Consider the following 144,179-nt stretch of genomic DNA (forward strand, 5'->3'; position numbering starts at 1 on the left):
ATGGTGCAGCCGTATACCCTGTAATCTCCTGTATGTGCAGTAAGTGCATGGTGCAGCCGTATACCCTGTAATCTCCTGTGCGTGCAGTATGTGCATGGTGCAGCCGTATACCCTGTAATCTCCTGTGCGTGCAGTAAGTGCATGGTGCAGCCGTATACCCTGTGATCTCCTGTACGTACAGTAAGTGCATGGTGCAGCCGTATACCCTGTAATCTCCTGTGCGTGCAGTATGTGCATGGTGCAGCCGTATACCTTGTGATCTCCTGTGCGTGCAGTATGTGCATGGTGCAGCCGTATACCCTGTAATCTCCTGTGCGTGCAGTATGTGCATGGTGCAGCCGTATACCCTGTGATCTCCTGTGCATGCAGTATGTGCATGGTGAAGCCGTATACCCTGTGATCTCCTGTGCGTGCAGTATGTACATGGTGCAGCCGTATACCCTGTGATCTCCTGTACGTGCAGTATGTGCATGGTGCAGCCGTATACCTTGTGATCTCCTGTGTGTGCAGTATGTGCATTGGGCAGCCGTATACCCTGTGATCTCCTGTGCGTGCAGCGTGTGCATGGTGCAGCCGTATACCCTGTGATCTCCTGTACGTGCAGTATGTGCATGGTGCAGCCGTATACCTTGTGATCTCCTCTGTGTGCAGTATGTGCATTGTGCAGCCGTATACCCTGTGATCTCCTGTACGTGCAGTATGTGCATGGTGCAGCTGTATACCTTGTGATCTCCTGTGCGTGCAATATGTGCATTGTGCAGTCATATATCCTGTGATCTCCTGTACGTGCAGTATGTGCATGGTGCAGCCGTATACCCTGTGATCTCCTGTACGTGCAGTATGTGCATGGTGCAGCCGTATACGTTGTGATCTCCTGTGCGTGCAGTATGTGCATGGTGCAGCCGTATACCCTGTGATCTCCTGTGCGTGCAGTATGTGCATGGTGCAGCCGTATACCCTGTGATCTCCTGTACGTGCAGAGTGTGCATGGTGCAGCCGTATACCCTGTGATCTCCTGTACGTGCAGCGTGTGCATTGTGCAGCCGTATACCCTGTGATCTCCTGTGCGTGCAGCATGTGCATTGTTCAGCCGTATACCCTGTGATCTCCTGTGCGTGCAGTATGTGCATGGTGCAGCCGTATACCTTGTGATCTCCTGTGCGTGCAGTATGCGCATGGTGCAGCCGTATACCCTGTCATCTCCTGTGCGTGCAGCGTGTGCATGGTGCAGCCGTATACCCTGTGATCTCCTGTACGTGCAGCGTGTGCATGGTGCAGCCGTATACCCTGTGATCTCCTGTGCGTGTAGTATGCGCATGGTGCAGCCATATACCCTGTGATCTCCTGTGCGTGCAGTATGCGCATAGTGCAGCCGTATACCCTGTGATCTCCTGTGCATGCAGTATGTGCATGGTGCAGCCGTATACCCTGTGATCTCCTGTGCATGCAGTATGTGCATGGTGCAGCCGTATACCCTGTGATCTCCTGTGCGTGCAGTGTGTGCATTGTGCAGCCGTATACCCTGTGATCTCCTGTACGTGCAGTATGTGCATGGTGCAGCCGTATACCCTGTGATCTCCTGTACGTGCAGCGTGTGAATTGTGCAGCCGTATACCTTGTGATCTCCTGTGCGTGCAGTATGTGCATGGTGCAGCCGTATACCCTGTGATCTCCTGTACGTGCAGTATGTGCATGGTGCAGCCGTATACCCTGTGATCTCCTGTGTGTGCAGTATGTGCATTGGGCAGCCGTATACCCTGTGATCTCCTGTGCGTGCAGCGTGTGCATGGTGCAGCCGTATACCCTGTGATCTCCTGTACGTGCAGTGTGTGCATGGTGCAGCCGTATACCTTGTGATCTCCTCTGCGTGCAGTATGTGCATGGTGCAGCCGTATACCTTGTGATCTCCTGTACGTGCAGTATGCGCATGGTGCAGCCGTATACCCTGTCATCTCCTGTGCGTGCAGCGTGTGCATGGTGCAGCCGTATACCCTGTACGTGCAGCGTGTGCATGGTGCAGCCGTATACCTTGTGATCTCCTGTGCGTGCAGTATGTGCATGGTGCAGCCGTATACCCTGTGATCTCCTGTGCGTGCAGTATGTGCATGGTGCAGCCGTATACCCTGTGATCTCCTGTGCGTGCAGTATGTGCATGGTGCAGCCGTATACCGTGATCTCCTGTGCGTGCAGCGTGTGCATGGTGCAGCCGTATACCCTGTGATCTCCTGTGCGTGCAGTATGTGCATGGTGCAGCCGTATAACGTGATCTCCTGTGCGTGCAGTATGTGCATGGTGCAGCCGTATACCCTGTGATCTCCTGTGCGTGCAGTATGTACATGGTGCAGCCGTATACCCTGTGATCTCCTGTACGTGCAGTATGTGCATGGTGCAGCCGTATACCTTGTGATCTCCTGTGTGTGCAGTATGTGCATGGTGCAGCCGTATACCCTGTGATCTCCTGTACGTGCAGTATGTGCATTGGGCAGCCGTATACCCTGTGATCTCCTGTGCGTGCAGCGTGTGCATGGTGCAGCCGTATACCTTGTGATCTCCTGTGCGTGCAGTATGTGCATGGTGCAGCCGTATACCCTGTGATCTCCTGTACGTGCAGTATGTGCATGGTGCAGCCGTATACCCTGTGATCTCCTGTACGTGCAGTATGTGCATGGTGCAGCCGTATACCCTGTGATCTCCTGTGCGTGCAGTATGCGCATGGTGCAGCCGTATACCCTGTGATCTCCTGTGCGTGCAGCAGTCATGCATCTGCCACCTCCAGAGACGTTCTCATGCCCTCTAGGCCGCAGCAGGAGCGTCTATATAAATGGCGCAGGAGAGAAGACAAACAACCAGCAGGTCTATTCATATCCCGTCATCTGGTGATGGAGGAAGAACTGAGGCAGCCGGGATTATTCTATCCGCACCGGGGAATAAGTCATTAGAAGAACGAGCATCTCGTCTCCATGGCGGCTGCGGCCCTGACTCCACGGGCTGCTCTCTCATCCATGGAGACGCTCTCTTATGTCTCTCATAATGCAGGGATGGGCTCAGGTCTCGGCCTCTGTGCAGGGATGGGCTCAGGTCTCGGCCTCTGTGCAGGGATGGGCTCAGGTCTCGGCCTCTGTGCAGGGATGGGCTCAGGTCTCGGCCTCTGTGCAGGGATGGGCTCAGGTCTCGGCCTCTGTGCAGGGATGCGCTCAGGTCTCGGCCTCTGTGCAGGGATGGGCTCAGGTCTCGGCCTCTGTGCAGGGATGGGCTCAGGTCTCGGCCTCTGTGCAGGGATGGGCTCAGGTCTCGGCCTCTGTGCAGGGTTGGGCTCAGGTCTCGGCCTCTGTGCAGGGTTCGGCCTCCATTGAGCAATTTGCCTCAGCCTCCATCTAGGGATTGTCTCAAGCCTCTGTGCAGGGATCAGCTCCAGCCTCGGCCTCCATGCAGGGAGGTTCCAGCCTCTTTTTTTTATATTGTCCAGGTTTAGAAAAATCTATAGAAGCAGCTGCTGAAACCTATACAGGGATCCATGGCTACTGATCACATGATGAAGCCTGGTAATACTGATCACATGATGAAGCCTGGTAATACTGATCACATGATGGAGCCCAGTAATACTGATCACATGATGGAGCCCAGTAATACTGATCACATGATGAGGACTGGTAATACTGATCACATGATGGAGCCCGGTAATGCTGATAACATGATGGAGCCCGGTAATACTGATCACATGATGGAGCCCGGTAATACTGATAACATGATGGAGCCCGGTAATACTGATCACATGATGGAGCCCGGTAATACTGATCACATGATGGAGCCCAGTAATACTGATCACATGATGAGGACTGGTAATACTGATCACATAATGAGGACTGGTAATACTGATCACATGATGAAGCCCGGTAATGCTGATCACATGATGGAGCCCGTTAATACTGATCACATGATGGAGCCCGGTAATACTGATCACATGATGGAGCCCGGTAATACTGATCACATGATGAGGACTGGTAATACTGATCACATGATGAAGCCTGGTAATGCTGATCACATGATGGAGCCCGGTAATACTGATCACATGATGGAGCCTGGTAATACTGATCACATGATGAGGACTGGTAATACTGATCACATGATGAAGCCTGGTAATACTGATCACATGATGAAGCCTGGTAATACTGATCACATGATGGAGCCTGGTAATGCTGATCACATGATGAGGACTGGTAATACTGATCACATGATGGAGCCCGGTAATACTGATCACATGATGAAGCCTGGTAATACTGATCACATGATGAAGCCCGGTAATACTGATCACATGATGAAGCCTGGTAATACTGATCACATGATGAAGCCTGGTAATGCTGATAACATGATGAAGCCTGGTAATACTGATCACATGATGAAGCCTGGTAATACTGATCACATGATGAAGCCTGGTAATGCTGATCACATGATTGAGCCCAAACAGTAATTTTTAAATTTATATAAAGAAAGAAGAAGTGCAGCAAACCTGAGAACGTGTGAACACGACCTCATCATGGTGTCTACAATGGATACAACTGTAACAATCTGCAGCTGTGAGCGGTCAGATCACATTGGCGCGGAGCTCGGAGCCGCAGTCACCCGTTCTGTATATAATGTTGTCCCACTGTCTGGGCCCGCTGGCGGCTTCCGCTCTCTGAGGGGCGTGGGATCTTCGCGCTGGTCTCCTGGGTGCTCGTCCTTCTCTATAATTACAGCCCTGCGGTTTATATCACGTCTCGCCAAGCAGCTAATCTAGAAATGTTTTCCATTATATCTGCAGATCCATCAGACGCCGCCCTCATCGCCTAAGGGAGACGTCTATGGGACAGAAGGGGTGTAGAGGGAAGTCTATGGGGTGTGGTGGTGTGGACCCTCAGCCATAGAGGACTGAAGGAGAAATCCCAGGCCCCGTGTTGTCAGAGCTCCACCTGGCTACAGCGTATAGCGCGGATATACCCTACAGCCCCGTCATAGGGGGAGGCTTTATAGCTGATCGGCTGCCGCCTCGGCCCGGGGTGAATGTTACACGGCGCAGCCTGTTGTCTGATTCTGAGGTCGGTGACATCAGGGAAGCATTTCCTTGTCAGTTCTGTGACACATGATGGAAGGATATCTGCACCCGATGTCCCAAGGTGCGCCATTGTGGAGGGCGGGAGGAGTGTGGGCACTCAGCTGTCTCTGGAGCTGATGGAATGATTTATCTCCAGGTGACAGAGATCACGTAACCGCCTGCCGCCATCATTCTATTATATAACCTGCTCTCCAGCATCAGGAGATGGAACGTGGTGAGGACACATGGGACTGCGGTATATGTGTGCTATATAGTGGTGTATCTGCATCCTGGCAGCAATCCTTATGGGAAATGCTCTCTACAGGCTCTTCACAGGAGAGGGATACATGAGTATACAAGAAATAAGCAGGGACCGTTATCACCAGATAATACCGCCACTCACTGTGATATCACTAGCCTTCTCCAGATAATACCGCCACTCACTGTGATATCACCAGCCTTCTCCAGATAATACCGCCACTCACTGTGATATCACCAACGATCTCCAGATAATACCGCCACTCACTGTGATATCACCAACGATCTCCAGATAATACCGCCACTCACTGTGATATCACCAGCCTCCTCCAGATAATACCGCCACTCACTGTGATATCACTAGCCTTCTCCAGATAATACCGCCACTCACTGTGATATCACCAACGATCTCCAGATAATACCGCCACTCACTGTGATATCACCAACGATCTCCAGATAATACCGCCACTCACTGTGATATCACCAGCCTCCTCCAGATAATACCGCCACTCACTGTGATATCACCAGCCTTCTCCAGATAATACCGCCACTCACTGTGATATCACCAGCCTTCTCCAGATAATACCGCCACTCACTGTGATATCACCAACGATCTCCAGATAATACCGCCACTCACTGTGATATCACCAACGATCTCCAGATAATACCGCCACTCACTGTGATATCACCAGCCTCCTCCAGATAATACCGCCACTCACTGTGATATCACTAGCCTTCTCCAGATAATACCGCCACTCACTGTGATATCACCAGCCTCCTCCAGATAATACCACCACTCACTGTGATATCACTAGCCTTCTCCAGATAATACCGCCACTCACTGTGATATCACCAGCCTCCTCCAGATAATACCGCCACTCACTGTAACATCACCAACGATCTCCAGATAATACCGCCACTCACTGTGATATCACCAGCCTTCTCCAGATAATACCGCCACTCACTGTGATATCACCAACGATCTCCAGATAATACCGCCACTCACTGTGATATCACCAGCCTCCTCCAGATAATACCGCCACTCACTGTGATATCACCAGCCTCCTCCAGATAATACCGCCACTCACTGTGATATCACCAGCCTCCTCCAGATAATACCGCCACTCACTGTGATATCACCAGCCTCCTTCAGGTAATACCGAAACTCACTGTGATATCACCAGCCTTCTCCAGATAATACCGCCACTCACTGTGATATCACCAGCCTCCTCCAGATAATACCGCCACTCACTGTGATATCACCAGCCTCCTCCAGATAATACCGCCACTCACTGTGATATCACCAACCTCCTCCAGATAATACCGCCACTCACTGTGATATCACCAACGATCTCCAGATAATACCGCCACTCACTGTGATATCACTAGCCTTCTCTAGATAATACCGCCACTCACTGTGATATCACCAACGATCTCCAGATAATACCGCTACTCACTGTGATATCACCAACGATCTCCAGATAATACCTCCACTCACTGTGATATCACCAGCCTTCTCCAGATAATACCGCCACTCACTGTGATATCACCAGCCTCCTCCAGATAATACCGCCATTCACTGTGATATCACCAGCCTTCTCCAGATAATACCGCCACTCACTGTGATATCACGGGAATTTATCTTTGTCAGCACACACATCCTCACCCTGTAGCCTTTCCTCCATGTGGTCTTGTATAGTCTTTCCAGGCAAGATGTATAATGCTCTGTAGTGATGCTCTGCGTATTGTGTAATGCTCTGCGTATTGTGTATGATGCTCTGCTTATAGTATGTGATGCTCTGCGTATTGTGAGATGCTCTGCATATTGTGTGATGCTCTGAGCATTGTGTGATGCTCTGCAAATTAAGTGATGCTCTATGTATTGTGTCATGCTCTGTGTATTGTGTGATGCTCTGCAAATTAAGTGATGCTCTGCGTATGGTGTAATGCTCTATGTATTGTGTGATTCTGTGTATTGTGTGATGCTCTGCGTATTGTGTGATGCTCTGCAAATTAAGTGATGATCTGCGTATTGTGTAATGCTCTATGTATTGTGTTATGCTCTGCATATTGTGTGATGCTCTGCGCATTGTGTCGTGCTCTATGTATTGTTTGATGCTATGCAAATTAAGTGATGCTCTGTGTATTGTGTGATGCTCTGCATCTTGTGTGATGCTCTGCGCATTGTGTCATGCTCTATGTATTGTGTCATGCTCTGTGTATTGTGTCATGCTCTATGTATTGTGATGCTCTGCATATTGTGTGATGCTCTGCATATCATGTGATGCTCTGCATATTGTGTGATGCTCTGCGCATTGTGAGATGCTCTGCAAATTAAGTGATGCTCTATGTATTGTGTCATGCTCTGTGTATTGTGTGATGCTCTGCGTATTGTGTAATGCTCTATGTATTGTGTGATTCTGTGTATTGTGAGATGCTCTGCATATTGTGTGATGCTCTGCGTATTGTGTGATGCTCTGCAAATTAAGTGATGATCTGCGTATTGTGTAATGATCTATGTATTGTGTTATGCTCTGCATATTGTGTGATGCTCTGCGCATTGTGTCGTGTTGTATGTATTGTTTGATGCTATGCAAATTAAGTGATGCTCTGTGTATTGTGTGATGCTCTGCATCTTGTGTGATGCTCTGCGCATTGTGTCATGCTCTATGTATTGTGTCATGCTCTGTGTATTGGAAATGCTCTGTGTATTGTGTGATACTCAGCATATTGTGTGATGCTCTGCATATCATGTGATGCTCTGCATATTGTGTCATGCTCTATGTATTGTGTGATGCTCTGCATATTGTGTGATGCTCTGCATATTGTGTCATGCTCTGTGTATTGTGTCATGCTCTGTGTATTGTGTCATGCTCTGCGCATTGTGTCATGCTCTATGTATTGTGTCATGCTCTGTGTATTGGAAATGCTCTGTGTATTGTGTGATGCTCAGCATATTGTGTGATGCTCTGCATATCATGTGATGCTCTGCATATTGTGTCATGCTCTGTGTATTGTGTCATGCTCTATGTATTGTGATGCTCTGCATATTGTGTGATGCTCTGTGTATTGTGTGATGCTCTGCATATTGTGTGATGCTCTGCATATCATGTGATGCTCTGCATATTGTGTAATGCTCTGCATATTGTGTGATGCTCTGTGTATTGTATCATGCTCTGTGTATTGTTTGATGCTCTGCATATTGTGTGATGCTCTGCATATCATGTGATGCTCTGCATATTGTGTAAATAAATAAATGCACAAAAACAAAAATTTTGACTAAAAATAATGATCTTGTACCTTTAAATCATAGCATTAGCTTTTCTGGTTTGCAGATGGGAGGTCTGACCTCCATTGACCTCCAGATCAGAGGGGCTCTGGGCTTCTCCAGGAGGCCTCCTCCCGAGCTTTGAAGTCACCTTTGACAATGAAAAAAAAAGATTTTCTATATGTTAGCAGTTACCTTGAGATCTAAGTGTTGCTCTAAGTTTCAGTACACAATCTTACGTCATTCTTGAACCCCCTGATATGCAGTTTGCAGCCTGATCCAACTTTGTAGGTTCAGATTTTTCAGACTCATGGGGGGTGTCCTCCTTGTAAAAAATGTTGGATGTGTGGGCTGAGTCTTCAGGGGTATAGTCTATGTATCTTTGAAGGAAGAAGAATGTACCGGGCACTTCACCAAATACGTGCTGTATCTTTATTTTAGTGTTGCTTAAATACATGATTAAAAGGCATGCAGCAGGGAAGACGCCATACACCCTCAGCAGACAGCTGTTTCGCGTTTCCACGCTTCGTCAGTCACTGACGAAGCGTGGAAACGCGAAACAGCTGTCTGCTGTGTGTAGTGTCCTAGTACAGGTGTGCCACTTTTTATTGCACCTGGGTAAAGTAACTTGGTTCAGGTTGTCAGAGGTGTTCTGTGTTTTCCCACGAGGTGTCACTACTGTGGTTTTTGCATGGTTTTTGTATGCCTTGTTCTATGCACAGCTGAAGGGGACACTGGGTTAAATAGTTTTCTGTCACGTGGTTGTGGTCCTTCTGTCACAGGTGCAGGTCTGTTTTCCCTCTTTTTCAGTCCTATCCTCACGCTTCACTCTCTTGCACACACAGCCCCACCAATCACAGGCTAGCTAAGGGAACCCTATAAAAGGAGGTTAGTTCCTGGTGGGAGGGACTTCTTCTTGTTTCAGTGACAAAAGAGCAACACAGACAAAGTTCCTGCTGCAGTGAAGCCGGGGCCTGGCTTAGGCCAGAACCCTTGTCAGGGACCAAGAGACTCAAACATATTTCTTCTTATGCAATTAGCCATCACTAACATGCAGTGCTAGACCCCTCAGGAGGAAAGGACGTGCTCTGAGGATCACCTTGTCCATTCCAGGGATACTAGCCAAACAGTACAGGGCAGTGACCTGTATCCAGTTAGGCACTGACCCAAGTAGAACAAAGCTGCAACTAGCCTACGTATTCCTGTACGTAATATCCAGGAAATCGTTGGGAAGTCTACTTCACCCAGCGTAAGGACCTGGAACCTTGTACTATCCGCACAGGACGGGTACCCAGACACTGTAGGGCATTAAGCGGTGAAGTATGTGAGTACGAGTTTTCTTCTTCTTCTCTCGACTAAACTACCCCAGCAGAGCACAAAGCTACATTGGACAGGGCCCTCAAGACGCTCTTCTACTCTCACTTCTGTTGTTCCAGCTACTTCTACCTTCCACCTGACCGGGGTGGGTATCAACACCACTCTAGGCTACCGTGTCAAGTGCCCAAGTGACCCACACCCACATAGCAGCCACCTTGCTACCCTGACCAACAGGCCCCCACTAGTTGCCACCTGCCACACCTGTCCATGCAGAGAGGGGGAAAACAGGGAGCCTGAAGGACAGTGCAGAGGAGTCTGTATCCGAGGGGGTCGCTGCATTTATAGCTGAGGAGTCTGTATCCGGGGGTCGCTGCATTCAGTGCATAGGAGTCTGTATCCGGGGGTCGCTGCATTCATAGCTGAGGAGTCTGTATCCGGGGGTCGCTGCATTCATAGCTGAGGAGTCTGTATCCGGGGGTCGCTGCATTCAGTGCAGAGGAGTCTGTATCCGGGGGTCGATGCATTCATAGCAGAGGAGTCTGTATCTCGGGGGTCGCTGCATTCAGTGCAGAGGAGTCTGTATCCGGGGGTCGCTGCATTCATAGCTGAGGAGTCTGTATCCCGGGGTCGCTGCATTCATAGCTGAGGAGTCTGTATCCGGGGGTCGCTGCATTCATAGCTGAGGAGTCTGTATCCGGGGGTCGCTGCATTCATAGCTGAGGAGTCTGTATCCGGGGGTCGCTGCATTCATAGCTGAGGAGTCTGTATCCGGGGGGGTCGCTGCATTTATAGCTGAGGAGTCTGTATCCGGGGGTCACTGCATTCAGTGCATAGGAGTCTGTATCCCGGGGTTGCTGCATTTATAGCTGAGGAGTCTGTATCCGGGGGGGTCGCTGCATTTATAGCTGAGGAGTCTGTATCCGGGGGTCGCTGCATTCAGTGCAGAGGAGTCTGTATCCGGGGGGTCGCTGCATTCATAGCTGAGGAGTCTGTATCCGGGGGTCGCTGCATTCAGTGCAGAGGAGTCTGTATCCGAGGGGTCGCTGCATTCATAGCTGAGGAGTCTGTATCCCGGGGGTCGCTGCATTCATAGCTGAGGAGTCTGTATCCGGGGGTCGCTGCATTCAGTGCAGAGGAGTCTGTATCCGGGGGTCGCTGCATTCAGTGCAGAGGAGTCTGTATCCGGGGGTCGCTGCATTCATAGCTGAGGAGTCTGTATCCGGGGGTCGCTGCATTCATAGCTGAGGAGTCTGTATCCCGGGGGTCGCTGCATTCATAGCTGAGGAGTCTGTATCCCGGGGTCGCTGCATTCATAGCTGAGGAATCTGTATCCGGGGGTCGCTGCATTCAGTGCAGAGGAGTCTGTATCCGGGGGTCGCTGCATTCAGTGCAGAGGAGTCTGTATCCGGGGGTCACTGCATTCATAGCTGAGGAGTCTGTATCCGGGGGTCGCTGCATTCATAGCTGAGGAGTCTGTATCCCGGGGTCGCTGCATTCAGTGCAGAGGAGTCTGTATCCGGGGGGTCGCTGCATTCATAGCTGAGGAGTCTGTATCCGGTGGGTCGCTGCATTCATAGCTGAGGAGTCTGTATCCGGGGGTCGCTGCATTCAGTGCAGAGGAGTCTGTATCCGGGGGTCGCTGCATTCAAAGCTGAGGAGTCTGTATCCGGGGGTCGCTGCATTCATAGCTGAGGAGTCTGTATCTCGGGGGTCGCTGCATTCATAGCTGAGGAGTCTGTATCCGGGGGTCGCTGCATTCATAGCTGAGGAGTCTGTATCCCGGGGTCGCTGCATTCATAACTGAGGAGTCTGTATCCGGGGGTCGCTGCATTCATAGCTAAGGAGTCTGTATCCGGGGGTCGATGCATTCAAAGCTGAGGAGTCTGTATCCGGGGGTCGCTGCATTCATAGCTGAGGAGTCTGTATCCGGGGGTCGCTGCATTCATAGCAGAGGAGTCTGTATCCGGGGGTCGCTGCATTCATAGCAGAGGAGTCTGTATCCGGGGGTCGCTGCATTCATAGCTGAGGAATCTGTATCCGGGGGTCGCTGCATTCATAGCTGAGGAGTCTGTATCCGGGGGTCGCTGCATTCAGTGCAGAGGAGTCTGTATCCGGGGGTCGCTGCATTCATAGCTGAGGAGTCTGTATCCGGGGGTCGCTGCATTCATAGCTGAGGAGTCTGTATCCGGGGGGTCGCTGCATTCATAGCTGAGGAGTCTGTATCCGGGGGTCGCTGCATTCATAGCTGAGGAGTCTGTATCCCGGGGTCGCTGCATTCAGTGCAGAGGAGTCTGTATCCGGGGGGTCGCTGCATTCATAGCTGAGGAGTCTGTATCCGGGGGGTCGCTGCATTCAGTGCATAGGAGTCTGTATCCGGGGGTCGCTGCATTCATAGCTGAGGAGTCTGTATCCGGGGGTCGCTGCATTCATAGCTGAGGAATCTGTATCCGGGGGTCGCTGCATTCAGTGCAGAGGAGTCTGTATCCGGGGGTCGCTGCATTCAAAGCTGAGGAGTCTGTATCCGGGGGTCGCTGCATTCATAGCTGAGGAGTCTGTATCTCGGGGGTCGCTGCATTCATAGCTGAGGAGTCTGTATCCGGAGGTCGCTGCATTCATAGCTGAGGAGTCTGTATCCCGGGGTCGCTGCATTCATAACTGAGGAGTCTGTATCCGGGGGTCGCTGCATTCATAGCTGAGGAATCTGTATCCGGGGGTCGCTGCATTCAGTGCAGAGGAGTCTGTATCCGGGGGTCGCTGCATTCATAACTGAGGAGTCTGTATCCGGGGGTCGATGCATTCAAAGCTGAGGAGTCTGTATCCGGGGGTCGCTGCATTCATAGCAGAGGAGTCTGTATCCGGGGGGTCACTGCATTCATAGCTGAGGAGTCTGTATCCGGGGGGTCGCTGCATTCATAGCTGAGGAGTCTGTATCCGGGGGTCGCTGCATTCATAGCTGAGGAGTCTGTATCCGGGGGTCGCTGCATTCATAGCTGAGGAGTCTGTATCCGGGGGTCGCTGCATTCATAGCTGAGGAGCAGTGGCGGATTAAATGTACCCTGGGCCCCGGGCTGTCCACCCAACCTGGCCCCCCCCCCCCCAGTCAATTCGCCCACATTATAATCTGCTACTGCGCCTCCCCCCCTGTCCCCAATAAACACTGCCTGCCTGCCTCCCCTCCCTGCTGGCCCCAATAAACATAATGTTTGGTCCCTTGCTGCTACCCCCAGTAAGCATTGCCCACCCCACCTCCACTGCCCCCAATAAACATATCGCCACCTCACCGGGTCCCCTGATGTTGCCCCCCCCCCCCAAGGTCACAGCAGCACAGAGGATGTCAGGAGAGGAGGGTGCTGATCTTATAGGAGAGGTCCAAGCAGCACAGAGGATGTCAGGAGAAGAGGGTGCTGATCTATAGGGGAGGTCCCAGCAGCACAGAGGATGTCAGGAGAGGAGGGGGCTGATCCTATAGGAGATAGTCCCCCTCTATAGATGGTCCCCCTCTTTCCCCCTTATAGATGGTCCCCCTCTTTCCCCCTTATAGATGGTCCCCCTCTTTCCCCCTCTATAGATGGTCTCCCTCTTCCCCCCTCTATAGATGGTCCCCCCTCTTTCCCCCCTTATAGCTGGTCCCCCTCTTCCCTCTCCCCCCTTATAGCTGGTCCTCCTTTCCCCCCTTATAGCTGGTCCCCCTCTTTCCCCCCTTATAGCTGGTCCCCCTCTTTCCCCCCTTATAGCTGGTCCCCCTCTTTCCCCCCTTATAGCTGGTCCCCCTCTTTCCCCCTTTATAGATGGTCCCCCCATCTTCTCCCCTTTATAGAAGCCCCCCCCCCTCTTCTCCCCTTTATAGATGCCCCCCAGTCAGTAAATAACACACAAATAACAAAATATAACTCACCTACCCTGCGTTCCCCCGTCGATCCTCTCTCCGTCTGCAGTCTCCGGCTGATGCGCGGCTGCCGGGGGTGTCCCGTCCTCTCCCCGGCAGCGCGCGCATCACACAGCTCCTAGTGCCGCCTGGGCCCTGACTTCCGGTACGTGCGCTCCCAGTACCGGAAGTCAGGGCCCCAGGCGGCACTAGGAGCTGTGAGATGCGCGCGCTGCCGGGGAGAGGACCGGACACCCCCGGCAGCCGCGCATCAGCCGGAGACTCTTGTGACCGCAAGCGAAACAATGCTTGCGGTCACAAGAGTGCAGTGGCGAGGGGGCCCCCGGGCGGCATTATAATGTGGGCGGCAAGGCATGGGCCCCCCCGGAGCCTCGGGCCCCGGGCGGCCGCCCAAACCGCCTACATTATAATCCGCCATTGCTGAGGAGTCTGTATCCCGGGGTCGCTGCATTCAGTACAGAGGAGTCTGTATCCGGGGGTCGCTGCATTCAGTGCAGAGGAGTCTGTATCCGGGGGTCGCTGCATTCATAGCTGAGGAGTCTGTATCCGGGGGTCGCTGCATTCAGTACAGAGGAGTCTGTATCCGGGGGGTCGCTGCATTCATAGCTAAGGAGTCTGTATCCGGGGGTCGCTGCATTCATAGCTGAGGAGTCTGTATCCGGGGGGTCGCTGCATTCATAGCTGAGGAGTCTGTATCCCGGGGGTCGCTGCATTCATAGCTGAGGAGTCTGTATCCCGGGGTCGCTGCATTCAGTGCAGAGGAGTCTGTATCCGGGGGGTCGCTGCATTCATAGCTGAGGAGTCTGTATCCGGGGGGTCGCTGCATTCAGTGCATAGGAGTCTGTATCCGGGGGTCGCTGCATTCATAGCTGAGGAGTCTGTATCCGGGGGTCGCTGCATTCATAGCTGAGGAGTCTGTATCCGGGGGTCGCTGCATTCAGTGCAGAGGAGTCTGTATCCGGGGGTCGCTGCATTCAAAACTGAGGAGTCTGTATCCGGGGGTCGCTGCATTCATAGCTGAGGAGTCTGTATCCGGGGGTCGCTGCATTCATAGCTGAGGAATCTGTATCCGGGGGTTGCTGCATTCAGTGCAGAGGAGTCTGTATCCGGGGGTCGCTGCATTCATAGCTGAGGAGTCTGTATCCCGGGGTCGCTGCATTCATAACTGAGGAGTCTGTATCCGGGGGTCGCTGCATTCATAGCTGAGGAATCTGTATCCGGGGGTTGCTGCATTCAGTGCAGAGGAGTCTGTATCCGGGGGTCGCTGCATTCATAACTGAGGAGTCTGTATCCGGGGGTCGATGCATTCAAAGCTGAGGAGTCTGTATCCGGGGGTTGCTGCATTCATAGCTGAGGAGTCTGTATCCGGGGGGTCGCTGCATTCATAGCTGAGGAGTCTGTATCCGGGGGTCGCTGCATTCATAGCTGAGGAGTCTGTATCCGGGGGTCGCTGCATTCATAGCTGAGGAGCAGTGGCGGATTAAATGTACCCTGGGCCCCGGGCTGTCCACCCAACCTGGGCCCCCCCCCCCCAGTCAATTCGCCCACATTATAATCTGCTACTGCGCCTCCCCCCCCCCCCCCCCCCTGTCCCCAATAAACACTGCCTGCCTGCCTCCCCTCCCTGCTGGCCCCAATAAACATAATGTTTGGTCCCTTGCTGCTACCCCCAGTAAGCATTGCCCACCCCACCTCCACTGCCCCCAATAAACATATCGCCACCTCACCTGGTCCCCTGATGTTGCCCCCCCCCCCCAAGGTCACAGCAGCACAGAGGATGTCAGGAGAGGAGGGTGCTGATCTTATAGGAGAGGTCCAAGCAGCACAGAGGATGTCAGGAGAAGAGGGTGCTGATCTATAGGGGAGGTCCCAGCAGCACAGAGGATGTCAGGAGAGGAGGGGGCTGATCCTATAGGAGATAGTCCCCCTCTATAGATGGTCCCCCTCTTTCCCCCTTATAGATGGTCCCCCTCTTTCCCCCTCTATAGATGGTCTCCCTCTTTCCCCCCTTATAGATGGTCCCCCTCTTCCCCCCTCTATAGATGGTCCCCCCTCTTTCCCCCCTTATAGCTGGTCCCCCTCTTCCCTCTCCCCCCTTATAGCTGGTCCTCCTTTCCCCCCTTATAGCTGGTCCCCCTCTTTCCCCCCTTATAGCTGGTCCCCCTCTTTCCCCCCTTATAGCTGGTCCCCCTCTTTCCCCCCTTATAGATGGTCCCCCTCTTTCCCCCTTTATAGATGGTCCCCCCATCTTCTCCCCTTTATAGAAGCCCCCCCCCCTCTTCTCCCCTTTATAGATGCCCCCCAGTCAGTAAATAACACACAAATAACAAAATATAACTCACCTACCCTGCGTTCCCCCGTCGATCCTCTCTCCGTCTGCAGTCTCCGGCTGATGCGCGGCTGCCGGGGTGTCCCGTCCTCTCCCCGGCAGCGCGCGCATCACACAGCTCCTAGTGCCGCCTGGGCCCTGACTTCCGGTACGTGCGCTCCCAGTACCGGAAGTCAGGGCCCCAGGCGGCACTAGGAGCTGTGAGATGCGCGCGCTGCCGGGGAGAGGACCGGACACCCCCGGCAGCCGCGCATCAGCCGGAGACTCTTGTGACCGCAAGCGAAACAATGCTTGCGGTCACAAGAGTGCAGTGGCGAGGGGGCCTCCCGGGCGGCATTATAATGTGGGCGGCAAGGCATGGGCCCCCCCGGAGCCTCGGGCCCCGGGCGGCCGCCCAAACCGCCTACATTATAATCCGCCATTGCTGAGGAGTCTGTATCCCGGGGTCGCTGCATTCAGTACAGAGGAGTCTGTATCCGGGGGTCGCTGCATTCAGTGCAGAGGAGTCTGTATCCGGGGGTCGCTGCATTCATAGCTGAGGAGTCTGTATCCGGGGGTCGCTGCATTCAGTACAGAGGAGTCTGTATCCGGGGGGTCGCTGCATTCATAGCTAAGGAGTCTGTATCCGGGGGTCGCTGCATTCATAGCTGAGGAGTCTGTATCCGGGGGGGTCGCTGCATTCATAGCAGAGGAGTCTGTATCCGGGGGTCGCTGCATTCATAGCTGAGGAGTCTGTATCCCGGGGGTCGCTGCATTCATAGCTGAGCAGTCTGTATCTGGGGGTCGCTGCATTCATAGCTGAGAAGTCTGTATCCGGGGGGTCGCTGCATTCATAGCTGAGAAGTCTGTATCCGGGGGGTCGCTGCATTCATAGCTGAGGAGTCTGTATCAGGGGTCGCTGCATTCAGTACAGAAGAGTCTGTATCCGGGGGTCGCTGCATTCATAGCTGAGGAGTCTGTATCCCGGGGGTCGCTGCATTCATAGCTGAGGAGTCTGTATCCGGGGGTCGCTGCATTCATAGCTGAGGAGTCTGTATCCAGAGGTCGCTGCATTCAGTGCAGAGGAGTCTGTATCCGGGGGTCGCTGCATTCATAGCTGAGGAGTCTGTATCCGGGGGTCGCTGCATTCATAGCTGAGGAGTCTGTATCCGGGGGGTCGCTGCATTCATAGCTGAGGAGTCTGTATCCGGGGGTCGCTGCATTCAGTGCAGAGGAGTCTGTATCCGGGGGTCGCTGCATTCATAGCTGAGGAGTCTGTATCCGGGGGTCGCTGCATTCATAGCTGAGGAGTCTGTATCCGGGGGTCGCTGCATTCATAGCTGAGGAGTCTGTATCCGGGGGTCGCTGCATTCATAGCTGAGGAGTCTGTATCCGGGGGGTCGCTGCATTCATAGCTGAGGAATCTGTATCCGGGGGTCGCTGCATTCAGTGCAGAGGAGTCTGTATCCCGGGGGTCGCTGCATTCATAGCTGAGGAGTCTGTATCCCGGGGTCGCTGCATTCATAGCTGAGGAGTCTGTATCCCGGGGTCGCTGCATTCATAACTGAGGAGTCTGTATCCGGGGGTCGCTGCATTTATAGCTAAGGAGTCTGTATCCGGGGGTCGCTGCATTCATAACTGAGGAGTCTGTATCCGGGGGTCGCTGCATTTATAGCTAAGGAGTCTGTATCCGGGGGTCGCTGCATTCAGTGCAGAGGAGTCTGTATCCCGGGGGTCGCTGCATTCATAGCTGAGGAGTCTGTATCCGGGGGTCACTGCATTCAGTGCAGAGGAGTCTGTATCCGGGGGTCGCTGCATTCATAGCTGAGTCTGTATCTGGGGTCGCTGCATTCATTGCAGAGGAGTCTGTATCCGGGGGGTCGCTGCATTCATAGCTGAGAAGTCTGTATCCGGGGGTCACTGCATTCATAGCTGAGGAGTCTGTATCCGGGGGTCGCTGCATTCATAACTGAGGAGTCTGTATCCGGGGGTCGCTGCATTCATAGCTGAGGAGTCTGTATCCCGGGGTCGCTGCATTCATAGCTGGAGTCTGTATCCGGGGGTCGCTGCATTCATAGCTGAGGAGTCTGTATCCGGGGGTCGCTGCATTCATAGCTGAGGAGTCTTTATCCGGGGGTCGCTGCATTCAGTGCAGAGGAGTCTGTATCCGGGGGTCGCTGCATTCAGTGCAGAGGAGTCTGTATCCGGGGGTCGCTGCATTCATAGCTGAGAAGTCTGTATCCGGGGGTCGCTGCATTCAGTGCATAGGAGTCTGTATCCGGGGGGGTCGCTGCATTCATAGCTGAGGAGTCTGTATCCGGGGGTCGCTGCATTCATAGCTGAGGAATCTGTATCCGGGGGTCGCTGCATTCATAGCTGAGGAGTCTGTATCCGGGCGTCGCTGCATTCAGTGCATAGGAGTCTGTATCCCGGGGTCGCTGCATTCATAGCTGAGGAGTCTATATTGGGGGGTTGCTGTATTCAGTGCAGAGGAGTCTGTATCCGGGCGTCGCTGCATTCAGTGCATAGGAGTCTGTATCCGGAGGTCGCTGCATTCAGTGCAGAGGAGTCTGTATCGGGGAGTCGCTGCATTCATAGCTGAGGAGTCTGTATCCGGGGTCGCTGCATTCAGTACAGAGGCGTCTGCATCCGGGGGGGGGTCGCTGCATTCATAGCAGAGGAGTCTGTATCCGGGGGTCGCTGCATTCATAGCTGAGGAGTCTGTATCCGGGGGTCGCTGCATTCATAGCTGAGGAGTCTGTATCCGGGGGGGTCGCTGCATTCAGTGCAGAGGAGTCTGTATCCGGGGGGGTCGCTGCATTCAGTGCAGAGGAGTCTGTATCCCGGGGTCGCTGCATTCAGTGCAGAGGAGTCTGTATCCGGGGGGTAGCTGCATTCAGTGCAGAGGAGTCTGTATCCGGGGGGTCGCTGCATTCATAGCTAAGGAGTCTGTATCCGGGGGTCGCTGCATTCATAGCTGAGGAGTCTGTATCCCGGGGTCGCTGCATTCATAGCTGAGGAGTCTGTATCCGGGGGTCGCTGCATTCATAGCTGAGGAGTCTGTATCCGGGGGTCGCTGCATTCATAGCTGAGGAGTCTTTATCCGGGGGTCGCTGCATTCAGTGCAGAGGAGTCTGTATCCGGGGGTCGCTGCATTCAGTGCAGAGGAGTCTGTATCCGGGGGTCGCTGCATTCATAGCTGAGAAGTCTGTATCCGGGGGTCGCTGCATTCAGTGCATAGGAGTCTGTATCCGGGGGGGTCGCTGCATTCATAGCTGAGGAGTCTGTATCCTGGGGTCGCTGCATTCATAGCTGAGGAATCTGTATCCGGGGGTCGCTGCATTCATAGCTGAGGAGTCTGTATCCGGGGGTCGCTGCATTCATAGCTGAGGAGTCTGTATCCGGGGGGTCGCTGCATTCAGTACAGAGGCGTCTGCATCCAGGGGGGTCGCTGCATTCATAGCTGAGGAGTCTGTATCCGGGCGTCGCTGCATTCAGTGCATAGGAGTCTGTATCCCGGGGTCGCTGCATTCATAGCTGAGGAGTCTATATTGGGGGGTTGCTGTATTCAGTGCAGAGGAGTCTGTATCCGGGCGTCGCTGCATTCAGTGCATAGGAGTCTGTATCCGGAGGTCGCTGCATTCAGTGCAGAGGAGTCTGTATCGGGGAGTCGCTGCATTCATAGCTGAGGAGTCTGTATCCGGGGTCGCTGCATTCAGTACAGAGGCGTCTGCATCCGGGGGGGGTCGCTGCATTCATAGCAGAGGAGTCTGTATCCGGGGGTCGCTGCATTCATAGCTGAGGAGTCTGTATCCGGGGGTCGCTGCATTCATAGCTGAGGAGTCTGTATCCGGGGGTCGCTGCATTCATAGCTGAGGAGTCTGTATCCGGGGGGGTCGCTGCATTCAGTGCAGAGGAGTCTGTATCCGGGGGGGTCGCTGCATTCAGTGCAGAGGAGTCTGTATCCCGGGGTCGCTGCATTCAGTGCAGAGGAGTCTGTATCCGGGGGGTAGCTGCATTCAGTGCAGAGGAGTCTGTATCCCGGGGTCGCTGCATTCAGTGCAGAGGAGTCTGTATCCCGGGGTCGCTGCATTTAGCTGCATTCAGTGATCTGCTTTGTGGTAACATAAATCATGGGGTGCGGATCTGTTCCTATAGCTATTAATAGCCGCCATGATTACCCAGTGCTCCTCCTGTGCTGCACCTCACCCCCCGCAGGAGCCGCAGCTGCCGGCCAGCACACACCATACATCACCACCAGCGTCTAATGAATCCGCCTCACAGTAAATAATAGAACACCAAGTGCTGTATCTCACGTGGGCCGGGATCATCTGCTGCTGAATACACGTCCTCCAGAGCCGACAGCGCACGCTGTTATCGTCCCTGATGCTAAATATGACGGCGTGCGCAGAAAATAAATGATGATGAATAATCAGGATCCGGAGCCCCCCGAAAAACACGTGTAAACTTGTCCATATACAGGGAGCGAGCTGTAAATCCAGCAGATGGCAGATCCGTGGCCTCATCCCTCATCCTGTCCAATCTAATCTCCCGGGTTTAGGGATCGGCCACAATGGCGCAATCATAAAAGAAACCGAAGAGAAGTGAAGATTTACTCCAAAGCTGCAGATGCTGGAGATTAAGAGACCATTACATCCCCAGATTACTGATCATGTGACCAGTGCCGCTCCCCATCCAGCACCAGGGCTGACATAGCACAGGGGCCCCTAGTACAGGGGATGGGGCCCATTACATCCCCAGATTACTGATCATGTGACCAGTGCTGCTCCCCATCCAGCACCAGGGCTGACATAGCACAGGGGCCCCTAGTACAGGGGATGGGGCCCATTACATCTCCGGATTACTGATCATGTGACCAGTGCGGCTCCCCATCCAGCACCAGGGCTGACATAGCACAGGGGCCCCTAGTACAGGGGATGGGGCCCATTACATCTCCGGATTACTGATCATGTGACCAGTGCGGCTCCCCATCCAGCACCAGGGCTGACATAGCACAGGGGCCCCTAGTACAGGGGATGGGGCCCATTACATCCCCGGATTACTGATCATGTGACCAGTGCCGCTCCCCATCCAGCACCAGGGCTGTCATAGCACAGGGGCCCCTAGTACAGGGGATGAGGCCCATTACATCCCCGGATTACTGGTCATGTGACCAGTGCCGCTCCCCATCCAGCACCAGGGCTGACATAGCACAGGGGCCCCTAGTACAGGGGATGGGGCCCATTACATCCCTGGATTACTGATCATGTGACCAGTGCCGCTTCCCATCCAGCACCAGGGCTGACATAGCACAGGGGCCCCTAGTACAGGGGATGGGGCCCATTACATCCCCGGATTACTGGTCATGTGACCAGTGCGGCTCCCCATCCAGCACCAGGGCTGACATAGCACTGGGGCCCCTAGTACAGGGGATGGGGCCCATTACATCCCCGGATTACTGGTCATGTGACCAGTGCGGCTCCCCATCCAGCACCAGGGCTGACATAGCACAGGGGCCCCTAGTACAGGGGATGGGGCCCATTACATCCCCGGATTACTGATCATGTGACCAGTGCCGCTCCCCATCCAGCACCAGGGCTGACATAGCACAGGGGCCCCTAGTACAGGGGATGGGGCCCATTACATCCCCGGATTACTCGTCATGTGACCAGTGCGGCTCCCCATCCAGCACCAGGACTGACATAGCACAGGGGCCCCTAGTACAGGGGATGGGGCCCATTACATCCCCGGATTACTGATCATGTGACCAGTGCCGCTCCCCATCCAGCACCAGGGCTGACATAGCACAGGGGCCCCTAGTACAGGGGATGGGGCCCATTACATCCCCGGATTACTGGTCATGTGACCAGTGCCGCTCCCCATCCAGCACCAGGGCTGACATAGCACAGGGGCCCCTAGTACAGGGGATGGGGCCCATTACATCCCCGGATTACTGGTCATGTGACCAGTGCGGCTCCCCATCCAGCACCAGGGCTGACATAGCACAGGGGCCCCTAGTACAGGGGATGGGGCCCATTACATCCCCGGATTACTGATCATGTGACCAGTGCCGCTCCCCATCCAGCACCAGGGCTGACATAGCACAGGGGCCCCTAGTACAGGGGATGGGGCCCATTACATCCCCGGATTACTCGTCATGTGACCAGTGCCGCTCCCCATCCAGCACCAGGGCTGACATAGCACAGGGGCCCCTAGTAGAGGGGATGGGGCCCATTACATCCCCGGATTACTGATCATGTGACCAGTGCGGCTCCCCATCCAGCACCAGGGCTGATCTGGCATAGAAGAAGAAATCAGCTCTTTATATACAGGTGCCCCCCCCCCCCCCCAATGTCATCCAATGTCAGGATGGAAGGATGGATGGGGTGGGGGCATCACTGTGAGGAGGAGGATGGGGGCTCTCGGCTTTCATGTCTGTGTCCTCCGCAGTAAGGTCAGATGTAAGATGTCATTGTGCGAGTCCTCCGCGGGCTTCCTCTGCTCCTCTATAAATAGCGCCATCCGCACGTCCCACGGGAGATTCTCTTACAGGAGAAAAAGAGGAGTGGAAGCGCAGCCAGAAAGAATGGATCTCAATGGGAGATGACGCTGAGATCACTGCCCCCACAGCCAGGATGGCCAGCAAAGAGGTGCCAAGCATCTGCGGCAGCACCTGTAATAGTGGCTTATATCTGTAGTCTGTGAATAGTCCACGTCCATCCAGATATAACGCTCATTGTGGATTCCCATAGGTGACCAGTCTGCATCATCAGAATCAGCAGTCACCTGCACTGACATCCTCTGTGCTGCTGTGTCCTCTCCTATAAGATCAGCACCCTCCTCTCCTGACATCCTCTGTGCTGCTGTGTCCTCCCCTATAGTATCAGCCCCCTCCTCTCCTGACATCCTCTGTGCTGCTGTATCCTCTCCTATAGTATCAGCCCCCTCCTCTCCTGACATCCTCTGTGCTGCTGTGACCTCTCCTATAAGATCAGCCCCCTCCTCTCCTGACATCCTCTGTGCTGCTGTGTCCTCTCCTATATAGTATCAGCCCCCTCCTCTCCTGACATCCTCTGTGCTGCTGGGACATCTCCTATAGTATCAGCACCCTCCTTTCCTGACATCCTCTGTGCTGCTGGGACCCTGCTCCTTCCTCTGTGTGACTCTCATCCTGTGAGTATCCCAGGTCATAGCTGTGGGCAGGAGAGGGAGAGGCTGAAGGACCTGGCAGATGAGTCACATGACCTGCAGGTCCTCACGCAGTTTGCAGCCATGACTGACCCTTATGTCTAAATCCAAATGGTTCTTTATGCTTAGAAAGACTGGGAAAACGCAAGCTCCTCCCACACAAGTCACATGGGCGTGATGTCATCAAAGGTAGATTGACTTGGAAAAAGCATCTACCATGAGTGCAGAGGGAAGGGGGGGCACTGAGATATGTAAGGAGTGTGAGGAGATGTGTGGCCCTGACTCATAGCAACATTCTCTCTGTTGCCCATAGCAACCAGTCTCAGCTCTGCTTATGATTCTTACTTTGCTCTGGTAAAATGAAAGCTGAGCTGTGATTGGTTGCTATGGCCTCTGGTAGCTGTGTTTGGTTGCTATGGCCTCTGGCAGCTGCGATTGGTTGTTATGGCCTCTGGCAGCTGTGATTGGTTGATTTGGGCAACAGGATCTTACTATGAAACAGAGCCATACATGTGAACGTGTGTGTCAGTCAGTGATATGTATAATTGTGTGTGAGTGTGTATATGTGTGTCAGTGATGTGTGTGAATGTGTATGTGTGTGTGTCAGTGATGTGTATGAATGTGTGTGATTGTGTATGCGTGTGAGTGTGTATATGTTTGCGTGTTGGTAATGTGTGTGAGTATGTATATTTGTGTGAGTTTGTGTCAGTGATGTGTGTGATTGTGTATGTGTGTGTCAGTGATGTGTGTGAATGTGTATGTGTGTGTGTCAGTGATGTGTATGAATGTGTGTGTGAATATGTGTCAGTGATTGTGTATGTGTGTGTGTGAGTTTGTGTCAGTGATGTGTGTGATTGTGTATGTGTGTGTCAGTGATGTGTATGAATGTGTATGTGTGTGTCAGTGATGTGTATGAATGTGTGTGAGTGTGTCGGCCTCCGTCACAGTCGGTAAACATTTGGAAATTTCTGCAGGTTGTCATCCTGTGTGATACTAGTGTATCTGCGAATCGTGTGTTACAATTGTGAACTAATCATATTTTGTTTGATACTAGTGCGTCTAAGTCACTTTGTGATACTAGTGTATATGAAGATACATGTATCTCAGCCTAAGACTACCATACTTGATAAACCACCCTGTGTGATTTTAGTGTATCTAAGCCTATCATGTGTTAGACTTCTGTTCCTAATCCTTAATGCGATACTAGTGTATCTAAGCTATTTTGTTTATTTGGTGAGTATGGAGTATTACAGTCGGACAGCTGCAGCGGTGTGTCTCCTCTCTGTGGTGGTGTAATATAGTAAGTATAGCTGTTATATAGCTGCCTTCAGGAGACTGGGCCTGTATACAGTAAGTATAGCTGTTATATAGCTGCCTTCAGGAGACTGGGCCTGTATACAGTAAGTATAGCTGTTATATAGCTGCCTTCAGGAGACTGGGCCTGTATACAGTAAGTATAGCTGTTATATAGCTGCCTTCAGGAGACTGGGCCTGGATACAGTAAGTATAGCTGTTATATAGCTGCCTTCAGGAGACTGGACCTGGATACAGTAAGTATAGCTGTTATATAGCAGCCTTCAGGAGACTGGACCTGGATACAGTAAGTATAGCTGTTATATAGCAGCCTTCAGGAGACTGGACCTGGATACAGTAAGTATAGCTGTTATATAGCTGCCTTCAGGAGACTGGACCTGGATACAGTAAGTATAGCTGTTATATAGAAGCCTTCAGGAGACTGGACCTGGATACAGTAAGTATAGCTGTTATATAGCTGCCTTCAGGAGACTGGACCTGGATACAGTAAGTATAGCTGTTATATAGCTGCCTTCAGGAGACTGGACCTGGATACAGTAAGTATAGCTGTTATATAGCAGCCTTCAGGAGACTGGACCTGGATACAGTAAGTATAGCTGTTATATAGCAGCCTTCAGGAGACTGGACCTGGATACAGTAAGTATAGCTGTTATATAGCTGCCTTCAGGAGACTGGACCTGGATACAGTAAGTATAGCTGTTATATAGCTGCCTTCAGGAGACTGGACCTGGATACAGTAAGTATAGCTGTAATATAGCTGCCTTCAGGAGACTGGACCTGGATACAGTAAGTATAGCTGTTATATAGCAGCCTTCAGGAGACTGGACCTGGATACAGTAAGTATAGTTGTTATATAGCAGCCTTCAGGAGACTGGACCTGGATACAGTAAGTATAGCTGTTATATAGCTGCCTTCAGGAGACTGGTCCTGGATACAGTAAGTATAGCTGTTATATAGCAGTCAGGAGACTGGACCTGGATACAGTAAGTATAGCTGTTATATAGCAGTCAGAAGACTGGACCTGGATACAGTAAGTATAGCTGTTATATAGCAGCCTTCAGGAGACTGGACCTGGATACAGTAAGTACAGCTGTTATATAGCTGCCTTCAGGAGACTGGTCCTGGATATAGTAAGTATAGCTGTTATATAGCAGTCAGGAGACTGGACCTGGATAAAGTAAGTATAGCTGTTATATAGCAGTCAGGAGACTGGACCTGTATACAGTAAGTATAGCTGTTATATAGAAGCCTTCAGGAGACTGGTCCTGGATATAGTAAGTATAGCTGTTATATAGCAGCCTTCAGGAGACTGGACCTGTATACAGTAAGTATAGCTGTTATATAGCAGCCTTCAGGAGACTGGACCTGGATACAGTAAGTATAGCTGTTATATAGCTGCCTTCAGGAGACTAGACCTGTATATAGTAAGTATAGCTGTTATATAGCTGCCTTCAGGAGACTGGACCTGGATACAGTAAGTATAGCTGTTATATAGCCGCCTTCAGGAGACTGGACCTGGATACAGTAAGTATAGCTGTTATATAGCTGCCTTCAGGAGACTGGACCTGGATACAGTAAGTATAGCTGCTATATAGCTGCCTTCAGGAGACTGGACCTGTATACAGTAAGTATAGCTGTTATATAGAAGCCTTCAGGAGACTGGTCCTGGATATAGTAAGTATAGCTGTTATATAGCAGCCTTCAGGAGACTGGACCTGTATACAGTAAGTATAGCTGTTATATAGCAGCCTTCAGGAGACTGGACCTGGATACAGTAAGTATAGCTGTTATATAGCTGCCTTCAGGAGACTAGACCTGTATATAGTAAGTATAGCTGTTATATAGCTGCCTTCAGGAGACTGGACCTGGATACAGTAAGTATAGCTGTTATATAGCCGCCTTCAGGAGACTGGACCTGGATACAGTAAGTATAGCTGTTATATAGCTGCCTTCAGGAGACTGGACCTGGATACAGTAAGTATAGCTGTTATATAGCAGTCATGAGACTGGACCTGGATACAGTAAGTATAGCTGTTATATAGCAGCCTTCAGGAGACTGGACCTGGATACAGTAAGTATAGCTGTTATATAGCAGTCAGGAGACTGGACCTGGATACAGTAAGTATAGCTGTTATATAGCTGCCTTCAGGAAACTGGACCTTTATAAATTTCTAACTATTGCATCAAATCTGTAACCGATGTCCATGTGAATGTACACCGACTGTTCCACTAGAGATATTTTGCTATCTTACATTAGACTAAGGGACCGACGTTCCTGTGTTACGTTTTTGGTTTGCCCAACTTTGCTTGAACATTGCCCATCTCACTTGGCGTTCCATTTAGAAGTGGCTGAAGCTTAGAGGGAACATTAGTGATAAGTCTCCTCTCTATGGTGGTGTAATGTAGTCATTTAGGTAGGGATCAGTAAGTACGTATATCGCCAGCGAGGAATTATAACAACGCATGTGCGTGTATGTATATGTGACCAGCTGTCCATGGTGTGTGCACAGCGCTATAACCAGCTGTCCATGGTTTGTGCACAGCGCTATAACCAGCTGTCCATGGTGTGTGCACAGCGCTATAACCAGCTGTCCATGGTGTGTGCACAGCCGTATCACCAGCTGTCCATGGTGTGTGCACAGCCATATAACCAGCTGTCCATGGTGTGTGCACAGCGCTATAACCAGCTGTCCATGCACAGCCGTATCACCAGCTGTCCATGGTGTGTGCACAGCGCTATAACCAGCTGTCCATGGTGTGTGCACAGCGCTATAACCAGCTGTCCATGCACAGCCGTATCACCAGCTGTCCATGGTGTGTGCACAGCCGTATCACCAGCTGTCCATGGTGTGTGCACAGCCGTATCACCAGCTGTCCATGGTGTGTGCACAGCCGTATCACCTGCTGTCCATGGTGTGTGCACAGCCGTATCACCAGCTGTCCATGGTGTGTGCACAGCCGTATCACCAGCTGTCCATGGTGTGTGTGCACAGCCGTATAACCAGCTGTCCATGGTGTGTGCACAGCCGTATCACCTGCTGTCCATGGTGTGTGCACAGCCGTATCACCAGCTGTCCATGGTGTGTGCACAGCCGTATCACCAGCTGTCCATGGTGTGTGTGCACAGCCGTATCACCAGCTGTCCATGGTGTGTGCACAGCAATATAACCAGCTGTCCATGGTGTGTGCACAGCCGTATCACCAGCTGTCCATGGTGTGTGCACAGCCGCATCACCAGCTGTCCATGGTGTGTGCACAGCCGTATCACCAGCTGTCCATGGTGTGTGCACAGCCGTATCACCAGCTGTCCATGGTGTGTGCACAGCCGTATCACCAGCTGTCCATGGTGTGTGCACAGCCGTATCACCAGCTGTCCATGGTGTGTGTGCACAGCCATATAACCAGCTGTCCATGGTGTGTGCACAGCCGTATCACCTGCTGTCCATGGTGTGTGCACAGCCGTATAAGCTGCTGTCCATGGTGTGTGCACAGCCGTATAACCTGCTGTCCATGGTGTGTGCACAGCGCTATAACCAGCTGTCCATGGTGTGTGCACAGCCGTATAAGCTGCTGTCCATGGTGTGTGCACAGCCGTATAACCTGCTGTCCATGGTGTGTGCACAGCGCTATAACCTGCTGTCCATGGTGTGTGTGCACAGCGATATAACCAGCTGTCCATGGTGTGTGCACAGCCGTATAACCAGCTGTCCATGGTGTATGCACAGCGATATAACCAGCTGTCCATGGTGTGTGCACAGCCGTATAAGCTGCTGTCCATGGTGTGTGCACAGCCGTATAACCTGCTGTCCATGGTGTGTGCACAGCGCTATAACCAGCTGTCCATGGTGTGTGCACAGCCGTATAACCTGCTGTCCATGGTGTGTGCACAGCCGTATAACCTGCTGTCCATGGTGTGTGCACAGCGCTATAACCAGCTGTTCATGGTGTGTGCACAGCCGTATAAGCTGCTGTCCATGGTGTGTGCACAGCCGTATAACCTGCTGTCCATGGTGTGTGCACAGCTATATAACCAGCTGTCCATGGTGTGTGCACAGCGACCAGCTGTCCATGGTGTGTGCACAGCCGTATAACCAGTTGTCCATGGTGTGTGCACAGCCGTATAAGCTGCTGTCCATGGTGTGTGCACAGCCGTATAAGCTGCTGTCCATGGTGTGTGCACAGCCGTATAAGCTGCTGTCCATGGTGTGTGCACAGCCGTATAACCAGCTGTCCATGGTGTGTGCACAGCCGTATAACCAGCTGTCCATGGTGTGTGCACAGCCGTATAACAAGCGGGATTGGAGGGCTCCAGTCTCTGGTTTTCTCACAAGCTTAGGGGCAGATTTGCTGATCCTGGATAATGTGTAGAACACTGGTCCATTATATAGAACACTGATGTGAGGAAAGGAAGAAGCAGCAGCTCACAGGAGAGTGGAAGCATGGTAGGAGCGCAGCTGTGAAGGGGCCCGGAGTTACCTGCAGTTGTGGCCCCTCACAGTCATGGTACAGCACATGACATGAAGCAGACACGTGTTCTAATAGCTTTTTATTGTTCTTTACATACTTGTGGATCATACAAATTATTTTGTCCTGTATCTTGTGGTTCGGTGTCTCCCAATGAGTGGAATAATAATAATACAGTAACTATAAAACAAAACCACAGACCTGTGTCCTAGAGGTGGAAGGGTTCTAGACCCTGCATTGTCTCCTACTTGTTCCAGAGGTTGAAGAAAGATCTAGACCCTGCATATATCCCCTACATGTTCTAGAGGTGGAGGCAGGATCTATATCCTGCATCTGTTCCCGTATGATTCCTAGAGGTGAAGGAAAGATCTAGACATTGCATATATCCCCTACATGTTCTAGAGGTTGAGGATGGACCCTGCACCTCTTCCCTACAAGTCTGGAGGGAGGGGGTGGTGGATATAGAACTCTGTATTTCTCCTGTACTTGTCCTTGAGGTATGAGAAAGATCAGGTTTAGAAGAGGGATGGGGATCCTTCAGCCCTCCAGCTTTTGCAAAATTACAATCCCCATCATGCCTGGACAACCAAAGCTTTGTCCATCCAGGCATGATGGGGATTGTATTTCTGCATTTTTCAACAGCTGGAGGGCCATAGGTTCCATAACCCTGATCTTGTCCTACAATTGTCTCCATGTTCTAGAAGTTGCAGGGGAACCTAGACCTTGGATGTCTCCTGTATAAGTTGGTGGAGGAAGGATCTAGACCCTCAACTGTCACCTGTGTGTCCTAGAGGTGGGAGGAAGGAACTAGACCCAACATATGTTCTAGAGGTGGATGAAGGATTTAAACCCTGCATATGTCCTTTATATGTCCTAGAGGTGTAGGACAGGTCTAGACCTCCCCCCACCCCAATATTTGCCCTACCTGTCCTAGAAGTAGGAAGAGGATCTAGACCGTGCATCTCTCTCTCTCCTACCTGTCTTAGAGATGGAGGATGGATCTAGACCCTGCATCTCTACCAGTTGTGTCTTGAAGTGGTGGATCCAGACCCACCCGGTAGACCTCTAGCAGATGCCCATTACCCCTGTAGACCCTGGGTGCGATCCTGCATGCGCGGTCGCCGGCTCCCTTGCGCTCACGTACCCATACCTATATATTATATGTCATAAATAGTTTCTCTTCTTTTATAAGTGTTTTTTTTTTTTTTTACAGAACAGAAAAGTCATTGCTCTTAATAAATCCAAACTACTTCAAACTGAACGACATTCATCGCGTGAACAGACAAATACAGCGGAATACTTCAGAGAACGACAGACATTATACATGAGAAGATTCTGATACATAAGAGTTAACAATATGGACAATCTATGGCCGCAATACAGACTGCAATCCACTGCGATTAGGAGAGCGCTTCTCTACTACGAATACTTGGGGGGCCGCGGCCCCTTCTTATATAGATATCTAGAGCTCTTCACGGATTTATTCATCTTTCTAGGAGAAAAAAAAAAAGTATCGATAAATCCTGCGTTCCGGGTCATCCCCAGACTGATTGATCGTCTCTCCCCTCCTAATAGTAACGGCGTGGACCCTACAACGTCTGTCGGGTATTGTCTATTGGAGCGAACAGTCACTGCCTTGTATTGAAGGTTTCTCTTAAGTGCAGCGGTTTTAGAGATTTACGCGCTATTAAAATTTAAAGTTCCCGGAGAATTTTTTATTATTATTAACGTTTCGAGGGAATCATTCACTCCGGTTGGAACGTTCAGAAGGACGGTGGTGTAGTTTTGGCAGCCATTTTTATTCTACGTCTTGAGTTCTTTTCTTATTGTTGTATTTTTTTCTCTTTTGGTCACTTTGTTCGCAGGCGAAACGTCTGACTACAACTCGTCGGACCTGATGACGTGGAATAGGGTAACGTTGTAGAGGACCTGGTGCCCGTTGTTCCAGGCGTACAGGGCGCGATCCTTGGGGTTGTAGTCCAACATGGAGATGTGGGAGTACCTGTTTTGGAAGGGGATGTCGATGTACTCGTAGTTGGACGTGTTGGTCTGGTAGGCGTAGTGCACTTTGGTTCCTCCAGAGTATCCGTTCGTGACGTAGAGAGTCCCGCAGATCATGAAGGCCTCACCGGCACTTCTTTTGGGGTAACCCGTATTCCAGGTCCTCAGGATCTGAAGGGTGTTGGGGTCCAGTTTGCTGATCACAATGTTCCCAGCATTCTGGTTGGTGGCGTAAACCACCCATAATCCATTCTCATCCACCATAATGTCTATGTCTGACTGGCCGCCCCACGCATAGTGGTAGACGTTGGTGTAGCCGGCAGAGTCCAAGCTGCGTGTCTTCAGGATTGTCTCTGACTTCAAGTCAAATCTGATGATGATGTGACTTTGGAATTTATTGAAATATATGGATCCATTATATACAACCTGGCCAGTCCCAGACCAAGGATGGGGGAGGCGGTGAGAGGTAAAGTTGTCGCTGTTCATGAAGTCCTCCATAGACCTGTACTCTCGCACAAATCGGTTATTGTGATATCCATCCATGTACCAGACCTGCAGGGCCAAGCGACAAAAGTGTTAATAAGGATGGCATACTCAGTCATCTCAGCAGCACAAAGCAGCACTCAAGAAATGAGTGGGACATGGTGTAAGATATCTGCTCATGGTCTGACAGGGTCTGGCGTGGGGACAGGGTCATAGGAACTGGGTCTACAAAACACAGGAGTATTTTAGGAGAAGATTGTGCCTGCCTACTGGGAGGGCACTGACTGAGAGTTACATAGTGGGATGTGACGGGTCCCCAGCAGCACAGAGTATTTCAGGAGAGGGGTGCATTCCTTGTAGTTGGGGATAGGGGTACCCCACAACACAGTTGGGATTTGGGGATCCTTACAATGCGGATAGTCTGAGGTCAGAGAAGAATAGATTGTCTTATCCTCGCTGCAGGAGTGGCTGATAAGACTTGGATGTGGCCTGTGGCCCTAATGTCTGAGCATGCCCCCCCACTCCAGCCTCTCTCTCTAAATCTTCCTTTGGTGCCAGCATGAGTCCGCCCTGCATCGACAGCTGGCACGCATCATGGACATGCCGCCACTACATTTACATATGACATTTCCAGTGAAAATGTCACTAAAGCCCCCCCACCAGCCTGTAAGGAGGGGCGGCCCACCCCAGATGTATTATATCCCTCATCATCCTCTATGTACCGTCACCTCCCAGGCTGAACCTACTCCTGCGGATGGGGGACTAATACAGGGGGAGGGGGTGGGGTCACTAGGACAACACCACTGGGGACACAATCAACTATGGGGAACTATGAAGGAGCACTAATACGGGGGGGGGGGGGGGGGACCCTGGGGGAGATGTGATAATGGGGGACAACTATGGGGGAGCAGTGAGACTGGGAGACAACTATGGGGGAGCAGTGAGACTGGGGGACAACTATGGGGGAGCAGTGGGACTGGGGGACAACTATGGGGGAGCAGTGGGACTGGGGGACAACTATGGGCGAGCAGTGAGACTGGGGGACAACTATGGGGGAGCAGTGAGACTGGGGGACAACTATGGGGGAGCAGTGAGACTGGGGGACAACTATGGGGGAGCAGTGAGACTGGGGGACAACTACGGGGGAGCAGTGAGGCTGGGGACAACTGTGGGGGAGCAGTGAGGCTGGGGACAACTGTGGGGGAGCAGTGAGGCTGGGGACAACTGTGGGGGAGCAGTGAGGCTGGGGACAACTACGGGGGAGCAGTGAGGCTGGTAAACACTACTCACCCTGTTATCTCCTTCTGGAGCCAGAGGATCCGTCATCCACGAGCCGAACCTGGATCCAGACGCCTTGATGGTGACCGGCTCACTGATGCCCGTCAGCTTCCCGCAGGCTGCAAAACACCAAAGAGTTTCACCGTCATCACACTGACCTCCCAATATAACAGATCTCTATCCTGGCAGCAGACGGGGATGAGTAATGTACGACAGACACGATGAGGGTAATACGGAGGAGGAATGCTCTGCAGAACGCTTACCATCACATGGAGATCTACAAGGCAAATATCACATACGCACCAAGAAAACCTCCATCAAGCACCCACCCCAAGCGCCTACTCTGTCAGAGGGTTTAATGGAGGAATTGGATAAAGCGGCTGCAGAATGTGCTGACCCCCGAAAAATCACATTATGGGGAACAACGATGACAACCAGACACCTCCGCTTATTAACCCCGAACCCTCCGCTGTCATGTAAAGGTCCTCATACAGGGTGATACAATGTTCCCTAACCTGCAGCTCTCCAGCTGTTCTAGAACTACAGTCCTCATCATGTCCTGATACGGACATACGGAGCCGAATCTGATCCTCACATCATAGACCGGACATACGGAGCCGAATCTGATCCTCACATCATAGACCGGACATACGTAGCCGAATCTGATCCTCACATCATAGACCGGACATACGTAGCCGAATCTGATCCTCATAGACCGGACATACGGAGCCGAATCTGATCCTCACATCATAGACCGGACATACGTAGCCGAATCTGATCCTCACATCATAGACCGGACATAAGGAGCCGAATCTGATCCTCATAGACCGGACATACGGAGCCGAATCTGATCCTCACATCATAGACCGGACATACGTAGCCGAATCTGATCCTCATAGACCGGACATACGGAGCCGAATCTGATCCTCACATCATAGACCGGACATACGTAGCCGAATCTGATCCTCACATCATAGACCGGACATAAGGAGCCGAATCTGATCCTCATAGACCGGACATACGGAGCCGAATCTGATCCTCACATCATAGACCGGACATACGGAGCCGAATCTGATCCTCATAGACCGGACATACGGAGCCAAATCTGATCCTCACATCATAGACCGGACATACGGAGCCGAATCTGATCCTCACATCATAGACCGGACATACGGAGCCGAATCTGATCCTCACATCATAGACCGGACATACAGAGCCGAATCTGATCCTCACATCATAGACCGGACATACGTAGCCGAATCTGATCCTCATAGACCGGACATACGGAGCCGAATCTGATCCTCACATCATAGACCGGACATACGGAGCCGAATCTGATCCTCACATCATAGACCGGACATACGGAGCCGAATCTGATCCTCACATCATAGACCGGACATACGGAGCCGAATCTGATCCTCACATCATAGACCGGACATACGGAGCCGAATCTGATCCTCACATCATAGACCGGACATACAGAGCCGAATCTGATCCTCACATCATAGACCGGACATACGTAGCCGAATCTGATCCTCATAGACCGGACATACGGAGCCGAATCTGATCCTCACATAGACCGGACATACGGAGCCGAATCTGATCCTCACATCATAGACCGGACATACGGAGCCGAATCTGATCCTCACATCATAGACCGGACATACGGAGCCGAATCTGATCCTCACATCATAGACCGGACATACGTAGCCGAATCTGATCCTCATAGACCGGACATACGGAGCCGAATCTGATCCTCACATCATAGACTGGACATACGGAGCCGAATCTGATCCTCACATCATAGACCGGACATACGGAGCCGAATCTGATCCTCACATAGACCGGACATACGGAGCCGAATCTGATCCTCACATCATAGACCGGACATACGGAGCCGAATCTGATCCTCACATAGACCGGACATACGGAGCCGAATCTGATCCTCACATCATAGACCGGACATACGGAGCCGAATCTGATCCTCACATCATAGACCGGACATACGGAGCCGAATCTGATCCTCATAGACCGGACATACGGAGCCGAATCTGATCCTCACATAGACCGGACATACGGAGCCGAATCTGATCCTCACATCATAGACCGGACATACGGAGCCGAATCTGATCCTCACATCATAGACCGGACATACGGAGCCGAATCTGATCCTCATAGACCGGACATACGGAGCCGAATCTGATCCTCACATCATAGACCGGACATACGGAGCCGAATCTGATCCTCACATAGACCGGACATACGGAGCCGAATCTGATCCTCACATCATAGACCGGACATACGGAGCCGAATCTGATCCTCACATCATAGACCGGACATACGGAGCCGAATCTGATCCTCACATCATAGACCGGACATACGGAGCCGAATCTGATCCTCACATCATAGACCGGACATACGGAGCCGAATCTGATCCTCACATCATAGACCGGACATACGGAGCCGAATCTGATCCTCACATCATAGACCGGACATACGGAGCCGAATCTGATCCTCACATCATAGACCGGACATACGGAGCCGAATCTGATCCTCACATCATAGACCGGACATACGGAGCCGAATCTGATCCTCACATAGACCGGACATCCGGAGCCGAATCTGATCCTCACATCATAGACCGGACATACAGAGCCGAATCTGATCCTCATAGACCGGACATACGGAGCCGAATCTGATCCTCACATAGACCGGACATACGGAGCCGAATCTGATCCTCACATCATAGACCGGACATACGGAGCCGAATCTGATCCTCACATAGACCGGACATACGGAGCCGAATCTGATCCTCACATCATAGACCGGACATACGGAGCCGAATCTGATCCTCACATCATAGACCGGACATACGGAGCCGAATCTGATCCTCACATAGACCGGACATACGGAGCCGAATCTGATCCTCACATCATAGACCGGACATACGGAGCCGAATCTGATCCTCATAGACCGGACATACGGAGCCGAATCTGATCCTCATAGACCGGACATACGGAGCCGAATCTGATCCTCACATCATAGACCGGACATACGGAGCCGAATCTGATCCTCACATCATAGACCGGACATACGGAGCCGAATCTGATCCTCACATCATAGACCGGACATACGGAGCCGAATCTGATCCTCACATCATAGACCGGACATACGGAGCCGAATCTGATCCTCATAGACCGGACATACGGAGCCGAATCTGATCCTCATAGACCGGACATACGGAGCCGAATCTGATCCTCATAGACCGGACATACGGAGCCAAATCTGATCCTCACATCATAGACCGGACATACGGAGCCGAATCTGATCCTCACATCATAGACCGGACATACGGAGCCGAATCTGATCCTCACATCATAGACCGGACATACGGAGCCGAATCTGATCCTCACATCATAGACCGGACATACGGAGCCGAATCTGATTCTCACATCATAGACCGGACATACGGAGCCGAATCTGATCCTCACATAGACCGGACATACGGAGCCGAATCTGATTCTCACATCATAGACCGGACATACGGAGCCGAATCTGATCCTCACATAGACCGGACATACGGAGCCGAATCTGATCCTCACATAGACCGGACATACGGAGCCGAATCTGATCCTCACATCATAGACCGGACATACGGAGCCGAATCTGATCCTCATAGACCGGACATACGGAGCCGAATCTGATCCTCATAGACCGGACATACGGAGCCGAATCTGATCCTCACATCATAGACCGGACATACAGAGCCGAATCTGATCCTCACATCATAGACCGGACATACGGAGCCGAATCTGATCCTCACATAGACCGGACATACGGAGCCGAATCTGATCCTCACATCATAGACCGGACATACAGAGCCGAATCTGATCCTCATAGACCGGACATACGGAGCCGAATATGATCCTCACATAGACCGGACATACGGAGCCGAATCTGATCCTCACATCATAGACCGGACATACGGAGCCGAATCTGATCCTCACATCATAGACCGGACATACGGAGCCGAATCTGATCCTCACATCATAGTCCGGACATACGGAGCCGAATCTGATCCTCACATCATAGACCGGACATACAGAGCCGAATCTGATCCTCACATCATAGACCGGACATACGGAGCCGAATCTGATCCTCACATCATAGACCGGACATACGGAGCCGAATCTGATCCTCACATCATAGTCCGGACATACGGAGCCGAATCTGATCCTCACATCATAGTCCGGACATACGGAGCCGAATCTGATCCTCACATCATAGACCGGACATACGGAGCCGAATCTGATCCTCACATAGACCGGACATACGGAGCCGAATCTGATCCTCACATCATAGACCGGACATAAGGACTATCCTGTGTCCCTGTCCTCTATAGTAGATAAGGACTATTCTGTGTCCCTGTCCTCTATAGTAGATAAGGACTATTCTGTGTCCCTGTCCTCTATAGTAGATAAGGACTATTCTGTGTCCCTGTCCTCTATAGTAGATAAGGACTATTCTGTGTCCCTGTCCTCTATAGTAGATAAGGACTATTCTGTGTCCCTGTCCTCTATAGTAGATAAGGACTATTCTGTGTCCCTGTCCTCTATAGTAGATAAGGACTATTCTGTGTCCCTGTCCTCTATAGTAGATAAGGACTATTCTGTGTCCCTGTCCTCTATAGTAGATAAGGACTATTCTGTGTCCCTGTCCTCTATAGTAGATAAGGACTATTCTGTGTCCCTGTCCTCTATAGTAGATAAGGACTATTCTGTGTCCCTGTCCTCTATAGTAGATAAGGACTATTCTGTGTCCCTGTCCTCTATAGTAGATAAGGACTATTCTGTGTCCCTGTCCTCTATAGTAGATAAGGACTATTCTGTGTCCCTGTCCTCTATAGTAGATATGGGCTATCCTGTGTCCCTGTCCTCTATAGTAGATAAGGACTATTCTGTGTCCCTGTCCTCTATAGTAGATATGGGCTATCCTGTGTCCCTGTCCTCTATAGTAGATAAGGACTATTCTGTGTCCCTGTCCTCTATAGTAGATAAGGACTATTCTGTGTCCCTGTCCTCTATAGTAGATATGGGCTATCCTGTGTCCCTACATTTCATCTACAGCTACCCATTACACCCAGCTTTTGAAGTGCCAACCCGCTCCTCACTGCTGACGCCCCCCCACTCACTGCTGCCCCTCCACTGCTGACCTCCCCTTATTACTGACTCCCCCCACTCACTGCTGACCCCCCTTATTACCAGGGCTGTGGAGAGGGGTCACACAGAGCGATATAGAGAGGGGTCACACAGAGCGATATAGAGAGGGGTCACACAGAGTGATATAGAGAGGTCACACATAGTGATATAGATAGAGGTCACACATAGTGATATAGAGAGGGGTCACAGTGATATAGAGAGGGGTCACACATAGCGATATAGAGAGGGGTCACACATAGTGATATAGAGAGGTCACACATAGTGATATAGAGAGGGGTCACACAGTGATATAGAGAGGGGTCACACATAGTGATATAGAGAGGGGTCACACAGTGATATAGAGAGGGGTCACACATAGTGATATAGAGAGGGGTCACACAGTGATATAGAGAGGGGTCACACATAGTGATATAGAGAGGGGTCACACAGAGCGATATAGAGAGGTCACACATAGTGATATAGAGAGGGGTCACACAGAGTGATATAGAGAGAGGTCACACATAGTGATATAGAGAGGGGTCACACATAGTGATATAGAGGGGTCACACATAGTGATATAGAGAGGGGTCACACATAGTGATATAGAGAGGTCACACATAGTGATATAGAGAGGTCACACATAGTGATATAGAGAGGGGTCACACAGTGATATAGAGGGGGGTCACACACAGTGATATAGAGAGGGGTCACACACAGTGATATAGAGGTGACACATAGTGATATAGAGAGGTCACACATAGTGATATAGAGGGGTCACACATAGTGATATAGAGAGGGGTCACACAGTGATATAGAGAGGTCACACATAGTGATATAGAGAGGGGTCACACAGTGATATAGAGAGGGGTCACACATAGTGATATAGAGAGGGGTCACACGGTGATATAGAGAGGTCACACATAGTGATATAGAGAGGGGTCACACAGTGATATAGAGAGGGGTCACACATAGTGATATAGAGAGGGGTCACACAGTGATATAGAGAGGGGTCACACATAGTGATATAGAGAGGGGTCAAACATAGTGATATAGAGAGGGGTCACACGTAGTGATATAGAGAGGGGTCACACGTAGTGATATAGAGAGGGGTCACACGTAGTGATATAGAGAGGGGGGTCAAACATAGTGATATAGAGAGGGGTCACACATAGTGATATAGAGAGGGGTCACACATAGTGATATAGAGAGGGGTCACACATAGTGATATAGATAGAGGTCACACATAGTGATATAGAGAGGGGTCACAGTGATATAGAGAGGGGTCACACATAGTGATATAGAGAGGGGTCACACAGTGATATAGAGAGGGGTCACACATAGTGATATAGAGAGGGGTCACACAGTGATATAGAGAGGGGTCACACATAGTGATATAGAGAGGGGTCACACATAGTGATATAGAGAGGGGTCACACATAGTGATATAGAGAGGGGTCACACATAGTGATATAGAGAGGGGTCACACATAGTGATATAGAGAGGGGTCACACATAGTGATATAGAAAGGTCACACATAGTGATATAGAGAGGGGTCACACATAGTGATATAGAGAGGGGTCACACACAGTGATATAGAGGGGTCACACATAGTGATATAGAGGGGTCACACATAGTGATAGAGAGAGGGGTCACACATAGTGATATAGAGAGGGGTCACACATAGTGATATAGAGGGGGGTCACACATAGTGATATAGAGAGGGGTCACACATAGTGATATAGAGAGGTCACACATAGTGATATAGAGAGGTCACACATAGTGATATAGAGAGGGGTCACACAGTGATATAGAGGGGGGTCACACACAGTGATATAGAGGGGGGTCACACACAGTGATATAGAGAGGGGTCACACATAGTGATATAGAGAGGGGTCACACATAGTGATATAGAGAGGTCACACATAGTGATATAGAGAGGTCACACATAGTGATATAGAGAGGGGTCACACAGTGATATAGAGGGGGGTCACACACAGTGATATAGAGAGGGGTCACACACAGTGATAGAGAGGTCACACATAGTGATATAGAGAGGTCACACATAGTGATATAGAGGGGTCACACATAGTGATATAGAGAGGGGTCACACAGTGATATAGAGAGGTCACACATAGTGATATAGAGAGGGGTCACACATAGTGATATAGAGGGGGGTCACACATAGTGATATAGAGAGGGGTCACACATAGTGATATAGAGAGGGGTCACACAGTGATATAGAGAGGGGTCACACATAGTGATATAGAGAGGGGTCACACGGTGATATAGAGAGGTGACACATAGTGATATAGAGAGGGGTCACACAGTGATATAGAGAGGGGTCACACATAGTGATATAGAGAGGGGTCACACAGTGATATAGAGAGGGGTCACACATAGTGATATAGAGAGGGGTCAAACATAGTGATATAGAGAGGGGTCACACGTAGTGATATAGAGAGGGGTCACACGTAGTGATATAGAGAGGGGTCAAACATAGTGATATAGAGAGGGGTCACACGTAGTGATATAGAGAGGGGAGTCAAACATAGTGATATAGAGAGGGGTCACACATAGTGATATAGAGAGGGGTCACACGTAGTGATATAGAGAGGGGGGTCAAACATAGTGATATAGAGAGGGGTCACACATAGTGATATAGAGAGGGGTCACACATAGTGATATAGAGAGGGGTCACACATAGTGATATAGATAGAGGTCACACATAGTGATATAGAGAGGGGTCACAGTGATATAGAGAGGGGTCACACATAGCGATATAGAGAGGGGTCACACATAGTGATATAGAGAGGTCACACATAGTGATATAGAGAGGGGTCACACAGTGATATAGAGAGGGGTCACACATAGTGATATAGAGAGGGGTCACACAGTGATATAGAGAGGGGTCACACATAGTGATATAGAGAGGGGTCACACATAGTGATATAGAGAGGGGTCACACATAGTGATATAGAGAGGGGTCACACATAGTGATATAGAGAGGGGTCACACACAGTGATATAGAGGGGTCACACATAGTGATATAGAGGGGTCACACATAGTGATAGAGAGAGGGGTCACACATAGTGATATAGAGAGGGGTCACACATAGTGATATAGAGAGGGGTCACACATAGTGATATAGAGAGGTCACACATAGTGATATAGAGAGGTCACACATAGTGATATAGAGAGGGGTCACACAGTGATATAGAGGGGGGTCACACACAGTGATATAGAGAGGGGTCACACACAGTGATAGAGAGGTCACACATAGTGATATAGAGAGGTCACACATAGTGATATAGAGGGGTCACACATAGTGATATAGAGAGGGGTCACACAGTGATATAGAGAGGTCACACATAGTGATATAGAGAGGGGTCACACAGTGATAGAGAGGGGTCACACATAGTGATATAGAGAGGGGTCACACGGTGATATAGAGAGGTGACACATAGTGATATAGAGAGGGGTCACACAGTGATATAGAGAGGGGTCACACATAGTGATATAGAGAGGGGTCACACAGTGATATAGAGAGGGGTCACACATAGTGATATAGAGAGGGGTCAAACATAGTGATATAGAGAGGGGTCACACGTAGTGATATAGAGAGGGGTCACACGTAGTGATATAGAGAGGGGTCAAACATAGTGATATAGAGAGGGGTCACACGTAGTGATATAGAGAGGGGAGTCAAACATAGTGATATAGAGAGGGGTCACACATAGTGATATAGAGAGGGGTCACACATAGTGATATAGAGAGGGGTCACACATAGTGATATAGAGAGGGGTCACACATAGTGATATAGAGAGGGGTCACACATAGTGATATAGAGAGGGGTCACACATAGTGATATAGAGAGGGGTCACACAGTGATATAGAGAGGTCACACATAGTGATATAGAGGGGTCACACATAGTGATATAGAGAGGGGTCACATAGTGATATAGAGGGGTCACACATAGTGATATAGAGAGGGGTCACATAGTGATATAGAGGGGTCACACATAGTGATATAGAGAGGGGTCACACAGTGATATAGAGAGGGGTCACACATAGTGATATAGAGAGGTCACACAGTGATATAGAAAGGGGTCACACATAGTGATATAGAGGGGTCACACATAGTGATATAGAGAGGGGTCACACATAGTGATATAGAGAGGGGTCATACATAGTGATATATAGAGAGGTCACACATAGTGATATAGAGAGGGGTCACACACAGTGATATAAATAGAGGTCACACATAGTGAAATAGAGAGGGGTCACACATAGTGATATAGAGAGAGGTCACACATAGTGATATAGAGAGGGGTCACACAGTGATATAGAGAGGGGTCACACAGTGATATAGATAGAGGTCACACAGTGATATAGAGAGGTCACACAGTGATATAGAGAGGGGTCACACATAGTGATATAGAGAGGGGTCACACATAGTGATATAGAGAGGGGTCACACATAGTGATATAGAGGGGTCACACATAGTGATATAGAGAGGGGTCACACAGTAATATAGAAGGTCACTGTGGGGGCACGCAATAGCACACACACACACACACACACACACACAGAGCCTGCTGCAGCCATAGCGCACACACACACACACACACACACACACACACACACACACACACAGCTGCTGCTATAGAACACTGAAGAAAAACACACAATCTTCTCCCAGAGAGAAAACCCCGCACTGAGGACAGAGGTTACTGCTACACTACTTATGTCTCCTCCTCTATATTACACAGGATATCTCCATATTACACCGCTGCTCATATACAGTCATCCAGCATCCAGGAAGAGACCAGCACAGATCTCCCCCCACACAATGGACTCTTCCAGCTCAGAAACAAACTGCCAAATAGTGACCAACAACTTTTCCCCGACCACCCGTATGTAATAGGGCCAGTGTCCTATGACTGATATATCTCCCCGACCACCCTTATGTAATAGGGCCAGTGTCCTATTACTGATATATTCCCTGACCACCCTTATGTAATAGGGCCAGTGTCCTATTACTGATATATTCCCCGACCACCCTTATGTAATAGGGGCAGTGTCCTATTACTGACATATTCCCGACCACCCTTATGTAATAGGGCCAGTGTCCTATTACTGATATATCCCCCGACCACCCTTATGTAATACGGCCAGTGTCCTATTACTGATATATTCCCCGACCCCCCTTATGTAATAGGGCCAGTGTCCTATTACTGATATATTCCCCGACCACCCTTATGTAATAGGGCCAGTGTCCTATTACTGATATATTCCCCGACCACCCTTATGTAATAGGGCCAGTGTCCTATTACTGATATATTCCCCGACCACCCTTATGTAATAGGCCCAGTGTCCTATTACTGATATATTCCCCGACCACCCTTATGTAATAGGGCCAGTGTCCTATTACTGATATATTCCTGACCCCCCTTATGTAATAGGGCCAGTGTCCTATTACTGATATATTCCCCGACCACCCTTATGTAATAGGGCCAGTGTCCTATTACTGATATATTCCCGACCACCCTTATGTAATAGGGCCAGTGTCCTGTTACTGATATATCCCCCGACCACCCTTATGTAATAGGGCCAGTGTCCTATTACTGATATATTCCCGACCACCCTTATGTAATAGGGGTAGTGTCCTATTACTGATATATCCCCCGACCACCCTTATGTAATAGGGCCAGTGTCCTATTACTGATATATCCCCCGACCACCCTTATGTAATAGGGCCAGTGTCCTATTACTGATATATTCCCGACCACCCTTATGTAATAGGGCCAGTGTCCTGTTACTGATATATTCCCCGACCCCCCTTATGTAATAGGGCCAGTGTCCTATTACTGATATTTTCCCCGACCACCCTTATGTAATAGGGCCAGTGTCCTATTACTGATATATTCCCCGACCTCCCTTATGTAATAGGGGCAGTGTCCTATTACTGATATATTCCCCGACCACCCTTATGTAATAGGGCCAGTGTCCTATTACTGATATATCCCCCGACCACCCTTATGTAATAGGGGTAGTGTCCTATTACTGATATATCCCCCGACCACCCTTATGTAATAGGGCCAGTGTCCTATTACTGATATATTCCCCGACCACCCTTATGTAATAGGGGTAGTGTCCTATTACTGATATATCCCCCGACCACCCTTATGTAATAGGGCCAGTGTCCTATTACTGATATATCCCCCGACCACCCTTATGTAATAGGGGTAGTGTCCTATTACTGATATATCCCCCGACCACCCTTATGTAATAGGGCCAGTGTCCTATTACTGATATTTTCCCCGACCACCCTTATGTAATAGGGCCAGTGTCCTATTACTGATATTTTCCCCGACCACCCTTATGTAATAGGGCCAGTGTCCTATTACTGATATATTCCCCGACCTCCCTTATGTAATAGGGGCAGTGTCCTATTACTGATATATTCCCCGACCACCCTTATGTAATAGGGCCAGTGTCCTATTACTGATATATCCCCCGACCACCCTTATGTAATAGGGGTAGTGTCCTATTACTGATATATCCCCCGACCACCCTTATGTAATAGGGCCAGTGTCCTATTACTGATATATTCCCGACCACCCTTATGTAATAGGGGTAGTGTCCTATTACTGATATATCCCCCGACCACCCTTATGTAATAGGGCCAGTGTCCTATTACTGATATATTCCTGACCCCCCTTATGTAATAGGGCCAGTGTCCTATTACTGATATATCCCCCGACCACCCTTATGTAATAGGGCCAGTGTCCTATTACTGATATATTCCCCGACCACCCTTATGTAATAGGGCCAGTGTCCTATTACTGATATTTTCCCCGACCACCCTTATGTAATAGGGCCAGTGTCCTATTACTGATATATTCCCCGACCTCCCTTATGTAATAGGGGCAGTGTCCTATTACTGATATATTCCCCGACCACCCTTATGTAATAGGGCCAGTGTCCTATTACTGATATATCCCCCGACCACCCTTATGTAATAGGGGTAGTGTCCTATTACTGATATATCCCCCGACCACCCTTATGTAATAGGGCCAGTGTCCTATTACTGGTATATTCCCCGACCACCCTTATGTAATAGGGCCAGTGTCCTATTACTGATATATTCCCCGACCACCCTTATGTAATAGGGGTAGTGTCCTATTACTGATATATCCCCCGACCACCCTTATGTAATAGGGCCAGTGTCCTATTACTGATATATCCCCCGACCACCCTTATGTAATAGGGGTAGTGTCCTATTACTGATATATCCCCCGACCACCCTTATGTAATAGGGCCAGTGTCCTATTACTGATATATTCCCCGACCACCCTTATGTAATAGGGCCAGTGTCCTATTACTGATATATCCCCCGACCACCCTTATGTAATAGGGCCAGTGTCCTATTACTGATATATTCCCCGACCACCCTTATGTAATAGGGCCAGTGTCCTATTACTGATATATCCCCCGACCACCCTTATCTAATAGGGCCAGTGTCCTATTACTGATATATCCCCCGACCACCCTTATGTAATAGGGCCAGTGTCCTATTACTGATATATTCCCCGACCACCCTTATGTAATAGGGGTAGTGTCCTATTACTGATATATCCCCCGACCACCCTTATGTAATAGGGCCAGTGTCCTATTACTGATATATTCCCCGACCACCCTTATGTAATAGGGCCAGTGTCCTATTAGAATGTTGCTCATAATATATATTCAAGAGCAAAACGTGTAAAATTCATATCAAAATTCAATTCTACATTTTTTAAAGCTGGAGTCGGAACATTTTTTTCCGACTCTAACTCCAGCCAAAACTAGCTTCGACTCAGACTCCACAGCCCTGCTTATTACTGACTCGCCCACTCACTGCTGACCCCCTTATTACTGACTCACCCCACTCACTGCTGACCTCCCCTTATTACTGACTCGCCCACTCACTGCTGACCCCCTTATTACTGACTCACCCCACTCACTGCTGACCTCCCCTTATTACTGACTCGCCCACTCACTGCTGACCTCCCTTATTACTGCCCCCCACTCACTGCTGACCTCCCTTATTACTGACTCCCCCCACTCACTGCTGACCTCCCCTTATTACTGACTCCCCCCACTCACTGCTGACCTCCCATTATTACTGACCCCCACTCACTGCTGACCTCCCTTATTACTGCCCCCACTCACTGCTGACCTCCCTTATTACTGACCCCCACTCACTGCTGACCTCCCCTTATTACTGACTCCCCCCACTCACTGCTGACCTCCCCTTATTACTGACTCGCCCACTCACTGCTGACCTCCCTTATTACTGACTCCCCCCACTCACTGCAGACCTCCCCTTATTACTGACTCCCCCCACTCACTGCTGACCTCCCTTATTACTGCCCCCACTCACTGCTGACCTCCCCTTATTACTGACTCCCCCCACTCACTGCTGACCTCCCCTTATTACTGCCCCCCACTCACTGCTGACCTCCCTTATTACTGACTCCCCCCACTCACTGCTGACCTCCCCTTATTACTGACTCGCCCACTCACTGCTGACCTCCCTTATTACTGCCCCCACTCACTGCTGACCTCCCCTTATTACTGCCCCCCACTCACTGCTGACCTCCCTTATTACTGCCCCCACTCACTGCTGACCCCCCTTATTACTGCCCCCCACTCACTGCTGACCCCCCCTCATTACTGACCCCTCCCTCCTGACCTCCATTATTGCTGCCCCCTCCGCTGTAGGGAAGCACCAGGAAGGACTCAGGACTCCCCCTCACCCTCCACTTACTACAATCTAGAAATCTTTACAGAATGACAAGGAAACCTTGTGGTGTTTGATCGTCTTCACTTCTGTCATTTTGCTGCCAAGTCCATTTGGCTGTATGGTTCCCTGGCCTAGATATCACTCAGCCGCCAGGACATGGCCCCCTGGTCTGGAGCCGGGGATTATTACAGGACGCCCACCGGGACCCACTCTGGACGTCCATCAACGTCCAGTCCTGGAGCTTTATTGGAGTGACATTTACACTGTGCGGGACGGGTGCCAAGACAATGTGGTTTAAGACAAGTCGACAAGACAAGACAAGACAACTCGGCCCAACCCTCTCCATGTTCTCACATACCGGGTAATGGGAGTCCAGGGACAGATGCACAAATACACCTAGTGCACCTGGCTATATGCAACAATGGAGATCAGAAGTGAGCGCCAAGCTGTGCTTCTCCAGCTATTGTAAAACTACAACTCCCAGCATGCCCTGCCCGCCTGCAGCTGTAACCACCTGACTGGAGCTGTGATATTACCCCAGCTGGAGTGGCAGAGATGGGGACACTGAGCTCTAGGCTCCTCAGCCCCATGCGTCTCGCATTCATTTCCTTTCTGGTGCTGTGATTTATCAGCCTGGAACTAGACGTCTTATTTAGTTGTGTGCATTCATTTTACCTTTGCTCTGCCCGAGGATGAAGGAGCCTTGTATCGTGTGTGTGATCTGTCAGTCCCCGGTATGTGATTGGTGTGTGATCTGGCAGTCCCCGGTATGTGATTGGTGTGTGATCTGTCAGTCACCGGTGTGTGATCTGTCAGTCACCGGTATGTGATTGTTGTGTGATCTGTCAGTCACCGGTATGTGATTGGTGTGTGATCTGTCAGTCACCGGTATGTGATTGGTGTGTGATCTGTCAGTCACCGGTATGTGATTGGTGTGTGATCTGTCAGTCACCGGTATGTGATTGGTGTGTAATCTGTCAGTCACCGGTATGTGATTGGTGTGTGTGATCTGTCAGTCACCGGTATGTGATTGGTGTGTGATCTGTCAGTCACCGGTATGTGATTGGTGTATGATCTGTCAGTCACCTGTATGTGATTGGTGTGTGATCTGTCAGTCACCGGTATGTGATCTGTCAGTCACCGGTATGTGATTGGTGTGTGATCTGTCAGCCACCGGTATGTGATTGGTGTGTGATCTGGCAGTCCCCGGTATGTGATTGGTGTGTTATCTGGCAGTCACCGGTGTGTGATCTGTCAGTCACCGGTATGTGATTGTTGTGTGATCTGTCAGTCACCGGTATGTGATTGGTGTGTGATCTGTCAGTCACCGGTATGTGATTGTTGTGTGATCTGTCAGTCACCGGTATGTGATTGTTGTGTGATCTGTCAGTCACCGGTATGTGATTGTTGTGTGATCTGTCAGTCACCGGTATGTGATTGGTGTGTGATCTGTCAGTCACCGGTATGTGATTGTTGTGTGATCTGTCAGTCACCTGTATGTGATTGGTGTGTGATCTGTCAGTCACCGGTATGTGATCTGTCAGTCACCGGTATGTGATTGGTGTGTGATCTGTCAGCCACCGGTATGTGATTGGTGTGTGATCTGGCAGTCCCCGGTATGTGATTGGTGTGTGATCTGGCAGTCACCGGTGTGTGATCTGTCAGTCACCGGTATGTGATTGTTGTGTGATCTGTCAGTTACCGGTATGTGATTGGTGTGTGATCTGTCAGTCACCGGTATGTGATTGTTGTGTGATCTGTCAGTCACCGGTATGTGATTGGTGTGTGATCTGTCAGATCACACAACAATCACATACCGGTGACTGTCAGTCACCGGTATGTGATTGTTGTGTGATCTGTCAGTCACCGGTATGTGATTGTTGTGTGATCTGTCAGTCACCGGTATGTGATTGTTGTGTGATCTGTCAGTCACCGGTATGTGATTGTTGTGTGATCTGTCAGTCACCGGTATGTGATTGGTGTGTGATCTGTCAGTCACCGGTATGTGATTGTTGTGTGATCTGTCAGTCACCGGTATGTGATTGGTGTGTGATCTGTCAGTCACCGGTATGTGATTGGTGTGTGATCTGTCAGTCACCGGTATGTGATTGGTGTGTAATCTGTCAGTCACCGGTATGTGATTGGTGTGTGTGATCTGTCAGTCACCGGTATGTGATTGGTGTGTGATCTGTCAGTCACCGGTATGTGATTGGTGTATGATCTGTCAGTCACCTGTATGTGATTGGTGTGTGATCTGTCAGTCACCGGTATGTGATCTGTCAGTCACCGGTATGTGATTGGTGTGTGATCTGTCAGCCACCGGTATGTGATTGGTGTGTGATCTGTCAGTCACCGGTATGTGATTGGTGTGTGATCGCTGTATATCTAGACAGGGTCCTATGATTGCCTCAGTTGCCCACCCTGCCCCCTATTCCTAGTATCTTGTTGTGTACTGGGAGCAGTGGTGAGAGAAGATTATAGTGGGGGGGCCCGTTGCCCACAATGCTTTATCCTCTCATTAAAAAACTATATCTCTGGCGGCTGTCTTTCCTCCTCTCCCCATCTATATACCATATGGTATCTCTGCTGAGAACGTTACTCACTCCACACAATACAGGCGTCCAACAGATTGTGCGTGCCGTGAGTGTGCGGTGTTCTCCTGCTCTGTGTCAGTAGGGAAGCTGCCTCCTCGTGCAGTATGGGGGGGCTCTGCTATGTATAATTCTCTCTGTCCATACACAGCAGCCATGAATCTCTAGTCTCTACAGCTCTAGAGCTACTAGCATGGTTCTGGCTTTTCACAGGAGAGATTCCAGGATTATTCAGGGTTAGAAAAATATGTCCGCCTTCTTCCAGAAACAGCGCCACAGGTGTTATTCCAATCCCTGATAACCCCGTTAGTGTTTCAGGGAAGGTGGTGTTTACATGTCACAGTATCATTGTACTATGCTGCTTTCTGTCAACTACAGGAATACATAAGCACCTCTCACCTCCCTCCATCCTATCCAAGAGGCCAGGAATGCAGTCATATAGTAGAGGAGCTCTCCTACAGTAAATACAACTCCCCTGATTCACACTACCCATCTTCCATGAGCTGAACCTCTATGGCAGGGGTCCCCAAACTACGGCCCGCGGGCCACATGCGCCCCCCGAGGCTATTTATCCGGGCCCCGACGCACTTTCACACCGCTGCCTATCCCTGCCCTTGCCCCGCATCCATGCTGCCGCCGTCGTCATCCCTAGGCAGGCCGAGCCCCTCACACTCTTGGAATCCCTCCGGTCAGTCGCGGGAGGTATCCCCCAGCAGGTGCAGCGACGGCATCATTGCCCCTGCCGGAGGATCCCTCAGAGATCATTTCCAGGTTACATCCGAGGCGGGAGGTCAGTGGTCCGTGCGGTGCCCAGGAGGCAGCCGGCAGGGCCGCAGATCCCGGAGCAGTGTGAGATGTCCGCCCTGCCGCCTGCCTCCTCAGCCCTGCACGGACCACCAACCTCCCGCCCAGGATGTAACCTGGAAATGACCTCTGAGGGATCCTCCGGCAGGGGCAATGATGACGTCGCTGCACCTGCTGGGGGATCCCTCCAACGACTGACCAGCTGAAGAGGAGAGAAGAGGCCAGGAGAGATGAAGACAGTATTAGGTGAGTATAATTATTATTTTTTTTGTAGCAATGCAATGGGACATTCTAACTATATGGGGGAAAATGCAGTGGGACATTCTAACTATATGGGGGACAATGCAGGGGGACAATATAACTATATGGGGACAATGCAGGGGGACATTCTCACTATATGGGGGACAATATAACTATATGGGGGACAATGCAGGGGGACAATATAACTATATGGGGGACAATGCAGGGGGACAATATAACTATATGGGGGAAAATGCAGGGGGACAATATAACTATATGGGGGACAAGGCAGGGGGACAATATAACTATATGGGGGACAATGCAGGGGGACAATATAACTATATGGGGGACAAGGCAGGGGGACAATATAACTATATGGGGACACTGCAGGGGGACAATATAACTATATGGGGGACAAGGCAGGGGGACAATATAACTATATGGGGGACAATGCAGGGGGACAATATAACTATATGGGGGACAAGGCAGGGGGACAATATAACTATATGGGGGACAATGCAGGGGGACAATATAACTATATGGGGGACAAGGCAGGGGGACAATATAACTATATGGGGACACTGCAGGGGGACAATATAACTATATGGGGGACAAGGCAGGGGGACAATATAACTATATGGGGACACTGCAGGGGGACAATATATATGGGTGACATTGCAGTGGGACATTATTACTATAGAGAGCACAACAGGGAGCATTATTACTACATGAGGGACAATGCAGGGACACATTATCAGTATATGGAGGACAATGCAGGGGACATTGTTACTATATGGGGGACATTGCAGGGGGACATTATTAGTATATGGAGGACAATGCAGGGGGCATTATTACTATATGGGGGCACAGCAGGGGATCCTACATACAGGGGGTAACCCACATACCTGCTTGAGTGCTGCTAGAGGGGGTGAAGGTGAAGTGGGGGGAGTTAAAAGTGGGATGAGGGGGCAGGCTGAGGGTGTGAAGGGGGAGTTAGGGGGCTGGTTGAGGGGATGAAGGGCGAGTGAGGGGAAACTGGGGTGAGGGGGAGTGAGGGGTTGAGTGTGGGCTGGGTGAGGGGTGGAAAGAAAGACGGATGCTTTTACTTTGGTGGGGGGGGGGGGGGGTGGCATTTGGTGGCACTGGGATTTTATTATAGTTTTTTTTTTTTGTAGTCCAGCACCTCCGATGGTCTTCGGGACAGTGAACTGGCCCCATGTGTGAAAAGTTTGGGGCCCCCTGCTCTATGGTGTCCTACAAGAAGCAGCTTTATACTGCTTGTATGACCTGGCAGGGACAAACCCCTCACAAGTAGAGGGCTTAAGCTGCATCTCATAGGACGCACCGAGACTCTATGGTGCAAAATCACTTCACCTATTATTTGCTTCACTCATGTGAAGTCAGAGGCATCATGGGAACTGGAGGCAGAATTAGAACAGCCACTTTAAAAGGGGAGAAATTACCTTAAACAATAGATCATTGTCTTTTATTGAATAAATTATATGCTCCTTTTTTTAAGTGATATCCCCCCCCCCCCACACACTATACCAGGAGACTGGCCCACATAGTGATATCCCCCCCTATACCAGGAGACTGGCCCACATAGTGATATCCCCCCCCTATACCAGGAGACTGGCCCACATAGTGATATCCCCCCCCCCTATACCAGGAGACTGGCCCACATAGTGATATCCCCCCCTATACCAGGAGACTGGCCCACATAGTGATATCCCCCCCTATACCAGGAGACTGGCCCACATAGTGATATCCCCCCCCCTATACCAGGAGACTGGCCCACATAGTGATATCCCCCCTATACCAGGAGACTGGCCCACATAGTGATATCCCCCCTATACCAGGAGACTGGCCCACATAGTGATATCCCTCTATACCAGGAGACTGGCCCACATAGTGATATCCCCCCTATACCAGGAGACTGGCCCACATAGTAGTGATATCCCCCCCCCCCCATACCAGGAGACTGGCCCACATAGTGATATCCCCCCCCCCCTATACCAGGAGACTGGCCCACATAGTGATATCCCTCTATACCAGGAGACTGGCCCACATAGTGATATCCCCCCTATACCAGGAGACTGGCCCACATAGTGATATCCCCCCCCCCTATACCAGAAGACTGGCCCACATAGTGATATCCCCCCCCCCTATACCAGGAGACTGGCCCACATAGTGATATCCCCCCCCCCCTATACCAGGAGACTGGCCCACATAGTAATATCCCCCCTATACCAGGAGACTGGCCCACATAGTGATGTCCCCCCCCCTATACCAGGAGACTGGCCCGCATAGTGATATCCCCCCCCCCTATACCAGGAGACTGGCCCACATAGTGATATCCCCCCCCTATACCAGGAGACTGGCCCACATAGTGATATCCCCCCTATACCAGGAGACTGGCCCACATAGTGATATCCCCCCCCTATACCAGGAGACTGGCCCACATAGTGATATCCCCCCCCTATACCAGGAGACTGGCCCACATAGTGATATCCCCCCTATACCAGGAGACTGGCCCACATAGTGATGTCCCCCCCCCCTATACCAGGAGACTGGGCCACATAGTGATGTCCCCCCCCCCCTATACCAGGAGACTGGCCCACATAGTGATATCCCCCCCCTATACCAGGAGACTGGCCCACATAGTGATATCCCCCCTATACCAGGAGACTGGCCCACATAGTGATATCCCCCCCTATACCAGGAGACTGGCCCACATAGTGATATCCCCCCCCTATACCAGGAGACTGGCCCACATAGTGATATCCCCCCCCCCCCTATACCAGGAGACTGGCCCGTATAGTGATACCCCCCCCCCCTATACCAGGAGACTGGCCCACATAGTGATATCCCCCCTATACCAGGAGACTGGCCCACATAGTGATATCCCCCCTATACCAGGACACTGGCCCACATAGTGATGTCCCCCCTATACCAGGACACTGGCCCACATAGTGATATCCCCCCTATACCAGGAGACTGGTCCACATAGTGATATCCCCCTATACCAGGAGACTGGCCCACATAGTGATATCCCCCCCTATACCAGGAGACTGGCCCACATAGTGATATCCCCCCCTATACCAGGAGACTGACCCACATAGTGATATCCCCCCTATACCAGGAGACTGGCCCACATAGTGATATCCCCCCCTATACCAGGAGACTGGCCCACATAGTGATATCCCCCCTATACCAGGAGACTGGCCCACATAGTGATATCCCCCCTATACCAGGAGACTGGCCCACATAGTGATATCCCCCCCCCCCCCATACGAGGAGACTGGCCCACATAGTGATATCCCCCCCCCCCCTATACCAGGAGACCGGCCCACATAGTGATATCCCCCCCCCCCCCCATACGAGGAGACTGGCCCACATAGTGATATCCCCCCCCCCCTATACCAGGAGACTGGCCCACATAGTGATATCCCCCCCCCCTATACCAGGAGACTGGCCCACATAGAGATATCCCCCCTATACCAGGAGACTGACCCACATAGTGATATCCCCCCTATACCAGGAGACTGGCCCACATAGTGATATCCCCCCTATACCAGGAGACTGGCCCACATAGTGATATCCCCCCCCCCCCTATACCAGGAGACTGGCCCACATAGTGATATCCCCCCTATACCAGGAGACTGGCCCACAGTGATATCCCCCCTATACCAGGAGACTGGCCCACATAGTAATATCCCCCCTATACCAGGAGACTGACCCACATAGTGATATCCCCCCCCCCCCCTATACCAGGAGACTGGCCCACATAGTGATATCCCCCCCCCCTATACCAGGAGACTGGCCCACATAGATATCCCCCCTATACCAGGAGACTGACCCACATAGTGATATCCCCCCTATACCAGGAGACTGGCCCACATAGTGATATCCCCCCTATACCAGGAGACTGGCCCACATAGTAATATCCCCCCTATACCAGGAGACTGGCTCACATAGTGATATCCCCCCCCCCCTATACCAGGAGACTGGCCCACATAGTGATATCCCCCCCCCCTATACCAGGAGACTGGCCCACATAGTGATATCCCCCCCCTATACCAGGAGACTGGCCCACATAGTGATATCCCCCCCCCTATACCAGGAGACTGGCCCACATAGTGATATCCCCCCCCCTATACCAGGAGACTGGCCCACATAGTGATATCCCCCCCCCCTATACAGGAGACTGGCCCACATAGTGATATCCCCCCCCCCCCTATACCAGGAGACTGGCCCACATAGTGATATCCCCCCAACCCTATACCAGGAGACTGGCCCACATAGTGATATCCCCCCCCCCTATACCAGGAGACTGGCCCACATAGTGATATCCCCCCCCCCTATACCAGGAGACTGGCCCACATAGTGATATCCCCCCCCCATACCAGGAGACTGGCCCACATAGTGATATCCCCCCTATACCAGGAGACTGGCCCACATAGTTATATCCCCCCCCCCTATACCAGGAGACTGGCCCACATAGTGATATCCCCCCCCCCCTATACCAGGAGACTGGCCCACATAGTGATATCCCCCCTATACCAGGAGACTGGCCCACATAGTGATATCCCCCCCCTATACCAGGAGACTGGCCCACATAGTGATATCCCCCCCCTATACCAGGAGACTGGCCCACATAGTGATACCCCCCCCTATACCAGGAGACTGGCCCACATAGTAATATCCCCCCTATACCAGGAGACTGGCTCACATAGTGATATCCCCCCCCCCCTATACCAGGAGACTGGCCCACATAGTGATATCCCCCCCCCCCCTATACCAGGAGACTGGCCCACATAGTGATATCCCCCCCCTATACCAGGAGACTGGCCCACATAGTGATACCCCCCCCTATACCGGGAGACTGGCCCACATAGTGATATCCCCCCCCCCCCCTATACCAGGAGACTGGCCCACATAGTGATATCCCCCCCCCCCTATACCAGGAGACTGGCCCACATAGTGATATCCCCCCCCCCTATACCAGGAGACTGGCCCACATAGTGATATCCCCCCCCCCCCTATACCAGGAGACTGGCCCACATAGTGATATCCCCCCCCCCTATACCAGGAGACTGGCCCACATAGTGATATCCCCCCCCCCCCCCATACGAGGAGACTGGCCCACATAGTGATATCCCCCCCCCCCCATACCAGGAGACTGGACCACATAGTGATATCCCCCCCCCCTATACCAGGAGACTGGCCCACATAGTGATATCCCCCCTATACCAGGAGACTGGCCCACATAGTGATATCCCCCCTATACCAGGAGACTGGCCCATATAGTGATATCCCCCCCCCCCTATACCAGGAGACTGGCCCACATAGTGATACCCCCCCTCTATACCAGGAGACTGGCCCACATAGTGATATCCCCCCTATACCAGGAGACTGGCCCACATAGTGATATCCCCCTATACCAGGAGACTGGCCCATATAGTGATACCCCCCCTCTATACCAGGAAACTGGCCCACATAGTGATACCCCCCCTATACCAGGAGACTGGCCCACATAGTGATATCCCCCCCTATACCAGGAGACTGGCCCACATAGTGATACCCCCCCTATACCAGGAGACTGGCCCACATAGTGATACCCCCCCTATACCAGGAGACTGACCCACATAGTGATATCCCCCCCCCCTATACCAGGAGACTCGCCCACATAGTGATATCCCCCCCCCCTATACCAGGAGACTGGCCCACATAGTGATATCCTCCCCCCCCTATACCAGGAGACTCGCCCACATAGTGATATCCCCCCTCTATACCAGGAGACTGGCCCACATAGTGATATCCCCCCTATACCAGGAGACTGGCCCACATAGTGATATCCCTCTATACCAGGAGACTGGCCCACATAGTAGTGATATCCCCCCCCCATACCAGGAGACTGGCCCACATAGTGATATCCCCCCCCCTATACCAGGAGACTGGCCCACATAGTGATATCCCCCCCCCCTATACCAGGAGACTGGCCCACATAGTGATACCCCCCCTCTATACCAGGAGACTGGCCCACAGTGATATCCCCCCTATACCAGGAGACTGGCCCATATAGTGATACCCCCCCTCTATACCAGGAAACTGGCCCACATAGTAATATCCCCCCTATACCAGGAGACTGGCCCACATAGTGATATCCCCCCCCCTATACCAGGAGACTGGCCCACATAGTGATATCCCCCCTATACCAGGAGACTGGCCCACATAGTGATATCTCCCCCCCCCTATACCAGGAGACTGGCCCACATAGTGATACCCCCCCTATACCAGGAGACTGGCCCACATAGTGATATCCCCCCCCTATACCAGGACACTGGCCCACATAGTGATATCCCCCCCCCCCCCTATACCAGGAGACTGGCCCACATAGTGATATCCCCCCCCTATACCAGGACACTGGCCCACATAGTGATATCCCCCCCCCCCTATACCAGGAGACTGGCCCACATAGTGATATCCCCCCCCTATACCAGGACACTGGCCCACATAGTGATATCCCCCCTATACCAGGACACTGGCCCACATAGTGATATCCCCCCCCCCCCCTATACCAGGAGACTGGCCCACATAGTGATATCCCCCCTATACCAAGACACTGGCCCACATAGTGATATCCCCCCTATACCAGGACACTGGCCCACATAGTGATATCCCCCCCTATACCAGGACACTGGCCCACATAGTGATATCCCCCCTATACCAGGACACTGGCCCACATAGTGATATCCCCCCCTATACCAGGACACTGGCCCACATAGTGATATCCCCCCTATACCAGGACACTGGCCCACATAGTGATATCCCCCCCTATACCAGGACACTGGCCCACATAGTGACACCCCCCCCATGGGCTTCCTCTGGTCCACATTTCATGGGTTTCCCACATCTTCCTATAGACACATTCACATCTGTAACCCATCCGGGTGATGGATCGCACCTGCTGCACAATCCTCCCCCACCTGCAGGGTGACTATCCCCATACACAGGTGAGGTTACAGTCATCATACAGCCGTATATCTGTCCGGACTCTCTGACTATGTGGATGAGGGCCGTCCCAGTACGTTGGCTGCTGGGTCCTATGGAGCAAATAGACTTTACATGTACAGAGAGGAGGAATAACTGCACGTAACCCAGATCACATGATATCATAGGGAAAACGCTTCTACGTGACGCAATATACTACACATCCAGATAGGCTATGGCCGCCCTCCTGTCTCCTAACCAGGGGTGTAGTTGCAGGGGACACCGAGGGAGCAGCTGCACCAGGGCCCCATGTTATAAATGGCACCTAGATGGGATAAGCTGTCTGCATTAGGACCCAGGAGCCTCCAAATCTCATGTGTTATATATATCTGGCCGATGTTCCGGGAGATTCACCGCTGGCACCGAACCCTTCAGACTGTAACGTGGATAGGTGTCCCTGCAGCACATGGCACTGTGACATTATCCCAGCGTCTATACCCAATGGCGCGTTCCGGGCTCAGCTCAGTCCTGGCGTTCAGGGGTTGTTTGCTGATCTCAGTACTTTGTGATAGAGGTGACCTGCGTGAGTCGTCACAGTGTGTCAGCAGAAACGCCATCTAATCATCATTAAATGAAGAGCATTGAAAACATTGGCAAGAAAGGGCGACACATGAGCGTGGTTAATGCAGCTGGAGAGCCTTCACGTGGTGAGAGCGGCCATTACAGGGGGGGTGACCGCCAGGTACGGGGCACACTGTGCCTTATATATCCATATAGAAACACATAAGGAACCATGACATCATCTAAGCCCCACTCAGACACAGCAGAGCAGAGTTTGTCATAGCTCAGCACGGTCACCCATTGCATCATCCTCACCATGCAATCTTCAATGACAGACTCAGCTCTGCTACATCTACACTGCGGCACAGTCAGGCTGGCATCCCACTAAGTGTGTAACCCACCATCCCGGGTGTCTTGCTAGCTAAGCTTCACATGTACAATAAGTCAACAGAAAGCAAGTAAGTGGCTGCTGTTCTGTGACAAGCCTGGGGGGGGGGGGGCGCTGGAGGTATGGGGTGTCTGCAGATGGAGGGAGCGGCTGCTGCCACCATGACGGGTCTCAGCCTACCTAATTTTTGCATGCACGCACGAAGCCTCTCTTCAAGATTTGAGACTCTGCTCTGAAGTTCCTCGTAGTCATAGGCGCCAATCTCCTCCTGAAGTTCGTTTAGAACTGACGTCAGATTCTGGACCTCCTCCTTAAACTGCAATACCAATTTGGCATCGGCTTTGTACTCTTCCAACACTGGTATCAGAGGCCTAAGTTCCTCCATTTTCGCTTTTATTGCCTGCAAGGTTAAAATAAGCTGGTTCAGTGCTCTGCATGCAAAAACTGGCAACACCCTGTCCTGCCCCTGCCCGCCCCTGTGTCTGCCTGCCCGCCCCTGTACCTGCCTGCCTGCCCGATCCCTAGGTGGGTGCAGTGCATCACCCCTCCCCCCATAGAGCGCTGACCAAAACCGCATTAAAAAATCTGCAATACAACTTCTTTGGGAAAGGCCTTTATTAGTCATTTTGTTTCAAATGCAACATCTTACGGTTACATGCGGCTTTTTTTTTTTTTGCTTTTTTTTTTAACACATACACAAAGATTTTCTTTCTTTTAAAAAAAGGTCGAGAATGCATTGACAAGGGTTAAAAAGTCTTCATGAAATGCAGCTAACATTCGCATGCAAAGGAAGATTGGAAGTCAACGGGCTGAACGTTCCAAAGTGAAATCGCTCTAATCGGGAGAATAAAGTACAAAAAATAAGAAAAAAAGAAAAAGGTGGGAGGAAAAAAAAAAAGAGGAAATTCTGATTGGTGCCCAAACTGCTGTGTGTCTCTTTCATGGTAAGTTAGGAGTTAACTCTTCAGTCACTGCAAGTTAAGTTAGCCCTGTAATCGAGAAAATGAAATACGGGTGAAGAGTCTGCGCACTGGTCTCCATTCATCAACATCATGCAGAAAGGGGGCGCTAGGCTACATCCTGTGACAGCACTGCTCCCCATCCTGTCACTCCCCAGCTGGTAAAAAAACCTACAGCTCCCAGCATGCCCGGACCATCCAGAGCTGCGCTCACTGACCTGTGGCTCTTCTCCAGCACCCAGGCCGCAGCAGAGGAGCGAGTGCAGCTCTGGATGTGAGTGGAGTATAACCGCAGCTCTCCCAGGATGGGGGTGGGGGGCAGTATATGACCGGCAGATAAAGCAGAGGGTCCGCTCACAGAGATCCATGCAAACACAGTGCACATTATATTGTACCATTCTGAAGCCCTAAATGGTCCCTCTGGTCTCACACCTCTTCCCTCCGGGTCTATCCCTGACATGGAAGTCACTTACTAAGTCTCCTAACCCCAGAAAAACAGCTCAGCCACTAGGTGTCTCCCTTCCCTGAAATATGCTACTCACTGCCTGTTAGGTGAATTCTGTCTCTAGGAACAGCTGCATCAGGACAGGACACAGGAAGAGGACTGGAGTATAGGACGGGGTGCAGGCTCTGTACATGAGATGTGACTGGAGTATAGGACGGGGTGCAGGCTCTGTACACGAGATGTGACTGGAGTATAGGACGGGGTGCAGGCTCTGTACACGAGATGTGACTGGAGTATAGGACGGGGTGCAGGCTCTGTACATGAGATGTGACTGGAGTATAAGACGGGGTGCAGGCTCTGTACATGAGATGTGACTGGAGTATAGGACGGGGTGCAGGCTCTGTACATGAGATGTGACTGGAGTATAGGACGGGGTGCAGGCTCTGTACATGAGATGTGACTGGAGTATAGGACGGGGTGCAGGCTCTGTACATGAGATGTGACTGGAGTATAAGACGGGGTGCAGGCTCTGTACATGAGGTGACTGGAGTATAGGACGGGGTGCAGGCTCTGTACATGAGGTGACTGGAGTATAGGACGGGGTGCAGGCTCTGTACATGAGGTGACTGGAGTATAGGACGGGGTGCAGGCTCTGTACATGAGATGTGACTGGAGTATAGGACGGGGTGCAGGCTCTGTACATGAGATGTGACTGGAGTATAAGACGGGGTGCAGGCTCTGTACATGAGATGTGACTGGAGTATAGGACGGGGTGCAGGCTCTGTACATGAGGTGACTGGAGTATAGGACGGGGTGCAGGCTCTGTACATGAGGTGACTGGAGTATAGGACGGGGTGCAGGCTCTGTACATGAGATGTGACTGGAGTATAGGACGGGGTGCAGGCTCTGTACATGAGGTGACTGGAGTATAGGACGGGGTGCAGGCTCTGTACATGAGATGTGACTGGAGTATAGGACGGGGTGCAGGCTCTGTACATGAGGTGACTGGAGTATAGGACGGGGTGCAGGCTCTGTACATGAGATGTGACTGGAGTATAGGACGGGGTGCAGGCTCTGTACATGAGATGTGACTGGAGTATAGGACGGGGTGCAGGCTCTGTACATGAGATGTGACTGGAGTATAAGACGGGGTGCAGGCTCTGTACATGAGATGTGACTGGAGTATAAGACGGGGTGCAGGCTCTGTACATGAGGTGACTGGAGTATAGGACGGGGTGCAGGCTCTGTACATGAGGTGACTGGAGTATAGGACGGGGTGCAGGCTCTGTACATGAGGTGACTGGAGTATAGGACGGGGTGCAGGCTCTGTACATGAGATGTGACTGGAGTATAGGACGGGGTGCAGGCTCTGTACATGAGATGTGACTGGAGTATAAGACGGGGTGCAGGCTCTGTACATGAGATGTGACTGGAGTATAAGACGGGGTGCAGGCTCTGTACATGAGATGTGACTGGAGTATAAGACGGGGTACAGGCTCTGTACATGAGATGTGACTGGAGTATAGGACGGGGTGCAGGCTCTGTACATGAGATGTATCTGGAGTATAGGACGGGGTGCAGGATCAGGATCTGTATAGGATATGTGACTAGAATGTGCCCCGGTGTGTGTGTGATGGGGATCGGGGGCCCCGCTGTGCGTGTGTGATGGGGATCGGGGGCCCCGCTGTGCGTGTGTGATGGGGATCGGGGGCCGCGCTGTGCGTGTGTAATGGGGATCGGGGGCCCCGCTGTGTGTGTGATGGGGATCGGGGGCCCCGCTGTGTGTGTGATGGGGATCGGGGGCCCCGCTGTGTGTGTGATGGGGATCGGGGGCCCCGCTGTGTGTGTGATGGGGATCGGGGGCCCCGCTGTGCGTGTGTAATGGTGGATCGGGGGCCCCGCTGTGTGCGTGTGTGATGGGGATCGGGGGCCCCGCTGTGTGTGTGTGATGGATCGGAGGCCCCGCTGTGTGCGTGTGTGATGGGGATCGGGGGCCCCGCTGTGTGCGTGTGTGATGGGGATCGGGGGCCCCGCTGTGTGTGTGTGATGGGGATCGGGGGCCACGCTGTGTGTGTGTGATGGGGATCGGGGGCCACGCTGTGTGTGTGTGATGGGGATCGGGGGCCACGCTGTGTGTGTGTGATGGGGATCGGGGGCCCCGCTGTGCGTGTGTGATGGGGATCGGGGGCCCCGCTGTGCGTGTGTGATGGGGATCGGGGGCCCCGCTGTGTGCGTGTGTGATGGGGATCGGGGGCCCCGCTGTGTGCGTGTGTGATGGGGATCGGGGGCCCCGCTGTGTGTGTGTGTGATGGGGATCGGGGGCCCCGCTGTGTGTGTGTGTGTGTGTGTGTGTGTGTGTGTGTGTGATGGGGATCGGGGGCCCCGCTGTGTGTGTGTGTGTGTGATGGGGATCGGGGGCCCCGCTGTGTGTGTGTGTGTGTGTGTGTGTGTGTGTGTGTGTGTGATGGGGATCGGGGGCCCCGCTGTGTGTGTGTGTGTGTGTGATGGGGGTGTAATGCAGTATAGGACCATGAGGCAGTAAAATGTGCCAATCATGCAGCGAGTGTATATACAGTAACATATGTATATCTATATATATATATATATATTACCCTCTGTCCTATAACCCCTGGTGGCCCATGTATCTGGCGCTGTGCTATAACCCCCGGTGGCCCATTTACCAGGCCTGTCCTATAACCCCCGGTGGCCTGTGTAGCTGGCGGTGATGGCTTTCCTGTAACCCCCGCTGGCCCATGTACCTGGCCGCTGTCCTATAACCCACGGTGGCCCATGTACCTGGCCGCTGTCCTATAAGCCCCGGTGACCCATTTACCTGGCCGCTGTCCTATAACCCCCGCTGGCCCATGTACCTGGCCGCTGTCCTATAACCCCCGGTGGCCCATGTACCTGGCCGCTGTCCTATAACCCCGGGTGGCCCATGTACCTGGCCGCTGTCCTATAACCCCCGCTGGCCCATGTACCTGGCCGCTGTCCTATAACCCCCGGTGGCCCATGTACCTGGCCGCTGTCCTATAACCCCCGGTGGCCCATGTACCTGGCCGCTGTCCTATAACCCCCGGTGGCCCATGTACCTGGCCACTGTCCTATAACCCCCGCTGTCCCATAACCCCCGGTGGCCCATGTACCTGGCACTGTTACCATCTTAGCGGCTGTGTTCACAGATCCCTATCTGACCCATTAGCGGAGGAGATGGCGGTAGGAGCACGTGTTTGTTTAGTCACGCCGCACATTACATCAATTCCCTGTAATTAACAAGCGTGGCGCCTGGTCACACCTCATTGCTGCTGGAGAATCAGCGGCTCGGATCCCATTATCTGTAACCGCCGTCACCTCACTAGCCGGAACCCTTCATCATGTAAATGGAGTCAATGCTGATGGGTCAATACAACACAACGGTTTTCTTTCAAGCTAATTGTTGAGGGACAAAGCCGTCCTCAAGGGGCCGCACGGTGCGAACTGCTACACGACCCCATGAATTTTACATTTATCTCAACCTTGTGTCTAGATCATCTGGGGCCGAGGAAAGACTGGAGCCCGACGTCTGTCAACTACACCCTAACACACACACATATATATCTATATATCTATATCACCGGCATAAATAACTACATGTCCTATACTGAGCCTGAGCATTATACTCCAGAGCTGCACTCACTATTCTGCTGGTGGGGTCACTGTGTACATACATTACATTACATTACTGATCCTGAGTTACATCCTATATTATACTCCAGAGCTGCACTCACTATTCTGCTGGTGGGGTCACTGTGTACATACATTACTGATCCGGAGTTACATCCTATATTATCCTCCATCTCTTTGCTCTGTCTGTATTGGCTGTTTTGTATCACTGGTTGTTTCTGCTCACTGGTTTCTCTGTTCACTGGTTGTGCTCTGTTCACATTTAGCATTTCAGGGAAGTGAGACAGCTGTGATGGTGGAGGATGCGGGCAGTGCTCTATACAGATTCCCTATGGTAGTTGTGGCTGTGATGGTGCGGGCAGGCAGTGCTCTATACAGATTCCCTATGGTAGTTGTGGCTGTGATGGTGGAGGATGCGGGCAGTGCTCTATACAGATTCCTTATGGTAGTTGTGGCTGTGATGGTGCGGGCAGGCAGTGCTCTATACAGATTCCTTATGGTACTTGTGGCTGTGATGGTGGAGGATGCGGGCAGGCAGTGCTCTATACAGATTCCCTATGGTAGTTGTGGCTGTGATGGTGGAGGATGCGGGCAGTGCTCTATACAGATTCCATATGGTAGTTGTGGCTGTGATGGTGGAGGATGCGGACAGTGCTCTATACAGATTCCCTATGGTAGTTGTGGCTGTGATGGTGCGGGCAGGCAGTGCTCTATACAGATTCCCTATGGTAGTTGTGACTGTGATGGTGGAGGATGCGGGCAGGCAGTGCTCTATACAGATTCCCTATGGTAGTTGTGGCTGTGATGGTGGAGGATGCGGGCAGTGCTCTCTACAGATTCCCTATGGTAGTTGTGGCTGTGATGGTGCGGGCAGGCAGTGCTGTATACAGATTCCCTATGGTAGTTGTGGCTGTGATGGTGCAGGCAGTGCTGTATACAGATTCCCTATGGTAGTTGTGGCTGTGATGGTGGAGGATGCGGGCAGGCAGTGCTCTATACAGATTCCTTATGGTAGTTGTGGCTGTGATGGTGCGGGCAGGCAGTGCTCTATACAGATTCCCTATGGCAGTTGTGGCTGTGATGGTGCGGGCAGGCAGTGCTCTATACAGATTCCCTATGGCAGTTGTGGCTGTGATGGTGCGGGCAGGCAGTGCTCTATACAGATTCCTTATAGTAGTTGTGGCTGTGATGGTGGAGGATGCGGGCAGTGCTCTATACAGATTCCTTATGGTAGTTGTGGCTGTGATGGTGCGGGCAGGCAGTGCTCTATACAGATTCCCTATGGTAGTTGTGGCTGTGATGGTGCGGGCAGGCAGTGCTCTATACAGATTCCCTATGGTAGTTGTGGCTGTGATGGTGCGGGCAGGCAGTGCTCTATACAGATTCCCTATGGTACTTGTGGCTGTGATGGTGCGGGCAGGCAGTGCTCTATACAGATTCCCTATGGTACTTGTGGCTGTGATGGTGGAGGATGCGGGCAGTGCTCTATACAGATTCCTTATGGTAGTTGTGGCTGTGATGGTGGAGGATGCGGGCAGGCAGTGCTCTATACAGATTCCTTATGGTAGTTGTGGCTGTGATGGTGGAGGATGCGGGCAGTGCTCTATACAGATTCCCTATGGTAGTTGTGGCTGTGATGGTGCGGGCAGGCAGTGCTCTATACAGATTCCTTATGGTAGTTGTGGCTGTGATGGTGGAGGATGCGGGCAGGCAGTGCTCTATACAGATTCCTTATGGTACTTGTGGCTGTGATGGTGGAGGATGCGGGCAGGCAGTGCTCTATACAGATTCCCTATGGTAGTTGTGGCTGTGATGGTGCGGGCAGGCAGTGCTCTATACAGATTCCCTATGGTAGTTGTGGCTGTGATGGTGGAGGATGCGGGCAGTGCTCTATACAGATTCCCTATGGTAGTTGTGGCTGTGATGGTGCGGGCAGGCAGTGCTCTATACAGATTCCCTATGGTAGTTGTGGCTGTGATGGTGCGGGCAGGCAGTGCTCTATACAGATTCCCTATGGTAGTTGTGGCTGTGATGGTGGAGGATGCGGGCAGTGCTCTATACAGATTCCCTATGGTAGTTGTGGCTGTGATGGTGCGGGCAGGCAGTGCTCTATACAGATTCCCTATGGTAGTTGTGGCTGTGATGGTGCAGGCAGTGCTGTATACAGATTCCCTATGGTAGTTGTGGCTGTGATGGTGGAGGATGCGGGCAGGCAGTGCTCTATACAGATTCCTTATGGTAGTTGTGGCTGTGATGGTGGAGGATGCGGGCAGTGCTCTATACAGATTCCTTATGGTAGTTGTGGCTGTGATGGTGCGGGCAGGCAGTGCTCTATACAGATTCCCTATGGTAGTTGTGGCTGTGATGGTGGAGGATGCGGGCAGGCAGTGCTCTATACAGATTCCTTATGGTAGTTGTGGCTGTGATGGTGCGGGCAGGCAGTGCTCTATACAGATTCCTTATAGTAGTTGTGGCTGTGATGGTGGAGGATGCGGGCAGTGCTCTATACAGATTCCTTATGGTAGTTGCGGCTGTGATGGTGGAGGATGGGGGCAGTGCTCTATACAGATTCCCTATGGTAGTTGTGGCTGTGATGTTGGAGGATGCGGGCAGGCAGTGCTCTATACAGATTCCCTATGGTAGTTGTGGCTGTGATGGTGCGGGCAGGCAGTGCTCTATACAGATTCCTTATGGTAGTTGTGGCTGTGATGGTGGAGGATGCGGGCAGTGCTCTATACAGATTCCTTATGGTACTTGTGGCTGTGATGGTGGAGGATGCGGGCAGTGCTCTATACAGATTCCTTATGGTAGTTGTGGTTGTGATGGTGGAGGATGCGGGCAGGCAGTGCTCTATACAGATTCCTTATGGTAGTTGTGGCTGTGATGGTGGAGGATGCGGGCAGTGCTCTATACAGATTCCTTATGGTAGTTGTGGCTGTGATGGTGGAGGATGCGGGCAGTGCTCTATACAGATTCCCTATGGTAGTTGTGGCTGTGATGGTGCGGGCAGGCAGTGCTCTATACAGATTCCTTATGGTAGTTGTGGCTGTGATGGTGGAGGATGCGGGCAGTGCTCTATACAGATTCCTTATGGTACTTGTGGCTGTGATGGTGGAGGATGCGGGCAGTGCTCTATACAGATTCCTTATGGTAGTTGTGGCTGTGATGGTGCGGGCAGGCAGTGCTCTATACAGATTCCTTATGGTAGTTGTGGCTGTGATGGTGGAGGATGCGGGCAGGCAGTGCTCTATACAGATTCCCTATGGTAGTTGTGGCTGTGATGGTGGAGGATGCGGGCAGTGCTCTATACAGATTCCTTATAGTAGTTGTGGCTGTGATGGTGCGGGCAGCAGTGCTCTATACAGATTCCCTATGGTAGTTGTGGCTGTGATGGTGCGGGCCAGGCAGTGCTCTATACAGATTCCCTATGGTAGTTGTGGCTGTGATGGTGCGGGCAGGCAGTGCTCTATACAGATTCCCTATGGTAGTTGTGGCTGTGATGGTGGAGGATGCGGGCAGTGCTCTATACAGATTCCCTATGGTAGTTGTGGCTGTGATGGTGCGGGCAGGCAGTGCTCTATACAGATTCCCTATGGTAGTTGTGGCTGTGATGGTGCAGGCAGTGCTGTATACAGATTCCCTATGGTAGTTGTGGCTGTGATGGTGGAGGATGCGGGCAGGCAGTGCTCTATACAGATTCCCTATGGTAGTTGTGGCTGTGATGGTGCAGGCAGTGCTGTATACAGATTCCCTATGGCAGTTGTGGCTGTGATGGTGCGGGCAGGCAGTGCTCTATACAGATTCCTTATGGTAGTTGTGGCTGTGATGGTGGAGGATGCGGGCAGTGCTCTATACAGATTCCTTATGGTAGTTGTGGCTGTGATGGTGCGGGCAGGCAGTGCTCTATACAGATTCCTTATAGTAGTTGTGGCTGTGATGGTGGAGGATGCGGGCAGGCAGTGCTCTATACAGATTCCTTATAGTAGTTGTGGCTGTGATGGTGGAGGATGCGGGCAGTGCTCTATACAGATTCCTTATGGTAGTTGCGGCTGTGATGGTGGAGGATGGGGGCAGTGCTCTATACAGATTCCCTATGGTAGTTGTGGCTGTGATGGTGCAGGCAGTGCTCTATACAGATTCCTTATGGTAGTTGTGGCTGTGATGGTGGAGGATGCGGGCAGGCAGTGCTCTATACAGATTCCCTATGGTACTTGTGGCTGTGATGGTGGAGGATGCGGGCAGTGCTCTATACAGATTCCTTATGGTAGTTGTGGTTGTGATGGTGGAGGATGCGGGCAGGCAGTGCTCTATACAGATTCCTTATGGTAGTTGTGGCTGTGATGGTGGAGGATGCGGGCAGTGCTCTATACAGATTCCCTATGGTAGTTGTGGCTGTGATGGTGGAGGATGCGGGCAGTGCTCTATACAGATTCCCTATGGTAGTTGTGGCTGTGATGGTGCGGGCAGGCAGTGCTCTATACAGATTCCTTATGGTAGTTGTGGCTGTGATGGTGGAGGATGCGGGCAGTGCTCTATACAGATTCCTTATGGTACTTGTGGCTGTGATGGTGGAGGATGCGGGCAGGCAGTGCTCTATACAGATTCCTTATGGTAGTTGTGGCTGTGATGGTGCGGGCAGGCAGTGCTCTATACAGATTCCTTATGGTAGTTGTGGCTGTGATGGTGGAGGATGCGGGCAGGCAGTGCTCTATACAGATTCCCTATGGTAGTTGTGGCTGTGATGGTGGAGGATGCGGGCAGTGCTCTATACAGATTCCTTATAGTAGTTGTGGCTGTGATGGTGCGGGCAGGCAGTGCTCTATACAGATTCCCTATGGTAGTTGTGGCTGTGATGGTGCGGGCAGGCAGTGCTCTATACAGATTCCTTATGGTAGTTGTGGCTGTGATGGTGGAGGATGCGGGCAGGTAGTGCTTTATACAGATTCCTTATGGTAGTTGTAGCTGTGATGGTGGAGGATGCGGGCAGTGCTCTATACAGATTCCTTATGGTACTTGTGGCTGTGATGGTGGAGGATGCGGGCAGTGCTCTATACAGATTCCTTATGGTAGTTGTGGCTGTGATGGTGGAGGATGCGGGCAGTGCTCTATACAGATTCCTTATGGTAGTTGCGGCTGTGATGGTGCGGGCAGGCAGTGCTCTATACAGATTCCTTATGGTAGTTGTGGCTGTGATGGTGCGGGCAGGCAGTGCTCTATACAGATTCCATATGGTAGTTGTGGCTGTGATGGTGCGGGCAGGCAGTGCTCTATACAGATTCCTTATGGTAGTTGTGGCTGTGATGGTGCGGGCAGGCAGTGCTCTATACAGATTCCCTATGGTAGTTGTGGCTGTGATGGTGGAGGATGCGGGCAGGCAGTGCTCTATACAGATTCCTTATGGTAGTTGTGGCTGTGATGGTGCGGGCAGGCAGTGCTCTATACAGATTCCTTATGGTAGTTGTAGCTGTGATGGTGGAGGATGCGGGCAGTGCTCTATACAGATTCCTTATGGTACTTGTGGTTGTGATGGTGGAGGATGCGGGCAGGCAGTGCTCTATACAGATTCCTAATGGTAGTTGTGGCTGTGATGGTGCGGGCAGGCAGTGCTCTATACAGATTCCTTATGGTAGTTGTGGCTGTGATGGTGCAGGCAGGCAGTGCTGTATACAGATTCCTTATGGTAGTTGTGGCTGTGATGGTGGAGGATGCGGGCAGGTAGTGCTCTATACAGATTCCCTATGGTAGTTGTGGCTGTGATGGTGGAGGATGCGGGCAGTGCTCTATACAGATTCCTTATGGTAGTTGTAGCTGTGATGGTGGAGGATGCGGACAGTGCTCTATACAGATTCCCTATGGTAGTTGTGGCTGTGATGGTGCGGGCAGGCAGTGCTCTATACAGATTCCCTATGGTAGTTGTGGCTGTGATGGTGCGGGCAGGCAGTGCTCTATACAGATTCCCTATGGTACTTGTGGCTGTGATGGTGGAGGATGCGGGCAGTGCTCTATACAGATTCCTTATGGTAGTTGTAGCTGTGATGGTGGAGGATGCGGGCAGTGCTCTATACAGATTCCCTATGGTAGTTGTGGCTGTGATGGTGGAGGATGCGGGCAGTGCTCTATACAGATTCCTTATGGTAGTTGTGGCTGTGATGGTGGAGGATGCGGGCAGGCAGTGCTCTATACAGATTCCTTATGGTAGTTGTGGCTGTGATGGTGGAGAATGCTGGCAGTGCTCTATACAGATTCCTTATGGTAGTTGTGGCTGTGATGGTGGACGATGCGGGCAGTGCTCTATACAGATTCCTTATGGTAGTTGTGGCTGTGATGGTGCGGGCAGGCAGTGCTCTATACAGATTCCTTATGGTAGTTGTGGCTGTGATGGTGCAGGCAGGCAGTGCTGTATACAGATTCCCTATGGTAGTTGTGGCTGTGATGGTGGAGGATGCGGGCAGTGCTCTATACAGATTCCTTATGGTAGTTGTGGCTGTGATGGTGGAGGATGCGGGCAGTGCTCTATACAGATTCCCTATGGTAGTTGTGGCTGTGATGGTGGAGGATGCGGGCAGGCAGTGCTCTATACAGATTCCTTATGGTAGTTGTGGCTGTGATGGTGGAGGATGCGGGCAGGCAGTGCTCTATACAGATTCCTTATGGTAGTTGTGGCTGTGATGGTGGAGGATGCGGGCAGTGCTCTATACAGATTCCTTATGGTAGTTGTGGCTGTGATGGTGTGGGCAGGCAGTGCTCTATACAGATTCCTTATGGTAGTTGTGGCTGTGATGGTGCGGGCAGGCAGTGCTCTATACAGATTCCCTATGGTAGTTGTGGCTGTGATGGTGGAGGATGCGGGCAGTGCTCCATACAGATTCCTTATGGTAGTTGTGGCTGTGATGGTGGAGGATGCGGGCAGTGCTCTATACAGATTCCTTATGGTAGTTGTGGCTGTGATGGTGGAGGATGCGGGCAGTGCTCTATACAGATTCCCTATGGTAGTTGTGGCTGTGATGGTGGAGGATGCGGGCAGGCAGTGCTCTATACAGATTCCTTATGGTAGTTGTGGCTGTGATGGTGGAGGATGCGGGCAGGCAGTGCTCTATACAGATTCCCTATGGTAGTTGTGGCTGTGATGGTGGAGGATGCGGGCAGTGCTCTATACAGATTCCTTATGGTAGTTGTGGCTGTGATGGTGCGGGCAGGCAGTGCTCTATACAGATTCCCTATGGTAGTTGTGGCTGTGATGGTGGAGGATGCGGGCAGGCAGTGCTGTATACAGATTCCTTATGGTAGTTGTGGCTGTGATGGTGCGGGCAGGCAGTGCTCTATACAGATTCCATATGGTAGTTGTGGCTGTGATGGTGCGGGCAGGCAGTGCTCTATACAGATTCCTTATGGTAGTTGTGGTTGTGATGGTGCGGGCAGGCAGTGCTGTATACAGATTCCCTATGGTAGTTGTGGCTTTAATGTGGAGGATGCGGGCAGGTAGTGCTCTATAAAGATTCCCTATGGTAGTTGTGGCTGTGATGGTGGAGGATGCGGGCAGTGCTCTATACAGATTCCTTATGGTAGTTGTGGCTGTGATGGTGCGGGCAGGCAGTGCTCTATACAGATTCCCTATGGTAGTTGTGGCTGTGATGGTGCGGGCAGGCAGTGCTCTATACAGATTCCCTATGGTAGTTGTGGCTGTGATGGTGCGGGCAGGCAGTGCTCTATACAGATTCCCTATGGTAGTTGTGGCTGTGATGGTGCGGGCAGGCAGTGCTCTATACAGATTCCTTATGGTAGTTGTGGCTGTGATGGTGGAGGATGCGGGCAGTGCTCTATACAGATTCCCTATGGTAGTTGTGGCTGTGATGGTGCGGGCAGGCAGTGCTCTATACAGATTCCCTATGGTAGTTGTGGCTGCGATGGTGCGGGCAGGCAGTGCTCTATACGCTTTCCTTTCAGTTTGCAGGGTTTTTGTGGTATATTGGGACTATGAAGCTTTCCTGATCTTGTAACCTACCCCCATTGCTGGACGCCCCTCAGGGAGAATCTAATCCCTGCTCTATATCAGCATCTTATAACATCATCTCATCAGACATCACAGGTAGGAGGAGAGGGGACGCCCAGCCAAATATTTTATCATCATCTTCCCTCGGGCAGATGGCGGAGAACCTCCTGGACAAGTGCTGCTGCGTTATGGCTGCCGTATACAACGTACAGGAAGAGTTACAGGCAGGACAAGACACTGCCAACCGCTAATGAGAGGGGTGACGCCATGGTGAGAGCTCAGACCTCTCATTATATATAGCAGCAGTAGACGGCCAGGATTCGCTCAGCGGCTGATGGGTAGGATGTCCCATAAAATATCTGCAGGGGTCGCCCCTACATAGGTGCTGTGTAACACTCCGGACTACAAGCTCCAGGAGGCCTGCTGGTAAATGTGGTACACGCCAGCGTGTAGGCCATGGATACTACTGGGAGTTGTAGTACTGCTGGAGCGTTCCAGGCACCTATGGCTGCAGGCGGAGGGGGACCCACCTTGAACTGTCTGGCCTGGTGCTGTCTGTGAGATTCTTCCACCTGCTTAAATTTGGACTCCAGGCCTTTCATCTGATTCTCCATCCGCTCCACGTACTGCAGGTCCCTCTGGGTTCTCCTGTCCAGCACCTCTATGGACTGGGACATGTTCTGCACCTGCAAAGACACCAATCACAGCGTATAAGGACGGAAATTAAAGGATAACAAACCCCCCCCCTCAAACGATGTGACATCACAGGGGTCCTCCATCAGGCTGATGGGTCCTGCCTTCTCAGCATGGGGAGATACTAATATTTGGGACCCCTGTAAGCACTGGGAGTGCACTCAGGGATGGGGGGAGCTGGTGATCACTAACAGCTGATGCAGAGTAAGTGTCAGGAGCGCTCACTCTCCTCCCCGGAGGCCGAGACTATGGCAGAGCCCCACCATATACATGTATACAGTGCTATATATGTGTCCCCCCACATGCAGCATCCCCTCCCTCATTGCCACCTCTGCTTCGGTCGGTGACTGCGGGGTCAGGTCCGGCGACCGCTCACCTTTTCTAGTAGCTGCCTGAGTTGCTTTGTCCTGGCGTCTCGTGAGCACATGGTCTGTTGTGGCGCCACCACTGTGCATATACATCGCCCCTCGCTGTCCTGGGCAGAGCTATACACCTGCCAGCTTTCTTCTGGGTTGGTTGGCAACACCTAGAAATGAAGAGGGGGGCAGAAACATTAGTATAAGAGGAAGAGTCCCACCCATATTATACCCCTGAAGAGACAAGGCTCAGCGGCTGATACCAGAGAGTCCCACCCATAATATACCCCTGAAGAGACAAGGCTCAGCGGCTGATACCAGAGAGTCCCACCCATAATGTACCCCTGAAGAGACAAGGCTCAGCGGCTGATACCAGAGAGTCCCACCCATAATATACCCCTGAAGAGACAAGGCTCAGTGGCTGATACCAGAGATTCACAGCTCTGTGCCCTGTATATCAGAGCTCGGTTATATTAGTCATTCCTAATAATCCACAATCTGATCCTATAGAGGGGGTCCACACTCCCCAACATCATACAGGGGGGGACATCATATAGGATATAGGGTCCGCACCCCCCAACATCATACCCATCCCCGTACGATGTTGGGGGGTGGGGGGGTGGAATGGTTCCACATTCCATGACATCATACGGGGGGAGAGCGTACTCCCCGACATCGCACAGGGGGGGGTGGGATTGTTCCGCACTCCCAGACATCGCACAGGTGTGAGGGTCCGCACTCACCGACATCGCACAGGGGGGGGTGGGATTGTTCCGCACTCCCAGACATCGCACAGGTGTGAGGGTCCGCACTCACCGACATCGCACAGGGGGGAGGGTCCGCACTCACCGACATCGCACAGGGGGGAGGGTCCGCACTCACAGACATCGCACAGGGGGGAGGGTCCGCACACACAGACATCGCACAGGGGGGAGGGTCCGCACTCACAGACATCGCACAGGGGGGAGGGTCCGCACTCACAGACATCGCACAGGGGGGAGGGTCCGCACTCACAGACATCGCACAGGGGGGAGGGTCCGCACTCACAGACATCGCACAGGGGGGAGGGTCCGCACTCACAGACATCGCACAGGGGGGAGGGTCCGCACTCACAGACATCGCACAGGGGGGAGGGTCCGCACTCACAGACATCGCACAGGGGGGAGGGTCCGCACTCACAGACATCGCACAGGGGGGGAGGGTCCGCACTCACAGACATCGCACAGGGGGGAGGGTCCGCACTCACAGACATCGCACAGGGGGGAGGGTCCGCACTCACAGACATCGCACAGGGGGGAGGGTCCCGCACTCACAGACATCGCACAGGGGGGAGGGTCCGCACTCACAGACATCGCACAGGGGGGAGGGTCCGCACTCACAGACATCGCACAGGGGGGAGGGTCCGCACTCACAGACATCGCACAGGGGGGAGGGTCCGCACTCACAGACATCGCACAGGGGGGGAGGGTCCGCACTCACAGACATCGCACAGGGGGGAGGGTCCGCACTCACAGACATCGCACAGGGGGGAGGGTCCGCACTCACAGACATCGCACAGGGGGGAGGGTCCGCACTCACAGACATCGCACAGGGGGGAGGGTCCGCACTCACAGACATCGCACAGGGGGAGGGTCCGCACTCACAGACATCGCACAGGGGGGAGGGTCCGCACTCACAGACATCGCACAGGGGGGAGGGTCCGCACTCACAGACATCGCACAGGGGGGAGGGTCCGCACTCACAGACATCGCACAGGGGGGAGGGTCCGCACTCACAGACATCGCACAGGGGGGAGGGTCCGCACTCACAGACATCGCACAGGGGGGAGGGTCCGCACTCACAGACATCGCACAGGGGGGAGGGTCCGCACTCACAGACATCGCACAGGGGGGAGGGTCCGCACTCACAGACATCATACAGGGGGGAGGGTCCGCACTCACAGACATCATACAGGGGGGAGGGTCCGCACTCACAGACATCATACAGGGGGGAGGGTCCGCACTCACAGACATCATACAGGGGGGAGGGTCCGCACTCACAGACATCATACAGGGGGAGGGTCCGCACTCACAGACATCATACAGGGGGGAGGGTCCGCACTCACAGACATCATACAGGGGGGAGGGTCCGCACTCACAGACATCATACAGGGGGGAGGGTCCGCACTCACAGACATCATACAGGGGGGAGGGTCCGCACTCACAGACATCATACAGGGGGGAGGGTCCGCACTCACAGACATCATACAGGGGGGAGGGTCCGCACTCACAGACATCGTACAGGGGGGAGGGTCCGCACTCACAGACATCATACAGGGGGAGGGTCCGCACTCACAGACATCATACAGGGGGGAGGGTCCGCACTCACAGACATCATACAGGGGGGAGGGTCCGCACTCACAGAAATCATACAGGGGGGAGGGTCCGCACTCACAGACATCGTACAGGGGGGGGGGGGGGGGGAAGATTATATCTCTGTGTATTTCCTACCATCTGATGTCTTGGGGAAAACAGGTCCGGCACCTGCTGTCATGTGACACAATGAATACCATGTAACTACAGGACCTGATACATTACACCGATACCATGTATCTACAGGACCCCATGTACACTGATACCATGTATCTACAGGACCCCATATGCACCAATACCATGTATTTACAGGACCCCATATACACCGATAACATGTATCTACAAGGACCTGATATACACAGATACCATGTATCTACAAGGACCTGATATACACCGATACCATGTATCTACAAGGACCTGATTTACACTGATACCATGTATCTACAGGAGCTGATATACACCGATACCATGTATCTGCAGGATATACACCCATACCATGTATCTACAAGGACCTGATTTACACTGATACCATGTATCTACAGGAGCGGATATACACCGATACCATGTATCTGCAGGATATACACCCATACCATGTATCTGCAGGATATACACCCATACCATGTATCTACAGGAGCTGATATACACCGATACCATGTATCTGCAGGATATACACCCATACCATGTATCTGCAGGATATACACCCATACCATGTATCTGCAGGATATACACCCATACCATGTATCTGCAGGATATACACCCATACCATGTATCTGCAGGACCTCGTTTACTATACTGATCTATGTAACAGAGAGTGAACTATATCCTGCATGATCAGGGTAATGCTGATACTATGTAACAACTACTATAACAATACTCTGATACAATGTAACATGATCTCCTATGTAACAGAGATAGAACTATATTCTACATAAGGGAACAGGGATGTAATAAGGACTAAAGGAAAACACAGGGCCTGATATACAGGGATCCAGTGTAATACAGGGATCCAGTGTAATACCATCTCCTATATACAGGGATCCAGTGTAATACCATCTCCTATATACAGGGATCCAGTGTAATACCATCTCCTATATACAGGGATCCAGTGTAATACCATCTCCTATATACAGGGATCCAGTGTAATACCATCTCCTATATACAGGGATCCAGTGTAATACCATCTCCTATACACAGGGATCCAGTGTAATACCATCTCCTATACACAGGGATCCAGTGTAATACCATCTCCTATACACAGGGATCCAGTGTAATACCATCTCCTATACACAGGGATCCAGTGTAATACCATCTCCTATACACAGGGATCCAGTGTAATACCATCTCCTATACACAGGGATCCAGTGTAATACCATCTCCTATATACAGGGATCCAGTGTAATACCATCTCCTATATACAGGGATCCAGTGTAATAGCATCTCCTATACAGGGATCCAGTGTAATACCATCTCCTATACATGGATCCAGTGTAATAGCATCTCCTATATACAGGGATCCAGTGTAATACCATCTCTTATATACAGGGATCCAGTGTAATAGCATCTCTTATATACAGGGATCCAGTGTAATAGCATCTCTACAGGGCCTGATATACACCGATACCATGTATCTACAGGAGCTGATATACACAGATACCATGTATCTACAGGAGCTGATATACACTGATACCATGTATCTGCAGGATATACACTGATACCATGTATCTACAGGAGCTGATATACACCGATATCATGTATCTGCAAGATATACACCGATACCATGTATCTGCAGGATATACACCGATACCATGTATCTGCAGGATATACACCGATACCATGTATCTACAGGAGCTGATATACACAGATACCATGTATCTGCAGGATATACACTGATACCATGTATCTACAGGAGCTGATATACACAGATACCATGTATCTACAGGAGCTGATATACACCGATATCATGTATCTACAGGAGCTGATATACACCGATATCATGTATCTGCAAGATATACACCGATACCATGTATCTGCAGGATATACACGATACCATGTATCTGCAGGATATACACCGATACCATGTATCTACAGGAGCTGATATACACAGATACCATGTATCTACAGGAGCTGATATACACAGATACCATGTATCTGCAGGATATACACTGATACCATGTATCTACAGGAGCTGATATACACAGATACCATGTATCTACAGCAGCTGATATACACAGATACCATGTATCTACAGGAGCTGATATACACCGATACCATGTATCTACAGGAGCTGATATACACCGATACCATGTATCTACAGGAGCTGATATACATCCATACCATGTATTTGCAGGATATACACCCATACCATGTATCTGCTGGATATACACCCATACCATGTATCTACAGGAGCTGATATACACCTATACCATGTATCTACAGGAGCTGATATACACCCATACCATGTATTTGCAGGATATACACCCATACCATGTATTTGCAGGATATACACCCATACCATGTATCTGCAGGATATACACCCATACCATGTATCTGCAGGATATACACCCATACCATGTATCTGCAGGACCTCGTTTACTATACTGATCTATGTAACAGAGAGTGAACTATATCCTGCATGATCAGGGTAATGCTGATACTATGTAACAACTACTATAACAATACTCTGATACAATGTAACATGATCTCCTATGTAACTATATTCTACGTAACTATATTCTACATAAGGGAACAGGGATGTAATAAGGACTAAAGGAAAACACAGGGCCTGATATACAGGGATCCAGTGTAATACAGGGATCCAGTGTAATACCATCTCCTATATACAGGGATCCAGTGTAATAGCATCTCCTATATACAGGGATCCAGTGTAATAGCATCTCCTATATACAGGGATCCAGTGTAATAGCATCTCCTATATACAGGGATCCAGTGTAATAGCATCTCTTATATACAGGGATCCAGTGTAATCACATATCTTATATACAGGGATCCAGTGTAATAGCATCTCTTATATACAGGGATCCAGTGTAATAGCATCTCTTATATACAGGGATCCAGTGTAATAGCATCTCCTATATACAGGGATCCAGTGTAATAGCATCTCCTATATACAGGGATCCAGTGTAATAGCATCTCCTATATACAGGGATCCAGTGTAATAGCATCTCCTATATACAGGGATCCAGTGTAATAGCATCTCTTATATACAGGGATCCAGTGTAATCACATATCTTATATACAGGGATCCAGTGTAATAGCATCTCTTATATACAGGGACCCAGTGTAATCACATCTCTTATATACAGGGATCCAGTGTAATCACATATCTTATATACAGGGATCATCCATTTCATCCCCTGCAGGACACACAGAGACGCACCGGTAACGCATCTCTCTTTGTTTATGATCTATAAGTGATATTGATGTACATGTGATAAGACGCATCATGTGTCCTCCGCCCCTGACACTGAGGACCCCGCAAATACAGGCCGCCCCCCCGACACCCCGCCCCCCACACCCCGCAAATACAGCCCGACACCCCGCAAATACAGCCCCCCACACCCCGCAAATACAGTCCCCCCCCCCACACCCCGCAAATACAGCCCCCCCCTCACACCCCGCAAATACAGCCCGCCCCCCGACACCCCGCAAATACAGCCCGCCCCCCCGACACCCCGCAAATACAGCCCGCCCCCCCGACACCCCGCAAATACAGCCCGCCCCCCGACACCCCGCAAATACAGCCCGCCCCCCACACCCCGCAAATACAGCCCGACACCCCGCAAATACAGCCCCCCACACCCCGCAAATACAGTCCCCCCCCCACACCCCGCAAATACAGCCCCCCCTCACACCACGCAAATACAGCCCGCCCCCCGACACCCCGCAAATACAGCCCGCCCCCCGACACCCCGCAAATACAGCCCGCCCCCCGACACCCCGCAAATACAGCCCGCTCTCCCCCTCTTGATCTTCTGTACCTAGAGGAGAGGATCCCGGGCTCCAGGTGATTACCGATCCCGTCGGGTCCTCCCGAACCCTCTTGGTCAATGGATCCGGACCCAACAGCCGGTCTCCTACACCGGTGCCCCCTCCTCTCCTACCCCGGTGCTCCGGTCCAAGGTGCCCGTGTTGGCCGCCGTTAGCCGGGTGGTGTTGAGCCCTCTCCCCCGGGTGTGTCCCCCTCCTCTCCCCCGGGTGTGTCCCCCTCCTCTCCCCCTCCTCTACCCGGTCTTACCCCGGTGCTCCGGTCCAGGGTGCCCATGTTGGCCGCCGTTAGCCGGGTGCTGTTGAGCCCTCCCCCTACTCTCCCCCCGGTCTGTCCCCCCCCCCCTTTCCCCCCGGTCTGTCCCCCCCCCCCCTTTCCCCCCGGTCTGTCCCCCCCCCCCTTTCCCCCCGGTCTGTCCCCCCCCCCCCCCTTTCCCCCCGGTCTGTCCCCCCCCCCCTTTCCCCCCGGTCTGTCTGTCCCCCTCCTCTCCCCCCGGTCTGTCCCCCCCCCCCCTTTCCCCCCGGTCTGTCCCCCCCCCCCTTTCCCCCCGGTCTGTCCCCCCCCCCTTTCCCCCCGGTCTGTCCCCCCCCCCTCTCCCCCCGGTCTGTCCCCCCCCCCTCTCCCCCCGGTCTGTCCCCCCCCTCTCCCCCCGGTCTTACCCCGGTGCTCCGGTCCAGGGTGCCCGGGTTGGCCGCCGTTAGCCGGGTGGTGTTGAGCCCCACCAGGGAGGGCAGGGTCTGGGACATCCAGTTGGTGATCATGGCCATGGTGCTCAGGACGACCCCAATCTTAAGTAAAGGCACCGACATCTCTGCGCTGCGGCTCCGCACCAGACCTTCATGCTGTACACACCGGCATGCGGCTTCCGTTACTGTGCAGGGAGCGGGCAGGGGAGATCGGCGCCGCCCGGGGCTCCGGCACTGTCAGCCGCTTCTTGGCCATCACGAGATCCCTGACCGCACAGAAGCCGCACAGATACGGCAGGCAGGAGGTCTCCGCTACCGCAGCTACAATCCTCCCCGGCGATCGCAGCGTTTCGCCCGCAGGTGCTCCGGAGCGGATCCGCGTTCAGCCGCACAGTCCGCACAACAGCGAGCAGCGCGATGTACCTGCGCCTAGTGCTGAGAAGCGGGGGAGGAGCCACGGTGACGTCACAGCGACCCGCCCCTCCTCCTGTCACAGAGACCCGCCCCTCCTCCTGTCACAGAGACCCGCCCCTGCCCAGTCCCTCCTCCTGTCACAGAGACCCGCCCCTGCCAAGCCCCTCCTCCTGTCACAGAGACCCGCCCCTGCCAAGCCCCCTCCTCCTGTCACAGAGACCCGCCCCTGCCCAGCCCCTCCTCCTGTCACAGAGACCCGCCCCTGCCCAGCCCCTCCTCCTGTCACAGAGACCCGCCCCTGCCCAGCCCCTCCTCCTGTCACAGCAGCCCCGGGAGCAAATACACCGGAAAGATGACGCCACCCTGTCCTACACTGCTCAGCCTGTATATACTATACATGGGGCAGGGGGGTCTGTATACACTATACATGGGGCAGGGGGGTCTGTATACTATATACATGGGGCAGGGAGGTCTGTATACACTATACATGGGGCAGGGAGGTCTGTATACACTATACATGGGGCAGGGAGGTCTGTATACACTATACATGGGGCAGGGAGGTCTGTATACTATATACATGGGGCAGGGAGGACTGTATACTATATACATGGGGCAGGGAGTCTGTATACTATATACATAGGGCAGGGGGGGTCTGTATACTATATACATGGGGCAGGGGGGGTCTGTATACTATATACATGGGGAAGGGGGGGGTGTCTGTATACTATATACATGGGGCAGGGAGGTCTGTATACTCTATACATGGGGTAGGGGGGTCTGTATACTATATGCATGGGGCAGGGAGGTCTGTATACTCTATGCATGGGGCAGGGAGGGGTCTGTATACTCTATACATGGGGCAGGGGGATCTGTATACTATATACATAGGGCAGGGAGGTCTGTATACTGTATACATGGGGCAAGGAGTTCTGTATACTCTATACATGGGGCAGGAGGATCTGTATACTATATACATGGGGCAGGGGAGTCTGTATACTATATACATGGGGCAGGGAGGTCTGTATACACTATACATGGGGCAGGGGGGGGGTCTGTATATTATATACATGGGGCAGGGAGGTCTGTATACTCCATACATGGGGCAGGGAGGTCTGTATACTATATACATGGGGCAGGGGGGTCTGTATACTCTATACATGGGGCAGGGAGGTCTGTATACTCTATACATGGGGCAGGGGGGTCTGTATACTCTATACATGGGGCAGGGGGTTCTGTATACTCTATACATGCGGCAGCGAGGTCTGTATACTCTATACATGGGGCAGGGAGGTTTGTATACTCTATACATGCGGCAGGGGGGGTGTCTGTATACTATATACATGGGGCAGGGAGGTCTGTATACTCTATACATGGGGCAGGGAGGTTTGTATACTCTATACATGCGGCAGGGGGGGTGTCTGTATACTATATACATGGGGCAGGGAGGTCTGTATACTCTATACATGGGGAAGGGAGGTCTGAATACTATATACATGGGGCAGGGAGGTCTGTATACTATATACATGGGGCAGGGAGGTCTTTATACTCTGTAAATGGGGCAGGGGGTCTGTATACTATATAAATGGGGAAGGGGGGTCTGTATACTCTATACATGGGGCAGGGGGGTCTGTATACTCTATTTATGAGGCAGGGGGATCTGTACACTCTATACATGGGTCAGGGGGGTCTGTATACTCTATACATGGGACAGGTAGATCTGTATACTATATACATGGGGCAGGGGGCTCTATATACTATATACATGGGGCTCTATATACTATATACATGGGGCAGGGAGGTCTGTGGGCAGTGCATCTACCTTCAGGGAATATATTAGGAGGCGTGAGGCAGCTGCGGCAGCTGGCAGCAGGCAGGTATGACAGCCATTAGCATAATGTTGTGTGAGAGAGCTGACAGCGGCGGCGGCCCCTCAGGCGGGAGCCCACAGGCTGCTCAGGGCCACAGCCAAGAGGCGCTGCATCCGCCCTCATTATCCCATATAGGAGAAGTGTGGTGTCTTGGCGCCATCTGCTGCTCGGCGCTGGTATTGCAGCCTCTGAAGAATTTTTGCATCTATAGTGAGGCTACACAACATACATTTTCTATTAATTACGTCCGTTGTTGACGATTTGCATACAGCCTTACATACACTATATACCGCCTCACATACACTATATACCGCCTCACGTACACTATATACCGCCTCACATACACTATATACCGCCTCACGTACACTATATACCGCCTCACATACACTATATACCGCCTCACGTACACTATATACCGCCTCACATACACTATATACCGCCTCACATACACTATATACTGCCTCACGTACACTATATACCGCCTCATGTACACTATATACCGCCTCACGTACACTATATACCGCCTCACGTACACTATATACTGCCTCACGTACACTATATACTGCCTCACGTACACTATATACGGCCTCACGTACACTATATACTGCCTCACGTACACTATATACTGCCTCACGTACACTATATACGGCCTCACGTACACTATATACTGCCTCACGTACACTATATACTGCCTCACATACACTATATACGGCCTCATGTACACTATATACGGCCTCATGTACACTATATACGGCCTCACGTACACTATATACGGCCTCACGTACACTATATACTGCCTCACGTACACTATATACGGCCTCACGTACACTATATACGGCCTCACGTACACTATATACGGCCTCACGTACACTATATACGGCCTCACGTACACTATATACAGCCTCACATACACTATATAAGGCCTCACATACACTATGTATCATAAACAATATACCATATGGAGATGGTCAGATTAAGGTGCAATAGGAAATTCATGAGGAAGAATGTGACAAGTTTGAGAAATATATTTTTAAAACAAATTCTTAAAGAACATTTACACCAGGAAGCACAGAGGATTTCAGAGGTACAACACACAAACTTCTGAAGAAGCAGTGATAGGCGGAAAAAAGGAACGTCACAGATTAGGGAGACGAATAGTGGCACAACTCCCTACAGTACAGCAAGACAGTGTGAACAACCCCCTACAGTACAGCAAGAGTGTGTGTACAACCCCCTACAGTACAGCAAGAGAATGTGTAAAACCCCCTACAGTACAGCAAGAGTGTGTACAACCCCCTACAGTACAGCAAGATAGTGTGTACAACCCCCTACAGTACAGCAAGAGTGTGTGTACAACCCCCTACAGTACAGCAAGACAGTGTGTACAACCCCCTACAGTACAGCAAGAGTGTGTACAACCCCCTACAGTACAGCAAGATAGTGTGTACAACCCCCTACAGTACAGCAAGAAAATGTGTACAACCCCCTACAGTACAGCAAGAGTGTGTACAACCCCCTACAGTACAGCAAGATCGTGTGTACAACCCCCTACAGTACAGCAAGATCGTGTGTACAACCCCCTACAGTACAGCAAGATAGTGTGTACAACCCCCTACAGTACAGCAAGAGAGTGTGTAAAACCCCCTACAGTACAGCAAGATAGTGTGCACAACCCCCTACAGTACAGCAAGACAGTGTGAACAACCCCCTACAGTACAGCAAGAAAATGTGTACAACCCCCTACAGTACAGCAAGATCGTGTGTACAACCCCCTACAGTACAGCAAGAGAGTGTGTAAAACCCCCTACAGTACAGCAAGATAGTGTGCACAACCCCCTACAGTACAGCAAGATCGTGTGTACAACCCCCTACAGTACAGCAAGACAGTGTGAACAACCCCCTACAGTACAGCAAGACAGTGTGAACAACCCCCTACAGTACAGCAAGATAGTGTGTACAACCCTCTACAGTACAGCAAGAAAATGTGTACAACCCCCTACAGTACAGCAAGATAGTGTGCACAACCCCCTACAGTACAGCAAGACAGTGTGAACAACCCCATACAGTACAGCAAGACAGTGTGAACAACCCCCTACAGTACAGCAAGAGAGTGTGTACAACCCCCTACAGTACAGCAAGATAGTGTGTACAACCCCCTACAGTACAGCAAGAGTGTGTACAACCCTCTACAGTACAGCAAGAGTGTGTACAACCCTCTACAGTACAGCAAGAGAGTGTGTACTACCGCCTACAGTACAGCAAGAGAGTGTACAACCCCCTACAGTACAGCAAGAGAGTGTGCACAACCCCCTACAGTACAGAAAGAGTGTGTACAACCCCCTACAATAAAGCAGGAGAGTGTGTACAACCCCCTATAGTACAGAAAGAGTGTGTGTACAACCCCCTACAGTACAGCAAGATAGTGTGTACAACCCCCTACAGTACAGCAAGAGAGTGTGTACAACCCCCTACAGTACAGCAAGAGAGTGTGTACAATCCCCTACAGTACAGCAAGAAGGTGTACTACCTCCTACAGTACAGCAAGAGAGTGTGTACAACCATCTACAGTACAGCAAGAGAGTGTGTACAACCACCTACAGTACAGCAAGAGTGTGTACAACCCCCTACAGTACAGCAAGAGAGTGTGTACAACCCCCTACAGTACAGCAAGAGAGTGTGTACAATCCCCTACAGTACAGCAAGAAGGTGTACTACCTCCTACAGTACAGCAAGAGAGTGTGTACAACCATCTACAGTACAGCAAGAGAGTGTGTACAACCACCTACAGTACAGCAAGAGTGTGTACAACCCCCTACAGTACAGCAAGAGAGTGTGTACTACCCCCTACAGTACAGCAAAAGTGTGTACAACCCCCTACAGTACAGCAAGAGAGTGTGTACTACCCCCTACAGTACAGCAAGAGTGTGTACAACCCCCTACAGTACAGCAAGAGAGTGTGTACAAACCCCTACAGTACAGCAAGAGTGTGTACAACCCCCTACAATACAGCAGGAGAGTGTGTGTACAACCCCCTACAGTACATGATAGTGTGTACAACCCCCTACAGTACAGCAAGAGTGTGTACTACCCCCTACAGTACAGCAAGAGAGTGTGTACAACCATCTACTGTACAAGATAGTGTGTACAACCCCCTACAGTACAGCAAGAGAGTGTGTACTACCCCCTACAGTACAGCAAGAGAGTGTGTACAATTATCTACAGTACAGCAAGAGTGTGTACAACCCCCTACAGTACAACAAGAGAGTGTGTACTACCCCCTACAGTACAGCAAGAGTGTGTACAACCCCCTACAGTACAGCAAGAGAGTGTGTACTACCCCCTACAGTACAGCAAGAGTGTGTACAACCCCCTACAGTACAGCAAGAGAGTGTGTACAAACGCCTACAGTACAGCAAGAGTGTGTACTACCCCCTACAGTACAGCAAGAGAGTGTGTACAACCCCCTACAGTACAGCAAGAGAGTGTGTACAACCATCTACTGTACAAGATAGTGTGTACAATCCCCTACAGTACAGCAAGATTGTTTGTACAACCATCTTCAGTACAGCAAGATTGTGTGTACAACCATCTACAATACAAAAGGAGAGTGTGTACAACCCCATACAGTACAAGATAGTGTGTACAACCCCCTACAGTACAGCAAGAGAGTGTGTACAACCATCTACAGTACAGCAAGAGAGTGTGTACAACCATCTACAGTACAGCAAAAGTGTGTACAACCCCCTACAGTACAGCATGAGAGTGTGTACAACCATGTACAGTACATCAAGTGTGTACAACCCCCTACAGTACAGCAATAGAGTGTGTACAACCATCTTCAGTACAGCGAGATAGTGTGTACAACCATCTACAATACAACAAGAGAGTGTGTACAACCATCTACAACACAAAAGGAGAGTGTGTACAACCATTGACAGTACAGCAAGAGAGTGTGTACAACCCCCTAAAGTACAAGATAGTGTGTACAACCCCCTACAGTACAGGAAGAGAGTGTGTACAACCCCCTACAATACGGCAGGAGAGTGTGTACAACCATCTACAGTACAGGAAGAGAGTGTGTACAACCATGTACAGTACAGCAAGAGAGTGTGTACAACCCCCTACAGTACAAGATAGTGTGTACAACCCCCTACAGTACAAGATAGTTTGTACAACCCCCTACAGTACATCAAGAGTGTGTACAGCAAGAGGGCGTGTACAACCCCCTACAGTACAGCAAGAGAGTGTGTACAACCCCCTACAGTACAAGATAGTGTGTACAACCCCCTACAGTACATCAAGAGAGTGTTTACAACCCCCTACAATACAGCAGGACAGTGTGTACAACCATCAACAGTACAGCAAGAGAGTGTGTACTACCCCCTACAGTACAGCAAGAGAGTGTGTACAACCACCTACAGTACAGCAAGAGTGTGTACAACCCCCTACAGTACAGCAAGAGAGTGTGTACTACCCCCTACAGTACAGCAAGAGAGTGTGTACAACCACCTACAGTACAGCAAGAGTGTGTACAACCCCCTACAGTACAGCAAGAGAGTGTGTACTACCCCCTACAGTACAGCAAGAGTGTGTACAACCCCCTACAGTACAGCAAGAGAGTGTGTACTACCCCCTACAGTACAGCAAGAGTGTGTACAACCCCCTACAGTACAGCAAGAGAGTGTGTACAAACCCCTACAGTACAGCAAGAGTGTGTACTACCCCCTACAGTACAGCAAGAGAGTGTGTACAACCCCCTACAGTACAGCAAGAGAGTGTGTACTACCCCCTACAGTACAGCAAGAGAGTGTGTACAACCCCCTACAGTACAGCAAGAGTGTGTACAACCATCTACTGTACAAGATAGTGTGTACAATCCCCTACAGTACAGCAAGATTGTTTGTACAACCATCTTCAGTACAGCAAGATTGTGTGTACAACCATCTACAATACAAAAGGAGAGTGTGTACAACCCCATACAGTACAAGATAGAGTGTACAACCATCTAACGTAAAGCAAGAGAGTGTGTACAACCCCCTACAGTACAAGATAGTGTGTACAACCCCCTACAGTACAGCAAGAGAGTGTGTACAACCATCTACAGTACAGCAAGAGAGTGTGTACAACCATCTACAGTACAGCAAAAGTGTGTACAACCCCCTACAGTACAGCATGAGAGTGTGTACAACCATGTACAGTACATCAAGTGTGTACAACCCCCTACAGTACAGCAATAGAGTGTGTACAACCATCTTCAGTACAGCGAGATAGTGTGTACAACCATCTACAATACAACAAAAGAGTGTGTACAACCATCTACAACACAAAAGGAGAGTGTGTACAACCATGTACAGTACAGCAAGAGAGTGTGTACAACCCCCTACAGTACAAGATAGTGTGTACAACCCCCTACAGTACAAGATAGTTTGTACAACCCCCTACAGTACATCAAGAGTGTGTACAGCCCCCTACAGTACAGCAAGAGAGCGTGTACAACCCCCTACAGTACAGCAAGAGAGTGTGTACAACCCCCTACAGTACAAGATAGTGTGTACAACCCCCTACAGTACATCAAGAGAGTGTTTACAACCCCCTACAATCCAGCAGGACAGTGTGTACAACCATCTACAGTACAGCAAGAGTGTGTAAAACCCCCTACAGTACAGCAAGAGTGTGTACAACCATCAACAATACAGCAAGAGTGTGTACAACCCCTTACAGTACAGCAAAAGATTGTGTACAACCCACTACAGTACAGCAAGAGAGTGTGTACAACACCCTGCAGTACAGCAAGAGAGTGTGTACAACCCCCTACAGTACAGGATAGTGTGTACAACCCCCTACAGTACAGCAAGAGAGTGTGTACAACCCCCTACAGTACAGGATAGTGTGTACAACCATCTACAGTACAGCAAGAGAGTGTGTACAACCATCTACAGCACAGCAAAAGTGTGTAAAACCCCCTACAGTACAGCAAGAGTGTGTACAACCATCAACAATACAGCAAGAGAGTTTGTACAACCTCCTACAGTACAGCAAGAGAGTGTGTATAAACCCCTACAGTACAGCAAGAGAGTGTGTACAACCCCCTACAGTACAAGATAGTGTGTACAACCCCCTACAGTACATCAAGAGAGTGTTTACAACCCCCCTTCAATACAGCAGGAGAGTGTGTACAACCCCCTAAAGTACAGCAAGTGAGTGTGTACAACCATCTACAATACAGTAAGAGTGTGTACATCCATCTACAGTACAGAACAGTGTGTACAACCCCCTACAGTACAGCAAGAGAGTGTGTACAACCCCCTAGAGTACAGCAAGAGTGTGTACAACCCCCTACAGTACAGCAAGAAAGTGTGTACGACCCCCTACAGTACAGCAAGAGTGTGTGTACAACCCCCTACAGTACAGCAAGAGAGTGTGTACAACCCCCTAGAGTACAGCAAGAGTGTGTACAACCCCCTACAGTACAGCAAGAAAGTGTGTACAACCCCCTACAGTACAGCAAGAGAGTGTGTACAACCCCCTACAGTACAGCAAAAGAGTGTGCACAACTTCCTACAGTACAGGTTAGTGTGTACAACCCCCTACGGTACAGCAAGAGAGTGTGTACAACCCCTTACAATACAGCAGGAGAGTGTGTACAACCCACTACAGTACAGCAAGAGAGTGTGTACAACCCCCTACAGTACAGCAAAAGAGTGTGCACAACTTCCTACAGTACAGGTTAGTGTGTACAACCCCCTACGGTACAGCAAGAGAGTGTGTACAACCCCTTACAATACAGCAGGAGAGTGTGTACAACACCCTGCAGTACAGCAAGAGAGTGTGTACAACCCCCTACAGTACAGGGTAGTGTGTACAACCATCTACAGTACAGCAAGAGAGTGTGTACAACCATCTACAGCACAGCAAAAGTGTGTAAAACCCCCTACAGTACAGCAAGAGTGTGTACAACCATCAACAATACAGCAAGAGAGTTTGTACAACCTCCTACAGTACAGCAAGAGAGTGTGTATAAACCCCTACAGTACAGCAAGAGAGTGTGTACAACCCCCTACAGTACAAGATAGTGTGTACAACCCCCTACAGTACATCAAGAGAGTGTTTACAACCCCCCTTCAATACAGCAGGAGAGTGTGTACAACCCCCTAAAGTACAGCAAGTGAGTGTGTGCAACCATCTACAATACAGTAAGAGTGTGTACATCCATATACAGTACAGAACAGTGTCTACAACCCCCTACAGTACAGCAAGAGTGTGTACAACCCCCTACAGTACAGCAAGAGAGTGTGTACAACCCCCTAGAGTACAGCAAGAGTGTGTACAACCCCCTACAGTACAGCAAGAAAGTGTGTACGACCCCCTACAGTACAGCAAGAGTTTGTGTACAACCCCCTACAGTACAGCAAGAGTGTGTACAACCCCCTACAGTACAGCAAGAGAGTGTGTACAACCCCCTAGAGTACAGCAAGAGTGTGTACAACCCCCTACAGTACAGCAAGAAAGTGTGTACAACCCCCTACAGTACAGCAAGAGAGTGTGTACAACCCCCTACAGTACAGCAAAAGAGTGTGCACAACTTCCTACAGTACAGGTTAGTGTGTACAACCCCCTACGGTACAGCAAGAGAGTGTGTACAACCCCTTACAATACAGCAGGAGAGTGTGTACAACCAACTACAGTACAGCAAGAGAGTGTTTACAACCCCCTACAATACAGCAGGAGAGTGTGTATAACCATCTACAGTACAGCAAGAGAATGTGTCCAACCCCCTACAGTACAGCAAGAGAGTGTGCACAACCCCTTACAGTACAGAAAGAGTGTGTACAACCCCCTACAGTACACCTTACAGTACAGCAAGAGAGCGTGTACAACCCCCTACAGTACAAGATATAGTGTTCAACCCCCTACAGTACAGCAAAAGCGTGTGGTCAACCCCCTACAATACAGCAAGAGAGTGTGCACAACCCCCTACAGTACAGCAAGAGAGTGTGTACAACCCCCTATAGTACAAGATAGTGTGTACAACCCCCTACAGTACAGCAAGAGAGTGTGTACAACCCCCTACAGTACAGCAAGAGAGTGTGTACAACCCCCTACAGTATAAGATAGTGTGTACAACCCCCTACAGTACAGCAAGAGAGTGTGTACAACCATCTACAGTACAGCAAGACAGTGTGTACAACCATCTGCAATACAACAAGAGAGTGTGTACAACCATCTACAATACAGCAAGAGTGTTTGTACAACCATCTACTGTACAGGATAGTGTGTACAACCCCCTACAGTACAGGTTAGTGTGTACAACCCCCTACAGTACAGCAAGAGAGTGTGTACAACCCCCTACAGTACAGCAAGAGAGTGTGCACAACCCCCTACAGTACAGGTTAGTGTGTACAACCCCCTATAGTACAGCAAGAGAGTGTGTACAACCCATTACAATACAGAAGGAGAGTGTGTACAATCCCCTACAGTACAGCCAGGGGCGTAGCTAGGATTCATGGGGCCCCATAGCAAAAAACTGTACGGGGCCCCATGAATCCTGTACGCCCCCCCCCCCCCTGGCAAACACAGACAATGACGCACATATACACACACAGGCACCAATAACATATATAAAGATACGCCACTGACATACACACATATATATGCTGTAATGTGATTACACTAGTGCTGATGTATACACCATGAGTAGACTGTACACAGGGAAATCATCTCAGTGTAATAAGAAATACTCAACCAGAAATAAAAGAAAATGCAGCAGATATTAGTGGTGGGTTCTTTTATTAGAGCCCAGCATTAATAGAAGCTGCTGCAGAACATCTTTGGGAGCAAACCTGTCAATCACTTGAGACACTACTGACATACACAAACACACATATACACGAGTGCTACAGACACTACTGACATACACACACATATAACCACAGATACATACACATACTGACATATAAATATATACACAGATACATATATACACTCACTGACATATACATATACCCACAGATACATATATACACACACTGACATATACATATACCCACAGATACATATATACACACACTGACATATACATATACCCACAGATACATATATACACACACTGACATATACATATACCCACAGATACATATATACACTTACTGATATATACATATACCCACAGATACATATATACACACACTGACATATACATATACCCACAGATACATATATACACTCACTGACACACATACACAGCACTTACAGCTCCCAGGCTTTCCCCTCCTCCTCCTGTAGTCCACATAGAAGTATTCAGGACCTTTGGGTCATGTGACCCAAAGGTCCTTCATCCCTCTCCTGTGCCGTCTGGCAGGTCCTGCTCCTCTGTTCAGCCCGCTCACCCGGCACTACAGTGAGGGGGCTGAACAAAGCAGTGGGGGTCCCTCTTCCTCTCTGGACCCCTGGGGGAGCGTGGTACCTAACATGAAGGCAGGGCAGGCTTCCTCGGGCCCCCTTCCTGCAGGGGCCCCATAGCAGTCGCCTTCCCTGCCTTCATTGTAGCTACGCCACTGAGTACAGCAAGAGTGTGTACAACACCCTACAGTACAGGATAGTGTGTACAACCCCCTACAGTACAGGATAGTGTGTACAACCCCCTACAGTACAGGATAGTGTGTACAACCCCCTACAGTACAAGAGAATGTGTACGACCCCCTACAGTACAGCAAGAGAGTGTGTACAACCCCCTACAGTACAGCAAGAGAGTGTGTACAACCCCCTACAGTACAGCAAGAGTGTGTACAACCCCCTACAGTACAGCAAGAGTGTGTACAACCCCCTACAGTACAGCAAGAGTGTGTACAACCCCCTACAGTACAGCAAGAGTGTGTACAACCCCCTACAGTACAGCAAGAGTGTGTACAACCCCGTACAATACAGCAAAAGAGTGTGTAAAACCATCTACAGTACAGCAAGAGAGTGTGTACAACCCCTTACAATACAGCAGGAGAGTGTGTACAACCCCTTACAATACAGCAGGAGAGTGTGTACAACCCCTTACAATACAGCAGGAGAGTGTGTACAACCATCTACAGTACAGCAAGAGTGTGTACAATCCCCTACAGTACAGCAAGAGTGTGTACAATCCCTTAGAATACAGCAAGAGTGTGTACAACCCCCTACAGTACAGCAAGAGAGTGTGTACAACCATCTACAGTACAAGATAGTGTGTACAACCCCCTACGGTACAACAAGATAGTGTGTACAACCATCTACACTATAGCAAGATAGTGTGTACAACCCCCTAAAGTACAGGATAGTGTGTACAACCCCCTACAGTACAGGATAGTGTGCACAACCCCCTACAGTACAGCAAGATATTGTGTACATTCCCCTACAGTACAGGATAGTGTGTACAACCATCTACAGTACAAGATAACAAAGATTGTTTTGAAACATATGCCAGGTTATTATTACTAAAAGTGGTATGCAGGTGGTGTTTGGGTAGATGTACTGGTGGCATACGGGAGGTTTTCCGGTGGTTAACAGGAGGTGTTATGGTGGTGTGGTGTTTGGGAGGTGTGCAGGTGGTTTTGTCTACAAGTGGTGTATAGTAGATGTGGTGTGTGGGGAATATGTTATCTCCAAGCTTAATTAAATGTGTGTGCAAAAACCTAGACCTTGGCTGAATACGATGGGTATGTATGAATGTGGACATGTTGGGTGTGTGACCTGTTTACATGTATCGGCTTGCACAGAAGTTTTGCACAGAAATGGTGGCAAACACAAAATGAAAAGCTACAAATCTGTGGTGTATGTGGCTGCAGGTGACCTTTGTGATGTTTAGTATGTGGGAAGTATCGCCACCAGACGCCAAGTAAAAGGTGATGTATGTTCCATCCCTGTCCAGGAGATGGAGGAGATGGTGGGGATGGAGAAGATGGAAGGGATAGAAGTGATGGTGGAGATGGAGCAGATGGAAGAGATGGAGGGGATGGAGAAGATGGTGAGATGAAAGAGATAAAGGGGATGGAGCAGATGGAAGAGATTGAAGAGCTGGAGGGGATAGAGCAGCTGACAAAGATGGAGGAGATGGAAAGATGAAGGGGATGGAGGAGACGGAAGAGATGGTGGAGATGGAAGAGATGAAGGGGATGGAGGAGATGGAAAGATGAAGGGGATGGAGGAGATGGAAGAGATGGAAAGATGAAGGGGATGGAGGAGATGGAAGAGATGGAAAGATGAAGGGGATGGAGGAGATGGAAGAGATGGAAAGATGAAGGGGATGGAGGAGATGGAAGAGATGGAAAGATGAAGGGGATGGAGGAGATGGAAGAGATGGTGGAGATGGAAGAGATGAAGGGGATGGAGGAGATGAAAGAGATGAAGGGGATGGAGGAGATGGAAGAGATGAATGGGATGGAGGAGATGGAAGAGATGGTGGAGATGGAAGAGATGAATGGGATGGAGGAGATGGAAGAGATGGTGGAGATGGAAGAGATGAAGGGGATGGAGGAGACGGAAGAGATGGTGGAGATGGAAGAGATGAAGGGGATGGAGGGGATGGAAGAGATGGTGTGGATGGTGAAGATGAATGGAATGGTGGAGATGAAGGGGATGGAGGAGATGGTGGGGACATCAGTGCTAGGACTGTGACTGCTAGCTAGGTCCGCTAGAGAAGACTTCCTTATCCACAATCTTTTTGGATTTTCCAGTCTGATACCAGATCCCCCCGAGTATCCTGACTCTATTTCTGCCTCCAGCTATAGATTAGATTTGTTCTGGATCAGTGTAATTCATGTGTTTGGCCTTATTCACACCTCAGTATAATTTTCACTCTGTGATCGAGGCCCCAAGCCGCAACCCGGATCATGTAGATCCCGGATGGTTTTATGTTTTATGGCATATTCTGGAATAAAGGCATATTTTATTCTCCTTGGTGCTAGATTCCTCCTTTCTTCACCACCCTCATATCACCTCAGATCTACATATCCAGGACCACCACCCTCATATCACCTCAGATCTACATATCCAGGACCACCACCCTCATATCACCTCAGATCTACATATCCAGGACCACCACCCTCATATCACCTCAGATCTACATATCCAGGACCACCACCCTCATATCACCTCAGATCTACATATCCAGGACCACCACCCTCATATCACCTCAGATCTACATATCCAGGACCACCACCCTCATATCACCTCAGATCTACATATCCAGGACCACCACCCTCATTTCCAGGACCACCACCCTCACATCCCCTCAGATCTACATATCCAGGACCACTTCCCTCATATCCCCTAATATCTACATATCCAGGACCACTTCCCTCATATCCCCTAATATCTACATATCCAGGACCACCACCCTCATATCACCTCAGATCTACATATCCAGGACCACCACCCTCATATCCAGGACCACCACCCTCATATCACCTCAGATCTACATATCCAGGTTCACCCCCCTCAACCTCCCTCAGATCTACATATCCAGGACCACTACCCTCATATCCCCTTATATCTACATATCCAGGACCACCACCCTCATATCCCCTCAAACCTACATATCCAGGACCACCACCCTCATATCCTCCCCCATATCTACATATCCAGGACCACCACCCTCATATCCCCTCAGACCTACATATCCAGGACCACCACCCTCATGTCCCCTCAGATCTACATATCGAGGACCACCACCCTCATATCCCCTCAGATCTACATATCCAGGACCACCACCCTCCTATTCCCCCATATCTACATATCCAGGACCACCACCCTCCTTTCCCCCCATATCTACATATCCAGGACCACCACCCTCCTATTCCCCCAGATCTACAAATCCAGGTTCACCACCCTTATATCCTTTCAGATCTACATATCCAGGACTACCACACTCATATCCTCCCCCATATCTACATATCCAGGACCACCACCCTCCTATTCCCCCAGATCTACATATCCAGGACCACCACCCTCATATCCCCTCAGACCTACATATCCACGACCACCACCCTCATATCCTCCCCCATATCTACATATCTAGGACCACCACCCTCCTATTCCCCCAGATCTACAAATCCAGGTTCACCACCCTTATATCCTTTCAGATCTACATATCCAGGACCATTACCCTCATATCCTCCCCCATATCTACATATCCAGGACCACCACCCTCCTATTCCCCCAGAGCTACATATCCAGGACCACCACCCTCATATCCCCTCAGACCTACATATCCAGGACCAACACCCTCATATCCCCTCAGATCTACATATCCAGGACCACCACCCTCCTATCCCCCCATATCTACATATCCAGGACCACCACCCTCCTATTCCCCCAGATCTACATATCCAGGACCACCACCCTCATATCCCCTCAGATCTACATATCCAGGACCACTACCCTCATATCCCCTCAGATCTACATATCCAGGACCACTACCCTCCTATCCCCCCATATCTACATATCCAGGACCACCACCTTCATATCCCCTCAGATCTACATATCCAGGACCACTACCCTCCTATCCCCCCATATCTACATATCCAGGACCACTACCCTCATATCCCCTCAGATCTACATATCCAGGAACACTACCTTCCTATCCCCCCATATCTACATATCCAGGACCACCACCATCCTATCCCCCCATATCTACATATCCAGGACCACCACCCTCATATCCCCCCATATCTACATATCCAGGACCACTACCCTCCTATTCCCCCAGATCTACATATCCAGGACCACTACCTTCATATCCCCTCAGATCTACATATCCAGGACCACTACCCTCATATCCCCTCAGATCTACATATCCAGGAACACTACCTTCCTATCCCCCCATATCTACATATCCAGGAACACTACCTTCCTATCCCCCCATATCTACATATCCAGGACCACCACCCTCATATCCCCCCATATCTACATATCCAGGACCACTACCCTCCTATTCCCCCAGATCTACATATCCAGGACCACTACCTTCATATCCCCTCAGATCTACATATCCAGGACCACTACCCTCCTATCCCCCCATATCTACATATCCAGGTCCACCACCCTCCTATCCCCCCATATCTACATATCCAGGACCACCACCCTCCTATTCCCCCAGATCTACATATCCAGGACCACCACCCTCCTATCCCCCCATATTTACATATCCAGGACCACCACCCTCCTATTCCCCCAGATCTACATATCCAGGACCACCACCCTCCTATTCCCCCAGATCTACAAATCCAGGTTCACCACCCTTATATCCTTTCAGATCTACATATCCAGGACTACCACACTCATATCCTCCCCCATATCTACATATCCAGGACCACCACCCTCCTATTCCCCCAGATCTACATATCCAGGACCACCACCCTCATATCCCCTCAGACCTACATATCCACGACCACCACCCTCATATCCTCCCCCATATCCACATATCCAGGACCACCACCCTCATATCCTCCCCCATATCTACATATCCAGGACCACCACCCTCATATTTCCATGCCTGCCTTTTAGATAACGCAGCGCTTACCCTGTCTACTGCTTATGTTTGGTATAGCAGCTCAACTCTATTGAAGTGAATCAGCTGAGATGCAATAACAAACATTGCAGAGGTAACACTCCTGTTCTATTGGGTATCGTGTGAGCAGTATGGATCCTCAGCCTCTGGGTGTAAACATCTTTATATTTACTGACAGCAAGCAGAGATGGTGAAAGAGAAGAGATAGATTTACACACAACTGTAACCCCTGCAGAGCCGCCATTTACCAGCAGGTGGACAGTCTCCATCACCCTCACTCCCAACATCCTCAATCCCATCACTCCATTCATCTTCACCCCCATCATCCACAACCCATCACTCCCATCATCCTCCCTCCCATCATTTTCATGCCCATCACCATCACTTCCATCTTCCTCACTCCCATCATCCCCACCCCATAACTCCCATCATCCTCCCTCCCATCATGTTCACACCCATCACCATCACACCCATCATCCTTACCCCCATCATCATCACTCCCATCGCTATCACCCTCACTTCTGAGCTGGGGGGAGGGATGTTATTTCCATCCTTCTGCTCCTGTCCGCAGTGTGAGAGATTTCCAGGGATAGTCCAGGTCCTGGCTGTAGAGGGCAGCACAGTACACACAATGCAGCTCTGTACACCCAGCACTGGGCAGAGGGGCTCCCACCCAGGACCCCAGGGGTGTGAGTGTCATGTGTCCTGGCAGCGGCTCCTGGCATCTAATGCTGACAGATCTGACACCACAGTCATACTGACAGAGCATACAGGCTTCTCTACTACAGCACAACCAGTATATATACAATCTATTACTCTCTGGTATCAGCCATGTCAGGCTGGGGGAGGGGAGGTGACAGCTGATTCCTCTCCTGGTCAGGTGTGGTGGTGCAGGTGGAGCTCTCTGCTGCTGGGATCGCTCTGAGTCTGGTGCCTGAGGCCTGCTCCCTTCTGCCTGGGGGGAGTGGGCTTTGGGATGCAGGAGGAAGGCAAGTCTCTGGCTTCTGTTTCCCGGGGTAGGCCGGCGGGGACGGATGGTGCACAGCAACTGGCCTATTTGGAGGGGGTACGGAGATCTGGCGGGGGTCGCAGTGATGCTGCCTCTGCCCCCCCCTCTGGATTCTAGCCGCAGCCGGGAAGCTGTGCTGGAGGTGAAGGACTGGGGTGTGAAATGCCCTGAGGAGTCTACTGACGCTTATGGATCAAGACCTCAAGACCTATGAACTTAATAGTAAAGAACTGTGCAAACTGCGAGCTGAGCTGCGATGCGCCCGTGTCCACGTTAATTCTGCATTGGGGCGGAAGCGCATGGAGGCCAACAAGGTCATAATGATAATAAAATCAGAGATCAATATGTTGGAAAAGGAAAACATGGGCATTCAAACAAACACTGGGCCCTTCCAAAAGAGGCTGCGGAACCAGGCTAGGTTTGACCAGATGAACAAGGGGTTAAGCCAGAGTGACTATATGGAGAGAGTGGAGGAGACCGAGGCTCCTAATATCACCCAGGGGTCCCAGAGTGGGATCTGCCCCGGACAGCCCTCAGCTCCAGGACCCAGACGGTGACGGCAGCGACCCAGGAGGGGACCTGATGGCGACCATCATACAGATGGAATCTCCAGTGCGGGTGAAAGGACCAGAAAGGGGTGAGTCTCCATCTAATGTACCCCTTTCCCCAGCTCAACCTAGTAGGTGCCCTGTGGTGGGCTCTCAGCAGGGGATGAGTGGTGGGCAGAGTATGAAGGTTCCCTCAGTAACATCACATAATGCTGTTTCGGCTTGTGGTAGCAGGAAGAGTGTTAGGGGGATTTTGGCTGTGAAGCTGGACACTGTTGGGAAGGTTGGCGGCCCGGCGGGTGGCTGCATGTCTCTGCATCGGGGGGGCCACAGCAAATAGGACAAGTTTAAAGCTGTGGACCCTGTATCAGAGATGAGGAGCAAGGGACCAAGTGAGCAGTGTTACGGGGTGCCGGGCAGTAAAGCAAGCTCTAGTGGAGGAACCATGTCGGCTGCTGGGACGGGTAGCACCTCAGCAGGAATAATAATAGCGGCCACAACCGGACGGGCGAATGCTGCTGTTAAGGCATTGAAAAACCTTAAAGAGACTGTTCCCACACCTACTGGGACCATACTGGACACTGGACATTGTGCTGTTGGTGGGGTTATGAAAGCACCCAGACTATCTACATGCTCAAAGATGTGACCGGTGAGGTGGAGGGGGTTCCTGGCGAGAAGTTGGCGGTTGCTGTTACGGCGGCGGACAGAGACTTGCCAGGTTCCCCCGGGTAGTTGAGGTCAATCTTATCAGTGATAGCATTATGCTGTCTGTGCCTTCTGGTCCAGGACTGAATAGCGGTGTGAATGGTGGAGAGGGAGGATGGGGAAGATGATGAGAGGATGGATGTTGGGGATCGGAGGATGAGTGGAGGGGAAGAATGCATGGTCTCTGTGTAGATTGATGCTGGTGTGGTTGGTCCGTCTGAACCCCCGACAGCGGCTGTGAGGAGCTATGCGAGTGTTGCTGCGGGGGCACGTAGGCTGTACGAGAGAGCTGAACCCCCTGGTCCTGGGAATAGTGACACCCAAAGGCGCTTCTTGGAGGCCTTGCGGAGAGTGGATAGATCTATCACTGTAGAGGGTAAAGAGGTAGAGCTGTTTTTCCTGGATAGAGAAGCATGGCTTAGCCACCTTCCGAGAGCAAAGGAGCGGGGAGGAATCATGGTCACTCCCCACAGCCGGGTCCGGGGTGGCCAGGAGGACTGTGGTCCGTCTTAGGTGGAGGGGCAATGATCCCTGTCCAAACAGAACTGAAGTAGTAGAGCTCCTCCCCAGGATGGATTTCAGGGCTAGTGACATCTTTGCCCTGATACATCCTCATGGTTCCCCGATTTTTGATGTCAGTTTTGTCTGGGCTAAAGAGCTTAAGCTCATTTGGTCTCGGTACAAGCTGGCAAAGATAGAACCCAAATGGAGAGACTTTGCTGTCCAAGCAGTCTCCCGTCAAGGAAGTGACGGTATTAACATGTAACAAATCTCTTTCTTGAGTAGACATCATGACCTGGATTGGGCGTTACGGAGAGGTGGTCAACATTCCCCAGAAGAACAGGGATGAGTTTGGTATCTGGTCGGGGGCCTGGACCTTCATGGTCAAGTTGAAGGTTTCAGGTAATTCTTTCACCCACATTTCCTCTTCCACCTTCTTGGGGAGGGATTCTGGTCTTCTACCAGGGGCAGCTGAAGATCTGCTATAGGTGTGGTGACCCGACACACTTTAGTACACAATGAAAGGTGCAGAAATTTTCCCTGTGTGGAGGGATAGGACATCTTGACATCTTGGTCACCCTTTCAGTCCCTGTCTGGTTGCCTTTGCCAATGCTTTCCAAACTTTGGCTGGGGAGGGTGCCAGCATAGGCAGGGAGGCTAATGGTCCAGGGAAGAGAAAAATAACACCATTCAAGTTAAAGCGTATGGAGGCATGCCAGAGGCAAAGGGAGGGGGTGCCTCAGTTGGCAGCTGAGGAGGTTCCTATACCTGAGCCTGAGGTGGTGGATATTGATGGGGACCTGAGGGACAGTGAGTTGGAGGAGGAGTCTGGATGAGGAAAGCAAACAGTGGCTAGAGAATAAGAGAAGATTGTGTGCCAGAAAAAAAGAGAAAGAAGGTAAGGAAGAAGGAGTCTTCTTCCCTTGAGTGGGATCATTAAGTTCCCCTCACTCTTGTCCAGAGACCCCCAGGATGGGAAGGGAATTGTGGAAACTGAATTTGTCTCTCCTGGAAGTCGAGGAAATCAGACAATCCTTTGAGGAGTTTCTGCAGAGCCAGATACCATTGCTGGACTCATGCAGCACTAAGTCAGAGTGGTGGGAGATGTTACAAAAAAAAAAAAAAAAAAAAAAAAAAAGGGGCAGCGAGATTCTTCCGCCAGACCGCGAACCTTAGGAGTCTTAATAGGGATCGCCTATATCAGGCAATAAGGAGGAAACTCGAGGTCCTTGTCTCGAATGGAGGTGACAGAGAGGAGATCTCTAGAGTGAAGTCTTTGCTGAAGAAGTGCCAGTACGATAGACACACATCTTTGGTCTTCGAGAGGGAAGTACCACTTGCCCGACCCTTGTCGAATCTGTAAGATGTCAGTGGATTGTAAGATTGTGTCAGGCCTGGTCGATAGTACAGGATCTCTGAACAAGTCCAGATCAGGGATCTTGGAGGTCATCAGAGCCTTCTACTTGCATCTCTTGGGGAAGAGGGATCTTGATCGAGGCAGGATGTCCGCTTTCCTGGCTGATGCCATTTCCCGGTCAGGAAATGTTTTCTTAATGTTTTGACAGAGAAGATCAGAGAAGAGGAAGTCAGGCTCGCGATTGAGAGGCTCGCCCTCAAAAAGTCACCAGGGCCAGATGGCTTAACGTCCGAATGTTGTAAGACCTTTAAGGACGCTTTTGTACCCCTCTTAACTGAGGTCATAAATGAGTGTCTCTCCTCGGGCACTCTGCCGAGGTCGTTGAGGAGGTCGGCTCTGATCATCCTGTCAAAGGGTAAAGACCTGTCCCACATAGAGAATTGGCCTCCCATAGCGTTTCTCAATGTGAACAGAAAGTGCTATTCAACAGGTTGGTGAAATTTGCACCCCAGCTCCTTTCGGGGTCTCAGCACTGTTCTGTTCCCGGTCATAGCACTTTTAGTGCTGTGCTCGGTGTCCGCGAGGCCGTGGAGCAGGGTAGGGCTGGTCACTGGAAGGGGTTTCTACTGTCCTTAGACCAAGCAAAGGCTTTTGATCGGGTTGATCACAAGTACCTCTGGGTTAATCTTTTGAAATACGGTCTGCCAGGGGGGTTCGTTGAATGGATGAAAATATTGTACGCAGGGGCTGAGACTTTTCCGTTGGTGAACGGTTGGGTGGGCCGCCCTTTTGGGGTGGAGTCTGGTGTGCATCATGGCTGTCCTTTAAGCCCTCTGCTTTATGCGTTTGCCATCGACCCCTTCCTCCAAAAGATAGATGGTGGACCGTTGATGAAGGTGAGGATGGACCTAGCGGTGCCGGATTCTGCCTTGAGGGTAGTGGCGTACGCCGATGATGTCTCCATTTTTGTCTCTTCCCAGGGGGAGGCGGAGTGGGTGATGTCGGAGGTGGATTGCTAATGGACGCATCCAGCCTAAAATCAACTGTGACAAGTGCAAAAGTCTTTGATTGGGAGGGGGAGACCCTGAGTTTTGTTTCCCGGACACCCTCCCTGTGCCCCAAGAATCTGCAAAAATTCTGGGCATCGAATTTGGTCCCGGGATTACCCCACACGAAATTGGGAGAGCAGACTAGAAGATGTCTCCAAAAGAGTGGAACAGTGGAAAGGTTGGTCTTTGACCTTTAGGGAAAGGGTCTTCTTGATCAAGTCTTTCTTGCTCCCGTTGTTAATCTACTTGGGCAGTGTGAGCCTTTTGCCGGAACCCCTCTAGACGCGGGTCTACGGTCTGTTCTTCCTAATGTTGTGGGGGAACAGACTTAACCTAGTTAAGAGGGAGGTGACTTACCGCATGAGGAGACTAGGCGGGTTGGGTATGGTCAATCCGGTGTTTTTTTTAGTAAACACCCTTTTAAAGACCTATGTTGCGAACCTCTGGAAAGAGAGGGTAGTCTCTTGCAGGAAATGGTTTCAGCCTTTCTTCCAGGAATGGGAGATAGGCGGTCGAATGAAGGATCTTCGCACGCCACACGGGCATCTCCCGACTTATGCTGCACTGGTTCTGAAGGTCATCAGGCGGTGGGGGCTGGGAATGTGGGAGGTGAGAACTCTCCCGAGGAGAATCCTTGATAAGAGGGTCTTACTGAGCCATTTCCAGAAACCACTGGACTAAAGAATTGCCCAGGTGGGGATCAGGGGATTGGGTTGTCTCTTTTAAATTCACCTAGGATCCCCCTAAAGTTTTGGGATTTGGCCTGGCGCGGCTTCCATGGTAGGCTATATGTGAAGGACAATCTGAAGTACAGGAACTCTGACGAGAAGGGGTGTCCCTGAGAGGAGTGTGGGGGAGCGTTGGAGAACATGGATCACTTCCTGCTTCATTGTCCTTTTAATATAGAGGTATATCAAAGGGTGGGCGCTTCCATCGGCTGGCCGAGGCTGGCTGCCCTTTCCTATGCTGAGTGGACCTATGGAACGTTCAAAGACCTGGGCGGTAGGGACCGCTGCACTTTATTCTTAGTCAGTGTAGTGGTCAGGTATCACACGTGGCACGCTCGGTGTTTAGTTTCGACGAGACAGAAAATCCTCCCTGCGGATGAGGTTTGTAGGAACACGCTCGGTGACCTGGTGAAGGTGCGCTCCCTGGAGTATGAAAGGTTGGGGCATCTAAGGCAGTGACCCTTTGGAGGGGGATTTCCTTTACGGTGCCTTAGCCGAGTAGTCTCTTTCCTGGTGAGGGGCTGACGCTATCACCATAGATTATTGTTTTGTTTGTGTGATGGATCGGATGTAGACTGCTTACAGACATCGAACCAGAGCCCTGAGGGTTTGCTGGGTGGCCTATGGTGTTGGGGATATGTAAAGTATGGAGGTTGGGGGGTTATGGTGTAGGGTATATTGTATCATAGTTGTATATTTGTAGTTATAGAGGGGTATGGGAGGTTGGGGGTGGGGGCTTTGTTGTATTGTATTATAGTTGTATATATGTGGGTATAGAGGGGTATGGGAGGTTTTCTTGGTTATTTTTTTTATACATGTGTGAATATATAGGTGTATATAATGTATATAATGTGTGTGTGTATATATGTGACTGTATGGTGTCCTGGACCAGACAGGGTTATATGTATATAGGATCTGTATATGTATATAGGATCTGTATATGCCGGAATAGGCTGTTCTATTTTATTATGAATTGTTTATATTTCTGTTGTTTCATTTGTTTATGATTTATTGTTATGGCCGATATGCCGGGTTATGTTTTGTATTTTTCATATAAAATAAAAGAGTTACAATCTATTACTCTCTGGTATCAGCCATGTCAGGCTGGGGGGGGGGGGTGACTGTAGAACAGGTATATACAGTATATTACTCTCTGGTATCAGCCATGTCAGGCTGGGGGAGGGTGATTGTAGGACAGGTATATACAATCTATTACTCTCTGGTACCAGCCATGTCAGGCTGGGGGGGGGGGGGGGGGTGACTGTAGGACAGGTATATAAAATCTATTACTCTCTGGTATCAGCCATGTCAGGCTGGGGCGGGGGGGGGGGGGGGGGGTGACTGTAGGACAGGTATATACAGTATATTACTCTCTGGTATCAGCCATGTCAGGCTGGGGGAGGGTGACTGTAGGACAGGTATATACAATCTATTACTCTCTGGTATCAGCCATGTTCATGTCAAGCTGGGGGGGTGACTGTAGGACAGGTATATACAATCTATTACTCTCTGGTATCAGCCATGTCAGGCTGGGGGGGGGGGGGGGGGGGCAGGTGACTGTAGGACAGGTATATACAATCTATTACTCTCTGGTATCAGCCATGTCAGGCGGGGGGGGGGGGGGAGGTGACTAGGACAGGTATATGCAATCTATTACTCTCTGGTATCAGCCATGCCAGGCTGGGGTGGGAGAGGTGACTGGAGGACAGGTATATACAATCTATTACTCTCTGGTATCAGCCATGTCAGGCTGGAGGGGAGGGGACTGTAGGACAGGTATATACAATCTATTACTCTCTGGTATCAGTCATGTCAGGCTGGAGGGGAGGGGACTGTAGGACAGGTATATACAATCTATTACTCTCTGGTATCGGCCATGTCAGACTGGGGGGGAGGTGACTGTAGGACAGGTATATACAATCTATTACTCTCTGGTATCAGCCATGTCAGGCTGGGGAGAGGTGACTGTAGGACAGGTATATACAATCTATTACTCTCTGGTATCAGCCATGTCAGGCTGGGGGGGGGAGGGGTGACTGTAGGACAGGTATATACAATCTATTACTCTCTGGTATCGGCCATGTCAGACTGGGGGGGGGATGACTGTAGGACAGGTATATACAATCTATTACTCTCTGGTATCAGCCATGTCAGGCTGGGGGGGGGGGGGTGACTGTAGAACAGGTATCATGTGACTGATGGCAGTAGCTCCTCTTATAATGCTTCAGCAGTATAATAGGCTGTGGATTGCCGGGTCTCTGACCCCTTTTAGCACTGTTCACACTCCCTGTACAGTACACAATGAATATTTCAGGAATCTGCACTTATCATTAAATATTAGTGGGGTCTGAGAGGCTGAGTGCTTCGGAGGATTTCGGCAGGCGGTGATGTCGGAGAGTGCACACAGCGCCCATGTGCCGCCCTATAGTCAGATGGTGATGGATAGGGCGGTGTTCACATGGTGCAGAGCTGCACTTATACGGATATTTCCAGTGCATTCCCTACATTCAGCGTCTATTCAGTCACCATTATGACCAGGCCCATTTGGGGTCACTTTGCAGTTTTTCTAAATTGAAAATGAGAGCGACTTTAGGAGAACAGTGATAAGCGACCCTGCAGGCTGCCCTCCCTATACTCCCTGAATTGCCGCCCATCCTTGAGGAGGAGGAGGGGAACCCTGTGCTGCCTGTCCTGCCACTCCCCACTTCTGTGTCATGAAGAGCAATTAGCTCCGCCCCCATTACACATCATCCAGACCTGACCAGAAGAGGACAGAACGAGAGAACAGTTGGAGCCATTGGTGAGCACAATGTGGGAGCTGTGCTCAACAACCTGTGTAACTCCAGGTCACAGAACTACAACCCCTGTCAGCCTCTGTTGACAGTTCATGATGAGAGTTGTGGTTTTTGCAACAGCTGGACAGTGATACAGTACATTAGGGGGGACAGTGGTGCAGTACATTAGGGGGGACAGTGGTACAGTACATTAGAGGACAGTGGTACAGTACATTAGAGGGGACAGTGGTACAGTACATTAGAGGGGAGCAGTGGTACAAGACATTACAGTGGACAGTGGTGCAGTACATGAGAGGACAGTGGTACAGTACATTAGAGGGGACAGTGGTACAGTATATTAGAGAGGACAGTGGTACAGTACATTAGAGGGGACAGTGGTACAGTACATTAGAGGGGACAGTGGTACAGTACATGAGAGAGGACAGTGGTGCAGTACATTAGAGGGGACAGTGGTACAGTATATTAGAGAGGACAGTGGTGCAGTACATTAGAGGGGACAGTGGTACAGTATATTAGAGAGGACAGTGGTACAGTACATGAGAGAGGACAGTGGTGCAGTACATTAGAGGGGACAGTGGTACAGTATATTAGAGAGGACAGTGGTACAGTACATTAGAGAGGAAAGTGGTGCAGTACATTAGGGGGGACAGTGGTACAGTACATTAGAGAGGACAGTGGTGCAGTACATTAGAGGGGACAGTGGTACAGCACATTAGGGGGGACAGTGGTACAGTACATTAGAGGGGACAGTGGTACAGTACATTAGAGGAGACAGTGGTACAGTACATTAGAGGAGACAGTGGTACAGTACATTAAAGGAGACAGTGGTACAGTACATTAGAGGGGACAGTGGTACAGTACATTAGAGGGGAGAGTGGTACAGTACATTAGAGGGGACAGTGGTACAGTACATTAGAGAGGACAGTGGTACAGTACATTAGAGGACAGTGGTACAGTACATTAGAGGACAGTGGTACAGTACATTAGAGAGGACAGTGGTACAGTACATTAGAGGGGACAGTGGTACAGTACATTAGAGGGGACAGTGGTACAGTACATTAGAGGGGACAGTGGTACAGTACATTAGAGGGGAGAGTGGTGCACTACATTAGGGGGGAAAGTGGTACAGTACATTAGAGGGGACAGTGGTACAGTACATTAGAGAGGACAATGGTACAGTACATTAGAGGACAGTGGTACAGTATATTAGAGGGGACAGTGGTACAGCACATTAGAGGGGAAAGTGGTACAGTACATTAGAGAGGACAGTGGTACAGTACATTAGAGGGGACAGTGGTACAGCATATTAGAGGGGACAGTGGTACAGCACATTAGAGGGGAAAGTGGTACAGCACATTAGAGAGGACAGTGGTACAGTACATTAGAGGGGACAGTGATACAGTATATTAGAGAGGACAGTGGTACAGTACATTAGAGGACAGTGGTACAGTACATTAGAGGACAGTGGTACAGTACATTAGAGGGGACAGAGGTACAGTACATTAGAGAGGACAGTGGTACAGTACATTAGAGGGACAGTGGTACAGTACATTAGAGAGGACAGTGGTACAGTACATTAGAGGGGACAGTGGTACAGTATATTAGAGGGGACAGTGGTACAGTAAATTAGAGGGGACAGTGGTACAGTACATTAGAGGACAGTGGTACAGTACATTAGGACAGTGGTACAGTACATTAGAGAGGACAGTGGTACAGTACATTAGAGGGGACAGTGGTACAGTACATTAGAGGGGAGCAGTGGTACAAGACATTACAGTGGACAGTGGTGCAGTACATGAGAGGACAGTGGTACAGTACATTAGAGAGGACAGTGGTACAGTACATTAGAGGGGACAGTGGTACAGTACATTAGAGGGGACAGTGGTACAGTACATTAGGGGGGACAGTGGTACAGTACATTAGAGAGGACAGTGGTACAGTACATTAGAGAGGACAGTGGTACAGTACATTAGAAGGGACAGTGGTACAGTATATTAGAGGGGACAGTGATACAGCGTCATGCATTTTTCAGGACTTGAAATGGTAACCCTGTCAAAAAGAGGTGGGGACCGTCAGTTCCTACTATTGCAGCGCGAGTCCCAATGGATACTTAGGACAAATGCTCTGGGTCCGCTGGGCCTAAATTACCGCATAGATATTCAGTTTTCATATGAATTTATGCTAAGATATTGCACGCACCTGTTTAACCCTCGGATACTATTACTACATTTTATTATATGTATTACACATGTTTTTTGCACTTATATTGTTGGTAGTAATTATATATACAGTGGTACCTTGGTTTAAGAGCATTTTGGTTTAAGAGCTCACAGTTTTTCAAAATTGTGACTTGGTTTAAAAGCATTGTTTTGGTGTAAGAGGTCCGTGTGCTGGGTGGGAGTGCAAGTGGGGGGGAGGGGCATGGTCTGCACAGAGTGGTCTACAGCACTGTACACAGACCCAGGAAGTCCCCCTCACCTTCCAAATCATAGCAGATCCACTTCAGGCTGGGGCTTGCATGAGGGGACAGGACTGTGGGGGTAATCTCTTCATAGCTGAAACCCCTCTTTCCCGGGACAGAGAGTGCTGCATGTATGTACCCACATATGTCCTGCTCATTCCTTCCTGCTCCCTGCAGTCTCTCTGAGTCCTGATTGGTCCATGCTGAAAACACACACCCTTCCCCATTGCTGCCATGTGACCACACAGACCTCTGACAGCAGCCCTGCTTCTCTTTTCTAGCCTGTTGTACTACACTACTGCATTATGGGGATCTGTAGTCCCATCCTGTATCTACAAACTGCTGCTGTGTTATCAGGGTTATACAGTTACTATACATTATATACCACATGCTGATTGCTTTACTGTACAGTAACTTATATATCACATATCCAGCTGCTGTGTTATCAGGGTTATACAGTTACTATACATTATATACCACATGCTGCTATACTGTACAGTAACTTATATATCACATATCCAGCTGCTGCTGTGTTATCAGGGTTATACAGTTACTATACATTATACACCACATGCTGCTATACTGTACAGTAACTTATATATCACATATCCAGCTGCAGTGTTATCAGGGTTATACAGTTACTATACATTATATACCACATGCTGCTATACTGTACAGTAACTTATATATCACATATCCAGCTGCTGCTGTGTTATCAGGGTTATACAGTTACTATACATTATACACCACATGCTGCTATACTGTACAGTAACTTATATATCACATATCCAGCTGCTGTGTTATCAGGGTTATACAGTTACTATACATTATACACCACATGCTGCTATACTGTACAGTAACTTATATATCACATATCCAGCTGCAGTGTTATCAGGGTTATACAGTTACTATACATTATATACCACATGCTGCTATACTGTACAGTAACTTATATATCACATATCCAGCTGCTGCTGTGTTATCAGGGTTATACAGTTACTATACATTATACACCACATGCTGATTGCTATACTGTACAGTAACTTATATATCACATATCCAGCTGCTGCAGTGTTATCAGGGTTATACAGTTACTATACATTATATACCACATGCTGTTATACTGTACAGTAACTTATATATCACATATCCAGCTGCTGCTGTGTTATCAGGGTTATACAGTTACTATACATTATACACCACATGCTGATATACTGTACAGTAACTTATATATCACATATCCAGCTGCAGTGTTATCAGGGTTATACAGTTACTATACATTATACACCACATGCTGCTATACTGTACAGTAACTTATATATCACATATCCAGCTGCTGTGTTATCAGGGTTATACAGTTATTATACATTATACCCCACATGCTGCTATACTGTACAGTAACTTATAATATCACAGATTCTGCTGCTGCTGTGTTATCAGGGTTATACAGTTACTATACATTATATACCACATGCTGCTATACTGTACAGTAACATATATCACATATCCAGCTGCTGCTGTGTTATCAGGGTTATACAGTTACTATACATTATATACCACATGCTGCTATACTGTACAGTAACTTATATATCACATATCCAGCTGCAGTGTTATCAGGGTTATACAGTTACTATACATTATACCCCACATGCTGCTATACTGTACAGTAACTTATATATCACATCTCCATCTGCTGCTGTGTTATCAGGGTTATACAGTTACTATACATTATATACCACATCCTGATTGCTATGTGGTATAGTATCCTATATACAGGAGTCCCACCCCATCCCCTATATACAGCCCCCCCCCCATCTATATACAGGAGGAGTCCCCCCATCTATATACAGTCCCCATACCCTATATACAGACCCCCCCAATCTATATCCAGGAGGAGTCTGTCCCCCCATCCCCTATATACAGCCCCCCATCTATATACAGGAGAAGACCTCATCCCCTATATACAGCTCCCCATCTATATACAGGAGGAGACCCCCCCATCTATATACAGGAGGAGTTATCTGTGGTGTTGCATAGGACTGCAGGTGACATCTACTACATTATCTGTACTCAGAGATATCACTGTGTTATCTGTGCTGTTACATAGGACTGCAGGTGACATCTACTACATTATCTTTACTCAGAGATATCACTGTGTTATATGTGGTGTTACATAGGACTGCGGGAGATACTACTACATTATCTGTTCTCAGAGATATCACTGTGTTATCTGCGGTGTTACATAGGACTGCAGGAGATACTACTACATTATCTGTTCTCAGAGATATCACTGTGTTATCTGTGCTGTTACATAGGACTGCAGGTGACTACTACATTATCTGTTCTCAGAGATATCACTGTGTTATCTGTGGGGTTACATAGGACTGCAGGTGACTACTAGATTATCTGTACTCAGAGATATCACTGTGTTATCTGTGGTGTTACATAGGACTGCAGGTGACATCTACTACATTATCTGAACTCAGAGATATCACTGTGTTATCTGTGGTGTTACATAGGACTGCAGGTGACAGCTACTACATTATCTGTACTCAGAGATATCACTGTGTTATCTGTGCTGTTACATAGGACTGCAGGTGACATCTACTACATTATCTGTACTCAGAGATATCACTCAGGGCTCCAGACTAAAAAATTTACCTAGGAGCCATTGGCTCCTAACCTGAAAAATTTAGGCGCCAAATAGAATATTTGGTCGCCAACATTTTAAACCATGTAAAATTAATGTTATGTTACATGGGACTTACTGTGTGCAGAGGCCGCGGCAGCATCCTCCTCCTTTAGATTCTTTCTTTTCTTAGTTTGAAAACGTTCAACATGGAAACTTGCAACTTGACAACCATATACAGTCTGACTCAGTACTTCAGCCTCACTTGGCTAGCCTATTAATGAGGCTTACTCTTCTGAACTTGAACTTAAAGGGAACCTGTCGACCCCCGTGCCTGGGTGACAGGCTCCCAACCCCCCGTTAGAACCCCCTATACTCACCTCATCGCGCCGGGTCCCGCTTCTGAAGATGGTCGGGTCACGGAGATCTCAGCCGCTGCAGCCCGGCGTGCGCTGAGAGATTAGTCCAACGCTCATAGAGAATGACAGGAGAGTCCAGCGCTCCGTCATTCTCTATGAGTGTTGGACTCATCTCTCAGTGTGCGCGCCGGGCTGCAGCGGCTGAGATCTCCGTGACCTGACCACCTCCAGAAGCGGGACCCGGCGCGATGAGGTGAGTATAGGGGGTTCTAACGGGGGGTTGGGAGCCTGTCACCCCGTCACCGGGGGTGACAGGTTCCCTTTAAAAGCTTGCAACAGTCTATACATACTGAGCTAGACTTCTGACTGCAGCCATAGTGACCCCCCCACAAGATGAGTATATAGATAGATATATCTCTCACCTAGTGACTAATGCAAGTGACCCCCTACAATACAGACACCTGAGGGGCCCTGATAATAATAATTGTGCATATATCTATCTCCCAGTGTCTGCAGCCAGTTTGCCCTACACTTATAGATGGCCCCCTCCCCTTATAGATGACCCCCTCCTCCCCCCCATTATAGATGGCCCCCTCTCCCCCTCCCCTTATAGATGACCCCCTCCTTTTATAGATGACCCCCTCTACCCCCATTATAGATTCCCCCTCTTCCCCCCCATTATAGATGCCCCCTCTTCCCCCCCATTATAGATACCCCTCCCCTTATAGATGACCCCCTCTACCCCCATTATAGATGCCCCCTCCTCCCCCCCATTATAGATGCCCCCTCTTCTCCCCCCTTATAGATACCCCCTCCCCTTATAGATGACCCTCTCTACCCCCATTATAGATGCCCCCTCCTCCCCCCCATTATAGATGCCCCCTCTTTTCCCCCCCTTATAGATACCCCCTCCCCTTATAGATGCCCCCTCTCCCCCCCCCATTATAGATGCCCCCTCTTCTCCCCCCCTTATAGATACCCCCTCCCCTTATAGATGCCCCCTCTCCCCCCCATTATAGATGCCCCCTCTTCTCCCCCCCCTTATAGATACCCCCTCCCCTTATAGATGGCCCCCTCTCCCCCCCTTGAAGATGGCCCCTCTTCTCCCCCCATTATAGATGCCCCCCCCCCCCCTTTCCTCTATGATAAGCAATATTTAAAAAAAACAAACACACAAACTCACCTGACAACCCGCTCCCCCGGCGATCCTCTTCTTCTTCAGGTGCTGTCCCCGGCTGATGCGCGGCTGCCGGGGGTGTCCCGTCCTATCCCCGGCAGCGCGGCGCATCAGTGAGCTCTCTGTACGCCGGGGCTGTGACTTCTGACACAGGAAGCGTCTCTGACGCGCGCTTCCTGTGCCGGAAGTCAGGGCCCCAGGCAGCTCACTGATGCGCCGCGCTGCCGGGGATAGGACGGGACACCCCCGGCAGCCGCGCATCAGCCGCGCATCTTAAAGAGACAGCGCGCCGCCGCCGGGGCCAGTCGCAAATGGCGCCCAGATTAATAAATCTGGGCGCCATTTGCAAAACGTCAGTCGCATTGGCGACCATTTTGGTCGCCATCTGGAGCCCTGTCACTGTGTTAGCTGTGGTGTTACATAGGACTGCAGGAGATACTACTACATTATCTGTTCTCAGAGATATCACTGTGTTATCTGTGCTGTTACATAGGACTGCAGGTGACTACTACATTATCTGTACTCAGAGATATCACTGTGTTATCTGTGCTGTTACATAGGACTGCAGGTGACTACTACATTATCTGTACTCAGAGATATCACTGTGTTATCTGTGGTGTTACATAGGACTGCAGGAGATACTACTACATGATCTGTACTCAGAGATATCACTGTGTTATCTGTGGTGTTACATAGGACTGCAGGTGACATCTACTACATTATCTGTACTCAGAGATATCACTGTGTTATCTGTGCTGTTACATAGGACTGCAGGTGACATCTACTACATTATCTGTACTCAGAGATATCACTGTGTTATCTGTGGTGTTACATAGGACTGCAGGTGACATCTACTACATTATCTGTACTCAGAGATATCACTGTGTTAGCTGTGGTGTTACATAGGACTGCAGGTGACATCTACATTATCTGTTCTCAGAGATATCACTGTGTTATCTGTGCTGTTACATAGGACTGCAGGTGACTACTACATTATCTGTACTCAGAGATATCACTGTGTTATCTGTGCTGTTACATAGGACTGCAGGATACATCTACTACATTATCTGTACTCAGAGATATCACTGTGTTATTTGTGGTGTTACATAGGACTGCAGGTGACATCTACTACCTTATCTGTACTCAGAGATATCACTGTGTTATCTGTGCTGTTACATAGGACTGCAGGTGACTACTACATTATCTGTACTCAGATATCACTGTGTTATCTGTGCTGTTACATAGGACTGCAGGTGACTACTACATTATCTGTACTCAGAGATATCACTGTGTTATCTGTGGTGTTACATAGGACTGCAGGTGACAGCTACTACATTATCTGTACTCCGAGATATCACTGTGTTATCTGTGGTGTTACATAGGACTGCAGGATACATCTACTACATTATCTGTACTCAGAGATATCACTGTGTTATCTGTGGTGTTACATAGGACTGCAGGTGACATCTACTACATTATCTGTACTCAGAGATATCACTGTGTTATCTGTGGTGCTACATAGGACTGCAGGTGACATCTACTACATTATCTGTACTCAGAGATATCACTATGTTAGCTGTGGTGTTACATAGGACTGCAGGTGACATCTACTACCTTATCTGTACTCAGAGATATCACTGTGTTATCTGTGGTGTTACATAGGACTGCAGGTGACATCTACTACATTATCTGTACTCAGAGATATCACTGTGTTATCTGTGGTGTTACATAGGACTGCAGGTGACATCTACTACATTATCTGTACTCAGAGATATCACTGTGTTATCTGTGGTGTTACATAGGACTGCAGGTGACATCTACTACATTATCTGTACTCAGAGGGATATCACTGTTATCTGTGGTGTTACATAGGACTGCAGGTGACTACTACATTATCTGTACTCAGAGATATCACTGTGTTATCTGTGGTGTTACATAGGACTGCAGGTGACAGCTACTACATTATCTGTACTCAGACCCTCCATCTATATACAGTTATGGTCTTACATAGGACTGCAGGTTATACAGCCTTTCCTTTCCTCAGTGGACTAGGCAGCCCCATAGACTGGGGGGGGGGGTCTCGCCTGTCAGTGTATGAGCTGCTGGAGAGGTCACTGTGTGCAGCACCACCGACAGCACCACCGGCAGCACCACCGGCAGCACCACCGGCAGCACCACCGGCAGCACCACCGGCAGCACCATGGACAGCAGCACGACCGACACAGACAGGACCATGGATAGCACCACCGGCAGCACCACGGACAGCACCACTGGCACAGACAGCAGCACCGGCACAGACAGCAGCATGCACAGCAGCACGGACACCGGCACAGACAGCAGCACCGGCATAGACAGCAGCACCGGCATAGACAGCAGCACCGGCACAGACAGCAGCACCGGCAGCAGCGCAGGGTGACATCCCTCCCCTCCCCGCGGTGACAATCCCCGGTAATCCGGCTGCTATCTCTCCCTCTCTCCCGCCTCCTAATCTCATTAGGATAAATCCGCTCTCACTGACTCCGATTCCGCTAATCAAACAAATCCGTAAAGTCTCCGTTAATCATCCGCCGCCGCCGCACGTCCGTGAACTTCTCCGCCAGCGGGGAAACTAATCAGCCCCGGAGATCTGCCCGAGAGGACAACGAAATGTCACCGGAAAATGTCACCGGGACCAGAAGAGACGGGAGACGGGAGGGAAGAGACCGGGAGGGAGCACGGGGAGGGAAGAGACCGGGACGGAGCACGGGGAGGGAAGAGACCGGGACGGAGCACGGGGAGGGAAGAGACCGGGACGGAGCACGGGGAGGGAAGAGACCGGGACGGAGCACGGGGAGGGAAGAGACCGGGACGGAGCACGGGGAGGGAAGAGACCGGGACGGAGCACGGGGAGGGAAGAGACCAGGACGGAGCACGGGGAGGGAAGAGACCAGGACGGATGAGACCGGGACGGAGCACGGGGAGGGAAGAGACCGGGACGGAGCACGGGGAGGGAAGAGACCAGGACGGATGAGACCGGGACGGAGCACGGGGAGGGAAGAGACCGGGACGGAGCACGTGCCCCCGGTGCTGACGGTCAGGGGGGCATTTCCATACAGGGTCCGGGGCACCGGGCAGAATCACTTTGGGGGGGGGGGACCTACTTGGGTGAGTTCGGTGCCCATCAGGATGAGGAGGAAGAGGCTCAGTAGTTTGCTTGTCGGTTGCATTTCTGGCTGCCAGGTTCGGGGTCGCCGGGGTCTCCTCTTGCTGCCTCCGTTCTCTCCTCTTTTTCCGCCTCTTGGCTGTGCTTGCGTTCCGGAGCGGATCCGTCGTTGGCTGTGCTCTCGTTCCGGAGCGGATCCGTCGGTGGCTGCGGCTGCGGATCCGTCGGTGGCTGCGGCTGCGGTGCGGCAGCTCTACGAGAGCAGGAGACGAGTCGGCAGGGAGAAGCGCTCACTTTGCATATTGCTCGGCTCCTCTCTCTCTCTCCCTGTCAGCGCTTTAATGGCTTCCGTGACTGAAAGGCTATTACATGGAGGAATCAGTGGGGCGCGGAATAACGGGGCCGCGATTGCCAAAAGTTTGTCTGGAAAGGGAGGGAGGAAAGAAACCCAGAATCAGCGGCGGCGGCGGCGGAGGAGGAGGAGGAGGAGGAGGGTGGCCGGGATGCAGCGAGTCACACGGACCACACTCTCCCCTCACAGCACTCAGACTCTGCCAGCAAGATGGAAGCTGTAAGGAGCCCGCTGATTGGCTGCTGTGTTCCCGCCTCTCATTGGCCGTTAGGATTTGCAGCCTCAGCCGCTGTGATTGGTGATTGGAGGCCGCGGCTGCTGCTGCCTATTGTTCTCCTCTCCTCCAGCCAGAACAATGCACAACCGGCCCTCTATATATACCCTGTATATATCTATATACCCTGTATATATCTATATACCCTGTATATATCTATATACCCTGTATATATCTATATACCCTGTATACATCTATATACCCTCTAATACATCTATATACCCTCTAATACATCTATATACCCTGTATACATCTATATACCCTCTATACATCTATATACCCTCTATACATTTATATACCCTCTATACATCTATATACCCTCTATACACATCTATATACCCTCTATACATCTATATACCCTCTATACATCTATATACCCTCTAATACATCTATATACCCTCTATACATCTATATACCCTCTATACATCTATATACCCTCTATACATCTATATATACCCTGTATATATCTATATACCCTGTATACATCTATATACCCTCTAATACATCTATATACCCTCTAATACATCTATATACCCTCTAATACATCTATATACCCTGTATACATCTATATACCCTCTATACATCTATATACCCTCTATACATCTATATACCCTCTATACACATCTATATACCCTCTATACATCTATATACCCTCTATACATCTATATACCCTCTATACACATCTATATACCCTCTAATACATCTATATACCCTCTATACATCTATATACCCTCTATACATCTATATACCCTCTATACACATCTATATACCCTCTACACATCTATATACCCTCTATACACGTCTATATACCCTCTATACATCTATATACCCTCTACACATCTATATACCCTCTATACACGTCTATATACCCTCTATACATCTATATACCCTCTACACATCTATATACCCTCTACACATCCATATACCTTCTACACATCTATATACCCTCTATACATCTATATACCCTCTACATGCCTATATACCCTCTATACATCTATATACCCTCTATACACATCTATATACCCTCTATACCCTCTATACACATCTATATACCCTCTATACATCTATATACCCTCTAATACATCTATATACCCTCTATACATCTATATACCCTCTATACATCCATATACCCTCTATACATCCATATACCCTCTATATATCTATATACCCTCTATACATCTATATACCCTCTATACATCTATATACCCTCTATACACATCTATATACCCTCTATACCCTCTATACACATCTATATACCCTCTATACATCTATATACCCTCTAATACATCTATATACCCTCTATACATCTATATACCCTCTAATACATCTATATACCCTCTATACATCTATATACCCTCTATACATCTATATACCCTCTACACATCTATATACCCTCTATACATATCTATATACCCTCTATACATCTATATACCCTCTATACATCTATATACCCTCTATACATCTATATACCCTCTATACATCTATATACCCTCTACACATCTATATACCCTCTATACATATCTATATACCCTCTATACATCTATATACCCTGTACACATCTATATACCTTCTACACACATCTATACATCTTATACACATCTATATACCCTCTACACATCTATACATATTATACACATCCTATGCACATCTATATACCCTATACATAAAACACATCTATACATCTATATACCCTATACATAATACACATCTATACATCTATATACCCTATACATAATACACATCTATACATCTATATACCCTATACACAATACACATCTATACATCTATATACCCTATACACAATACACATCTACAAATCTATATACCTTCTACACACATCTATACATATTATACACATCTATACATCTATATACCCTATACATATTATACACATTCTATGCACATCTATATACCCTATACATAATACACATCTATACATCTATATACCCTATACATAATACACATCTATACATCTATATACCCTATACATAATACACATCTATATACCCTATACACAATACACATCTATACACCCTATATACCCTATACATAATACACATCTATACATCTATATACCCTATACATAATACACATCTATACATCTATATACCCTATACATAATACACATCTATACATCTATATACCCTATACACAATACACATCTATACATCTATATACCCTATACACAATACACATCTATACATCTATATACCCTATACATAATACACATCTATACATCTATATACCCTATACATAATACACATCTATACATCTATATACCCTATACATAATACACATCTATACATCTATATACCCTATACATAATACACATCTACAAATCTATATACCTTCTACACACATCTATACATATTATACACATCTATACATCTATATACCCTATACATAATACACATCTATACATCTATATACCCTATACACAATACACATCTATACACCCTATATACAATACACATCTATACACCCTATATACCCTATACATAATACACATCTATACATCTATATACCCTATACATAATACACATCTATACATCTATATACCCTATACACAATACACATCTATACATCTATATACCCTATACACAATACACATCTATACATCTATATACCCTATACATAATACACATCTATACATCTATATACCCTATACATAATACACATCTATACATCTATATACCCTATACATAATACACATCTACAAATCTATATACCTTCTACACACATCTATACATATTATACACATCTATACATCTATATACCCTATACATATTATACACATCCTATGCACATCTATATACCCTATACATAATACACATCTATACATCTATATACCCTATACATAATACACATCTATACATCTATATACCCTATACATAATACACATCTATACATCTATATACCCTATACATAATACACATCTATACATCTATATACCCTATACATAATACACATCTATACATCTATATACCCTATACATAATACACATCTATACATCTATATACCCTATACATAATACACATCTATAAATCTATATACCTTCTACACACATCTATACATATTATACACATCTATACATCTATATACCCTATACATAATACACATCTACAAATCTATATACCTTCTACACACATCTATACATATTATACACATCTATACATCTATATACCCTATACATATTATACACATTCTATGCACATCTATATACCCTATACATATTATACACATCTATACATCTATATACCCTATACATAATACACATCTATACATCTTTATACCCTATACATAATACACATCTATACATCTATATACCCTATACATAATACACATCTATACATCTATATACCCTATACATAATACACATCTATATACCCTATATACAATACACATCTATACATCTATGTTCTGTGACACGGCCGGGTCACAGAACAGCCAGTGTCTTACATAGTGTGAACCCGGCCTAAATCTATATAGCCAGCTGGCTGTCCGTTAGTAAGCACACAGCCATTAGTCAGTTACAATCTGTGTGACGGTAATAAACATATATACAGTTTACTAGACGGAGAAAGCGTCGCTGCTGGGATGTATAGGGGAGATGGATCATCCCAGAGCAGCGGAGCAGTCGCCTCTAGCAACCAATCACAGCTCAGCTTTCATTTTACCAGAGCCATTTAAGAAATGAAAGTTAAACTGTGATTGGTTGCTAAGGGAGCTGATTGGTTGCTATGGGAGACGATTGATTGCTGCAGGAACTCTGGTTTGTTGCTATGGGAAGCGATTAGTTGCTGTGGGAGCTCTTGTTGGTTGCTATGGGAGCCGATTGGTTGCTGTGGGAGCTCTGGTTGGTTGCTATGGGAGCCAATTGGTTGCTGTGGGAGCTCTGGTTGGTTGCTATGGCAGCCGATTGGTTGCTGTGGGAGCTCTTGTTGGTTGCTATGGCAGCCGATTGGTTGCTGTGGAAGCTCTGGTTGGTTGCTGTGGGAGCTCTGGTTGGTTGCTGTGGGAGCTCTTGTTGGTTGCTGTGGGAGCTCTGGTTGGTTGCTGTGGGAGCTCTGGTTGGTTGCTGTGGGAGCTCTGGTTGGTTGCTGTGGGAGCTCTGGTTGGTTGCTGTGGGAGCTCTGGTTGGTTGCTATGGGAGCCGGTTGGTTGCTTTGAGTGTGTGCTGTATACTTTAGTCAATCTCAAGACGTTAAAAAAAAAAACCACACACACACACACACAAACACACAACCCGGACAGCCACTGCCCCTCATGCCGAGCCTGGGGTGAACATCTGAGGTGTTGGGCCATTGACTGTGGTGGTATAGCCGGAGCCCCTGCACAGGCGTCATGGCGGAGCGGTCAGACCTGTGACTACACATTGCCTCCCCATTCATCTGCCTTTGATCCTCTTATTTCCAGTAATCCTCTATCACAACTACTCTGCTATTCTTGCGTATTTTTCAGCAGAGATAAAGCGAGAAGCTTTGTGCCCCCCGTGCAGGATAAGCGCCATCTAATACCCGCTCCCCCCGCCGCATTTCATGATGCAATATAACAATGCGCTCATTGTGTACGGACATTGATTGAGTCCCCAGGATTACTTGAGGAAGTAATTGGCTCTTCTCTTATTTGCCTGCATCTGTCAGGGCATGCTGGGAGTTGTAGTTTGTGCAGCAGCTGGAGAGGTAGAGGTAGGGGAACACTGCTCTATGGGGATTTATACATAATACTGGGGTGGGCGCTGTCTTCCCTGTCACAGACGAGGACACCCCCCCCCCCCCCCCCCCCCGCGCCGGGATCAATCAGAGCTGATCATGGATAGACGCAGGCCGACAGTTTCCTTATACAGTGTTTGATTCTGTACACGAAGACCACCAGCATACACAGCAGTACCACAAAGCTGATGTAATAGGAATAACCATAATAGTGGCAGAGCAGGTGGCCCAGTGCTCAGTCTCCCCCCAGGAGCCGCACCACCATACCTATCTCTGGTGGACTACCGCCTTACAGTGGTGTGTGTATGACCGGTCACTTGCTAGGTGGTAGCGTGTGACGCCACTGCTATAGTGGGTGGTCGGGATATAGCTTAGCCAGATGGTACAGTGTTGTGACGCCAGTGCCAGGTGGGCACAAAGGTATGGGGGCACACCTGCTTTTAGTTTAGGGAGGCGAGCTCTACCCTTTACCCTGTGGACAGTGACCTGCCAGGCTGTGAAGGGGTCCCTTGGGTACTTATCACGGTGGTCGGACTATCTGTACCACCACCCACAGAAAGGGGAGATGACCCAAGGATGTGGTATCTACTGTGTAGGTGCCTGAGTAATAATAGTCCAGTCCAGTAGATCTTCTTTACTGAGGAAACACTTTGTACAATAGCTGATAGTGGACTGTAGACTTGACAAGACAGGAGCTGTACTGAGGACCTTTAGAAGAGGTGTGAGAAGAGTAGAAGAGGTGTGAGCAGTAGAGAGGAGTTTACAATGAAAGTCCAGAACAGTGGAGAGGAGTTGGTGCTTCAAGTTCAGAGTAGTGAAGAGGAGTGTGAGCTGAGAGTCCTGTGAGTCCCGAGTCGTAAAGAGAAGTTTGTACTGCAGGTTCAGAGTAGTAAAGAGGAGTAGGTCGTGAGAGTCTCAACCCAAGTAGTAATGTGCTCTGCCGGAACTTTAGAAGAAGAAGTAGTAGTAGAATACTGAAGACTTGAAAGTAGAGGTTTCATTGTGCCCGTGTTTTAACCTTAACCGTCGTGTACCACCTTTTGCCCACCAGTGTCGGGTGAGCCGTCCTATGAAGGTTGCACAAGTCCCAGACCTTGCTACCTGAACAGAGGGTTGAACAGAGTGACCAAGATTTTCTGCGCTACGAGATAGAGTACATAGGCTTCTAGCAACTTTGCTCTATCCGGATCAGTTCCTGTGCTATAGGATACAATCCTGCACCTTTAGACTTGTTCTTGGTGTGGGTTGGGGTTTTCTCTCCCTGGAATAGTTTAATTCTGCATAGTGTATAGAAGCGCTGCTTTCAAGAAACTAGTGTCTGAGTCTCCCATGTGTGTCTGCTCTATACAAGAACCTGACTAAACAGTGGACTAGTTCTGGAGTGCCAAGCCAGGGCCCAGCTGGACCACGACAGGGACTTGTCTTGTGCCCTCTCTGTACTGCGACCAGACTAAGACTGACTAAAAGTGGGTGTATGCTTCCTCTCCCCATGTGACAACTTCCTACAGGAGGTGTTATGTCCCCTGTGAGAGGTGGAGAAGAAAGCACAGAAAGAAAGGAGCTTAGAGATAGGTAGAGAAGAAGAGAAGGTCCTCATTGGTGTACAGATTACAACAAACAACAACCGTTTGTTTACCAGCAGCTGTGCAAAACACAGTTATATACAATAGCAACATCTTGTGGCAAAACTTAGGTACTACTTCACTGCCACAGTTACTTGGAGTACAGACTTTTGCGAGGGGTGTAACATACTAGTAAGTTGTAACGTCTGTGGTGGGACACCACAAATCTGGAACACTGACAGGTGACAGTCACATACAATAACCGAGAAACGTGAGGACGGCGTCCGCTCTCGGGATATACAGGGAGCTGTGCCACCATATACATCAGGAATACAGACAGGTGACAGTCACATACAATAACCGAGAGATGTGAGGACGGCGGCCGCTCTCAGGATATACAGGGAGCTGTGCCACCATATACATCAGGAATACAGACAGGTGACAGTCACATACAATAACCGAGAAACGTGAGGACGGCGTCCGCTCTCGGGATATACAGGGAGCTGTGCCACCATATACATCAGGAATACAGACAGGTGACAGTCACATACAATAACCGAGAGATGTGAGGACGGCGGCCGCTCTCGGGATATACAGGAACCTGTGCCACCATATACATCAGGAATACAGACAGGTGACAGTCACATCCAATAACCGAGAAACCTGAGGATGGCGGCCGCTCTCGGGATATACAGGGAGCTGTGCCACCATATACATCAGGAATGCAGACAGGTGACAGTCACATACAATAACCGAGACACCTGAGGACGGCGGCCGCTCTCAGGATATACAGGGAGCTGTGCCACCATATACATCAGGAATACAGACAGGTGACAGTCACATACAATAACCGAGAGATGTGAGGGCGGCGGCCGCTCTCGGGATATACAGGGAGCTGTGCCACCATATACATCAGGAATACAGACAGGTGACAGTCACATACAATAACCGAGAGACCTGAGGACGGCGGCCGCTCTCGGGATATACAGGGAGCTGTGCCACCATATACATCAGGAATACAGACAGGTGACAGTCACATACAATAACCGAGAGACCTGAGGACGGAGGACGCTCTCAGGATATACAGGGAGCTGTGCCACCATATACATCAGGAATACAGACAGGTGACAGTCACATACAATAACCGAGACACCTGAGGACGGCGGCCGCTCTCGGGATATACAGGGAGCTGTGCCACCATATACATCAGGAATACAGACAGGTGACAGTCACATACAATAACCGAGAGATGTGAGGACGGCGGCCGCTCTCAGAACATACAGGGAGCTGTGCCTCCATATACATCAGGAATACAGACAGGTGACAGTCACATACAATAACCGAGACACCTGAGGACGGCGGCCGCTCTCGGGATATACAGGGAGCTGTGCCACCATATACATCAGGAATACAGACAGGTGACAGTCACATACAATAACCGAGAGATGTGAGGACGGCGGCCGCTCTCAGGATATACAGGGAACTGTGCCACCATATACATCAGGAATACAGACAGGTGACAGTCACATACAATAACCGAGAGATGTGAGGACGGCGGCCGCTCTCAGGATATACAGGAACCTGTGCCACCATATACATCAGGAATACAGACAGGTGACAGTCACATACAATAACCGAGAGACCTGAGGACGGCGGCCGCTCTCAGGATATACAGGGAGCTGTGCCACCATATACATCAGGAATACAGACAGGTGACAGTCACATACAATAACCGAGACACCTGAGGACGGCGGCCGCTCTCAGGATATACAGGGAGCTGTGCCACCATATACATCAGGAATACAGACAGGTGACAGTCACATACAATAACCAAAAGACCTGAGGACGGCGGCCGCTCTCGGGATATACAGGGAGCTGTGCCACCATATACATCAGGAATACAGACAGGTGACAGTCACATACAATAACCGAGACACCTGAGGACGGCGGCCGCTCTCGGGATATACAGGGAGCTGTGCCACCATATACATCAGGAATACAGACAGGTGACAGTCACATACAATAACCGAGAGACCTGAGGACGGCGGCCGCTCTCAGGATATACAGGGAGCTGTGCCACCATATACATCAGGAATACAGACAGGTGACAGTCACATACAATAACCGAGACACCTGAGGACGGCGGCCGCTCTCGGGATATACAGGGAGCTGTGCCACCATATACATCAGGAATACAGACAGGTGACAGTCACATACAATAACCGAGAGATGTGAGGACGGCGGCCGCTCTCAGGATATACAGGGAGCTGTGCCACCATATACATCAGGAATACAGACAGGTGACAGTCACATACAATAACCGAGAGATGTGAGGACGGCGGCCGCTCTCAGGATATACAGGGAACTGTGCCACCATATACATCAGGAATACAGACAGGTGACAGTCACATACAATAACCGAGAGATGTGAGGACGGCGGCCGCTCTCAGGATATACAGGAACCTGTGCCACCATATACATCAGGAATACAGACAGGTGACAGTCACATACAATAACCAAAAGACCTGAGGACGGCGGCCGCTCTCGGGATATACAGGGAGCTGTGCCACCATATACATCAGGAATACAGACAGGTGACAGTCACATACAATAACCGAGACACCTGAGGACGGCGGCCGCTCTCGGGATATACAGGGAGCTGTGCCACCATATACATCAGGAATACAGACAGGTGACAGTCACATACAATAACCGAGAGATGTGAGGACGGCGGCCGCTCTCGGGATATACAGGAACCTGTGCCACCATATACATCAGGAATACAGACAGGTGACAGTCACATACAATAACCGAGACACCTGAGGACGGCGGCCGCTCTCAGAATATACAGGAACCTGTGCCACCATATACATCAGGAATACAGACAGGTGACAGTCACATACAATAACCGAGAGATGTGAGGACGGCGGCCGCTCTCAGGATATACAGGGAGCTGTGCCACCATATACATCAGGAATACAGACAGGTGACAGTCACATACAATAACCGAGAGACCTGAGGACGGCGGCCGCTCTCAGGATATACAGGGAGCTGTGCCACCATATACATCAGGAATACAGACAGGTGACAGTCACATACAATAACCGAGAGATGTGAGGGCGGCGGCCGCTCTCAGGATATACAGGGAGCTGTGCCACCATATACATCAGGAATACAGACAGGTGACAGTCACATACAATAACCGAGAGATGTGAGGACGGCGGCCGCTCTCGGGATATACAGGGAGCTGTGCCACCATATACATCAGGAATACAGACAGGTGACAGTCACATACAATAACCGAGAGATGTGAGGGCGGCGGCCGCTCTCAGGATATACAGGGAGCTGTGCCACCATATACATCAGGAATACAGACAGGTGACAGTCACATACAATAACCGAGAGATGTGAGGGCGGCGGCCGCTCTCAGGATATACAGGGAGCTGTGCCACCATATACATCAGGAATACAGACAGGTGACAGTCACATACAATAACCGAGAGACCTGAGGACGGCGGACGCTCTCGGGATATACAGGAACCTGTGCCACCATATACATCAGGAATACAGACAGGTGACAGTCACATACAATTACCGAGAGATGTGAGGACGGCGGCCGCTCTCGGGATATACAGGGAACTGTGCCACCATATACATCAGCAAGAACTGGAGGAAATTATTTATGTTCTGACAGGTAAATAGGGGTAAGAGAGAAGTTCTATGGACGTTGTCACCAAACGTGTCCTGAGTGGAAGTAAACATAAGCAGTAAGGTAATAATAATTGGGGGGGGGGTTACAACGTAGGCGGCGAACAGCAGAAGCAACTGCCGAGAACAATACATATCAGCAGCAGATGGAACAAGTCCATACGTTTATGTTAAAATAACACGACGGGGGAGGGGCCGGACCGATTGATCTCTAGAACGTTTCTTTCATCTTACACAGAAATTAAGCGATCAGGAAAAGATCTTCTAGGATCAGAAATGACTGATCTTCTGTGGTAGATCTAGTAGTCTCCATCCACCGCGCCACGATGGCATCCAAGCGATGTAAAAATATTATATAGATAACAATGCCGGAGACAAGTGTGCCCTATAGAACCACACTGGGTGAGTGTGCGGGTGTGTCCTGGGGCAACTGTGTATAATACGAGTTCAAAAACACCTTCCATTTGGGCCATGATCTCCTGCCTAAAAAAGAGAGAGGATAGAAAGAGTGTCTGCCACCCGTCTGTCTGGAGGACCCATCCTGTCCTGTACAACTCACACTACACATTGATGTGAATGGGCACTGTGTAAGGCCATGTTCACACCAAGTAGGTACCATAGTAGTCACGGCCCTCAGTGCTGCACCTGAGGGAATCGCAGCCGGAGTGTATACATATAGTACATATATACATACGTTTTTTACGCCGGACTTATAAATGCCCCCGCAGCTCCGGCGCTACGGGGATTTATGTACAGGCGGACTGCCTCTACATAAATCCCGTGCGCGTCGGTGCGCACCGCCGAAAACCTACGCCAGCTGAGGACTGGAGTAGGTTTTCGGTGTACATTTGGGCGGAACGGATGGAAAATCGCGCGGACTCTGAGTGCGCGCCCTCCGTTCCGCCCACTGCACGCCCCCTTTCCGCCCCCCTGGCGTACTCGGCGGAAAGTGCCGATTTGCGAATATTTCATTTCATCGGCCATTTGCTTATAAAAAAATACGCAAATCGGCACTTTCCACCGGAAATCATCCGTTCACCGGATGATACATGTGGCCCATAGTATACACTCCGGCTGGGATCCCTAGCGGCACCGCAAAAAATTACATGTCATTCAATGAATAGCGGTCGTCAATGCACACAACGGAGGGTGCAGCCAAAGTGCAGCGGCGAATTCAGATGCGGGTGCACATAGATGCGCCCTCATCCGAATTCAACTGCAGAGAAGGTAATCTCCAGTACTGGCTGGGATGATCTTCTCTGACACCGGCCGTTCCATGACCCAGCAGAAGTGCCCCCCCCCAACATCCGCCCACCCTTGAGTATGGTGTCATCTTGTTTGGTACAGTGTGCTGTGTGGTTTCAACAGGTTCATTGGCCATTGGTTGTCACAGTGGGAGGGGCTGTCAGTTGGGGTGTTATAAGCTATAGTTTCATCCCCGGGAGGGTTGGAGGGTCCCTGGGGAGGGTTGGAGGTCTCCCGGTGAGTGCCTTCGGGACAGGTGATGTCGGCTGGAGGTAAAGGGGAGACCTGGTTTGGGTGTTATGATGTTAATGGGGGCAACGTTCTGGCATGCCTTCAAGAAGCCCTCCCACATTTATATATTTCTAGGTCTGTATAAAATAATGTTAAGTTACTTCTGTAAAGTATATCAAGGGGCTGCTGCCGCCTTTCCTTCCAATAGGGGGCGGTGTCTTCCTTGAGGGGAGGGAAGGTTGGTGGGGTAACACCTTAGTCATGTATTATCCGCAGGGTGTACTGTGTATGTGCAGTAGAAGGCGTCCTCACACCACACCTGCACCTGTCCTACCTAAAGACTGAGTGTCCGTACATCCAGGGGTTGTGGGGGGGGGGTCAGTCTTCGGACGCTGATAATACCGCCCCCATGGCCACCGCATTTAGTTCTGTTTGCTTTCCCGTGAGTGTGATAATAATCCCCACTTGTGGGTCACATGACGCGCTCTCAGCCTATCATCTGCCGCCGTTTCCAGGACATATGTTCCTCTTGTTTTTTAGGTCAGAACAATAGATGGTTGTTTTTCCGGTGGGGCTGATTACAGACTATTCTCCCGTTGTCATGACGATCGCAGTCATTTATCCTTTTTTATGAATAGACCTAGAATAGTGATGTTTGTCTGCGAGATGATGATGCAATCGTCCGCTCTTCAGAGAGGCGTCTCCTGGACCACACCTCTCTCTACAGCCAATCACAGAACTGGGAACAGATGATACACAGGAAGCCAGGAGCTGCCCGTCACTCATCCTGCCTGTCACTCATCCAGGAGCTGCCCGTCACTCATCCAGGAGCTGCCCGTCACTCATCCTGCCTGTCACTCATCCAGGAGCTGCCCGTCACTCATCCTGCCTGTCACTCATCCAGGAGCTGCCTGTCACTCATCCTGCCTGTCACTCATCCAGGAGCTGCCTGTCACTCATCCTGCCTGTCACTCATCCAGGAGCTGACCATCACTCATCCTGCCTGTCACTCATTCAGGAGCTGCCCATCACCAATCCAGGAGCTGCCTGTCACTCATCCTGCCTGTCACTCATTCAGGAGCTGCCCGTCACTCATCCTGCCTGTCACTCATCCAGGAGCTGCCTGTCACTCATCCTGCCTGTCACTCATCCAGGAGCTGACCATCACTCATCCTGCCTGTCACTCATTCAGGAGCTGCCCGTCACCAATCCAGGAGCTGCCCGTCACTCATCCTGCCTGTCACTCATCCAGGAGCTGCCCGTCACTCATCCAGGAGCTGCCCGTCACTCATCCTGCCTGTCACTCATCCAGGAGCTTCCCATCACTCATCCAGGAGCTGCCCGTCACTCATCCAGGAGCTGCCCATCACCAATCCAGGAGCTGCCCGTCACTCATCCTGCCCGTCATTCATCCAGGAGCTGCCCGTCACTCATCTTGCCTGTCACCAATCCAGGAGCTGCCCGTCACTTATCCTGCCCGTCACTCATCTTGCCTGTCACCAATCCAGGAGCTGCCCGTCACTCATCCTGCCCGTCACTTATCCTGCCCGTCACTCATCCAGGAGCTGCCCCTTCACTCATCCAGGAGCTCATCCTGCCTGTCACCAATCCAGCAGCTGCCCGTCACTCATCCTGCCCGTCACTCATCCAGGAGCTGCCTGTCACTCATCCTGCCCGTCACTCATCCAGGAGCTGCCCGCCACTCATCCTGCCCGTCACTCATCCTGCCTGTCACTCATCCTGCAGCTCCCCGCCACCCATCCAGTAGCTGCCCACAATGTTCTGGGAGTTTTATTCCCATGAAGTGATGTCCTATCCATCACTCATCCAGGAGCTGCCCATTACTCATCCTGCCCACCACTTATCCAGGAGCTGCCCGTCACTTATCCTGCCCATCACTCATCCTGCCCGTCACTCATCCAGGAGCTGCCTGTCCCTCATCCTGCCCATCACTCATCCAGGAGCTGCCTGTCACTCATCCTGCCCGTCACTCATCCAGGAGCTGCCTGTCACTCATCCTGCCTGTCACTCATCCAGGAGCTGCCCACCACTCATCCTGCCCGTCACTCATCCAGGAGCTGCCTGTCACTCATCCAGGAGCTGCCTGTCACTCATCCAGGAGCTGCCTATCCCTCATCCTGCCTGTCACTCATCCATTAGCTACCCGTCACTCATCCTGCCTGTCACTCATCCAGGAGCTGCCCGTCACTCATCCTGCCCATCACTCATCCAGGAGCTGCCCATCACTCATCCTGCCCGTCACTCATCCTGCCCGTCACTCATCCTACTGCTACCCGCCACCCATCCAGGAGCTGGCCACCATGTTCTGGGAGTTTCGTTCCCATGAAGGGATGTCTGACAGGCAATACTATTCCCTTCCTTAAAGGGATGGAGAGTAAAGCATTGTGGCAGAAAGAGGAGAAGGAGGAAGATACTGGAGTCAGTGACCATAACTAGAGACCAGCAAACCTGCCGAATGTTCAGATTCACAACACAAACCCAAGCAGGTCACTTATCTCTAACCAGAACTACAGCGGGTATACCAATACACACACTCATACTGGGGGTAATAAGTATCTGATCCACTACACAGCGCTGCCTTGGAGTACGAGTAAAATCTGTTCCGGGATTATGTGTAATCCAAATCCATTCTTAAACCAAAGCAAATTTTCCCATAAGAAATCACTGATCTGCAGACAATTGGTTCCACCCCACAGAGCTGTGCAGAAGGACAGTAACAGAAACTTTATATACAGCAGTGTGTATAGCTGAGTGTAAGTGCCTGCATAAATATAGCAGCAGTGTGTATAGCTGAGTGTAAGTGTAGGCACATTATAGCAGCAGTGTGTATAGCTGAGTGTAAGTGCAGGCACATTATAGCAGCAGTGTGTATAGCTGGGTGTAAGTGCCTGCACATTATAGCAGCAGTGTTTATAGCTGAGTGTGAGTGCGGGCACATTATAGCAGCAGTGTTTATAGCTGAGTGTAAGTGCAGGCACATTAAATAGGAAACACCAGGGCTCATTTGAGACTGCAGGGAGCAGGAAGGAATGAGCAGGACAGATGTGGGCACATACATGCAGCACTCTCTGTCCGGGGAGAGAGGGGTTACAGCTATGGAGAGATTACCTCCACAGTCCTGTCCCCCTATGTAAGCCCCAGCCTGAAGTGGATCTGCTATGATTTGGAAGGTGATGGAGACTTCCTGGGTCAGAGTACAGGGCTGTAGACCCCGCTATGCAGACCATTCCTGTTATTCATCTCCTCATCAAGTCAAGATTCTTTGTTGTTTGACTGTTGCTGTTCTAGTTTTTGCTCTGCAACATTTAAGGTTGGTGCCTGGTCCTCCTGACCAAGTTCCCTGTACTAACCAGCCATGAGCTGATGGACACTTACCACTACAAAACTGTACTCTAGTGCCTGTCCCAGAGCCTTTACATGGACGATGGTTTCAATTGCCTAAAAGAGACTCTACCTAACAGAGACACTTAACCCTTCCATTCCTTTTGTCCAATTATGTGGTACCAACAGGTTGTCATTGCACTTATGTCAGTATTGCACTTATTTCTAGTACCATATTCCAGTAGTATCAAGGTTATTCGTGTATGTTCCTCCTCTGAGTACGCAGAGGGTCACGGAGGTAGCATCAGAGTAGAGCGCCTCTTTTGAAAAGGAAACAGTATCTATTTATATTTTTCTGGTGTCAGAGTCAGATAGCTCCTCCTCTGAGTAAGAGAAGTCAGCTTATATACCTCTCAGAGAAAGTATCGTTTTGCAGGAGTGTCTTTTCTTAACAAGTCTTGTACTTCTTATTACAGTATTATATCTACAGCTGGAAAGATTATTGGAGCCAGTTTTCTTCAGATGTCTTCAGAGTTATGTGAGCCAATCCTCCTCCAGACCTCGCGGTATTTGTTGTCTTTTGTATTTCCCTTCCTTTTGTCTCCAGTGTTTGTTCACCTCTGTCTTGTCCCTACACACCGTAGCTGCTACACATAGTCATACTTAACCTTCACACTGGTTCATACATATTGCACCTTGGATGCCTTTTCGTGTGTTCGGCCTATGGAGTAATTGTGTTGTACGATTGACCAGTATGCATGGGCGCCCAAATGTATGCTTGCTTTTGTTATTTTCTTCTTTCTCTTCCAGGTGTCCAAGTCACTTCACACAGACACCCAAGGCAGTACACAGGTCTTCACGGTTCTCTTTTTCCAGTAGGGTAACACTTTATATTGAAAACCTACTGTCTAACTGGCTGGAATATTGAGGGTCACTCGCCAGCAGTTAAGTAGTCCTGGCTTCCATGTCAGATGGTTCACGCACTAACTACCTGTAACCAGAGTACGTTAGGCACCCCTAGGTGAAGTCCTGCCACCAGGGTTTTCTATCTTCTTAGTTTCACTTTGTCACCTGTGCCTTGAGCGTGGGAAACACACACTTCAGCACTCACAATCATCATTCAGTCCTGTTGTCTAATTGTCCAGTCTATTCATGTTTGCTTCCCCTCGAGATTCGCCGAGGTCGGCTCAAACTTGCTAGGGAGGTATGCAGTGTCCCAGAACACACTGTCTGTTTCTCACTGTCAGTTTATTTTTGCTATTACAGCCATGCCTGTTCTGGAAACTATTTGCACTGCAACTGTGACTATGTAGTCCCTATTACTCTCAGGTTCATGTATATTGTATATGTTACATTTAAAATACACAACAATAATGAATGAAAACAATAAAAAACAGGGAAAAATGAAACTGAACCAAATACATAAATTGGCGAGGGGACATAAAAGTATGTTCTTATGAAATCATATATTGCACTTGCATATCAATTGATCAGGATTGCAATGATCGTGGCAATGCAGGCAGCCTCCAATACGCAATAAATATTGTACATATAGGTAACTAGCAACAAAAAATGGGTTTGTAAACCAACAGAGTCCTATTTGAAGCTACAGTTACTCAGTAAGGTAAATACACTGGTGAAAATCACCAACAAATAAAGTAGTGTAAGATCTAGGAGGAAGCATGCATTGCAACAGGTCCCACTCACCCACTCACCCTACGCACGTTTCGCGTGGCTCGCTTTGTCAAGGGATATGAGTAGTGGGAGAAAACCTCATCCTTTTATCCTGGATGTAACTAATCAGAACGCCTCAACACAGGTGAAATAACTCACCCTAATCATAACACCAGAGCCGGAGCATGGAACAGGACGGAAGAGACCGGAAATACGCGCCGATCATGTGACCAAATGACGCCGATCATGTGACCCAATGACGTCACTGAGCTTCGGTCACCTGACCGGAGAATGAGACAGGACGGGGAAGACCGGAAGTACGCGCCGGTCATGTGACACTATGAATTATACGAGACCGGAAATGACGTCACTGAACTTCGGTCACCTGACCGCACCGCGGACACATGACCGGGAAACGACCACATGACCGCAGACAAAATAGTACACCTGGCTAAATTCCAGATAAACCTCATTAGCTAGTAACTATATCGCAATAAGATAAAGAGAGGAGTAAGCCTGTATAACAATAAAATTAAACTGTTTGCTAAAATTGATATCCAATATCACGCATGCGCTGATATCCCAAACAAACAATTCCGGTCTCTTCCGTCCTGTTCCATGCTCCGGCTCTGGTGTTATGATGAGGTTTTCTCCCACTACTCATATCCCTTGACAAAGCGAGCCACGCGAAACGTGCGTAGGGTGAGTGGGTGAGTGGGACCTGTTGCAATGCATGCTTCCTCCTAGATCTTACACTACTTTATTTGTTGGTGATTTTCACCAGTGTATTTACCTTACTGAGTAACTGTAGCTTCAAATAGGACTCTGTTGGTTTACAAACCCATTTTTTGTTGCTAATTACCTATATGTACAATATTTATTGCGTATTGGAGGCTGCCTGCATTGCCACGATCATTGCAATCCTGATCAATTGATATGCAAGTGCAATATATGATTTCATAAGAACATACTTTTATGTCCCCTCGCCAATTTATGTATTTGGTTCAGTTTCATTTTTCCCTGTTTTTTATTGTTTTCATTCATTATTGTTGTGTATTTTAAATGTAACTGTTTGAATAAAGAATCTAATTATAATTTTCTATGATTGTCCTGCATTTTGTATGATCCTTGTGGATCTTTCGTTTTTGATTTATATTCTTCTGTGCGTTTTGGACTATATTATTTGGGCATTTATGTTTAGGTATATTGTATATGTGTTTAACTCTGTGCAGTGGTATGCAAAGGCTGAGGATCACGTGACCATGCCCTGTAACCATGGTTCCTCCAATGGCCGTTGAGCTTTGGCCAGGAGTACCATGTGACTTCCTGTTCTACCTCAGTCTTGTCCTCCACCTTCAGGAGACAAGTTGTGTGTTTGTGTCTCTCTTCACCTTCAGAAGAGTGGACCTGGTGCTCTGCTGTAACAGATCCTGGCTGTCCGTCTGCTCAAGTGCCTGGAGTATCCTCTCATCTGGGTGTCGTTCCTGTTATTCATCTCCTCATCAAGTCAAGATTCATACCACAAGTACTCTAAGTCCACCCAGCTTCTCTATTCTTCTCTCACTACTACTCCCATCATCCGGCACGTTTCACCTCAGCCTATGCAGCACCACCTTAGCTCTGTCTATATAAGTCTGCTATATACCCGGTTGCATCCGGAAGAGACTGTTGCTACCAGTTACCTCAGTTACAATAAAAGTGTAACCACCGCTGTTACTGAGCCCTGGCATTGGTGTCCGTTTACTGGTGCCCTGACTAGGTACAACGAAGAATCGCATGCCCAGTAGTAATTATACCGCAGTATCTGCAGACCGGTCCCTCAGCTGTGCCACCCTAAGGCCCTATACTGTGACAACCCTATACCCTGCAGCTGCCCCGGTTCCTGCCCGCTCACAACACCTGCACTGCGAAGTGACCCTCACGGGTCAGGGCATCGCACACAGGTCTCACATTACTGACCAGGATACACAATAACCACCTGCCCAGCTGGGCTCTATACACAGGTCTCACCTTACTGACCAGGATACACAATAACCACCTGCCCGGCTGGGCTCTATACACAGGTCTCACATTACTGACCAGGATACACAATAACCACCTGCCCAGCTGGGCTCTATACACAGGTCTTACCTTACTGAGCAGGATACACAATAACCACCTGCCTGGCTGTAACTATACACAGGTCTCACCTTACTGAGCAGGATACACAATAACCTCCTGCCCGGCTGTAACTATACACAGGTCTCACCTTACTGACCAGGATACACAATAACCACCTGCCCAGCTGGGCTCTATACACAGGTCTTACCTTACTGAGCAGGATACACAATAACCACCTGCCCGGCTGTAACTATACACAGGTCTCACCTTACTGACCAGGATACACAATAACCACCTGCCCGGCTGTAACTATACACAGGTCTCACCTTACTGACCAGGATACACAATAACCTCCTGCCCGGCTGTAACTATACACAGGTCTCACCTTACTGACCAGGATACACAATAACCACCTGCCCAGCTGGTACATACACAGGTCTCACCTTACTGACCAGGATACACAATAACCTCCTGCCCGGCTGGGCTCTATACACAGGTCTCACCTTACTAAGCAGGATACACAATAACCACCTGCCCAGCTGGTACATACACAGGTCTCACCTTACTGACCAGGATACACAATAACCACCTGCCCGGCTGGGCTCTATACACAGGTCTCACCTTACTGACGAGGATACACAATAACCACCTGCCCAGCTGGGCTCTATACACAGGTCTCACCTTACTAACCAGGATACACAATAACCTCCTGCCCGGCTGTAACTATACACAGGTCTCACCTTACTGACCAGGATACACAATAACCTCCTGCCCGGCTGGTATATACACAGGTCTCACCTTACTGACCAGGATACACAATAACCTCCTGCCCGGCTGGTATATACACAGGTCTGACCTTTCTGACCAGGATACACAATAACCACCTGCCCGGCTGGTATATACACAGGTCTCACCTTACTGACCAGGATACACAATAACCACCTGCCCAGCTGGGCTCTATACACAGGTCTCACCTTACTAACCAGGATACACAATAACCTCCTGCCCGGCTGTAACTATACACAGGTCTCACCTTACTGACCAGGATACACAATAACCTCCTGCCTGGCTGGTATATACACAGGTCTCACCTTTCTGACCAGGATACACAATAACCACCTGCCCAGCTGGGCTCTATACACAGGTCTCACCTTACTGACCAGGATACACAATAACCTCCTGCCCGGCTGTAACTATACACAGGTCTCACCTTACTGACCAGGATACACAATAACCTCCTGCCCGGCTGTAACTATACACAGGTCTCACCTTACTGACCAGGATACACAATAACCTCCTGCCCGGCTGGTATATACACAGGTCTCACCTTTCTGACCAGGATACACAATAACCTCCTGCCCGGCTGGTATATACACAGGTCTCACCTTACTGAGCAGGATACATAATAACCTCCTGCCCGGCTGGTATATACACAGGTCTCACCTTACTGACCAGGATACACAATAACCACCTGCCCGGCTGGGCTCTATACACAGGTCTCACCTTACTGACCGGGATACACAATAACCTCCTGCCCGGCTGTAACTATACACAGGTCTCACCTTACTGACCAGGATACACAATAACCTCCTGCCCGGCTGTAACTATACACAGGTCTCACCTTACTGACCAGGATACACAATAACCACCTGCCCGGCTGGTATATACACAGGTCTCACCTTACTGACCAGGATACACAATAACCACCTGCCCGGCTGGGCTCTAACTATACACAGGTCTCACCTTACTGACCAGGATACACAATAACCTCCTGCCCGGCTGTAACTATACACAGGTCTCACCTTACTGACCAGGATACACAATAACCACCTGCCCGGCTGTAACTATACACAGGTCTCACCTTACTGAGCAGGATACACAATAACCTCCTGCCCGCCTGGTATATACACAGGTCTCACCTTACTGAGCAGGATACACAATAACCACCTGCCCGGCTGGGCTCTAACTATACACAGGTCTCACCTTACTGAGCAGGATACACAATAACCACCTGCCCGGCTGGGCTCTAACTATACACAGGTCTCACCTTACTGACCAGGATACACAATAACCTCCTGCCCGGCTGGTATATACACAGGTCTCACCTTACTGACCAGGATACACAATAACCTCCTGCCCGGCTGGGCTCTATACACAGGTCTCACCTTACTGAGCAGGATACACAATAACCACCTGCCCGGCTGGGCTCTATACACAGGTCTCACCTTACTGAGCAGGATACACAATAACCACCTGCCCGGCTGTAACTATACACAGGTCTCACCTTACTGACCAGGATACACAATAACCTCCTGCCCGGCTGGTATATACACAGGTCTCACCTTACTGACCAGGACACACAATAACCTCCTGCCCGGCTGGTATATACACAGGTCTCACCTTTCTGACCAGGATACACAATAACCTCCTGCCCGGCTGTAACTATACACAGGTCTCACCTTACTGACCAGGATACACAATAACCTCCTGCCCGGCTGGTATATACACAGGTCTCACCTTACTGACCAGGATACACAATAACCACCTGCCCGGCTGGTATATACACAGGTCTCACCTTACTGAGCAGGATACACAATAACCACCTGCCCGGCTGGGCTCTATACACAGGTCTCACCTTACTGATGAGGATACACAATAACCACCTGCCCGGCTGGGCTCTAACTATACACAGGTCTCACCTTACTGAGCAGGATACACAATAACCACCTGCCCGGCTGTAACTATACACAGGTCTCACCTTACTGAGCAGGATACACAATAACCACCTGCCCGGCTGGTATATACACAGGTCTCACCTTACTGACCAGGATACACAATAACCACCTGCCCGGCTGGTATATACACAGGTCTCACCTTACTGACCAGGATACACAATAACCTCCTGCCCGGCTGGGCTCTATACACAGGTCTCACCTTACTGACCAGGATACACAATAACCTCCTGCCCGGCTGGTATATACACAGGTCTCACCTTACTGAGCAGGATACACAATAACCTCCTGCCCAGCTGTAACTATACACAGGTCTCACCTTACTGACCAGGATACACAATAACCTCCTGCCCGGCTGGTATATACACAGGTCTCACCTTACTGACCAGGATACACAATAACCACCTGCCCGGCTGGTATATACACAGGTCTCACCTTACTGAGCAGGATACACAATAACCTCCTGCCCGGCTGGTATATACACAGGTCTCACCTTACTGACCAGGATACACAATAACCTCCTGCCCGGCTGGGCTCTATACACAGGTCTCACCTTACTGACCAGGATACACAATAACCTCCTGCCCGGCTGGTATATACACAGGTCTCACCTTACTGACCAGGATACACAATAACCACCTGCCCGGCTGGGCTCTATACACAGGTCTCACCTTACTAACCAAGATACACAATAACCTCCTGCCCAGCTGGTATATACACAGGTCTCACCTTACTGAGCAGGATACACAATAACCACCTGCCGGGCTGTAACTATACACAGGTCTCACCTTACTGACCAGGATACACAATAACCTACTGCCCGGCTCTAACTATACACAGGTCTCACCTTACTGACCAGGATACACAATAACCTCCTGCCCGGCTCTAACTATACACAGGTCTCTCCTTACTGAGCAGGATACACAATAACCACCTGCCGGGCTGGGCTCTAACTATACACAGGTCTCACCTTACTGAGCAGGATACACAATAACCACCTGCCGGGCTGGGCTCTAACTATACACAGGTCTCATCCTCCTCCGGCCTTCTGAGCTGCCTCTTCTGTGCTGGTGCAATTACTCCTACTTACACCTGTGTGCAAGGTGTGTACAGTAGGGGGAGGGAATGACTGGGCCCATTACCGAACCTGCCCGCCATTCCAGTAACATCCAGGCCGATAACACTAAGCAACAGGTCAGCAGCACAGCTCTGCTCAACTACACAGCTTTCCTGGAGTTTACCATCTCACCCCAGCTAGCAGCCTGTACACCCCCTCCAGTACCTGACCAGTCACCTGTCCACAATATACATATGTATATCTGTGAGAGACAGAATCTACAGAACATTCCAGATAATCACATTGTACAATTTATAAAGAATTATTCACAATTTTATTCCATACTATAAGGATTTGATCAACGACTGACCGGCAGGATTTCTGACTCTCACAGACCTGTTATTTCTCTATAAGAAGCTCCTCCCCCTCAGCCCTCATGACCTGCATTACCTGCACCTGTTTCATCCCTTCACCTGTATAATAATCACCAGTTCACACACTCATCACACTCCAACCTCATCACCATGGCCAAGACCAAAGAGAATGTCTAAGGACACCAGGGATAAAACTGTAGACCTGCACAAGGCTGGGATAGGCTACAGGACAATAGGCATCAGCTTTATGAGAAGGCAACAACGGTTGGAGCAATTACTAGAGGATGAAAAAAATACAAGATGACTGTCAATCTTTCTCTGTCTGTGGCTCCATATAAGATCTAACCTCATAGCGTAGCGTAAGCATGATTATGGAAAGGTCAAAAGTCAACCCAGAACTACAGAGGAGGAGCTGGTCACTGACCTAAAGAGGGCTGGGACCACAGTCTCATAGATTACCATTACTAACACTTTACACCATCATGAATTATAATCCTGCCGGACACACAAGGTCCCCCTGCTCACACCTGCACATGTCCGGGCCCATGTAACGTCACCAATAACCATCTGGATGATGTGGAGGAGGCATGGGAGAAGATCATTGGGTCAGATAAGACCAAAATAGAACTTCATGGTATCAACTCCACTTGCTGTTTGTAGGAAGAAGTTTGTAGGAAGAAGTTGTCCCCCAGCCGGGACAACTAAGTAGGAGACGCACAGCCGGGACAACTAAGGAGGAAACCCACAGCCGGGACAACTAAGGAGGGAACCCACAGCCGGGACAACTAAGGAGGGAACCCACAGCCGGGACAACTAAGGAGGAAACCCACAGCCGGGACAACTAAGGAGGAGACACACAGCCGGGACAACTAAGGAGGAAACCCACAGCCGGGACAACTAAGGAGGAAACCCACAGCCGGGACAACTAAGGAGGAAACCCACAGCCGGGACAACTAAGGAGGAAACCCACAGCCGGGACAACTAAGGAGGAAACCCACAGCCGGGACAACTAAGGAGGAAACCCACAGCCGGGACAACTAAGGAGGAGACACACAGCCGGGACAACTAAGGAGAAAACCCCCAGCCTGGACAACTAAGTAGGAGACACACAGCCGGGACAACTAAGGAGGAAACCCACAGCCGGGACAACTAAGGAGGAGACACACAGCCGGGACAACTAAGGAGAAAACCCCCAGCCGGGACAACTAAGGAGGAAACCCACAGCCGGGACAACTAAGGAAGAAACCCCCAGCCGGGACAACTAAGGAGGAAACCCACAGCCGGGACAACTAAGGAGGAGACACACAGCCGGGACAACTAAGGAGGAGACACACAGCCGGGACAACTAAGGAGGAGACACACAGCCGGGACAACTAGGGAGGAAAAACACAGCCGGGACAACTAGGGAGGAAAAACACAGCCGGGACAACTAAGGAGGAGACACACAGTTGGGACAACTAAGGAGGAAACACACAGCCGGGACAACTAAGGAGGAAACCCACAGCCGGGACAACTAAGGAGGAAACCCACAGCCGGGACAACTAAGGAGGAAACCCACAGTTGGGACAACTAAGGAGGAAACACACAGCCGGGACAACTAAGGAGGAAACCCACAGCTGGGACAACTAAGGAGGAAACACACAGCCGGGACAACTAAGGAGGAAACCCACAGCCGGGACAACTAAGGAGGAGACACACAGCCGGGACAACTAAGGAGGAAACACACAGCCGGGACAACTAAGGAGGAGACTCACAGCCGGGACAACTAAGGAGGAGACCCACAGCCGGGACAACTAAGGAGGAGACAGACAGCCGGGACAACTAAGGAGGAAACCCACAGCCGGGACAACTAAGGAGGAGACAGACAGCCGGGACAACTAAGGAGGAAACACACAGCCGGGACAACTAAGGAGGAAACCCACAGCCAGGACAACTAAGGAGGAAACCCACAGCCGGGACAACTAAGGAGGAAACCCACAGCCGGGACAACTAAGGAGGAGACACACAGCCGGGACAACTAAGGAGGAGACCCACAGCCGGGACAACTAAGGAGGAGACAGACAGCCGGGACAACTAAGGAGGAAACCCACAGCCGGGACAACTAAGGAGGAGACAGACAGCCGGGACAACTAAGGAGAAAACACACAGCCGGGACAACTAAGGAGGAAACCCACAGCCGGGACTACTAAGGAGGAAACCCACAGTTGGGACAACTAAGGAGGAAACACACAGCCGGGACAACTAAGGAGGAAACCCACAGCTGGGACAACTAAGGAGGAAACACACAGCCGGGACAACTAAGGAGGAAACCCACAGCCGGGACAACTAAGGAGGAGACACACAGCTGGGACAACTAAGGAGGAAACACACAGCCGGGACAACTAAGGAGGAAACACACAGCCGGGACAACTAAGGAGGAGACTCACAGCCGGGACAACTAAGGAGGAGACCCACAGCCGGGACAACTAAGGAGGAGACAGACAGCCGGGACAACTAAGGGGGAAACCCACAGCCGGGACAACTAAGGAGGAGACAGACAGCCGGGACAACTAAGGAGGAAACACACAGCCGGGACAACTAAGGAGGAAACCCACAGCCAGGACAACTAAGGAGGAAACCCACAGCCGGGACAACTAAGGAGGAAACCCACAGCCGGGACAACTAAGGAGGAGACACACAGCCGGGACAACTAAGGAGGAGACCCACAGCCGGGACAACTAAGGAGGAGACAGACAGCCGGGACAACTAAGGAGGAAACCCACAGCCGGGACAACTAAGGAGGAGACAGACAGCCGGGACAACTAAGGAGAAAACACACAGCCGGGACAACTAAGGAGGAAATACACAGCCGGGACAACTAAGGAGGAAACACACAGCCGGGACAACTAAGGAGGAGATCCACAGCCGGGACAACTAAGGAGGAAACCCACAGCCGGGACAACTAAGGAGGAGACCCACAGCCGGGACAACTAAGGGGGGGGACACACAGCCGGGACAACTAAGGAGGAAACCCACAGCCGGGACAACTAAGGAGGAAACACAGAGCCGGGACAACTAAGGAGTAAACACACAGCCGGGACAACTAAGGAGGAGACCCACAGCCGGGACAACTAAGGAGGAAACGCACAGCCGAGACAACTAAGGAGGAGACACACAGCCGGGACAACTAAGGAGGAGACACACAGCCGGGACAACTAAGGAGGAGACACACAGCTGGGACAACTAAGGAGAAAACACCCCGGCAGTACATAAAGTATACCATACACCCTATACAGGCAGTATATGTAGTATACCACACACCCTATACAGGCAGTATATGTAGTATACCACACACCCTATACAGGCAGTATATATAGTATACCATACACCCTATACAGGCAGTATATGTAGTATACCATACACCCTATACAGGCAGTATATGTAGTATACCACACACCCTATACAGGCAGTATATGTAGTAGGGGGAGCACACAGGGGTCTGTTTAACTTAGGGAGCGCACATCAGGGGTCTATATAAATGTGGGAGCACACAGGGGGGCTATATAACAGCGGGAGCACACAGGGGGGCTATAGACTACTGGGGCTTCACAGAGGGGTCTATATACTACTGGGAACAGCACACAGGGGGTCTATATACTACTTGGGGCAGCAGAATGGGGTCTATATACAACTTGGAGAGCACACAGGAGGTCTATATCCAAGTGGGGGAGCACACAGGGGGGCTATATACTACTGGGGGAGCACACAGGGATCTATATACTACTGGTAAGGCACACAGGGGGTCTATATACTACTTGGGGAACATACAGGGGGTCTATATATGTAACGCCTGGAGTAGTGGATCCACTGGACCGTCACCAGCGATAGCACTGACCTCACCAGGGAGCGGAGTCTAAGGGGCCGCTGGTTTTCACCAGAGCCCGCCGCAAGGCGGGATGGACTTGCTGCGGCAGGCGACCCCCAGGTCGCTACCCCTGGCTTGGTTGCTAGTGACGGCAGGCGAGGAGTGACAGGAGCAGTAGGCAGGAGATGGTGCAGGCGGAGGATCGTATATGTGCTTGCAGGTGGCAGAACGGACTCAGGAACAAAGGGAAGGCAGCGGGCAAGGACTAGGGACTAGGACTGAGGACAGGAACAAGGGACAAGGACTAAGGTCAGGAACAACAGGGAGCTGGGCCAAACGCTATGGGAAGCATATAGAGGCTCCAACACAAGGGACAGGGCATGCTGGGATTTATAGGGAGTGATTGGTGCAACTAACCAATTAAGGGCGGACTGGGCCTTTAAATCTGAGACAGCCGGCGCGCGAGTGCCCTAGGAGGCGGGGACGCGTGCGCCGGCCGGCACAGACGGAGACAGGAGCGGAGGAGAGGTGAGGCGCCCCCAGGGGCCGAACTAGCAGCAGCGCCGGGACCCTGCACAAGGACCCCGGCGGCTGCATGGGGCAGAAGGAGGTCGCGGCGGCGGCCCGGAACACGGGACGCCGCCGCGACCGTGACAGTACCCCCCCCCCCCCCCCCTTTGGCCTCCCCCTCTTTCTTGCCTGCAGAAGGAGGCATCAGGCAAATCTTGGTATTCCGCCGGTAGGCCGGACAAAGGCTTGGCGGGCTCGGGTGACAACATAGAGTGCTTGGGCTGAGGTGACCTCAGACACTGGTTGAAACAGTCCTGACCCCAACTGAGAATCTTCCCGGTTCTCCAGTCCAGTTTAGGGGCATGTAATTGCAGCCAAGGGAGTCCCAGGAGGATGGTGGAAGAAGAATGGGGCAGGACGTAGAAGGAGATCTTTTCCAGATGTGAAGTGCCCACCTGGAGGACTAGAGGTGCGGTCTGGTAGTGCACATGGTCGGTAAGAATCTCGCCCGTGACCGAGGAGATAGTCAGGGGTCTGGCTAGTGGGGTCACGGGTAGCCGCCATCTCTGGACCAATGTAGCTGCAATAAAATTGCCTGCTGACCCAGAATCGAGAAAGGCAGTAGTCTGGTGAGTTTGTCCTGAGGGTGTCTGGATGGAAACTGGCACAGACAAACTTGGAGAGGTTATATGTGAGCGAAGGGAGGGCACCACAAAAATAACAAAAAGAGCAGGGGTGCTGCAGAACTGAACACTGAACTATGAATGTAAAAAGAAGAAAGGAAAGTACTGAACCAGCACACCCAAAATAATGTATCAAAAAATAAGTTTATTGAGGTACAGACACAAACATAAAAACATTTAAAAACAAATGCATATAGTGCATACCATGATAAGTCGCACTAGAACCATTGTCCACAAAGTGGAAGCACATGAGCTGCCTAGATCCCACAATAAGGATAGAGAAAATAATAGGTTGCTATGTATAGAGGCAAAGTGCAGATAGTGCAAAAATAAAGTATCACAAAAGCATAATAAACTGCCACTTTCCCCTATAAACAAACAGGCTGAGGTACGAACATACACTAGCCCCAAGAAAAAGAAAGGACTGATGAATACAACCTGTACCGCAGCCAATAACGCATGGACAATGGAAAAGAACCGCCCAACGCGTTGCGTCGCACAGTGCGAGTTCGTCAGGGACAACAATCTACTGTTCTGTACTATCTTATATACCTGTAAATCAGCCTGCAATAAGCGTCACCTGATGCCGCCATTCCGTCGCGCCGCGCAGACCGGAAATGCCCTCTGAACTGTGATGACGTTTCGCGCATGCGCATTGGACCATAAGATCGTAACTTTATATATAAAGAGAAATAAATCTATTGAACCATGGGCATGTTACCCCTAAGTACACTGTACGGTAACAAGATTATGATCACTACTAATACCCACGGTGTGGATCTTGGTATTGCGCACGCGCACTGGGGATAGCTCCCGATGGTAGACCAGTGTTGTCTATGTGTTGCCCGCGCATGCGCATCTCATGCCGACGACTGAATAAAGAATTACAACTAAGTGTCAGCGCCTGCGCAGATAAACAACACAGCAGTCATATACATCTGACAGATCTAGATACAA

The 144,179-nt window shown here is 50.2% G+C and overlaps 1 protein-coding gene across 4 annotated transcripts; it reads right to left on the reverse strand.

The window, feature by feature from the left end:
- Positions 1–29,139: 29,139 nt before the first annotated feature.
- On the reverse strand, positions 29,140–115,072 carry OLFM1 (olfactomedin 1). Of its 4 annotated transcripts, none has more exons than XM_069986329.1 (6): positions 114,821–115,072; positions 72,525–72,674; positions 71,986–72,141; positions 58,579–58,798; positions 32,849–32,955; positions 29,140–31,627 (listed from the first exon to the last, which is right to left on the reverse strand). In XM_069986329.1, the coding sequence occupies exons 1-6, from the start codon at positions 114,884–114,886 to the stop codon at positions 30,953–30,955; spliced, it is 1,374 nt and encodes a 457-aa protein (XP_069842430.1). In that variant the 5' UTR covers positions 114,887–115,072; the 3' UTR covers positions 29,140–30,952. The 4 variants fall into 4 exon arrangements, with proteins under 4 accessions (XP_069842430.1, XP_069842428.1, XP_069842429.1 ...); XM_069986327.1 differs by lacking the exon at positions 114,821–115,072 and adding an exon at positions 79,521–79,986; XM_069986328.1 differs by lacking the exon at positions 114,821–115,072 and adding an exon at positions 79,111–79,164.
- Positions 115,073–144,179: the final 29,107 nt, after the last annotated feature.

This window comes from Dendropsophus ebraccatus, chromosome 10 (genome assembly GCF_027789765.1).
Source record: "Dendropsophus ebraccatus isolate aDenEbr1 chromosome 10, aDenEbr1.pat, whole genome shotgun sequence".
NCBI classification, from domain to species: Eukaryota; Metazoa; Chordata; class Amphibia; order Anura; family Hylidae; genus Dendropsophus; species Dendropsophus ebraccatus.

Excerpts from the sequence above, each read along its gene's own strand:
- OLFM1 (XM_069986327.1), bottom strand. The coding sequence starts at position 79,670 with ATGTCGGTGCCTTTACTTAAGATTGGGGTCGTCCTGAGCACCATGGCC. Across the intron at positions 72,675-79,520 it reads CCCTGGACCGGAGCACCGGG|GTGTTGCCAACCAACCCAGA; the intron begins GTAAGACCGGGG and ends CTTCATTTCTAG. Across the intron at positions 58,799-71,985 it reads ACCAGGCCAGACAGTTCAAG|GCAATAAAAGCGAAAATGGA; the intron begins GTGGGTCCCCCT and ends TTAACCTTGCAG.